Source organism: Oryctolagus cuniculus, chromosome 14 (assembly GCF_051225735.1).
Source record: "Oryctolagus cuniculus isolate XC-2025 breed Fujian yellow rabbit chromosome 14, ASM5122573v1, whole genome shotgun sequence".
In the NCBI taxonomy this organism is placed as follows: Eukaryota; Metazoa; Chordata; class Mammalia; order Lagomorpha; family Leporidae; genus Oryctolagus; species Oryctolagus cuniculus.
In genome coordinates, this window is record NC_142880.1 from 21,294,130 (window position 1) to 21,438,308 (window position 144,179).

General features: G+C 40.6%; 1 protein-coding gene across 4 annotated transcripts; it reads right to left on the reverse strand.

Annotated features, from left to right (window-relative positions):
- Positions 1 to 33,528: 33,528 nt before the first annotated feature.
- On the reverse strand, positions 33,529 to 104,821 carry CHD1 (chromodomain helicase DNA binding protein 1). Of its 4 annotated transcripts, none has more exons than XM_051853604.3 (37): positions 104,425 to 104,821; positions 102,206 to 102,402; positions 86,597 to 86,798; positions 85,557 to 85,673; positions 84,153 to 84,217; positions 81,035 to 81,184; positions 80,642 to 80,910; positions 79,750 to 79,975; positions 78,975 to 79,075; positions 78,573 to 78,751; positions 77,153 to 77,280; positions 75,885 to 76,101; positions 75,144 to 75,233; positions 70,432 to 70,622; positions 69,601 to 69,789; positions 66,888 to 67,050; positions 64,878 to 65,030; positions 60,993 to 61,064; positions 60,270 to 60,419; positions 59,812 to 59,960; positions 59,352 to 59,448; positions 59,166 to 59,261; positions 57,253 to 57,429; positions 56,332 to 56,492; positions 55,023 to 55,064; positions 53,385 to 53,515; positions 52,942 to 53,080; positions 52,622 to 52,772; positions 51,526 to 51,645; positions 50,312 to 50,440; positions 49,551 to 49,814; positions 49,067 to 49,207; positions 44,489 to 44,667; positions 40,034 to 40,130; positions 39,191 to 39,242; positions 38,154 to 38,364; positions 33,529 to 35,057 (listed from the first exon to the last, which is right to left on the reverse strand). In XM_051853604.3, exons 2-37 carry the CDS (start codon positions 102,256 to 102,258, stop codon positions 34,715 to 34,717), a joined length of 5,394 nt encoding a protein of 1,797 aa, XP_051709564.1. In that variant the 5' UTR covers positions 102,259 to 102,402; positions 104,425 to 104,821; the 3' UTR covers positions 33,529 to 34,714. The 4 variants fall into 4 exon arrangements, with proteins under 4 accessions (XP_051709564.1, XP_051709565.1, XP_051709566.1 ...); XM_051853605.3 differs by lacking the exon at positions 104,425 to 104,821 and adding an exon at positions 103,021 to 103,313; XM_051853606.3 differs by lacking the exon at positions 49,551 to 49,814.
- Positions 104,822 to 144,179: the final 39,358 nt, after the last annotated feature.

A 144,179-nucleotide genomic window follows, 5' to 3' on the forward strand; every position in this document is an offset into this window, starting at 1 on the left:
CCAGTGAAGTCTGAGAGTGGGCTCAGGTGGCTGAGTGAAGCAGGTTACTTCTCTGGGCCAATTCTGACCTCATTTTAAGCAATTTATTTACAGTAGGAATGATGTAGATTTTACATGACCTAAAAGTGAATTGAGGCCGGCGCCACGGCTCAATAGGCTAATCCTCCACCTGCAGTGCCGGCACCCCGGGTTCTGGTCCCGGTAGGGCTCCGGATTCTGTCCCGGTTGCCCCTTTTCCAGGCCAGCTCTCTGCTGTGGCCAGGGAGTGCAGTGGAGGATGGCCCAAGTGCTTGGGCCCTGCACCCCATGGGAGACCAGGAGAAGCACTTGGCTCCTGCCATCGGATCAGCGCGGTGCTCAGGCTGCAGCGCGCCAGCCGTGGCGGCCATTGGAGGGTGAACCAACGGCAAAGGAAGACCTTTCTCTCTGTCTCTCTCTCTCACTGTCCACTCTGCCTGTCAAAAAATAAATAAATAAATAAATAAAAAGTTAATTGAACAAGTCAATGATCAGTACAATGACCACTCACTTTCTAGAGCCCTCCCCTCCCCCCTCTTTTGTACAGGAAAGAGAAGCATTTGAATCTTCGTCAAAAAAAACTTTTAAAGATTTATTTTTATTTTTATTGTTTTGAAAGGTGAAGTGACAGAGATAGAGAGAGACAGAACTCATAAAGGACCAATGCTGTGGAAGTGTTGGAAGAAATTTCCGAAATAAAGATAAATGGTTTGCTTCTTAGAGGAATAAATGGGTCAGTATTCCAAATACTCCATTTTATTAATCAAGTTGGCAGCCACATCAACAATCTCAAATGCTGGAAAACGATTATCTGATTAAAATAGGACGAATCTCATCTACTCAAAGAGGTGGAGTGTGGACTAAAATGTCTAAAACTTAAAATTACTTTTAATGTATTCTTTTCCAGCTCTATTGGTCATACATTGGGTAACGCTTTCTGACAGAAAAAAAAGTTCAAGAATCTTTTGTTCTTTACAGACTAGATGAGAGTACTTCAAAAAGTGTGTGCAAAAATGGAATCAAAAAGTCAAGTTTATTTTGGTGCATAAAAAAATGAAATCCATGCATAGCTTTTTGCAACATGCCTTCTCCAGGAGATTTTTGAAGACTCTTTGTCTATTCCTTGTACTCTTGAAAACTTTATTCTACTTCTAAAGGTCACTGAACTACACTGACACACTTAAAAAACCGAACTGAGTTCTTTTATCCTTGATCATGCTGTTGAGAATGAATTAGTTAAGAACATATTGTGTCACGTTGTTCATGCCTTTTCTTGTGCCATCCCTAGGCAGACACTTGAAATACTCAGGGTAAAAAGGTAAACAATGAAGTCACTAAACAAAAGCTCAAGGCAATTTGTTCAACTTTCAGAGAAGAAAGGAGGAAATGTTACTTTCACTTCACCTGTGGAATATGAAAATGATCAAGAGGAACATTGGCTGACCCTTCCCAGGGCTGGCAAGCCCTGTTTCAGATGAGTATGTAGGGCATTCAAGCTCCTAGCTCTGGGCCTTCAACACTCCTGCAACTCAGCCCTGACTCTCCAGTTTATCAGATCCAGACTCACTTGGGGTTCTTGCTTAACTCAACTATCTTGTACATGAAGATGATTTCTCAGCAGGACCTCTGCGATCCCTTCCTCATGAGACATTTTGCAAAAGAGCTTTCCCTTTGTCACCTTACTCAGCATAATATTGTATCATTGTGTGAATTAATACTGCATTTGGCCCAAGATTGACAAACTCAACTATCTGGAACACACCCAAGAATAAATAGGAAGATGAAAATGTATCTGAACTAACAAAAAAGGCATACAGAATATTGCAGGAAATGGTCTCTGAAAATTGCTCAGAATTTATTCACTTATATTTTAATTTTTACTAAAAAAATTGTTTGAGAGAGACATAGAAAGAAACAGAGAGAAAGCTCGCATCCCCTGAGTCACTCCCCAAGTGCCCACAATAGCCAGGAGCCAGGAACTCAATCCAGGTCTCCCACAGCGGGGCAAGGGCCCAATTACTTGAGCCATCGCTGCTGCTCCCCAGGGTCTCCACTAGCTGGAGCCTTGAGGAGCTAGAGGTGAGTATTTAAAGATTTATTTCATTTTCATCTTGTTGAAAGGTGGAGTGACAGAGAGGGGGAGAGACAGAACTCGTAAAGGACCAATGTTGTAGAAGTGCTAGAACCGAGGCATTCCAATATACATCTGAATGTGACATTTTAGCCTCTAGGCCAAATACCTGCCCCTACTTCTATTTTAGGTCCAGTTCTTACATGCTTAACCAACCAACTTTCTATTCAGCTGAAGAAAAGCATCAAAATTTGCAGAAAGAAAGAAGACTGATAGAACATCAACAATAATGGAAAATAAACCTGGCCACAGTTTTGCATGTAGAAGAGCGAACTTGAAGACATACACCAGAATTTTAAAAGGCACAAGACACATCATTCTCCAACTGGGGTGTGTAAGCTAACAGGCATCATAGCATCCCCGGAGGCCAACACTAATGTTCAATATAATGGAATTGGGTCAATAAGGTTAATTTGTAGTTTGGATTCACGAAATTAGAAGGCAGACAGTGCATTGGCCATTTTACAAATCTTTTTGATGATAATGGCTGAAGAAAAGAATTTCATTTTCATTTGGACAGTGAGTGCTTACCATGTGCCAAGCTCTATTCCCATCCACTGCCTTTTGTTTTTCATTTTAGATAACTGAGGCCTGGAAGATAAGCTATCAACCATTCCTAAGGACATTCTCAAAGTTACTTCTAGACTAAGCCAGGCCATAAAGATAGCACGAAATTGAACCCCGTGCTTGGCCCTTGGAGGGCCTCTGCAGCCCAAATTGCTCTCAATGAACTGTTTATGATGTGACTGGAGGAGATGATGAGACAAGCCCAATAAAACCTGTCATTACTTTCACTACGAGAAACCCAGTGGAAATAATAGATGGGAGGGGACTCCAAACATTCATGGAAAAGCGAAGTTAAAAGACAAGTTTATTTTAGTGCAAAATATCTTTGAAATCAATATGCATAGTCTTTATCTAATATGCGTTTTCCATGAACTTTGTGAAGAGCCTTCCTCTAGGGCCCGGGGGTACATTTCTAGGTTCATAGCTTAAGGGGATAACACCATTTCTCATCTTTATGTTAACAACCCTCTGAATCACATAAATGATTGCCTTTCCTATTTTACCTTGGTATCAGCAAACCCAAAGCTAACATGTGATCCACTCCTGACTAATACAAATATTGACACGGCAAGTATTTTGTGCAATGTATTTGATTTCCATACTTTTCTTTATTTGCTTAATTCTCAGTTATTTTTACTTTTACTGTTATTTTGTTTTTTTTTTTAAAGATTTATTTATTTATTTGAAAGTCAGAGTTACACAGAGAGAGGAGAGGGAGAGAGAGAGAGAGGTCTTCCATCCACTGGTTCACTCCTCAATTGGCTGTAACGGCCAGAGCTGCGCCAATCCAAAGCCAGGAGCCAGGAGCTTCCCCCAGGTCTCCCATGCAGGATCAGGGGCCCAGGACTTGGGCCATCTTCTACTTCTTTTCCAGGCTACAGTAGAGAGCTGGATCAGAAGTGAAGCAACCGGGTCTCGAACTGGCACCCATATGGGATGCCAACGCTTCAGGCCAGGGCATTAATTCCAACAGCCCCTATATTTTTGTTATTTTGTTCATTTGGTTTTTGAAAACCTGTAGGAAACTACCTACGGGTACCTACAGGACACTACCATTTGGTAGTGTTCTGGGCACTTTACAAATACTTATTTAGTTTTCATAATTAACCATGTGGTAGGTACTATCATATCTGTTTATAAATCATGAAAAACTAAAGCACTAAGCTGTCAGCTATCGTACCGTCTGAGTCCATTGTTTTGTAGCAGTATCAAAATCCCCGAGACTGGGTAATTTATAAAGAAAAGAGGTTTCCTTTGGCCACAGTTCCTGAGGCTGGAAGTCTGAGAGAGCATGTGGGGAGGAGAGAGAGGCTGAGAGAGAGGAGGAGCCGGGATCAGTTCACAGCAACCTGCCCTCACAGTAAGTCACTGGCTCACTCCCTGGGAGCGGCGTGCATCCTTCCACGAGGGTGGAAACTTCTTCAATCCCGCCGTTTCTCTTGTCTCTAACACATGATCTTTGGGTGAAAACCCAATTCAGGCAATAGAATAATATATCTCTATTACTCGATGTAAAATCTTTTTGGAAAATGAAGAGCAATCCACAGACAGCTGGAAAATTTACTTATATAATGTCTTTATGTTCCAACAGGAGCAAATTTACCAGGTGTGTGTGTGTGTGTGTGTGTGTGTGTGTGAAAGTCAAGTGATTTTAAAGGATTTCTCCAAGTCTAGAACGCCTCTAGATGTCCCATGATTTCATCTAAGGCACCTGGTGGGAAGTCACTTCGGTGATTCGATACTTCATGATTTACCCTCTACTGCTCTTCTGAGGACCGCTTCTCACTTCTATTTATTTAGTTAATGTATTTAAAAGGCAGAGTTACAGAGAGGGAGAGACAAAGAGGACATCTGCCATCCGCTGGTTCACTCCCTGAATGGCTGCCAACGGCTGGAACTGGGCCAGTCTGAAGCCAGGAGCCAAGAGCTTCATCTGAGTCTTCCACTTGAGTGCAGGGGTACAAGTACTTGAACCATCCTCTGCTGCTTTCCCAGGCACATTAGCATGGAGCTGGATCAGAAGTGGAGCAGCCGGCCATGAACTGATGCCCATATGGGATGCTGGCAGCACAGGCAGCAGCTTTACCCTCTAAGACACAGTGCGGGCTCCTGCTTCTCACTTCTTGGTTAAGCTGTCTATAGTGTTGCACATCTCTGGTAGCAGTGTTCACACAGCTGTTACCTGGTGTGATGTGTTAAGAGCTAACTACCATTTGGAGAAAAGCCGTTGCCCATCTTCTGGGTTAATAGCGCTGTTAGGTGCCAACAGTAAGAAATTCAACACTCCAAAATTCCTAAGAACCATGGAAACAGCTTTTCCATGATTGCTTCAAGGATTCTCTATCAGGCATTTTGTGCAGCTTGATGCGAACAGTTTCTTGAATTATTGAAAATCATGGGACATCTGAGTTAATGACCTGAGTAAAGGTGAATGAATCCTTTTCTCTCCAAGCCCAGTGCTCCTCCCCTGGGTTAATATTGCACCCTTTGCTTTGCTTCTAGAAAATTCTGAGATTGAATAAAGCAAGAGCAATCTCCCTAGCTTGTACAAAATGGCAAAGAAAAGAGCTTTTGATCCTGCATTCACTTTCAGATCGCTTCAGAATGTGAAGGGAAGATCAAAGCCAATTTTGGAAGACACTACAAGAAAGTCTTATTTCCTAAGCTCTTGTGAAGGAAACGGTCATTCATTTCCCAGAGTGAAGATCACCCAGTGATACCGGCGAGGCCCTGCAGCGCTGGAGCAGCAGACACGGAGGCAAGCATGTGTGATTCTGGCCAGGAACTACTGGGAGATTATACTGGAGAGCTTCAACATGCTCATGACAAAATGGAATTAAAGAATAAAAATTAAAAATATAAACTTCCTTTCCCAGCAGGATCTCCTTCCGGTCCCAGGCACTTTCATAAGCAATGATACCATCATTTGGTCCTCCCTTCAACAACTGTCTGGGAAGAGTGGAAGCAAAGTGGATGTCCTTTAAAGGTGTTTTGTTTTGTTTTGTTTTTTAGATTAGGAAACAAAAAGATGTCAGGCGTTGAATCATGGTTTTAACACACGCACCTGATGATTTACCACTGAAATTCTCACAATGTTGTCTTGCTCAATGAAAGGACTGAGCAGGAGCCCTGTGGTGGGGGAGAAAGGCAGAAGGTGAAGCGCTCCCTCCCGGAGGTTTTCTGCTAAAGCTCTAATTTTCTCAAGGCAATCCTGCTAAGCAGATGTTATCATTCTTCAGCCTGCTGAGAAAATCAACAAGAGAAATGCCTTGGGGCCCAGCACTGTGGTATAGTGGGCTAAGCCTCCACCCGCAGTGCTGGCATCCAATATAGGCACTGGTTTGTGTCCTGGCTGCTCCTCTTCCGATCCAGCTCCCTGCTGACGTGCCTGGGAAAGCAGTAGAAGATGGCCCAAGTGCTTGGGACCCTGTACCCACATACCCACATCGGAGACCAGGAAGAAGCTCCTGGCTCCTGGCTTCAGCCTGGCCTAGCTATAGCCATTGCAGCCATTTGGAGAGTGAAACAGCAGATGGAAGAACTCTCTCTCTCTCTCTCTTTCTAACTCTGCCTTTCAAATAAAGAAATCTTTAAAAATGAGTGTTCTCGCATGGGCATTTAACCTAATGGTTAAGCTGCTATTTGGAACTCCCACATCCCATATGAGAGTGCTGGGGTTTTAGGCCCAGCTCTGCTCCCAAGTCTAGCTTTGTGCTGATAATGCACACCCTGGGAGGCAGCAAGGGGTGGCTCAAGCAGCTGGGTCCCTGCCGCTCATGGGGGAGACACAGATTGAGTTCCTGGCTTCTAGTTTCAACCCCTAGCATGGGGTTATTGCCGGCATTTCAGGAGTGAACCAGCAGTTGGGAGCTCACACACTGTCTCTTTCTCTGCATCTCAAACAAATAAACAAATGAAAACATCTTAAATGAGTGATCCAGTTGTAAACTGCTGATTTCTTTGGGGCATTGTACCCATACATTTTTCAAAAAGCTCCAGTGATTTCAACATTCTTCGACCCAAACCTCACCATGAATTTGATGTTTGTTCTGGCTTTAGTTTTAACAGAATTCATGTTGTTCTGATAGAAGCTATTTCATCCTTCTCCATGCCTCAGATCCTGTTCAATCATATTATTAGTACACAAAAAATTCATATCCATGCCTAGTTTTATTTTTCATAGTACACATTTTTTGTGAACTTTTTGAAGAGCTCTCATATGCAAAGCAATGAAACCTCAAGTCTCCACTCAAAAAGGAGTCCAGAGAAACAACCTCTGAATAGTGCAGCTGGAGACGAACAATAAAAACAGCAACCGTGGGGCAGATGTGTGGCCTAGCAGGTAAGACTCTGGTTAGACCATCTGCATCTCCCACCGGAGTGCCTGGATCCAGTGCCAGTCTGTGATTCCTGATCCCAGCCTCCTGCACATGTGCACTGCTGGAAGGCAGTGGTGATGGCTCAAGTGGTTGGGTCCCTGCCACCTCTGTGGGAGACCTGGATTGAGTTCCCAGCTCCCAGAGTTAGCCTGGCTCAGCCCTGGCCATTGTGGGCTTCTGGGAAACGAGCCAGCTAATAGGAGGTTCTCTATTTGTCTCTCTGTAAAATAAAGAAATAATTTTAAAACTGATAACTGAAATCCCTATGGCCCTACAGCCTATAGTGACGCTCACCCCCTGGGTCAGCATGATCTACCATGCACAGACAGCTTTCAGTGAGCCCCTGAGAGCATACACGTGAACGGGAAGCCAGAGACCTCCAGCAATGCAGGGCCCGCTCCTAAGGAATACAGTGAACCCTCAACCCTCTGCTCACTCTGAGACGGGAGGGCATGTGAGTGGAGACAGTACAGTGAAGCTGTCCTCAGAGATGGAAGATACCACATCTGCAGCCAACATAGTAGATTCTCTCTCTATTTTATTTAATCCTGAGAACAAATCAGGAGCTCTTGGAAATTAAAAAACATATGATAGCATAATCAAACATCTAACCTAAAGAGTTGGAAAATAAGTCTAGGACATCTCTTAAAAAGTAGAACATGACCGGCACCGCGGCTCACTAGGCTAATCCTCCGCCTTGCGGCGCCGGCACACCGGGTTCTAGTCCCGGTCGGGGCGCCGGATTCTGTCCCGGTTGCCCCTCTTCCAGGCCAGCTCTCTGCTGTGGCCCGGGAGTGCAGTGGAGGATGGCCCAGGTGCTTGGGCCCTGCACCCCATGGGAGACCAGGAAAAGCACCTGGCTCCTGCCATCGGATCAGCGCGGTGCGCTGGCCGCGGCGGCCATTGGAGGGTGAACCAACGGCAAAAAGAAGACCTTTCTCTCTGTCTCTCTTTCTCACTGTCCACTCTGTCTGTCAAAAAAAAAAAAAAAAAAAAAAAAAAAAAAAAGTAGAACACTAAAACCAAGTGATGAACAACGGGAAAGTTTCTTTTCTAATTTAAAGTACCAAGGCCCGGGGCTGGCTGGCGCTGTGGCGAAGTAGGTTAAGCCTCCACCTGCGGCGCCAGCATCCCATATGAGTGCCAGTTCATGTCCTGGCTGTTGCATTTCTGATCCAGCTCCTTGCTGATGGCCTGGGAAAGCAGTAGAAGATGGCCCAAGTGCTTGGGCCCCTAGGCTCACATGGGAGACCTGGGAGAAGATCCTGGCTTCTCGCTTTAGATGGGCCCAGCTCCTGCTATTGTGGCCATTGGGGAGTGAATCAGCAGATGGAAGACCTTTCTCTCTGTCTCTCCTTATCTATAACTCGGCCTCTCAATTAAATAAATCTTTTTTAAAAACCCACAAAAGTAAAGTACCAAAGCTAAATCTGAATATTGATTCAAGAATTCAGAAAAACTGAACTGAAAAAAAATGTATGGAGAAAGAGATTTGGAAAATGCCAAGCAAATGAAAATACAAGATAATTAATTCTTGGAAGAAAAAAGTTGTTCAAGAGAAGTTGTAGTGCACTACTTGGTCCACTGGAGAGAAATATTTGAATATATAAATGGAAATGCTTTATAAATGCAACTAAAAATTATGACAGTACCATATTAAGATAGTTCCATGTTAAGAAAGGATGTAAGAAGGCAAACATTGGGCTGGCCTTGTGGCACAGCGGTTTAAGCCACTGCCTTCAACACCAGCATCCCATATGGGCTCTGGTTTGAGACCAAGCTGCTCTGCTCCAACCCAGCTCCCTGCTAATGGCCTGGGAAAGCGACGGCGTATGGCCCAAGCATTTGGACTCCTGCACTCACGAGGGAGATCTGGATGGTTGCTGTTCCCACTTGGGGAGTGAACCAGCAGATGGAAGATCTCTCTCTGTCTCTCCTTCTCTAAATGTAACTCTGATTTTCAAATAAATAAATCTTAAAAAAAGAAGAAAAGAAAAGGCAAGGGGCTGGCGCCATGGCTCACTTGGTTAATCCTCCGCCTGCGGCGCCGGCATCCCATATGGGCACTGGGTTCTAGTCCCGGTTGCTCCTCTTCCAGGCCAGCTCTCTGCTGTGCAGGAAAGGCAGTGGAGGATGGCCTAGGTGCTTGGGTCCCTGCACCCACATGGGAGACCAGGGGGGTAGGGGACACCTGGCTCCTGGCTTTGGATTGGTACAGCGCCAGCCGTGGTGGCCATTTGGGGAATGAACCAACGGAAGGAAGACCTTTCTCTCTGTCTCTCTCCCTCACTGTCTGTAACTCTAACTCTCAAATAAATAAAAATATTTTTAAAATATGATGAAGATACCTCAGGTCATAAAATGCCTATCGTGTGATCAGGTCTGTAGTTCCCTGAAAGGGTGTGGGTGTCGTGACACAAGATCAAAGGGCACTTCCAGGACTAGGAATGAAATTTAGAGTCACAGGAGTCAGAATCTAGATCTGGCTACATCTGGGGTTGGGATAACTCCTCTGTCATCCTCCAAGTCCTCAGATGGTTAAGGTTCCACTTCCCTGAAACATGGCACAGAGGTATGAAATGCTTCGTGGCTGTGCTCTGCCAACCGCTCTGCTCTGGTGCAAGGTGGTGGGCCTCCTGTGATCTGCAAAAGAGCCTCAGTCTGTTTGGCTATTACATTCTTTAAAAATATATTTATTGGGCCGGCGCCATGGTGCAGTGGGTTAAAGCCCTGGCCTGAAGTGCCAGCATCCCATATGGGCACCAGTTCTAGTCCCGGCTGCTCCTCTTCCAATCCAGCTCTCTGCTATGGCCTGGAATAGCAGTAGAAGATGGCCCAAGTCCTTGGGCCCCTGCACCCATGTGGGAGACCCAGAAGAAGCTCCTGGCTCCTGGCTTTGGATAGGCTCAGCTATGGCCGTTGCAGCCATCTGGGGAGTGAACCAGCAGATGGAAGACCTCTTTCTGTCTCTAGCTCTCTCTGTAGCTCTTTCAAATAAATAAAATAAATCTTTAAAAAAAGATTTACTTTAAAAAATAAAAATATATTTATTTGTTTGTTTGTTGAAAAGGCAGAGCTACAGAGAGAAGCGGGGTGGAGAGAGAGACAGAAAGACAGAGAGAGAAATATTCCACCTGCTGGTTCACTCTCTAAATGACAGCAACAATTTGGACTGGACCAGGGCAAAGCCAGGAGCCAGAAACTCCAACTGGGTCTCCCATGTGGGTGGCAGGGGCTCAAGCACTTGGTTCATCTTTCAGTGCCTTTCCTGGTGCATTAGTGGGCAGGTGGATCAGAAGTGGAGGAGCCAGGACTCGAACCAATGTTCATATGGGATGTTGGCATCGCAGGCAGTGGCTTAACCGGCTGTGCCACAGTGTCAGCCCCACTATTAAATATTTTTAACTCAGGATAATTGTTAGCATATTTTAGAAATTTACAATGTACATTTAATTATAATTTGTGCTATCTGTATTTTAATCATGTCTAAGCGTTGAGCAGTCAGGCTGTGTTGATTTCTAACTCTGGCTTAACACTCCACTGAACTGAAATCCTGTCTCTTGACCCATGGTGTTTTTAAGCCCACTGGAGACCCCCGCGCTTAAATTCATCGCGTTTACATTTGCATTTCTTACAGCAATCCTCCTGCTTCAAAGAGAACATATCTGTAACTCAGAAGTAAGGCATTAAAGACGAGAACAACTGATGAGCCAGTGATGTGACCCAGAACAAAACCAGAACAGGGAGCAGCACTCCAGGGGTGGATACAGACGGGAACCTGCATGAGCTAAAGCAAACAAAGGTAGTATGTTTTTTCACAAGCAGCCAAAATGGAAAGTGTGATTAAGCCTAGTGATAAATCTAAGGGAAATGAACTCTATTAGAAAATTGATTCACTTCCAACAGTCTTAGTTTATTATCTGTTAAAACACTTGTCTGTGGTGACATATAGCTCCAGAGGATTTAATGCATAGTTATAGTAAAATCAGTGTTACAAATCTACCAAGTCACACTATTTGATGGACACTTGTTTATTGTTTTCTGAACGCAGATAAATGGCCAAACTATTGCTATGAAACTTTTACAAGAAATGAAAAATTCAGTCTCTTTTTTAAGAGAAATATGCAGTGTATTATGAAACGTCACATGGTACTCCAAAAATATGTACACTTTCATGTGTCAGTTAAAATTTTTTTTAATTTAAAGTCAACACATAGTGTAAACCAAGCAGAATAATTTTTTTTAAAAAGATTATTTACTTGAGAGGCAGAGTTACAGACAGAGAAAGGGAGAGACACAGAGAGATTTCCATCCGCTGGTTCACTCCCCAAATGGGCCACAACTGCTGGAGCTGAGCTGATCTGAAGCCAGGAGGCAGGAGCTTCTTCTGGGTCTCCCACGTGGGTGAGGAGCCCAAGGTCTTGGGCCATCTTCTACTGTTTTCCCAGGCCATAGCAGAGAGCTGGATCAGAAAAAGAGCAGCCAGGACACAAACCGGCAGCCATAAAGAGTACCAGCATGCAGGCAGTAACTTAGTCTACTATGCCATGGCACCGGCCCCAGCAAGCAGAATAATTTTGAAGACAAAGATATTTAAACATTATGTCTTGGGGCCGGCACTGTGGCACAGTAGGTTAATCCTCTGCCTGTGATGCCAGCATCCCTTATGGGTGCTGGTTCTAGTCCTAGCTGCTCCTCTTCCAATCCAGGTCTCTGCTGGAGAGTGCTTGGGCCCCTGCCCCACATGGGAGACCAGGAAGAAGCTCCAGGCTCCTGGCTTCGGATCAGCCCAGCTCCGACTGTTGTGGCCATTTAGGGAGTGAACCTGCAGGTGGATGACCTCTCTCTCTCTCTCTCTGCCTCTACCTCTCTGTAACTCTGCCTTTCAAATAAATAATAAACAAATCTTTAAAAAAACTTAAATATTAACAACTCAATACTCTTATATGCCTGTCAATAAATAAAGAAAATTAAGCTATTGATAATCTTCCTCTTTCAAATTTCTCTGTTAAATATTGCGTAATGTAAATTTTATACAATATAAAATAGCAATAATTTTCTTCCAAGTCCTAGCAGAATATTCACTTAATTGTTAAAGCAATCATCGATGTTGAAGCACAGATGTGAGCAAATATTCAACACACATAAGGTAGAAGTAACTGATGTTTTTATACTGTTTTCCTTAAAACAAAAGCCAGACTACATGAAAATAGATTTCATTTGGTTTGGGATATACAGCAAAGAAAATAGGTAAAATGCAAATAAAATGGTCCATACATTAATGCCCATTAGTGCATTGCTTTATTCACAATTTAATAAATTGAGACAGGGCTGGCGCTGTGGCATAGTGAGGCACTGCTGCCTCAGTGCCAGCATTCCATAGGGCACTGATTTGAGTCCCGGCTGCTCCACTTCCAATCCAGCTCTCTGCTATGGCCTGGGAAAGCAATGGAAGATAGCCCAAGTCCTTGGGCCCCTGCACCAGCATGGGAGACCTGGAAGAAACTCCTGGCTCCTGGCTTCAGATTGGCCCAGCTCCAGGCATTGTAGCTACTTGATGAGTGAACCAGAGGATGGAAGACCTCTCTCTCTCTCTCTCTCTCTCTTTGCCTCTGCCTCTCTGTAACTCTGCCTTTCAAATAAATAAATCCTTAAAAAAATAAAAAATAAATTTTGATAATACTACAACTAGCTTCATTCTATACAAATAAAAATGACCAAGACCACTTTTCCATTCCACAGTAACCAGGTGTTGGAGGGGCAAGTTGCCCACATGAGTTTTGGAAAGAAGAGATGAAGTTAAAACACTTCATCATGACATAAAAAAATGCCAGTAAAGACCGTGTTTTCAGTCTTATGTTGTGTTGCTGTAGTGAGTCGCTGAAATCTGACACTGCAAGGTCAAACTCTCTCACAGGCTTATACAAGGGCTCTTAGAAGAGTTCTTGGAAATGTGTATTGTGAGAAAACAATGAATGATTTCAAATATTTTTCACACTGAAATAACCTTATCTTTAATTCCATTTTCCATGAACTTTTTTTAAAAAAAGATTTCTTATTTATTTGAAAGTCAGAGTTACGGTGAGGGAGGGAGAGAGAGAGAAAGTGAGAGAGAGAGAGAAGAAAATCTCTCATTTGCTGGTTCACTCCCCAAATGGCTACAATGGCCAGGGCTGAAGCCAGGAGCCAGGAACTTCCTCCAGGTCTCCCATGTAGGTGGCAGGGGCTCAAACACTTGGACTTTTTCTGCTGCTTTTCCCAGGCCATTAGAGTGAGCTGAATAGGAAGTGGAGCGGCCCAGACATGAAGGGGTGCACATATGGGATGCCAGTGTTGCAGCTTTATTGGCTACACCACATCAGCCCCTCCATCAGCTTTTTGAAGTACTCTTTTGTGTTGAAGATAAGATACAAATGTTCCTAGGAAGGCAAAATTGTGCTTTAAATTATCCCATTGCTGAGCTTAACTCTTTTCAAGCACTTGACATTTTCATTACTCAGAGAAGGAAATAAATGATATGTTACTGTGCAAATGTTAAGTCCTCCCCATAAATGCTGAAGTAGAACATAACAAAATGTCCTGGAGCAAAACAAAATCTACAAGTTCAACTTCAAATGTTGAAGCAATCAGCCTTCTAGGGTGGTTTTATTGTTGCTCTTGTTTTAAGTGCGGTAACTTGGCATACACCAAGCCCCACAAAGTGATAGAAGCCGATTTTTAAAAAGGTTTATTTATTTGAAAGGCGGAGAGTGAGAAAAAGAGAAACGGGGTGGGGCGGGGGGAGAGACAGAGAGATCCTTCATCTGCTGGTTCACTCCCCACGTGTCCACAACAGCTAGGGCTGGGCCAAGCTGAAGCCAGGAGCAGGACCATCCCGGTCTCCCATGTGTGTGGCAGGGACCCAAGCCTGTGGCTCATCATCCACTGCCTTCCAGGTGCATTAGCAGGAAGCTGGATTAGAAGCAGAGCAGCAGGGACTGGAACCAGCCTTGTGATAGGGGATACGAAAGTCACAAGCTGTGGCTTAACCTGCTGCACCACAATACCTACCCCAGAAGTCATTTTCAGAGAGCAATCGCTGTAGCTTCCAGGGTCATATTCAGTACAACTGTGGAAAACTGATTGTTACCAAGTAGTTTCCCCCAATCTTAGTAATGTGCAAATGTGATTTTTCCAATTCAATTGAAAAAAAGGTCAACATAAACAGCATGGTTGAAGGACCTCACTGTGCTACTTTATTTTATTTATTTATTAAAGATTTTATTTATTTGACAGGTAGAGTTACAGACAGTGAGAGACAAAGACAGAGAGAAAGGTCTTCTTTCCGTTGGTTCACTTCCCAAATGGCTGCAACGGCCGGAGCTGTGCCAATCCGAAGCCAGGAGCCAGGTACTTCTTCCTGGTCTCCCATGCAGGTGCAGGGCCCAAGCACTTGGGCCATCCTCCACTGCCTTCCCAGGCCACAGCAGAGAGCTGGATAAGAGGAGCAGCCAGGACTTGAACCGGCGCCCATGTGGGATACAGGTGCCACACTCAGAAGATTAACCTACTATGCCGCAGCACTGGCCCACGCACTGTGCTATTTTAATCCAGACTGCACATGATTTGAAACAAAGGCCACTAATATTTCCAATATTCAATTTCATTTTTTAAATTGTACAAAAGTCATGCGTTTGTGAATCGACCTAAAATTTGGTGACTAGCCTTCACACATAAAATGGCTCACAAGCCACTGGAAATTTAGATCAAATTATTCAAAAAAAGAATAAACATTTTTTGTTAAACATAAATGGTGATAATGTCATGAAGATAGGAAATCAAGTAGAATTGGAAGGACAGGTAGGACTTTGATGGAGATTTGTCTCAGAGCTAAGGGAGCTGCACATGTGAAGACAAAGAAGAGTGAGCCCTGAGGTTTGCTTGCGGGTAGTGAGAGACCGGTTTCTGGTAGTGAAAAATTCGTGCAGACGAGGGAGTTTTCCAACGCTTCATGAAAAAGATGTATTATGAAAGAACTACATAGAGATTTCAAAATTAGTTTCTGTTTCAAAGTAAACTGTTCTGTTACTTCTGTTTTTCCATTAACTTTTGGAAGTACTCTTGTAGGACATGGAAAATGACACACAGGTCATTCCAAGGTGATTCTGCTTCTGACTGGGATGAAGTGACACACCACTTACTGTCGGTTTTGAGCATTGAGGTTTGTTGTTGTTGTTGTTGTTGTTGTTCTGAAGGTGGGAGCATATGTAGTCTTTTTAAAAATATTTATGCTTTATTTGTTTATTTTTAAAGATTTTATTTATTTATTTGAGAGGTGGAGTTACAGACAATGAGAGGGAGAGATGGAGAGAGAAGTCTCCCATCCGCTGGTTCACTCCCCAGATGGCCACAACAGCTGGAGCTGTGCCGATCCGAAGCCAGGAGCCAGGAGCTTCCTCTGGGTCTCCCATATGGGTGCAGGGGCCCAAGGACTTGGGCCATCCTCCACTGCTTTCCCAGGCCATAGCAGAGAGCTGGATCGGAAGTGGAGCATCTGGGACTAGAACTGGCACTCATATAGGATGCCAGCACTGCAGACCAGGGCTTTAACCTACTGCACCCCAGCACCAGCTCCTGCACAATTTCCAAGAAAAAACGGAACCGGCAGGGGGAGGATCTGACCTAGCCGTCAGGATGCCAGCCGGGACACCCACGTGCTGAACTGGGACTACAGTCGGCTGCAGTCTTGGTGATCTCTCATATGCATGGATCTCAGTACTTTTTTGCACCAAAATATTTTTTAAAGATATATTTGTTTATTTGAAAGTCAGAGCTACACAGAGAGAGGAGAGGCGGGGTGGGGGGGTGTGTGTCTTCCATCCATTGGTTCACTCCCCAATTGGCTGCAATGGCCAGAGTTGTGCTGATCCGTAGCCAGGAGCCAGGAGCCCCCTCCGGGTCTCCCATGCAGGTGCAGGGGCCCAAGAACTTGGGCCATCATATATTGCCTTCCTAGGCCATAGCAGAGAGCTGGATCGGAAGTGGAGCCTCCGGGTCTCCAACCGGTGCCCATATGGGAAGCTAGCACTGCAGGCGGCAGCTTCACCCGCTATGCCACAGCACCGGTCCCTTGCACCAAAATAAAACTCAGAACTTTGGGCATGGGAGTTCTCTGTTGGGAGCAGACAGACACATAATTGAAATAATTCTTGGTCTTTCATAATGGAAATTGAATACTTAATTCCAAAAAGTACAATAATGAGAAGTAGCCACACACATCTTGTATGGATATGAGGGGAGTGCAACCACTGGGACCAGGCAGCACGTTAAAGCAGGAAAGAGGCGAGACTGGGGGCCAGGGGCCAGGGGCCAGGGGCCAGGGGTTGCTCTGCTTCCAGAAAGCTTCATGGCACCATCTGTCCAGACTTAGTTCAGCATATTGTCCAGATAAAAGTCAGACTTAGGGCTTGCATATTTCCCTCAACCATCACCACATATTCTCAGTTCAATTGATTTCAAAGGCAGAGAGGTGAGAAAAGCCCTATTTTTTTTTTCTTTTAAGTCAGTTAGGAAGACTTTATCAAGAGATAAGTGCACTTGCTTTTCCAGGTCCTTGTGTTTCATGTGTATTTTACTTTATTTTATTTTATTCTTTATTCATTACTGATTTGAATCATACAGACTCCCCAAATGCCCGCCATGGCAAAGGGGCAGAAGCCAGGAGCCAGGAGCTTCATCCAGGTCTCCCACATGGGTGGCAGGAACCCAACTGCTTGAGCCATCACCTGCTGCTTCCCAGCTGTCCACATAAGCAGGATGCTGGAGCTAGGAATCCAACCCAGGCATTGCATGTGGGATGCAGATGTCTTAAATGCGAGGCCAAACACCTGCCCCCACGTAGTCACATTCCTAAAACTGTTCTGCCTGAAGCTATCTCTGGAGTTGAGCTGCTTTTCCTAGCCCAGTGCCTTTCCTCTCCCAGGTCCCAAACACAATGCACATCACCCGCACACGTCACCCACCCACCCGAGCCTGGCCCTGGAACCGTATACTGAGCTGAAAATCCTCTGTAGCACCTAGCCGGGAGATGAGGCAAAATGTTACTCAAGCCAGTACACTCCTCATCCAATGGATAGCAATCTCATTTTGCCATGAAGCAGTTTTCACGTCTCTCTTACCACACAATGGCAGGAGGCTCTGCTAACAGAACATTAGCATATTTCTGATGGTCGAGCACAATGTGACTTTTGAAATTTGGCATGGGAGGAGTGTAAGGAATTTTTTGATAACTGAATAAAATTTCTACTTTCATCTACTCATTTGTATGATCAAGTCTGTCAGAGAAGTAGAAATAAAATTCCTGCTAAATCGCATCTCATTCCAGAATAAACACATCTCTATCCATCTCGTAAATATGTACATTTCAAATACAATATAACTTTTCAAGTTTAATAATTATTAACCAACACACATAGTATGTTTATGCCAAATTGATTAATTTTGTATTAACAGCTTCAACGTCAGAATCAGTGACTTATGGTCACTTGGCATTTTTTTTTAAAGATTTATTTATATATTTGAAAGTCAGAGTTACAGAGTGAGGAGAGGCAGAGAGAGAGAGTGAGAGAGAGGACTTCCTTCCGCTGATTCACTCCCCAACTGGCCACAACAGCTGGAGCTGCACTAATCCAAAGCCAGGAACCAGGAACTTCTTCCAGGTTTCCCACATGTGTGCAGGGGCCCAAGGACTTGGGCCATTTTCTACTGCTTTCCCAGGCCATAGCAGAGAGCTAGATAGAAAGTGCAGCTGCAGGGACTTGAACCGGCGCCCATATGGGATGCCAGCACCACAGGTGGCGGCTTCACCTGCTATGCCACAGCGCCGGCCCCCCTTGGCATTTTTTAAGAAGTATATTTATGCCCACATTTTTGTTGCAGAGAAGTATGAGACAGGGACCAAAAAGCCCTGCAAGGATATATTTTGTGGCGGAAATGGGATTTAAATGTATGTGAAAAATAAAGTGGAAAAGTGAAGAATTTCTAATTGATAAAGAAAACTTGTCCATGTAATTATTTTTAGGGTTTGTCAAAAGGATTGTTTGGGGCAGGTGTTTGGAATGCCTGCCTCCCACATCAGAGTGCCTAGTTGGAGCCCCAGCGCAGTTGCCAACCCAGCTTCCTGCTAATGCTCACCCTGGGAGGGAAGGCAGCAGCGATGGCTCGAGTACCTGGGTCTCTGCCCAAGGAGGGATCACCCCAGAAAGCTCAGATCCTGGAGGAGAGGGCCCCGGAGGCTCCAAACAGGGAGGAGGGCAGGGAGGTGGCGAGGCTGACTGCCTCATCTGATGAGTGTATCTTATGTGAAGGTGCTAGAATTTGCACAGTGCCCCTTAAAGGTGTATGTGCATTACACATCCATCAAAGATTGTTTAAAATACAATCACAGCAACAAAAAGAAATGCAGAGAAAGAAGAAAGGAAGGGAGGAAGAAAGGGGGGAGGGAGGGAGGAAAGGAAGAAGTGAGGAAGAAAGCACAAATCCCTAGGGCCCTTCCTCCTCAATACAGCACCATATAATTTTTAAATATTGGCCATGGTTATCAAATTGCTCTAGTATTTAGATTCCTTTGATATGTGGAAAAGATGCCACCAATTTTAGTTTAAGATGCCGATACTGAAAACAGACCAGAAATCATATCGATTGCTAAAAAATACACAATTTATTATTTTGAACAATGTTAGATGTCCATTTGAACTGTTTGAGTGTATTCATAATTTTCGGAATTTTTGGAAGTCTGAGACCATACATTTTGCAAAACACCTGCCGAAGTAGACGTTGGTCCTGTGGTTCAGTTTAATAGGTGGGCGCATACTGCCCTCTAGTGGTTAGGATGGCCAGGCACATATGAGGTACACGTTGGGACATGTGGCATTTTGGAAACAGAGGAATTTCATTTCCTTTTGCTATATTAAACAAATAACAAGTTTTATGACCCCTGAGTATGGTAAAAGGATTTTGAAAATTAGTATTTGACAACTCAGTGGACCATAAAAAACAACTTGTCTGATTTTAATAATTGTGATGTGATGTGGGTCAAGCAAGAATTTTGTTTTCCAAAGAAACCTAGACAGTACAAGAGTTCAGAGACAGAATGCAGGCATGCCACCAGGTTGTCTGGGTCATCAGTGTAGCTGTGAAAATTTAATTTTTTTTTTTTTTTTGACAGGCAGAGTTAGTGAGAGACAGAGAGAAAGGTCTTCCTTTCATCAGTTCACCCCACAAATGGCGCTACGGCTGGCGCACTGCGCCGATCCGAAGCCAGGAGCCTGGTGCTTCCTCCTGGTCTCCCATGCTGGTACAGGGCCCAAGCACTTGGGCCATCCTCCCCTGCCTTCCTGGGCCACAGCAGAGAGCTGGACTGGAAGAGGAGCAACCGGGCCTAGAATCCAGCGCCCCAACCGGGACTAGAACCCAGTGTGCCGGCGCCGCAAGGTGGAGGATTAGCCTAGTGAGCTGCGGGGCTGGCGAGATTTACTTTCAAATCAGTGCCCCATAGTGACCTCCACCTCTGTCCATACCAGCCTGTCCCCGGGGACCCCAGGCCTGCGTCAATCTCCAGAGGGAACATTATGGAGAAAGCAAGGCTTAGTGACACGAGGGGGTGAAAAGACTAGACAACCTGAATTTTATCCCCACCCATCGCCGGCTGTGCTGTTAGGAGACTCAGCTTCCAGAACCGGGCAGTGGTTTGAACTCTGGCTTCACAAGCACCGTGTGAGACTACAGCCGTGCGTGAGTGGGTGCTCGGGAGTGGCCACGCACTGTGCCTGCTGCTGCGGGATCGTCTGGAAGGCACGCAGGATGCAGCCGCACGGACTCCCCTGCTGGGGTGTCTTGTACATTGATTGTCCCGTCTCTGTGCACACCAACGCGTCACGTGTGTCCTCACAGGTGTTTGCATTTCCATTCCCTGAGGTCAGTATCTCCCTCTTTTCCTCCCTTGCTCCCGTGAGCAGCTTGGTTTACGTGGAGGAAAAAATGCAGCGTCCTGAACGGCCTGCCAGCGGCCACTCCCCTGGCCACTCCCGCTGCCTTTCCTGTCCATGACCAGCCCCACCCAGGAGCCCTGCAGCGTCCACAGCCTTCCCCAAAGGCTGGATCCTCGAGGTGGTCTCCTCTGTACTCCGCGCCAGCGGGCTTTCGTCTCATCCTTGTGCTGGGTCATTCCCACCAGCAAACAATTCCCTCGGTGTCTGCTTCTCTTTAAAGCAGCCGTCCCCACCCCCTCTTCCCACCGCCCTCCTTGTGGAGCTCACAGATCCACTTTCCACGTGGAGAACTCCTGCCTGCACCAGGCTTTCTACTTCCACGCCTCACAAGCTTCCCTCAGTTTTCCTCCACTCGGCCGCCTCTTCTCTTGTCGAGGTCAGAAATTAGTTCCCTGATACTAAATCTAGCAAACTCTTCTCTGTCCTTAGTCCTCAGCAGCTTTTTTATTTTTTAAAAAGATTTATTTATTTGAAAGGCAGAGTTACACAGAGAATTTGGCAGAGACAGAGAGAGAGGTCTTCCTTCCGCTGGTTCACTCCCCAGATGGTGGCAATAGCTGGAGCTGTGCCAATCCGAAGCCAGGAGCCAGGAACTTCTTCCGGGTCTCCCATGTGGGTGTAGGGGCCCAAGGACTTGGGCCATCTTCCACTGCTTTCCCAGGCCATAGCAGAGAGCTAGATCCGAAGTGGAACAGCCAGGACTCAAACTGGTGCCCATATGGGATGCCGGCACTGCAGGCGGCTTTACCTCTTATGCCACAGCGCCGGCCACAAAGGATTACTTCTTTTAAGTATAAATATATTTGTAAAACAAATAATGTCTATACTTATCTAAATCAATGGAAAAAATGAAACCTAGGAAATTAGAAGCAAACAACACCAAGAAAAAGGATTGTACCTAGTTAAGGAAGACCTGAAAGGCTCCAGCAACCACAGATAATAAGCAGGGAGCTACGGAGAATGAATATTGATCAGCATTGGCAGTTGTAGACAGCGATGAGTTTGTAAAAGGTCTAAATACTGTGTTCCAAGATGCTCTCAGCTGAATACACTAAAAAGGAAAATTGTGCACACCTGTCTCTTACATCATAGATGAAACCTCTTAGCTCAGTTTTTCCCCCCAAATACCTAGAAAAACAATTGGGATACTGTTAAAAATATTTAGAAGTTAAATCATAAGGCTTTTTTTTTTTTCCAATTTATTTGAGAGGTAGAGTTGCAGACTAAGAAGGAGAGACGGAGAAAGGTCTTCTATCCAGTGGTTCACTCCCTAAGTGGCCACAACGGCTGGAGCTGGGCTGATCCAAAGCCAGGTGCCAGGAGCTTCTTCTGGGTCTCGGGCCAACTTCTGCTCTCCCAGGCCATAGAGAGAGCTGGATCAGCAGAGGAGCAGCCAGGACACAAACCAGCGCCCATATGGGATACCAGCGCCACAGGCAGAGGATTAACCTATAGCACCACAGTACCGGCCCCTATAACCATAAGCTTTTAACTAACCAATAGATCAAAATATATCTCGGGGCTGTCACAGTGGCATAGTGGATAAGGCCACCACCACCTGTGATGCTGGCCTTTCAAATAAATAAATAAATAAAAGAATCTTTAAAACTCAAAATTCTCTAGAAAACATTTTGAACTGAATGAAAAAAAAAAAAAACCTCAGCTTAGCAAAATTTGGGGAAGTCCTCCTAAGCCATGCTTTGAAAGAAATTTATCACTTTTAATAATTATATTAGAATAAAAGAATGATTAAAAATCATTGGCAAATTAGGAAATAGGTGCTGTGGCGTAGCAGGTTAAGCCTCCGCCTGCAGTGCTGGCATCCCATATGGGCACCGGTTCAAATTCCAACTGTTCCACCTCTGCTCCAGCTCCCTGCTAATGCTCCTGGGAAAGCAATAGAAGATAACTCAAGTCCTTGGACCCCTACACCCACATGGGAGACCCAGAGGGAGATCCAGGTTCCTGGCTTCAGCCTGGTCCAGCCCCACCTATTGTGGCCATTTGGGGAGTGAACCAGCAGAGGGAAGAGATCTCTCTCTCTCTCTCTCTTTACCTCTCTCACTCTCTGTATCTCTGACTTTCAAGTAAATAAGTCAACCTTATTTTTTGAAAAAGCAACTTTAAAATAACATAATGGTTGATAGGTATCATCATACATTTGTCCAAATCCATAGGATGTACAATCCCGAGGGTGAACCCTAATGCAAACTGCTGACTTCAGGTGGTGATGACGTGTCAGCACAGGCTCACACAGTATGTGGTGGGGAATGGTGGAAATGGGGATGGTGACATACGTGTGGGGGCATTGGGGTAATTACATATATCTGTACTGTGGGGAGCAACTCGGACTAGACTAAGTTACTAGAATTAAGACTTATTCTATGCATCTGCTCTCCCACAATATGGCGCTGGGAGAGGAGAAAACAGCTTCTACGCAGCTGCCTCTCGCCAATTTGATTGACTGAGCTGCAGGAGCTGATCTTGCTCCTGATTGGACGAGAGCAGCGTACTCGGCGTGTGGGTAGCAGAGTTGGGATTGGTGGAAGAGGACTATAAAGGAGGAGAGAGACAACATGCACAAGGAACATCTAAGGGGGAACATCTATCTGAAGGAACACCTGTGCAGCCCCCGAGAGAGCCGGCCGGCGGTGTGCCACTCTCCTGCGGAAGTGGGGAAAGTGGCTAGGGGGAACCACCCTTCCATGGAGGTGGAAGGGACGGTAGCCAACCCGGGAAGAACCAGCAGCAAACCCGGGGAGGGCCGAGCAGACAAAAGAACAGCGCAGGGTCCTGTGTCGTTCCTCCACGAAGACGGGGAGCGACATGTACTTTCCCCTTAGTTTTGCTGTGAACCTAAAACTGCTCCATATATATATATATATATATGATCCAAAGCCAGAGCTTCTTCTGGGTCTTCCATGTAGGTTTAGGGGCCCAAGCACTTGGGCCATCTTCTACTGCTTTCCCAGGCCATAGCAGAGAGCTGGATCAGAAGTGGAGCAGCTGGGACTTGAACAGACACTCATATGGGATGCCAGCGCTGCAGGTTGGGGCTTTAACCTGCTGCACCACGGAGCCAGCCTCAGCTGTTTCAATTTGAAGACATGACAGCACACATTAAAAAACCTAAGGAAGTCAGAGTAATTGAGTTTAGCATATTTGCAGAACCCAAGATCCACACACATAAATCAACAATAAACTATATAGCGTGTTCATTGATTATTAAGTCAGTATATTTTATGAAATGTTTATTTATTTGCATGAAAGGCAGAGTTCCCATTTGCTGATTCAGTCCATAAATGCATTCAATGGTTGGGGCTGTGCTGGGGTTAAAATCACAGTCAGAAAGTCAATCTAGGCCTTCCATGTGAGTGGCAGGAATCCAACTCCTTGAGCCATCACTACTGCCTCCCTTCTAGGGCCTGCACTGGCAGGCAACTGGAGCAAGAGTTGCAGCTGGGTAATGAACCCATGTACTCTGATGTGGAACATAGACATGTTTTCTTGAAATTTTTTGTTTTCATTTCATTTGAAAGGCAGGGAGACAGAGTGAGAGAGAAAGAGATCTACCTTCCATTGTTGGTTCATGGCTTGGCCAGGCTGAAGCCGGGATCCTGGGTCTTTATCTGGGTCTCACATGCGGGAGGTTGGAGAACTTAAACCGTCACCTGCTGCCTCCGAGGGGGAGCATTAGCAGGAAGCTGGATTGGAAGCAGAGGAACCAGGACTCAGAGCAGGCACTTTGATACGGGATGCTGGTACACCAAGCAGCAATTTAATTGCTGGGTCAAATGCCCACCCCAGAGACAGGGATCTCAACTAATGTCTTGACTGTTAGGCTTATTAGCTACCCTCCATCCCGAGGATTCAGTGAAGATGCCAACTCTCTCCAAACTTATCTGTTGATTCAACACAATATCAATATGAACTCCAACAAGTTTTTTTTTTTTTTGGGGGGGTGGGGTGGATGAGGAATTGACAAAATGACTCTAAATGAGCAAAGATATACATACAGGACCCACAGAGTAGCTGAAATAATTTATAAAATAAAGGTGGCACGCTGTTAGAATTTGACTTCCAAAATTACTATAAGCTACAGTAATTAAGGCCATTTTATTTTAGCTAAGGATATATAGATCAATAGAACAGAATTCTAGAGACACATGTTGTCATTGATTTTTTATAAAGGGGTCAAAATAACTCAATGAGGAAAGGATACTCTTCAACAAACTGCTGGAAATTGAGTAATCATATGGAGGAAAAGTGAGCTGCAACTCTCACCTCATGTTCAATAGACAAATTAACTTGAGACAGAACCTGAACCTACCTGTAAAATTTGCAGCCATATCTCTGATACAATAAAATATTTGCAACTTTAGGGTTGACAAAGGTTTCTTATGTTAAATGTAAAATGCATATTAAGGAAAGTAATTAGAAATGGACTTAAAATTTAAAACATCTATTATTTGAAATTATTAAGAACAAAAGGAAGGTCATAGATTGGGAGATATTTATAATACATATATAAGGAGTGGTTACTCAAAATATCTTTAAAATGCTTTCAATTCAATAACAAAACAAGCCTATTACAAAATGAGAAGATCTAATAGGCACTTTACATAAGATACACAAAGGACCAAAATGACAAATGACAGACAAGGGATACAATGAAAACATTTTCACTATGGCAACATTCTATATGATGACTGTGTATGCATTATGTCAAACCTTACCAAATGTACACTTACAATGTGCTGTATACATTTTATTGTATGTACAGTATACCTCAACAAAATTGACTAAAATACCCACTGGGGAGTTTCCTTTCTTCTGAGGATGTAGAGAGCTGTAAGAGAAAGTTCCTCTCATCCCAACAATGAGAGAAAAAATGGATAATCCATAAAATCATAGTTTTCCCTGAGACTGATGGACAATGGAGATTCCCAGGCTGCAAAATGAGCGGAGTCTCAAAGAGTGACCAGACTCTCCAAGAGGAGCTGACATAGGTGAACTGCTTACTCTAGTTGGCACAGCAGGACAGGAAGAGAGTACAGAAAGCAGGCGAGAATGAATTCCTGAAGGCTGTGTGAGGACTAGTGCTGTGGTTCACAAATGTAATGAAAACAGAGGTAATGCAGAAAACCAAACGCTCAAGGGCGACACATTATACACATTATTATTACTCAAGGGTGACACAAGATAAACATTATTACTTAGTAATATGCAAAACAGTGTTAATTATCAACATGACAGCACAGTTTCTTTTTTATTTATTTGAAAGAGTTACACACAGAGAGGAGAGGCAGAGAGAGAGAGAGAGAGATGTCTTCCATCCGCTGGTTCACTCCCCAGATGACCACAACGGCTGGAGCTGTGCCGATCTGAAGCCAGGAGCCAGGAGCTTCTTCCAGGTCTCCCACATGAGTGCAGGGGCCCAAGAATTTGGGCCATCTTCTACTGCTTTCCCAGGCCATAACAGAGAGCTGGACCAGAAGTGGAGCAGTTGGGACTGGAACCAGCGCCCATATGGGAGGCACTGCAGGCGGCGGCTTTACTCGCTACACCACAGCACCAGCCCCCACAGTTCAGTTTCAACATCAGATCCCTCATTATAAAATTTTATTTTGGTGGCTATTTTTTTTTAAATGATAAAGTACTTTTGAGAAAATCAGCACAAAATGGCTAATGAAGGTGATAGTAACCAACCTGATTCCATGATTTACCAAGTTTTGCAACATGTGCACTTACCCCATAAATAAGTACTTCATGGTTTTTCTAAGAATATGTTTTTCTCTTAGAAAATTAGAAGAGAACTTCCTTGAAAAAGACAGACTAAAGGCATTATAAAAATACCTACTGCTAACATCATACATTGAGTTTATAGAACGAATTTTTAGCCAATTAGCCTAGGAAGTGCATTAAGACAAGAAGGCAGGGAGATTATGAAGGTAACAAACTTTTTTTTTTTAAAGAAGAAATGATCGTCTATGTAGAAAATCTCCATCTGGAACAAAAACATTAGAACTAATTAATACGTGTAGCAAGGTCAAAGACACAAGCTCACACCCAAAACAGTGAGCCCTTGAAGTTCATGGAAAATGCATACTCTGGAAATACTATGTGTGATTTCAAAATTTATTGCAACAAAATAGATATCTTTTAATTCCATTTCCCAGAAACTTTTTTGAAGTACCTCCATTTAATATATTCATGAGCTAGTAGCCTCAATCTTGTTAACCATTATTTCCCAAACTCATATTCAATGTAATTTTAATAAATATCTCAGCATACTTTCTGTATTGCTAAGTTGATTATAAAATGAATATGGAAAAGCCAAAGAATTTAAGAGTCAAAACAATTTTGAACAATAACAAAAAAATAAGACCCACAATAGCTGACTTTATGATTTAACATAATAATCAAGGTAGTGTGCTGTCAGCATAAGGACCAACACATAAACAATGGGACAGAACAGAGATAAATGCATGGGCAGGTGATTTTCAATAAAAGTGAAACAGAAATTCAGTTGCAAAAGGATGGTCTTTTCAAGAAACCATACTTGAAAAGCTGGATGCATACATCCAGATAGTAACAAAAATACAACTTTTTTTAAAAAAAGATTTATTTATTTGAAAGGCAGAGTTACAGAGAGGTAGAGGCAGAGACAGCAAGAGCGAGAGAGAGAGGTCTTCCATCCGCTGGTTCACTCCCCAGATGGCTGCAAAGGCTGGAGCTGCACTGATCCAAAGCCAGGAGCCAGGAGCTTCTTCTGGGTCTCCCACGTGGGTGCAGGGACCCAAAGACTTGGGCCATCTTAAATACTGCTTTTTCCTAGGCCACAGAAGAGAGCTGGATCAGAAGTGGAGTAGCCAGGACTTGAACCAGTGCCCATACGGGATGCTGGCACTGCAAGCGGTGGCTTTACCCACTACGCTACAGCACCAGACGCCAAAACTACAACTTTGATCTATATTCTATATACAAAATAAACCAACTCAAAATGAACCACAGACTTAATGTAATTCTTGAAGGTACATTTCAAAGAAAAACAGGAAAATCAATCTTTATAACCATAGCTCAGGTTAAGATTTCTAAAAATGTCGCTCCCCGTCTTCGTGGAGGAACGACACAGAACCCTGCGCTGTTCTTTCGTCTGCTCAGCCCTCCCCGGGTTTGCTGCTGGTTCTTCCCGGCTTGGCTACTATCCCTTCCACCTCCGTGGAAGGGCAGTTCCCCCTGGCCGCATTCCCCACTTCCACAGGGGAGCGGCACACCGCTGGCCGGCTTTCTCGGGGGCTGCACGGGTTCCCTTAGATGTTCCCCATAGATGTTCCCCGTGCATGCCGTCTCTCTCCTCCTTTATAGTCCTCCTCCGCCAATCCTAACTCGGCTGCCCACACGCCGAGTACGCTGCTCTCCAATCAGGAGCAAGTCCTACAGTTTATTGGTTGAACTGGAGGCAGCTGGGTAGAAGCTGTTTTCTCCTCTCCCAGCGCCATATTGTAGGAGAGCAGATGCATAGAATAAGTCTTAATTCCAGTAACTCAGTCCAGTCCGGGCTGCTCCCCACAAAAAAAAAAAAAAAAAAAAAAAAAAAAAAAAAAAAAAAAAAAAAAAGGGAGAGAGAGAGAGAAATGTACAAGCCAGGGCTGATCTAAAGCTCTGGCATAGTGGGTTAAACCCCCACCTGCAGTACTGGCATCCCATAAGGGCACTGCCAGTTTGAGCCCCAGCTGCTCCACTTATGATCCAGCTCCCTGCTAATATGCTTGCGAAAGCAGGGGGTGATAGCCCAGGTACTTGGGACCCTGCACCCATGTGGGAGACCCAGATAAGGCTCCTGGCTCCTGGCTTCTGGCTCCAGCCTAGCCCAGTCCTGGCCATTTCAGTCATTTGAGAAGTGAATCAGTGGATGGACGTGCTCACTCTCTCTCAAACAAGTCTTTAAAAAAAAAAATTCAAGAAATTTTAAAAAAGGGAAAAACCAACCTAAAGCTTCCATAGCACTGTGGTGTAGCAGGTAAAAGCCACTGCCTGTAGTGCCAGCATTCCACATGGGCACTGGGTTGAGTTCTGGCTGCTCCACTTCCGATCCAGCTCTCTGCTGTGGCCTGGGAAAGCAGTGGAAGATGGCCGAGTCCTTGGGTCCCTGCACCTGTGTGGGAAACCTGGAGGAAGCTCCTGGCCCTGGCTTCAGATTGGCCCAGCTCCAGTCTTTGCAGCGATCTGGAGAGTGAACCAGTGGATGGAAGACACCCCCCCCCCCTCTTCCTCTCTGTAACTCTGACTTTCAATGTAAGACTTCAACAATAATTCTATATTATAAAACCAGAAAAAAACAAACTTCTCTTTAGCAAAGAGATGAAGATTTTCCATACCATTAATCATTAGGGAAATGCAAATTAAAATCACAAGAGTAACATACCTGTTAAGTGGCTTAAATCTTTAAAAAAACTGACAACAGAAAATAGTCACACAGATTAACAGAAAAATAAGAACCCTCATCTATAGCTGGTAGGATTGTAAAGTGGCACATCCACTTCAGAAAATATTTGACAGTTTTTGTTCATAAGCTACAACATACACTTTACCATATAGCTGGCACCATATACTAAATACCATATTGCAAGGTATTTACCCTTGAAAAATTAGAATAGATGCTTACCCAGAGAACTGTACGTAAGTGATTATAGCATCTTTACCATTATAATAGCCAAGGCTGGAAATACAAATTTCTATCCAATTGGTGGATGGACAAATTGTAAAGCACTCAGTACAAAGGAATTCTCAACAATAAAAGAATGAACTGATAAATCATAAATACAAAAACATCAATTGCAAAAGCACTGTGCTAAGCGGCAAGGAGGCTCAAGGGCCACATACTGTCCCAGGCAACGTTCCTGCCAAGTTGAAACTATTAGGGGCTAATCTGTTGTTGTTAGGGGCTGGGTGTACAAGAAAAGAGCAAAGACAATTTATTTGGGATGATGAAAATGTTTCCATCTTAAATATGGTGGCAGTAATACAACCATGTAATTTGTCAACACACACTGTACACATAGGAATAGCAATTTATGTAAACATGACTGAATCTTTTCAGAGAGAAAAACAGCAAATACCATTGAGAGGATTATCATTCTTGCTTTTTCACTTCAACACTATTGAAAATGCAACACATTTGTCTCTACACAAGAAAGTTCCAGTATTTGTTCACTATTAACAATGCCTCTCACCCTTTGTATTATTTTCATTAGTTTATCTTTTCAGTTTTGTTCTCAGAAATGCTATGCCCTATGTCAGCATTACCAAACGTTTTGGCTTGCCACTGTTGACCACTGTTATTACTGGAAACTTGAATACTTTATCGATATCTCATGATTCCATGAGTCTGTTTACTGACTTCGTTTTTAAACATGACTGATAAAAATCACCAGTCACTTGATAAACACAGAGACACTTAAGTCTCATTTCTAGAATGAAAATTGGTAAAGAAAGGCTCCAGATAATGGGGTGTTTTGTTTACTTCCGTAATTAGTGCAGAGGGTAACTGCAGTTATAACTAATCCAGTTACGTGTACATAGAAGTGAAAAACTGGCTTCTGTTTGGAAATAGAAGCTTCACTTAGGAAATATGCTGTGCAGAAGAAAGCAGTTGTAGCTTGTACTAGGAAGAGTTTTGATCTACTTTATTCCTTTACTTTGTAGTAGAAAATGTTTTTAGATTTAAGCAGATAAACAAAAAGTCAAGTAGTATGCCGTGCTAGAAGAAAATACACAATAAAGGGATGTAAAAACTGTGGCAGGGTACTACTTAGAAGCAAAGTACAGTAGGTTGGTCAGAGAGCTGTGAATGCATTTATCAAAGATAAATTAGGGGCCGGCGCTGTGGCATAGCGGGTAAAGCATCTGCCAGCAGTGCCAGCATCCCATATGGGCACTGGTTCAAGTCCTGGATGCTCCACTTCCAATCCAGCTCTCTGCTGGATTTTCTCTCTGGCCTGGGAGGGCAGTGGAGGATGGCCCAAGTTCTTGGGCCCCTAGGCCCACGTAGGAGACCCAGAAGTTCCTGGTTCTTGATTGGTGCAGCTCTGGCCGCTTCAGCCATCTGGGGAGTGAACCAGCAGATGGAAGACCTCTCTCTGCCTCTGCCTCTCTGCCTCTCTGTAGCTCTTTCAAGTAAACAAATAAAATCTTAAAAAAAAAAAAAAAAAAAAAAAAAAAAACCACTAGGAATGAGGTGACACATGGGCAAAGAAAATGAAATCAGACACCTAGATTCGGACACCAGAGATCAAGCAAACATAATTATAAAAGTAAACAGGAAAAAACAAGTTACAGATGAACAGTGGCAGTTCAGTTCCCCAACTAGACTGGAAATCTAATTAGTAGCAGTTGACAATAGTGAAATTAGAATACAACCTGCATTTTTTGCTAGAAAAAAGTTTATATATCATCAATGCAATAGGTATCTGTAGCTCAATCTAGACTGGAAAACTACTATGTAGTCTACAGTAGTAAAATTAGAATATAATCTACATTTTCTGCCAGATAGTTTATGTATCTTCAATGCAATCAGCGTATGTAGCTCACATAGAGAGTTTGACACTGTTTGTACTTCTTCAGTCTATTATTTAGATCAAGGATCAGTTATACAGTGGAACACAGAATTAAAAGTATCTGATTTGGGAATTTGAACTACCAATTCTATTCCAAATAAATGTGAGATAATTTTTTTCTAAGCTAAAGGACATGGTGCCTATGTAGCAAGGAAATCCCCATTGAAGAATTTAGGTTCTTGGGAAAAAAGATTCTTTTCCAAGTACTCTTTAATCCTTTTACATAGCTTTCCAATCCCTGGGTCTCTTTTTATTAGGAATTCAATTATTTTTCTGTACTGAAATCCATTAGGTTGGACCTTTTTTTTTTTTTTTTTTTTAACTAGAAACAATTAGCAAGAAATTTTCTACAAAATCACTCGATAGTCATTGCTGGGGGAAAATACCATAAACTGGGTGTCTTATGAATCCTAACAGAAGTTCTGACACTTTGTTTCAAGGCATGTTTGTGGTACTACTGTCCAGCCATCTAACGTACAACACTCTCTGCCCACAAATCTGTACAGAGTTCCACAATGTACCCTAGCTTTATATTTTGATGGATGCATCTTTATTAATGTTTTTATATACTTCAGAAACATTTTTCTCATTTTCTAAGTGAAGTGCTACTCCAAATTTTAACAATTAACCCATAGTTGCCAATTTGTTTACATTTCCAATGAAGTTGGGAAAATCAAGATAGGAAAAAATCCCATATTTAAAAATCTTTCTTTTTTAAATCCCCATCCTTTCTTACAAGTGATAATTAAATAAAGCTATGACAATCAATCATTTATGGTCCAAAGATAATTTCCTACTCAGAGTACTGTGGTACAGACCCAAGAACCCAGGCATTTATTCTAATGAGTATTCCTAATAAATTTCATAAAAATGAATCTCAATTACAAACACATTCTGAAGAATTACTACATGTAATGTACCATGTCATACAAAACCTTAGCTTTTTACCAAGCCACCCACTCTAAATGAATGAATAAATGAAATTCAAAAGTTTTCCATAGCTATCCATCTGAAAACTAACTTAACATACCCTAAATACAGTATCTTCTTTATAAGCAAATAGACAGTTGCTTTTAGTAAAGATCACTTATTGTATATTATTAAATTGAAGGGGTAACTAGTACAATACTGAGTAATCTATCATTGAAAAATTAAATATAAAAGGATAAAATAACACAGGAGAATGAGTATGTGAAAGACAAAAAATAAGCATACTTTTTGGAGAATGTTCCTGTTATTTCTATGTATTAGTTTTTCTCCAGTCTTAATAAATTTATGGCTCGTTTCTTTTCTATGTATCTGCTAACTTCAGAAATAATGGACGTAGTTTCAATTATTGTTAGTTTTATATCTTTTCACTCAAATCAGCTAATTAGTTGACCAACATACTCAACTAATCTTAGCACTGTTTAAAAAGCAAAGCCCATTGGGAGTGGCGTCTTGGTGTAACGAGAGGGTAAAGCCGCTGCCCGCAATGTGGGCATCCCATATGGATGCTGGTTCGAGACCTTGCTGCTCCACTTCTGATCCAGCTCTTTGTTATGGCCTTGGGAACGCTGAAGATAGCCCAATTCTTTGGGCCCCTGCACCTACGTGGGAGACTCAGAAGAAGCTCCTGGCTCCTGATCAGCCCAGCTCCAGCTATTGTGGCCATTTGGGGAGTGAATCAGCGGATAGAAGTGCTCTCTCTGCCTCTTCCTCCTCTGTAACTCTGCCTTTCAAATACATACATTAAAAGCAGAACTCATTTCCTTTTTTCTAAAAATGTGATTTTGTTCCATGAAATTTGAACAAAAATGTCTCAAATAAAAAGAGCTGAAATAAAAAATGCCAACCTGTATCCATTTGCTGTACTGATATTATGACTTCATTAAACATTTGTAGTAAGATGCTGTCTTTTGGAATAATCATTTACAATGAATGCAGAGAAAAGTGAAAAAGATTAAAAAATGTGTGCCATCTTTATATTTTTCATTTTTATATTTAATTATAAATTAGATATTTAAAAATTAAGTTCTCCCCTCATGTATTATAAAAGGAAAATGTTATAAAAACACCTATGGGGGTCAGTGCTGTGGGTGTAGCAGGTAAAGCTGCCACCTAAAGTGCCAGCATCATATATGGCCACTGGTTGGAGTCCTGGCTGCTCTACTTCCAATTCAGCTCTCTGCTATGGCCTAGGAAAGCAGTAAGATAGCCCAAGTCCTTGGGCCCCTGAACCTGCGTGGGAGACCTGGAAGAAGTTCCTGGCTCCTGGCTTTGGATCGGTGCAGTTCCGACTGCTGCAGCCTTCTGGGAAGTAACCAGCAGATGGAAGACTTCTTTCTCTCTCTGCCTCTAACTCTACCTTTCAAATAAATGAATAAATCTTTAAGCAAATTTCTACAGATTTCTCCCATAGCTAAACAGCAGGGCCAAATATAGGAACACTGTAGGAATATATATCCATGTAAGTGTCAAAAAGTCAATATTCAAATTTGTCGTATCACAGCATATACCCAAGGATGTATGCCATATGACTCATGAATTCCCAATGAATTTAGCAAAATAAAAAGTCTGTGGATAAATAGGATGCATCATAAAATAGTACCTGCAGGGAACCAAAAGAATTGAACAAAAATTTCTAGGATCTAAGTCTTACTTCATAGAAAGAATCAGTCTTCAAAACAGACTTAGTCACAGTGCTACACATTGTCAATATTCAACTGCTTACCAAAATATCCTTTTTCTGTGAAGTAAATATTACTTTAAAAAAGTCAAGTTTAATAAGAATGCAGCAGAAAATCTTTAAATTTTTCTTAAATTTAATATGTCATATATAAGGTTTCTATTTACAATCAGTGTGCATTGTAACAGTTTATATTAAAAGTCAATCAAAGTTTTCTAAAATGTTAACCTGGCTGCATAGCACATTTGACATTATTGCCCACATGAGAAAGGAAAACAAATGGATTTACAATAACTTTTGGCCATTCTGGATTCTGAAAGTGTTCATACACCTACCCTTTTAAACCAAATGCATCTGAAAAGTGTTTCCAGAGCATGCAGTTTAGATTTTACATATTATCTCACCATTTTTTTTTAACTACAAACACAACATTGACTAAAAAAGGGGGAAAAAAAGGGAAGAAATAACATATATCTAATAAAATATTCAATATAAAAAGAGGACTAATGGAATTATTAAGTGGCCCCTTTCCCCATCTTTACATTCTAAACAATGATTCCATCAAGACAAATCATTAAAAAGTGTTATTACACTGATTTTTTTTTAATAAGAAGGCCTGAGTTGGTAGGGAAAGGAACAGTCAAAAAAAGCCTGAGAAGGGGAAGAAAGTAAGGAAAGCTCATTTAATCCATTTACAATAATTTACAATTTTTTTGTAAAAAGGCATAATAATAGATCACAAACAGGAAATTCCTGGCTATATTACAGATATAAGTACAGAATTTAAATATTCAAGCTTGTGATGAAAAGCGGCAAGGTGGTCGCAGTGTACAATGTAAACAAGTAGCTTTGGAAAGTGAACAAAGTCCTTGAGTGTTTTTTCTTTATTAAGAAAAGAACTCTCTTTCATTCTTTCCTGAAACATGATCACAGGTCAGAGTAAAGTTCATATACAAACATAATTTAAATGGAGGTCAGTCTAAAATCACTGACTTAAAAACAGTTTAATCCAGCCTATATGGGAGGGCAGTGTTGAGGTCCCTGTAATAGTAAACATTTTCCATTTCTTTAAAAAAGAAAAAAAGTACTACAATATTTGTAGCACAGTGCAGCATACTCCTTAAATATAAAAATATTTTCTCTTCTGTTGGGATAATAGACCTTGCATCCTGGAAAGAAGTAACAATACTGCTACTGATAGAAGATCTGTTTATATCTTTCAAGTCATATAAGGCAATTACTGTGTTGGTTTATGATATATGGCTAAAAGAAAAGTCCAGAAAGACAAAACATATCAGTTTTTGTTATGTTTTCCGACTACTCCAGGTATGCTCAGGTGTACTTTTGTGTTCAATCGAGTGTTCAAATGGAGATCTGGAGCCATAAGGAGACCTCTGATCCAGTGGTGACCTTGGGCCACTACTGGAAACTCTGTGGTCCATCTGCCAATCTGAGTGATACCTATAATCCCTGGAAGATTTATGATGTGTATATTCAGAACTTGACCGGTGGTCTGAGTGTAATCGATGATCAGAATGAGAACGGTGATCAGAATGAGATCTGTCTTTTAACCCTTCCAAATTGGGTCTGTGATCTCTACTCCTGTGATCATCCAGTTTTCTGTGTTTCTCTCTATCACTGTAATACCTACAAGAGAAATTGAAACTTATAAATAATGTAAATTAAAATGCTTCCAAATAAACAAAAGTTATATTAAAAATAAAGAATATTTTAATTGTATAGATTAGTGTTTCATTCCAAAACTTCATAAGTTAGCTTAAAAATCACTGGAAATATCCCTTTGAAAAAATGACTTGAATCAGAATAGTTTTGCTATTTGATATACAGCATACTGAAAGAATCTAATTTTAAGTGTCCATTTTAGAGAATCTGCTACTTTATATTCTATATATCATTTGTATCTATACATCTTAATGGTCTGGAAGTTAAAATTAAGGTAACTAAAATTAAACAGAATACCTCAGAAATCATTGCCTTTTATTAACCTATATGAAAACACTTTGAAAGATGCTAGAATGTAGCCTGTGAAACAATTTTACAAAATTGTTATGCATTAGTAATACCCATTACAAGCTTACTCCAATTTGACTGGGTACATATGAGCAGAATTTGATGTAGGAATCACCAATGAGAAATGTACTTCACATATATATGTGGCAGTTTAATGAGAAATAATTTCTAAAATGTTTGCTTTTTCCAATAAAATACACTAAGCTTAATGGGCTTTTCTTGTTGACGAAAAGATCTTATCAACAAGATAAATTAAGTCTGTGAAATTATATAAATATATACTCTAAAAACATGGCTTTTCCTTTTCATTATATGCTCATTTCTAATTTTCAAAACCATTCTACAATAGATATTATGTTCCTAGTACGACAGAGTTTCTCCAAATTATGCAGTAAGTGGAGCCCAAAAACAAAGAATGTCTTCTAATTTCATTTTTTTAAGATTTACTTATCTATTTGAAAGGCAGAGTTACAGTGAGGCAGAGGCAGGCAAGCAGGGAGGGAGGGAGGAAAGGAGGAAGGGGTCTTCCACCTGCTTGCTGACTTCCCAGATGACCACAACGGCCAGAGCTGAGCCAATCCAAAGCCAGGAGCCAGGAGCTTCCTCTGTGTCTCCCCACGGGTTTAAGGACCCAAGGACCTGGTGCAACTTCCGCTGCTTTCCCAGGCCATAGCAGAGAGCTGGATCATAAGTGGAGCAGCAGGGACTCGAATCGGGATGCCCATATGGGATGCCAGCACAGCAGGCAGCAGCTCCACTCACTACACCACTGCACTGGCCTCTAATTTAATTTTCATCTCTTCTCATTAATTATTGAAAACGCCCAACTATCAATAAAAGAGTAAAATGTATTCTGCTGGATTATTATATTTAGGTTGCCTACTGTTCAAGGGCTTCAAAAAACCAATAATAATGAAGAAAAAGGAGGTATTTAGCAATAGCAATAACGATAACATCTAGGTCGTCTACATCCTACATCCAGGTACCTGAATTTGAGTCCCAGCTCCAACTTGCAATTCCAACTTTCTATTAATGCACACACTGGGATGCAACATGTGTTAGTTCCATTACTTGGACCCCTGCCACCCACATCGGAGTCCCCAGCTGAGTTCCTGGTTCCTGGTTTCCATTTAGCCCCAATCCAGCTGTTGCGGGTATTTGTTTCCCACTCTCTCTGCCTTTCAAAAACAGTAAACATACAGGAAACTTCCTGGTTTCAGGACTACTTCAAACTGCTGAGTTTAACCTCAATAAGGTATATTTACATAATTTTTTTCTCCCCATTACCTCTTTCAAAATACAAAAATACAGAATTCTGTACCAAATTAGGATCATTATTCCATCAAGCTTTTATTTTTCCTATTACGAAGAATATGTGAGCAAATATTGTCCAAAATCAATGAGTCCTATAACTCAATTCTAGAACTCCCTATATTAACTTTTATCTTTTAATTCATATTTTGATCTCAATGACGTAACTGAAGACCTTCATTTATTTAATTTTAGATACAGACTTTCTATTTATTACTTTTTTGCAGAAGAGAGAGATCTCCCATTCCCTCGTTCACTCCCTAAATATTTTCAACAACCAGCATTGGACCAGGCTGAAGCCAATAGCCTGTAAATCAATCTGGGTCTCCCAATGCAGGTGGCAGTGACCCAAGTACATGAGCTACCACATGATCAGAATCAGCCCTTAAGGCATTCGGATCTGGCTAAAAAGCCCAGGAGAGCATTTCAGGCATGGAGAGCCAAGACACCGTGGCAAAAAATAACCTCGATGAAGGATCTCTGTGAGTGAGCTCCCAGTGGAAAGAAGGGGCTATCAAAGAAGGATGTACTTTTATCTGAAGAGAGAAAAGAACTTCCACTTTGCATATGGCTCTGTCTAAATACCGACAGAGTTTGTGGACTCAAAAGGCTTCCATAGCCTGGGCAGTTCACTAATGTTAAAAATCAGTGTTAATTGCTAAATCAACAATAGGAGTCACTGTGCACTTACTCCTCATACTGGACCTCTGTCTTTAACAAGTTATACTATGAGAATTAACAGTAAAACCTGCCTTCAAACAGTACTTCATATTTTGTGTGTCTGTGTGGGTGCAAACAGTGGAAAAATCTACTTAGTATAGAGTTAGTCTTCTGCACATAAAGTGAATTAAAAATGAATCTTAATGAAAAATGTAATGGGAGAGGGAGTAGGAGGTGGGATAGGAGTGGGGGTGGGAGGGCGGGAATGCGGGGAATAAACACTATATTCCTAAAAGCTGTACATATGAAATTTGTATTGATTAAATAAAAACCTTAAAAAAAAAAGCTGCAGTCAGAATTAGAGCTGAGACTCAAATGAAGGCACTGAGTGGCATCTAAATCACCACACCAAATGCCCGACCCTCGGTTCTTAATATTAACATAAAGTACGATATGTCAATGTTTCTTTTTATAAACAAGCACCATTATTTCACAAGAATTGTTTTGAATGCATGAAGATGAAATTATTTGACACAACAAACAGAGCAAACAATATCAAAAGGAGAAAGACCAGTATGAGGACTCTTCAAAAAAAAATTTGTGGCAAATATATAATAAGAAATTATTCACAAATTTCAAAAAGTTTTTGTACCAAAATAAGTGTATCTTGTAATTCCATATTCCATAACTTTCTAAAGTGTCCTTATATGAGCAACATTTCAAAATGATTGTCAACTGTACCTGCTGTCTTGCTTGTAGTGATCCCACTCACGATGGTCTTTACCATTGCTGAAACAAGAATAGGGTCTTTTCCTGGAATCATTCTTCTTGTAAGAATCTCCCTGGTGCCGGTCTTTATGATGATCATGGTACTGAGACAGGTGTCTGTCAGAAGAATAACTATCCCTGCTGCTGTCATCATGATTTGTATTCTCTTTTAACCTTTCCACATCTGTTAGATTAAGGAAAGCCCAACTTTTATTAAAATGATTTAAAAGAACTGTTTCAACTCCTGGCAAAACAAAATCAGTTCCCAAAGACAGGCAGTGAAAGCATTCAGACAAGTTCTGTAAGAGCAGTACCACAGCTTAAAAAGGGTCACTTAATTCTGAAAAGTTTGAAAATTACAAATGAAAAATATGGGGTCCATTCCCTCATGGACAGATCTTTTTAGTTACTTTCAGATAGAAACAATGTACTATTATTCCAAATGACATGAAAAAAACATTTATTCTATATTCTACAAAATATTTAATTTTTAGAAACTGGCAAAATATTGATTTATACAGAGGATAATAAGCTAAAACAGATTGTTCTTAAGGAAATAGATCTTTAAGGTAGATAATGCATCTTCTCAATATAAACAATTTAAGGGGGCTGGCTTTCTGGCACAGCAGGTTAAGCTACCACCAGTGACAGCATCCCATTATTAGCAAGGTTTAAGTACCATGTGCCCTACTTCCCATCCAGCTCCCAACTAATGTGCCTGGAAAAACAGCAAAGGATGGCCCAAGTACTTGGGCCACCACCACTCATTTGAAATCTACATAAGCTCCAGGGCTCCTGGCTTTGGCCTTGCCCAGCCCTGGCTGTTCGGGCCATTTAGGGAGTGAACCAACGAATGGAAGCTCTCTGTCTCTCACTCCATAGACTGCTTTTCAAATAAATAAATCTTAAAATTCAAAAAAAAATTTTTATAATTATATTTAAAACAAAAACCCAAAAAAGAACAATTTTAAGTCTATTGTTCCAAAATAAAATTAATAAGGCTTACTTACCTGGATTTCTAATCACATGAGCATTCAGACTGCTATTCTGTTCGTTGTTTTGCTGCAACAAATACACACTTGTAAGAGTCTTTTATGACTGCAAATACTCTTAAAAGATAGTGGGAAACAATTTGGAAATCCTGGTAATAAACAAAGTTCTCACGAAAGCTATCAAGAGTGTATATATATTATAGATCTTTTAAAGTATAAAAGTATTTGTCCTATGACTTTACTCTTTATATAATAGTATAATGATCAAAACTAAGTAACTAATTTTGACACAATAATTTTAACTATGTCCTTTTTCTGATCCAGGATATAATCTGGAACCCCATATTATACTTAGTTGTCATGTCATCTTCTGTGATAGTGCCTTTGTTTTTTCTTTTTAAATCTTCTATTATCTTGACCCTTTAAGGAGTACCAGATAGGGATTTTACAGAATATATGTCAGCTGGGTTTTGATATTTTCTCATGTTTAGTTTGAGGTCAGAAACTTCTGGCAATAATTGCACAGAAGTGACATGCTTCCCTCAGTGCACTGTATCAGAAGGTTTACGTTGGTGACATCAACCTCGATTACATGTTTAACACATGGTGTCAAGAGTTCCTCCTATACAAACTTATTCTCTTTATACTTAAAAACACCATTATGCCAACACCCCATTTTCACATGAACTAATTTTAGTCTCTCTCTGTGGACCTTGTAATAATTACTACTGGTGTTCTAACAGTGAATCTTACATTTCCTTTACTTCTTCTACATTTATTAACTGAATTCTTCTGCAGGAAAGAACGTCTCGTTTTTCATGACAACAAATTAAAGGAAAAAAATGTGATGCACAAATTTACCTGAGATTCTTGCCGCTTTTTAATAGCATGCTTATATAATTTATGTAATTTTCTTGCATCAAATTCAGTAAACTTAGACACAAAAATCCACAGGTTTCTAGAAGAAAAATAGAAAAATTAATCTGATAGAAAATGTTCATTTTTTCATGGAACTCCTACTCCTTAAACAAAAAACACACATACCCATATACATAGTCTTCTATGAATAAAATCTAGATTAATTCTTGCATTTGTTTATTAAACCTTCATATATGGTAAATCCAATGACACCATTTATACTTCTAAATTCATTTCACTTTGTAATCCTTGATATGAAAAACAATAATCAACCCTAATTTGAAATGTACCAAAGAAATACAAACTCACAGGTCAACAGTAGATGCACAGATTTATATTATCCAAATTACCTATATGAGGAACAGGTATGTTAATAGAAACAGCATAAACTGACATGGATCAAACTTGAAAATACTGGTTCTAAATAATGTAACAAAAAGTAACTGTTGGGGTTGGCATTGTGGAGAAGTGGATTAAGCTGCTGGCTTGTGACACGAAAGTGCCAGTTCAAATCTCAGCTACTCTGCTTCTGATCCAGTTTCCAGGTATTGTGCCTGGGAAAGAAGGGAAAATGGCCCAAGTGCTTGGGCCCTCCCAACCAGGAGGGAGACCGGGATGAAGTTTCTGGCTCCTGGCTTTGGCCTGGCCCAGAACTGGCTGTTGTAGTCATTTGGGAAGTAAGTCAGTGGATGGTAGATCTCTGTTTCTCACTCTGTCACTCTGTATTTCAAATACATAAATAAATCTTTAAAAAAAAATTGTTACTTTATAATAGTAAATTAATGGTGATGAGAGTAACATGACCAGACACTACAAACCAGGCAGAGTATGATGACTGTAAGGCTCTCTTCCCATCCAAAGGCATCATTTGTAATTAACCATAGATTGTATTTTATAAATTGTATATAGAGCAAATCAAACTGTATACCTTAAATTTATACAATTTTTAGGTGCCGAATACACCTCAAAAATTATTATGTCATCCTAGTGGTCATTAGAACACGAATATAAACCGTAGGTCTGAGAGTTAAAATCAAACTTGGTTGAGAGAATAAACTGATGCCTGACTGAACTGAAATCTACAGCAGTGAAAAACCTATCTAGCCTTTAAATAAATTTGAAATCTTAACATAACCACATTTTGCAATCACCTCAGGCGTAAAAAGGAAATTAATTAATCAGCTACATTTTTGTTCATAAAATTCTTTTAAAACATGTTTTATTTTTCTTCTAGAAAAACCTAGTCAGGCTAGGTTCTGAAGCCAATTATATAACCTGCATAACTACCTGATCTTGGGCAAAGAGTCAGAACCTCTAAGTTCAGATCCCAAGTGCCTCCTTTGTCACACTCAAGTCCCAGCCCTACAGAGCCTTTCACCTCAGTCCATGTCTCCTTCTGTACAATGGAAGTAGTAATTACTGTTCAGATTTCATAAAAGTAATGCTTTAAAAGGATGAGTCAGAATGAGATATATGAATGCAGTGATACACAAATGGCGTAAAAATATATACTCTATAAAGACTTATTTTGACCTCCACTTGATTACTAAAAAATAGAGAAAAACAAGTATCATCAACAAATAAAGTAAAAATATTCTTAATGGCAATTGTTATAAAATTACAGGTCAGTTCTCCACCTTCACAATTATTGGCAGGGTTGTAGAATAAGTAACTGTTCCTGAGGCTGAGGGCAGGGGTCAGATCTTCACATCGTAACTATCAGGTACTCTCTTGTTTCTGCATTTCATCCTCAAAATCTTTTTCCAAGACAGCACTCTGACCAATGCAAAAGCTAATTTACTTTTTGAGATCTTTCTGTCCCACCTTCCCTTTTCAAGGAAATTTGGTATAACCAGAGACAGTGGCAACAGTAATGAATACAAAGGAATGTGAAATCAAGGCAGAGGAGAAGTAAAGATGGGAACAAAAAGATAATGTTCCAATGAAGTAAAACCAAAGTGAGATCAGAGCAGGTCATGAAGTGAAAGTGACAAAATATGACAAAAAAATAAAATTCTTTGACTGTTGGTCTCTTCTTTCCCAAAGGCTGTATACCATGTCTTTCTTAATAATTAATAAAGTCTGAAATAATATCTATTTGTATTAATCACAGTGTAATTTCAAGGCTCCTATTTCTAATTTAGAATGCAGGTAAAGCAGAAACCCTGCCTCTTAATAAACTGAATCCTAATTACAAGTTTTAAAAATTGATATGTAGTACATAAGTATTTTCTCTCAATGTTTTTCCAAAACTGATAACTATGTAGGCCAGGTTATTTCAATAAGGACTGGTTAGATTTTTCAATTTCATAGTATACTAAGATGTAAACTATAGAAGCCCAAAGGGTGGGCATTTAGTTTAGCAGTTCAGATGTTCCTGTCCCACACCAGAGCACTTAGGTCTAATACCCAGCTCTAGCTCCTGACTCTAGTTTCCTGCTAATGCAGGCCCTGGGATAAAGTAGTGAGGTTCAAGAAACTGGGTTCCTGCCACCCATGTGGGAGATCTTGTGTTCCTGGGTTCTGGCTCCAGTTCTGGTCATTATGGGCATTTGGGGAGTAAATTAGTGGATGAGGGTTTTCTCTGTTTCTCAAATACATTTAAAATATAAAATTATTTAAAGGCAGATATCAAACATTTTTACATTAATAAAGTAGTAACAAAAATTCCAATACAATGCTTTATAATTAGCTAAATTTATCTGTATAAATAACGTGCCACATTTCCATTTTCCTAATTTTATCATATAGAAGCAATACTTTAGAGTATTGTCTAGGAGCCAGTGACAGAAATTTACTATTGGATCCTGAACATAAAAAGATGGGAAAAGTCAACTACATTCTCATTTAAGCCTAATATATAAAGATACTTCAAAAAGTTCATGGAAAATAAAATTCAAATGTTTGAAATTCATGCACAGTATTTTCATTATATGTATTTTCCATGAAATATTTGAGGCCTCTCACATATGAATGAACTTTATTGCATTGCTGCTCTATGGGTCCATGTTTCAGGTATGACCCTTTAAGTTCAAACAGCTTGAAAGGACAGAATAATTTTGTTTTATGTTTCCTGTTTAAAGAACGCATTGAAACCTAGTATATATATTCCAACCATAAATAAAAGATTAAGCCAGATAATCATGAATGCTGTACTTTAGGATTATTGCCTCTACTTCCTCACAACATAAACATATCATGCAATGCTGAAAAATATGTAGTATTGGGGCCGGTGCTGTGGCGCAGTGGGTTAAAGCCCTGGCCTGAAGCGCCGGCATCCCATATGGGCACTGATTCTAGTCCCGGCTGCTCCTCTTCCGATCCAGCTTTCTGCTATGGTTTGGGAAAGCGGTAGAAGATGGCCCAAGTTCTTGGGCCCCTGTACCCGCGAGGGAGACCCGGAAGAAGCTCCTGGCTCCTGGCTTCAGATCAGCACAGCTCCAGGCATTGGGGACCATGTGGAAGTCAATCAGCGGATAGAAGACCTCTGTCTCTGTCTCTACCTCTCTCTGTAACTCCTTCAAATAAATAAAATAAATCTTTTAAAAAAAATAGTATTTTACAGTATATAAATGGCCTGAGTGATAGATACTACCATTTGAGAGAACATTGGGGGCTCATAGATACTGGTAATTTTTCAAGGTTACAAAGTAAAAACGTAGCCAGGATGGTCCCCCGGGACTGGGAGCATCCTGTGTTGTCAACTGCTATGATCATATCATGGTGCATGCATGATGTCAGGCAATTAATATTGCCCATGCATGGCTTTATTTTCTCTAAATATGAGAACTCACTATTTACTTGCATACTAAAAGCCTAGTGATCTTGGCTCAACTTCCTAGTTCCTTTTGAAGTCAACAAGGACAGGACATTTTTTTTTTTTTAACATTAATCTGATCAATATCACTCCTCCATATAAATCATTCCTTTTGTTGTGTAATTACACTGCCTATAGCAAAGAAGTCAAGAGACTAACAGTGTTGTTATTACTTCTAAAGTGAAAGAAAACAGAAGTCTGCATTTCACATTGCCCGCAGATGTTAATTTTTATGACTTTTTACTAATCAACTGTTGCATTTAACAAATTTTCCACAGTGCTCCAATTTCTAAAGATAATATTGAGAGTGATACGGTAAACTTCAAAGACCTTTTAAAACAAAGTACAATTTATATTTCAATGAAACAGCTTCTATTATTCTCTATTTAAAGGCATAGATGCCATCTGTAGCTTATCAGGATTCATTGAGTTAATTATGAATAAAAGGATGTAAAAAAATGCAATCATCCTCAGATTACCTGTTTACACATTGTTTTGTTATCTAAACTTCAAAAGCAAAAACCTGCTGCATCAAAGATTATTACATAATTTAACGCTTCCTGAAAAGCATTATCACTTACTTTCTCCACTGCTTAATCTGGTCAGGATTTGTATACTCTTTCAGACATTCCGTAATATGGTCTCCAATTTTTATTAAACATTGTCTAGTATGTTCCAGTTGTTCTCTTTCTGAAAGGCCTTTCTCAGGCCTATCAAGTTGTTTCAAAGCTGCTTTGACAGGCCTCATTCTTTCTTTACACTTGAAGATGGGAAAATAAAACATATCCATGTATTAAAACAATTGATTTCAACAAGAACTACCTCTCTCTATGATAGTCACATGAGCAAACACAGCGCTGTGTGATAGAAAATAAAGAACTAACTATCATCTCATAGTTCTTATACTTGCATGAGGGGTTTTTCTTATTTGGGTATTCTTTAGGAAATCAAGGCTTTCACTATCACAGAAAATCAGTCTTTGTGTAAGTAAAAGGTTTGGGTTTTACTTAGCACAGTATCCCTAAGCAGTTCTAAGTGCAGAATATGAAAAGAAAATAAAATATTTCAAAGTATAACTTAATATACTCTATATGCAATATAATATAAAGCATGTGGATCTACATAATAAAACTTTACACTAGTAAAGTTATTAAAATCAATATAGCTAGATGTATACACTGTCTATTCTTCCATTTTGTCAGACAAAGTATAAGGTGACTACCAATGAATTCTGTTAATCTCATGAGTGGTTCAAGAGTGGCTGACAGACAGTAGCCTTTCCATTGGCTTACTCACCCCTGGAATGATAGTACAAGAATGACATATCAAAAATTGTATGATTCAGTTTTACTGCAGTAATGAAAACTAAAGTTTATACCAAAGTCAGAATAAAAACACTACTAAAAAGGCAAACTTCATGAATGTAAAACAAATTTAAATTCAACATTATATCACTGATGAGCAAGGCAGTTTAGTTCCAGGAAGTAAAGACGGGTTAACATCAGACAATTTTCTTTAGTTGGTCTACCATCATTTACCTTAAAAAGAAATCCTTGCACCACTGAAGGACCACACTTATTATAATAAATTGTTACTTATTATTATAAATTGTTTACCATGTAGATTTGAGTCTTTAATTGTGTGGTTTTTTAAGATTTATTTACTTATTTGAAAGTCAGAGTTCTACAGATGGAAGAGAGAGAGAGAGAGAGAGAAAGAGAGAGGTCTTCCATCCACTGGTTCACTCCCCAAATGACCTCAACGGCCGGAGCTGAGAAGATCTGGAGCCAGGAGCTAGGAGCCTCCTCCAGGTCCTCCCATGCGTGTGCAGGGTCCCAAGGACTTGGGCCATCTTCTACTGCTTTCCCAAGCGATAGCAGAGAGCTGGATGGAAAGTGGAGCAGCTGGATCTCGCTCGAACTGGTGCCCATATGGGATGCCAGCACTGCAGGCGGAGGCTTTACCTGCTATACCACAGCACCAACCCCTTTAATTGTGTTTTGACTTACTGTTGTTGAGATCAATTAGAAAGTTTTCTACTTAACATTGCAATTATGTATTCCTAGTGATTAAACTAGATTTCAGCCAAACTTGATGTCTTACTTTTAAAAAAGGAAAATTATTTTTGGTGTTTTGTGCAGTTGTTATGATGCCACATCCCAGATTTGAGTGCCTGGGTTCAAGTTCTGGCTCTACTTCCAATTCCAGCTTCCTGCTAATGTGCACCCCAGAAGCAGCAGGGTCCTAGACATCCACATGGGAGATCCAGATTGAGTTCTAGGTTTCTGGTTGTGGCATGACACAACCTTGGCTGCTGTGGGCATTTGAAGAGTAAACCCCAAATGTATGGAAGATCTTTCTTTGTCTCTCAAATAAAATGAAAATAAATTTTAAAATTTCTTTAGGAAAAGTCTTTAATTTTCATAATAATTTAAGTATTATTCATAACCTTCTGTTTCTTGTTCAATTTGGTGGCTCATATTCTATTAGAAAATAATTTATTAATGCATGGAACTTGAGCATGTATTGTAATTACAGTATTGTTCTAGACCCAGAAAATAGAACAGTAAATAAAATAGATCATGCCTTTACTAAACCTGAACTCTATAAAGACATCTAAAGTGCATTAAGAAAGCATTCTAAGCAGAAGGAAGAATAAACACAATGTCCAGAAATGACACTTTTAAAGAACAATATGAATATCAGTGAAACTGGAACCAAGTCAGTGGAAGTGGCAGAAATGACTGGAATTAACCATGTACCATGCATTTTAGGCTAGTTAGCAAGTTTTTGAAAACTTGAATGAGGCTGGTGCCACGGCTCATTAGGCTAATCCTCCGCCTTGCAGCGCCGGCACACCGGGTTCTAGTCCTGGTCGGGGCGCCGGATTCTGTCCCGGTTGCCCCTTTTCCAGGCCAGCTCTCTGCTTTGGCCAGGAAGTGCAGTGGAGGATGGCCCAAGTGCTTGGGCCCTGCACCCCATGGGAGACCAGGAAAAGCACCTGGCTCCTGCCTTCGGATAAGCGCAGTGCACGGGCCACAGCGCACCGGCTGCGGCAGCCATTGGAGGGTGAACCAACGGAAAGGAAGACCTTTCTCTCTGTCTCTCTCTCTCACTGTCCACTCTGCCCGTCAAAAAAAATAATAATAAAAAAATAAAATAAAAAAAAAAAGAAAACTTGAATGTTATGGAAAGTCATCCAGAGTTTAATGCCTAGAAGTAACATGGAATGACTTTATTTTCCTTACAACTCTGGTTGCTACATGGAGCAGGGGTCCCTGGCTTCAGCACGGCCTAACCCTGGTTATTGAGGCCATTTTGGGGAGTGAACCAACAGATGGAAATCTCTCTCTAGTCTTTCTTCTCCTTCACTGTTCCTTTCAAGTAAGTAAATAAATCTTTGGAAAAAAAAAAAAGACAAAAGTTATTTTACCCAATTCCATAATTGAGCAGGTAGAATAGGGGAAGCAGTTCAAGTGAAGAAAAAAAGCCAAGATAACCATCAACTTCATTCCCACCCTGTGCAGCATGACTTAAAAAATTAAAACAAAACAAAGCAAAACAAAACAAAAAAACAGAGAACTGACAGGGAAGCAAGATTAGTATGAGGTTACTATAAACAGAAAGGTTAACGTTAAAAAGGAGAGAAGGCATCTCAGCATGTGAACCTGAAGAGATTAAAAATGAAACTGAGACAACGCATGGCTCAAGTATATAACATGGGAAGACAGGTTCAGCAGCCGTTTACTCTGAATGTCTCCTATACTCTCAGTCATTGGAAGGATCTCAATGGCCCAAACTGAGGAGAGTTAGAAAACTGTGTAGGGATTTCCATGAGGAGCATAAAAAGTACTTGAGGCTATATTATGACATGCCATGGAATCAGCAGGCAATGAGTAACTGGTCCATTACATCTACATTTTCTAGTCAGGGTGCAAAGAGATGAGGGTTAGTTGGGGATCTGGAATGCCATCGTGGGTCAAACACAAATGTAATTCTAGAAGCGGAAATTTTCCACCTAACATTTGAATAATACCTCTGATAAAATAAACTTTAACATTTGACTAAGGTACGTTAATTGGTCAATCTGGTATAAAAATTCAGATTATAGAAATCATTCAAGAGAAATACATAGATATATATTTCTTATATAACTATATAGATGCAATAAATTTCTATGTAAAAATATAAATGTTCCTTTCAGTTGTTTTCTGTAATGATATACTTCACAGTCCTTGTTTAAGTTCTGAAAATTCCATACCTGTCTCATATTACTCAGATTGTCTTCTTCTAAAATTATCACTCCTCAGTTCTGCTCCTAATCTCTATTTTTTACTCATTCAATCTGCTGTCATGTCTGTCCCCAGTAACAACAACTTTCTACCACAATTACTACCAATCTCTGCGATTCCCTCTTGGGAGCACTGTTCTGAAAACTTTACATATACCAGCTCTTCAAAGCCAGTACTATCAAGCTCATACAAGCATGCTACTTCCCCACACTGCCATCTCTCTATAAAGTTCTCCTCAAGATAAATAACTTCATGCTTGAGACCACAGTAAGTTACTGATTATATTTAGTAAATAAACTCTCTGGAAAAGGGCAAAGAGAGGTTCTTTCACATTTTCAGGCATGTAAAACTGACAGCATGTAGATCCAGTATATTTTTAGACCAGTATCATTTGCATGTCCCACAATAAAGTACAGAAACAATGTGTTTGTAGATATTCATAGTAATTTAACACTACAATTTTATGCCTACTCAATCTAGTAATACAACAGTGGAAATTTTTTACCCCCCATGTTTTAGAGGGACAATTCCATTTTTTATTTTTATTGACTTTTCTACTAATACTGCCTCTAAAAGACTGGAAAGTCTTTCAACATAAATAAGCAGCACTATTATTTATTTTGTAGGTTCAGGAACTGTAAAGTTTAAAATCCTAAAGCTGGAGAAAAAAGGTTCACTCTCTAAGTACTACCTTAAACCCTTCTCCTTAAAAATTCATTAAACCTTCTAAATTTAAATCTATTGTTTTTGTTATTATAGTATGATCAAATTCAAATACCTTACTAAAGTAAAAGCTCCAAAAGGTGAAATTGCAATTTAAATAAAATCTCCTATGCATTAATACTAATAATCATAAAGTCTACTTACAATACTGAATGTCTTCTGATCCAGTTCTTCTGATTCTTCAGATATAGGAACTGGTTCACCACTTGCAGTGATATGAACAGGAGCATCTGACAAAGATGATTTCTTAGATCTTTCCTTATTATCAGATTTGGATTCATTCAACTGAAGAGAAAGAGAACAAAACAAAAACTAAACAAGAACACAGGCAAAAAAATTAGCATTGCCAGAAAACAATCACTGTCTCTATACTGTGAGTGCTTATCCTCACTGAATATTCTTATTTACTTCCCAAATTTAGGGGAACCAAAATTAAAACTATTCTGCAACTACCCTGAAGGCATAAACAAGAAATGTTCAAACCTATTTCTCTCCTCTACTATATACCCATATGTAATTTTAAAGAGTTCAGTTGTTGAGGCTAATAGAAGCTGACGTGTAATTTAGTCTAAAATGTAAATATGCTGATTGTTTTTACTTTCTAAATTTTACATTGTGATTTGCATACCTTTTCTTCCTTTATGTCTTTTTCTTTCTGCATGGCTTCTTTTACTTTGTTTTCTCTTTTTTCTTTAAAATCTTTTTCCTTTATATCTTTCTTATCCTCTTTTTCTTTTATCTCCCTTTTAAGTTCTCTTTTATTCTCCTTTTCTTTTGCTTCCCTCTTTTCTTCTGGTTCTTTCTTTATACAAACATCTGGCTCAGGTTTTTCTTCACTGTCTCTTTCTGTTTTAATTTTTTTATTTGGATGTTTCACAGAAGTGATCTCATCCTGGAAAGTGCAAGTATGGCCAATGTATTACTAACCAAATTTTGACAAAGGCTATTTTTTTTTTTGCATGACTCTAGACTGCATGTATGTGGATTCTGAATGAGGTAGCCCAGAATCCCGAAAATGATACATGCATTGTTTACCTTCTTACAAGCAAAGGTGAGCCGATTTCATTCAAACTTATAATAGAATTAAAAGGAGACGGAAGCTCATTTATTTGGCAAATGTTTGAAAAGGAAGTACCCCTGCTCTGTACCTTGAGTGACATATAACATCTATTGGAAGGATAGAAATGTTCTCTAATACTACATTATGAACCATTAAATGCATGCACGTAAGCGCGCGCACGCACACACACACACACTCACTCACTCACAACTCTCAGTACCTAGAAGTAGAATTTCAGGCCTTTGTTCAAATTTTAAATGTAAATGATACAAAATCAAGCCATGTTCCCCTTCCCTAGAAAAGTTTGCTGCTCTAAGGCATATTCTCACCTTCTCATCATCTTCATCAGACTTTTCTGAGGGCAGGGGAGAAGAATCACTCTTTATTTCCTCTTTCACTTTTATAGATTTCATCGTTTTATTCTTCTTCGTGCTTACTTTTCTCTTCTTTGAACCTCCCTAAAAATAATTATTCTCATTTTAAACAACTGTCCAGATTTCATTTTCAATAACCTCATAAATAATAAATCTTAAGCTAGAAATCACATTCCTCCCCAAACCTTAGTCTGTTGGTATGAAACCACATCAACCTTATGAAGTCAATAAAGATGACATAACCTAAAGAGCCAAATACAGTATTATGGAGAAGAGTAAATATTAACATGATTATTTCTTTAAAAAGATTAGAGACAATCGAAAAGGGATTTTTTTCACCCTCCTAGGTTATTACCACCTTCAACTAAAATTAGTGGTACCAGAAATAGTATTAGAAATGATTTCTAATGCTACACTGGTGGTTACTGATGCTGTGGTCATATGTAAACTGTTAAATGTAGCTTTAATTTTCCAATTACCTCCTGTTTGGTAGCTTTTCTCTGCTTTTCTGAGTCACTACATAATCAAGTTCAGTGATCTATGTCACTGTCCCTTAAGCTCTTCAATGCCTCCAAACGCAGTAGTCTTCCTCTTACCCAGGATGGGGATGATGGGGAGGGGTGGTGGGGGAAAAGGATCCAGCCCAAGATCCCCAGCAGATACCAAAACTTTGGATAGTAGCAAATTCTATATACGTAATGTTTTTTCATATATGTGTGTATATGCATATACACCCACCTAAATCTATGATTAAATTTAATTTTTGAGTTAGGTGTGGCAGGAAATCAATTGTAACAACAACATATTATAATAAAAGTTATAAATGTGCTCTCTCTAAATATTTGTGTCTTCCTTTATTCTTTTGGAGGCAAACAACTGTTAAGTGGTAGATTGTTTCAACCTCTTAAAAAACATTCTATATTCTGAAAAAGTTTCCTCTACTTCCTTTCCAATTACTAGAAAAAAACAGGATCCTATTTTTCTGAAAGATATGATTTCCCTGTTTTAATTAAACAAATTATACAGAGATAATTTAAAGCTAAACATTATCACATTCCAACAAAACCAATGAATTATGGAAAAAAACACTTAGAAGCTCATATTAACTAAAGCCTGTTTATCCTACTGGGGGGAAGAAAAAACTGTTATTGATCTGAATTTTAACTTACAACACCGGAAAGCCTCTGAGCTTTTTTTGCAAGATCTTTACTAAGTAATTTGATGAGGTAGTCTGCACGTGTCTGCAACTGTTTTGCTTGTGGTTTTTTATCAGGGTCATCAGGAAGAATCTAAAAAAAAGGGTAAGTAATTCTTTCAAGTTGTCTTTAGGAAAAAAAAAAATCCTTATTTTTTAAAAAAAATATGTATATGTACAAAAAATTCACTAATGTTGTTATAAAATACTTAAATATTTGGAGAAACAAACAACTCAATGCAAAACTCCTTTTTAAAATACTACGCCATAGGCTAAGACTTAATTTCATCAGGAATTCTAAATATATATACCTCAAAAGAACTGCTCATGTGATTATCTTTCAAAATAAAAACAAAGTATAAAATTATATACCAAGATTGCTTTCAACTTTATAAAAGTATATTTAATATCCAGTGTTATAGAATGTTACAGTATTGTTAAATTTCTTTCCTTTTTTTGGACTTGGGCCATCTGCCACTGCTTTCCCAAGCACATGAGCAGATAGCTTGATCGGAAGTGGAGCAGCTGGTACTCAAACTGCTACCCATATGGGATGATGGCATTTCATGTGGCAGTTTAACCTGCAGTGTCACAACACGAAGCCCTGATTTCTTTCATCAGTAAGTATATACATAATATAGTACAATGAAGAAAGAAACAGTCTCATGTTTTCCATTTTAGGCAAAGAAAATTACTTAGCTATCATAATAGAATCAAATCACCAAAAATTCTGAACATTGTTTTCATATTTAAAAGAATATTTAAAATTTTAAGGATTTTTTTGTCCTAACTTGAATAAATTTAATGATGACATGAAGTATTTACTTTTAATATAATAATATGAAGAAAATACACCTATGGATTAATAAGAAAAATATAATTTCAGAAGCAGAGCAAAATATCATCATTTAATTTCTTCAAGGAAACCACCTTATGAAGTCAAATTCATACAACTAGGTAGAGGATTGGTTTCCTGATCTCAGTTGGGTTTATTTCTAATCTAAATGAAAAAATCCAATTAACTGAAATTCAACATTAACAGTCAATAAAATCAAGTAATATGTAAGTACCTTGTGTGTTAGACTGAGGTCAGGATCCATTTTAATCATTTCCCAGCTTCCATATCCATATTCATAGATTCCAATTAACAAATTAGAATCATCTTCTTTTCCCCAGTCTATATCAAAATTAGCTGCCTTCGTGTGGCATGGGACAGTATACCTAGCATTAAAAATAACTACTGTCAAGTTTATAAGCTATTAAAAATAATTTTGAAGAACATATTTGCATCAGAACTTAAAAATACAAAACTTTATTCAAAACTAGCAATACCATAAAAATTGAAGATACACTTAAATAAAAAAATTTTACAACAGAAAAAGTAACTCACTGCTTTCTTTCTTCTGGATCTGAAGGAATGGATTTGTGCAGAGGTATCAGTTCTTCTTCATGGGAGATGACTAGCTTGGCATTCACTTGAACTCCTGATATTCGGAATGTTGGACCCTTTACTTTTCCAAGTCTACCACCTTAAAAAAAAAAAAAAAAACACAAAAATGCATAAAGCATAATTCTGTAAAATAAAGTAGCACATGCTGTTTCTCCATTCATGTATACTAAAGACAGTTCAACCAACATTAATTAATTCCTGACACTATATCCCAGCCAGAATATAACAGAAGCTCCTTCAAAAGTACAATTCTCTTTTTCATTGTCTATTACCCAGAATAGCTTTGCTTTCTTTTGTAAAGCAGTTTAAAAATCTAATTCGATAAGTGTATTTTCAAACTTTCTTATTTACCTCTCTTTAAATCACTCTCATTTTGATGTTACCTGTTCGTTCTGTTCCTGAAGAACTATCCTTTAGAGCTTTAATGCAACCATTATGTACCAATTCTCCCAGTCGCCTAAGGTCGGTTTCTGACTTATCAACTAATTCAGCATCTCGCGCAATGGCATCTAATCTGTAACAAAAGAATAAACGTTCAGATAAATTTGTTAAATGAAGTGGTGTCATTTAAAATATATGAAGGTTTTCCTGTATATCAAGATCTAATCGTCACACTACTGCATGCCTTATAAATTTTAGCTCACATGATGGCATGAAATAAAAACCAGGATGATTTGGAAAAGAAACAGTTATAAATTCAAAGACAACAAAGTGATCGAATTCTTTATAGAACAAATTATATACTCCAAATCTGACAGTTCTAGAACAATTCTGTAAAAGCAACTGATCAAATCCTAAGTGGTAAAGTTTTAGGAAAATTATAAATGAAAAGGACATGAGTGAAGGTCTATAATTTTTTTAACCACGTACCAAAGAGGATATGAATATTGATTAATGCTTAAGAATTTTTCATCAAAATAATACACAAGTATTTCACCATATTTTAAGCAAGTCATCTCAAAATAAAATGGAAAGTGAAAGGAATTTTTAAGAGAACAAAATTAAACTGAGTTTTTGCTAGTCTCTACCAGGGTTTTTTGCCAAGGGCCATCTGGATATTTGTATCATTTGCAGGACATACAAAATTATCAACTTAAAAATTAGCCTGCTATTGATTTACTGAATTTCAAGTCCCACCTGTGGTTGCCTTGGCAGTACCAGGCCAAATGATGTTGAGGGCTAGATGTTCCCTCACTGCTTCATGAGTTGGCAATAGTAAGGATAAGGACGACTTAAATCACTAACAGCCGCAGGGATTAACAGGTAACTACAAAAAACCTATCTTGAAAACTTCAATTCTAATAATCTATAAATTTCCACACAGAATTGGCGATGAGAGACTATGTTAGTGCCTCTGTGGATAAATTCACTCATCTACTTAACAAGCTGTTGATGGAAAATGAAAAAGATTGTGGAAAGTAACTTCTAGTTATAAAAATGCAACTTATTTATTTACTTATTGTCTGACAGACAGAGTTAGAGAGAGACAGAGAGAAAGTTCTTCCTTCCATTGGTTCACTCCCCAAATGGTCGCTATGGCCAGTGTGCTGCGCTGATCCGAAGCCAGGAGCCAGGTGCTTCCTCCTGGTCTCCCATGCAGGTGCAGGGCCCAAGCATTTGGGCCATCCTCCACTGCCTTCCCGGGCCACAGCAGAGAGCTGGACTGCAAGAGAAGCAACCGGGACAGAATCCGGCACCCCAACCGGGACTAGACCCCGGTGTGCCGGCGCCGCAGGCAGAGGATTAGCCAAGTGTGCCGCGGCACTGGCCAAAAAATGCAATTTAAACATGATTTATAAACAACTTCATTTACAGATAAGAATATTTCAGAGACTAGGAAAAATTTAAGATGGCACAAAAACATTTTTAAACATCAACCTAAAATTTTCTAATTAATTTTGTAAATGTCCAATAAAATCAAGTTTAACAAAAAGTAGCTGAACTGAATGGCAGTGTAAATAAATTAGGCTGACAGCATGTAACACATTCCATAATTCTATGAAAATGGCAAATATATTTACCTTTCCAAAGGGCCACCAAATTTCTTATAGCTCTTGATAAACCTAACAGAAAATAATTATTCGGTTTAAATGTATGCTTCACTATCCAAACAAAAAACAAAATAAAACAAAACAAAAAAGGAAGAAGCCAAACATATTTATAATGCATATAGAAAGAGAATATTTGTTAGTACAAAAATTAATTCAATCCATTGTGACTAACAGAAAATGGATAAACTATCCTATAAATAAAAATGATTAACATACACCAAGTAAGTCATATAAACCCAGATACCAATATAAATAAAACAATAGAAGCTAAATTTTATTTTAGAAATTACTTTATTATTTTGACAAAAAGAAGGTTCAAAGCTATCACAGGAAGTGTCTCCAGAATGATTATCAGTCATATTGCACCTCCTCACATTCAAGTGCAGATAAATTTACTGAATGGCTGTAGTTCAGATGTGTAGTATTACCAATGGGAAATAAAATTTTTACTTAGGAATAAAACTATTTAAGTGACTGATGGATGAGGAAAAATATCCAGGAAAAGTAGAAGTTGAAATGGTTCTTCAACTAAAGATAGAAAGTCCAGTAAATCAGATAGTAATAAAACTGCCCTGAACAAAAACAATGTATTTAGTTTTCTGGCAGAAAAAATGAAGAACTTTTTCCGTCAAGTCTATGGTTTAAAAGAAAACAGTTACAATGGCTTGAAATAAACAACTCTCAGAATACAAAAACAGATAACCTTTTTACAAATTTCACATGCAAATCTGTTACATAAACAAAATAAGCTGTTATCTCATTCCCTGAAAGAAATGCATATATATAAACACAGGTTGAATGGAAGGTACAATTTATCTCGCATAGCCAATCTTATTTTAATTCCTACTTGGACATACCAGATATGCTTTTAACATGGTTACTTTCAAAAAGCAAATCATCACAGTCTTTAGAAAAATATAGAACTAAATTAATCTCAGAAAAAATTAATAAAGTTGAGCCATAAATGCAGTGTTAAATCTGATGTATCAAAATATACTTTCATTATTCAAAAGGGTCATTATTCTGAACCATATTAATAAAACAAAAAGATAGCATTCTAAATAGACTTACAAATAAATAACATGCAAAGATTTGATAAACTTGTTTTCTAAGAATTATAATGAATACTTAGAAGCAGAACCATTCGATTCTTCCTCAAATATCATACTTGCCTTTTTGAAGACTTTTGTCTTAATTTTGAAAATTATAGAATTTTTGTATTTTAACCTCATTCTTCAGTAAAATCAAACTGAAGTGAAATGGTTTTATATCGTCTTACCGCCTAATTTCTGCGTCACTAAATCCTTTAATATTCTCCCGAGGGATAGTCCGAGGTCTTCCGCGTTTCTTTGGCCTCTTCCTTTCTGAGACTGAGTCACTATCAGATCCGGAGTATCTTCTACTTCTGCTGCGCCTCCCTTCACTTCCATTGAAGCTAATCTGGGATTACAGAGCAACAGCTTAAGCAAAGGTTTTTACATTAATAGTAAAGGATAGTCAGAATTTTAAAAAACAGTATTCTGTATGTCAGAATCATTTAATACATAAAATTAAAAGAGAAAAATAGGGTTAATAACACAAGGTTATTAAGACTTAATACTTAAAACACACTTATGAATCAGTGTGAAAATAATCAGTCTATTTGAAAAAACTGGAGGAAAGTTAATATTAAGAACACTTCCAAAAAGCCTACAGGTTGGGGCTAGCGCTGTGGCACTGGCATCCCATATGAATGCAGGTTTGAGTCCCAGCTGCTCCTCTTCTGATCCAGCTCCCTGCAGAAGCCTGAGAAAGCAGTGGAAAATAGCCTAAGTGCGTGGGCCCCCACACCTGCATGGGGGACCAGGAAGAAGCTCCTCATTCCTGGCTTCAGATCAGCCCAGCTTTGGCTGTTGTGGTCATTTGGGGAGTGAAGATCTCTCTCTCTGTCTCTCCCTCCCTCCCTCTCTGTAAACTCTGCCTCTCAAATTAATAAAATTTATCAAGGCAACAGGTATGTTATTAAAAAAAAAAAAAAAAGAAAAAGTCTATGGGTCAAAGAGGAGGTATAAGTGAAATAACTGGAAATGAAAGCAAAACAAATTAAATCAAGGCTATTATAAGAAAACAAAACTATGGACCAATCTCTCTTATAAACCAAAAGAGCTGCTCGGGGTGAATATTTCTACATTACAGAGATTTTTTTCAATTACAAAGTCACCTGTTTTGCACAATTTCTCATTCTTGGGAGCATATAAATTTCTTCAAGTTCCTTTTGTCTTTCCTCTTCTTCTAATCGTCTTCTTTGATCTTCTGGAATAATTTCTTCCCAGTTTTTTGAATTTCTTTCAGGTTCCAACTCAATGTCATCCTCATCCATATTTGAAAAATTGGCAACCTGATAAATCCCAGGTTTTTCACAGGGTAAGTATTGTCATTAAATTATGTATTTCCTTTAAGGACACAGTGGCATGCCAGAATGAAAATGAAACCCAAATATCCTCAGGACAATGAATACTAAAGGACTTCAAAAAGTTCATGGTAAAATGGAAATTAAAGATAAGGCACATTTTCCATGAACAAAATTTTTGATGCTTGTGTTGATTATGTAGTAAATTAAATGTGACTAGCTAAACCTTCTAGGTTCATTTCTTATTAAAGCAAAGATGAAACCAAACGACTTTTTACAATCTTTCTCCAGTAATGATTCTTTTACTCTGTGTCCCCCAAAACTGTCATTACAATAGAAGTAGAAGCAGTTAGCAGAACCAAAAAAGCAATTTATACTATTACATGATAACCTTCTACAGCTCCCAGACCAGTTCATCAATTGCTAAGTGCTATAGAAGATTCTTATAGTAACAAAAATTTTATTTGAAGAGCTTCTAACACAGAAAAGGAGCTCTGGGGACCTAAGATAAATGATTCAGGCTGTTTAAACCCTAGTTTCTTCATCTCTAAGTTAAAGGATAGTAATAGCACACTAACTTTTCTAAGGCTTAAAAAAGATGAACATCTGTGGAATTTAGTATATAGAAGATACTCATTAAAAGGAAACTTAGTAGTATAAGTTCACTAAATTTTACTGATATTGGGTGCAGACTGTGCTTATCCTTCACGAGGAATAGGGCTGAAAATAATGTTTATTCCCTCCTGTTATTTAAATACGATTTGCCTTTTAGTCCACTGTGTACAAGTATCAACTCAATGGTAAAAAACTATTACATTCATGCTTACTCTAGTTATCAGTGAGTTATTTACAAATTTTCAAATTTAAAACAAATACTTAAGATATTGAGAAAAAGGTGTTAATTAAACCATAATTAGACTGAGTGTTGGTTCCAGGAACCATTACCTTTCACCAGGATTCCTGAATTTTTCTTCTGTCTTATCTCCCTCCTTCAGGTCTTACCCTACACTACAGTGTCCTCTGCACAGCAGCTAGGGTAGTATATTAAAATCACAGAAGTTCTTAATCACCTCTGTGTCACTGGTATGTAGTATACTGAGAGTTCTCTGTAAATATTTGCTTAATGAACAAATGACATAAATTGAAGGGATCCCTAAAATCCTCAGCTCACCAAATGGCTAATATATAGAGGAATCTGCTTCCTTAAACGAACTGTACTAAATTTACTCCGTGGTCAGCTGACATATACTGCTTTAGGATACCTTGCCAACTCTACAGCCCTCACCAAACCAGGAATATTTATAAGGATTGATAAATAGTAATCTGTTGCTTACGTTGTCTGGTACTTTGCTTACCTGTGATAATTCTTAAAACTTAATGTCAAAAAATCTTCCAATAAAAAAGCCTTCAGTCATGGAAATCTAAGCAAGAGAGCATATCCACTCATTTATTTAACTCAAATATTTGAGGACATGCTATTTGCTGAACAGTATTCTAGGTGCTAATTAAGAAATAATAGCTGTCCTCACCCAAGTAAATGCCAACTGTTCCTAACTACTCAAATCAGAGTCGTGCTGGTTCGAACACGCTAGGAAAAATCTTACAAAACAGAAAATTTTAAGACAAAACCTGCCTTATTATGCCTTTAAAAGATTTAATAAAACACTAGATGATGATAAGCTCAATGTCTCAACTTATATAATCATAAAGAAAAAGACACCTACCTTGAACTGGGAAAGTAATTCATCTCCTACGGTTAAAGGGCCTGGTTCATTTTCATGAGTTTCAGCCCTCTTCAAGATTTCATCTATATCCATTTCCTGTAATTAGAAGTAAACCTTTAAACATACTTGAAGCTTTCCTTCCTATCAAATAGACAACACACACTGGAAGGGAAGTATTTTTTTAACCTGGGGCTCTTGTTCTTCTCCTTCAGGTTCCTTGAAAAGTTCTTCAGCACCAAACTTTAAAATAGCTGATAACTCTTCTTTATTGAAAGGAGTAGAACTATAGACAGAAAAAAATAAGGATACTTAACAGTTAAACATGTAACGATTGTATAGCACTTTTACTAATTACTGACACAGTCACATGTGTAACAGTTACATGAAGGTAGTTATTTTAAACCTAAAGAACTTGAAGCACAGAAGTTAAAAGAATTTCCCCTAACTTACAAATCTGCAGGGATGAAACCAGGTATTGAACGTATGCTTTCTGACTAGAAATTAGTTCCGTGTCTTCAAAAACATAAAATTTCAAGAGTTTATACAGCACTTCAATGATCTACTCAAGATGTTGTAAGATTTCAGAATCAGAAAATGAGTTTAAGGTTATTTTAAAATGATACTTTTTTAAAAAAAAAGTAATCACCTTGATGGGGCAGAACCTGTGTGTAGTACTGTCTTCCCAGTTGTGTCCATTCTTTGAATCACAAGATGATCTAAAACCATCTTCTTTTTGGCCCTTTCAAGAATATCTTCTTCAACTGACCCCTTTGTAACCAGACGATATATATTCACCTGTAAAAATGTAAACATGAGGAAACAAATGGCAGTAAAAAGAATTTATTATTATTTTATTATAATTAATATTGTTAACCTAAAGTGCCCAAACATTAGTACATCACTGAGTTCATCTTACATCAAGTTTAAATGATGTCAAAATCAGAGTGACAATTTTAAAAATATGTAACAATATAATCAAAGATAAAGAGAGGATTTTGAGTAAAACCTTCCTTCTTACATTATGGCTAGAATTTTTAGCTTAATTTAAAAAAAATGATGCAAAAAGACTCTAATAAAATAGTGGCCATGAAAGTTAAAAAATACCTGTTTCTTTTGCCCAATTCGATGAGCTCTAGCCTGTGCCTGAAGATCATTTTGTGGGTTCCAATCAGAATCAAATATGACGACAGTATCAGCAGAGGCTAAATTAATCCCTAGACCTCCAGCTCTTGTGGAAAGCAAAAAACAGAAGTCCTGAAAGAATTATAAATACAAAATTTTTAAATCTTGTAAACTGTGCCTAAAAACCCAAACTGAAAATGGTTTCACACTTCATTTTCTGAATTTACCTACTATTTTACAACCAAATGTGAAAGCCAGTATCAAAAAATTTATATAAATCCCTAAAGCAAGACCAATTAACAAGAAAAGATTACAAAATATAAATGTATATGGTAATAACAAATACCAAAGTCAATACAGTACTTAATTCTGGTGAAAAAGGAATAGAATGTGAAAGCAATGAGGCTTCAGCTATCTGTACAAGTTTATTTCTTCAAAAAAAAAAAAAAAAAAAAAAAAAAAAAGTCAGACACATACACACACAAAAAAAACTTCCAAAAAGTGGGTTAATTTATTTTGAAGCAACTTAACTGTTCCAAGCTGAAGTATGACAAGAAGGAGTGAACCTTCTCACATCTAACAAAACACTCTTAAAAATTTCATTTCCTAATAAAAACTGACTTTTTAAGCAACTATTTAAGTGATTAAACAAAACACAACTGACATATGACTAACAAACTATTTACAATTTTAAAGCAGTCGTACCTCTGATCCCTCAGCATTAAAATGATCAAGAGCTTGTTTCCGCAGCTCCCCTTTTATTGATCCATCTAATCTCTAGAATAAAACACATTAAAGCACTACATATCAAAATGCTAAAAAGCAATTAAAATGAATCACAAAGTCAAGTATGAAAATGCAGTATGTACTTTGCCATCACTATCCAAGGAGGTGGATATTAGACTGTCAAATTATGCCTGGGCATTCCACCTCTAGAGTCTGTGCTCTCAACGCCTCAGACTGCTTCGCCTGAGTAAACGCAGCCATCCGCCATCCTATTGTTTGGTCTGATACTCCATGTAAAAGATATGTTAACAAGTACACAGCTATTTACAATCATCTGTAAAAAAGTTCCATGACAAGATATACTATTATGTTATACATGTTCTCTCATTTAATTTTGTGACAGGATGTGCTATATTATATAACTCTCAAACTTTATAATTTATTTCAGACTTTAAAAATGACAGTGCAATCCTTTAAGCTGATTCCTAGATCCACAAACAGGTCACAGCCCATAATTAAGCTGAGTGTGGTGATTAGACCAAGAGCATTATTATTGCCTGAGAACACGGAAATGAATAGTACTGACCTCTACCTCTACCCTCAGACCCACTGAATCAGAAACTAGGGAAGGAGTCCAGTGAAAGCCTTCCAGTTAGTTCTTATTAAGACTGATATTTATTGACTGATTAATTATTTGAAAAACAAGAGTTAACAAGAAAGAATCTTTCAGCCACTAAATCACACCCCAATGGTCACAATGGCCAGGACTGAGCCAGGCCAAAGCCAGCAGTTTCATTTGGATCTCCCATATAGGTGGCAGGTGCCCAAACACTTGGGCCATCTTCCATTGCATTCTCAGGCACACTGCAGGGAGCTGGATGCAAAGTGAAGCAGCTGGGACTCATGTGGGATGCCAGGCAGTGGCTTAACCCATGGCACAGCACTATCCCTGCTCCTGTTATGATATATGCAAACGTTCAAAAATCACCAATGTGAAACACTGTGACCTCTCTTTCCTATCCACACAGTGACATGGGCAAGTAAGTTTTATGTCAGTTTCCTTCTCAGTAGAACAGATACGGTATGTCTCCTCCATAATCTTTAGAAGACTCAGGGAGAGAAGGTAGGAAAACAGCATAGTGCCTGTTATTAATGGTGTCTTACTAAACATTAGATGCACTTTCACTTTAACTGATTATACACTGCAAATAACTTATTTATTACTATGCTCCATGATTTCAAAGCTAAATTCAAAATTGATATTTTTGGGGGGTAGACATCTAGTCTAGTGGTTAAAATACTGGTTAGGAAGTCTGTGTACACTATTGCAGTGCCTAGGTTTGAGTGCTGGTTCTACTCCTAGTTCCAGCTTCTTGCAACAGGTGACTGCAAACTGCTGGTCCCTGCCACCCATGGGGAATATCTGGACTGGTTTCCCAGCTCTGGGCTTTGGCCTGGCCCAGGCTCAGCTGGTGCAGGTACCCGGAGAGTGGGTCAGAAGATCAATGCTGTCTCACTGCCTTTCAAATAAATAACAACGTTTTTAAAAACTAGTATTTTAAGAGACTGTATGTCAAACTTAGCTTTGTTACTATATAAATCTCAAATCCAAAAATAATATAAAAAATACATCAAATAACTTATTCTCAGTAGTTTTGGCATAAGTGTACAATGTTCTTTTCCACTTAAACAAAAATTTCAATTAATAAAAACTTTAAGAACAGTATTATGTCACTTATTGTGTCATGGCCTGAACCAAAATAAAGTTAGTCTCCGCAAGAAGTGATCCATGCACAAGAAGGGACCAGCGGCAGAGAACTGGTGCTCATAGGCACTTCTGTACTATATTTTGCTTTGATTATATACACAAAACAATCTGTTTAAAAACAAACCAACACAAGCTAGGGGGAAGAAGAATAATGGAAAGATGAAGAGAAACTGTAAGAGTACAGGATTTCTGATATGATGAAAATATTCTGAAATTGTGTTGATAAATGTAGAGATCTGTGATTAAAAACTACTGAATGGTACACTTCAACCTGCTGTGCCACAGTGCCGGCTCCCTGAACTGTACACTTTAAATGGGTATGAGAATTACATCTTACTGGGGCCAGCACTGTGGCCACTCCAGCCATTGTGGCCATTTGGGGAGTGAACCAATGGATGGAAGACCTTTCTCTCTGTCTCTCCCTCTCACTGTCTATAACTCTACCTCTCAAATAAATAAATAAAATCTTTAAAAAAAAAAAAAACCTGTTTATTTAAAAAAAAGAATTACATCTTATTAAGGCTGTTTTTAAAAACCTCAATTGATGGTACTCTTCCAGTTTTTCCCCTAAGAAACTATATTATTTCAATATTCATATCACAAAACACCTGTCTTTCATATCACTTACCAAGAGTTGTCATTTGTAACTACCTACTTAATATCTGTCTCCCACACCAGACTGTAAACTCCAACAGAGCAGAAATTACATATTTTGAGTTTCATGATTATAATTTTATGACCGTTAAACTACCTGCACTAATATACATCATTCACTATCTGTAAATACTGAGTGTTCACTAAGCTCCTGGCACAGTTCATAGAATTGCTGTAAGAATTAAATAAATCATAAGATGTAAAGCACTGAGAATAGTAACTGACTCTCTAACATTAAATACTCATCAGTGTTGGTTTTAACTATAATGAATGAACTTTAATATATGTTTTGAATAGATGGAAGGAATACAAGCTTATCTTGACCATAAGCTTATCTTGATCACCTAATCTTTCCTGAAGTTCTCCAGTTATTCAGCAAACTCTGCACCTGAGTGGCTACACACCAATCATCAGAACCCATAACAGTCCTGGAAGCACTCACAAAGACTGCTCATGACTCATAAATGATAAATGCCCTAAAGAGCACTCTGACCTCAGAATCAGCTCTTTAAGGCATTCGGACCTGGCAGAAAAGTCCGGGAGAGCATTTCAGGCATGGAAAGCCAAGACACTGAGGCAAAAATCGTGCTACATGAAAGATCTCTGTGAGTGAGGCTACAGTAGAAAGAAGGGGCCATCAAAGAAGGACGGGAGGAGAGAACTTCCACTTTGCTTGTGGCCTTAATACTGACGGGAATATGTGGACTCAAAAGGCTTCCATAGCCTTGGGAGCTGTTATGGCAGCTATTTATGATCACTGACATCATAAATAAGAGTGTCAATTGTTAAATCACAACAAGAGTCACTGTGCACTTTACTCCCCATGTAGGACCTCTGTCCTTAATTGAGTTATACTTTGAGAATTAATGGCAAAACTTGTTTTCAAACAGTACTTTACACTTTGTGATTGTGTGTGGTGCAAATTGTTGAAATCTCTACTTAGTATATAGAATTGGTCTTCTGTATAAAAATATAATTAAAAATGAATCTTAATGAAGAATGGGATGGGAGAGGGAATAGGAGGTGGGACGGAAGGGCAGGTATGGGGCAGGGGGGAGAACTGCTATATTCCTAAAGCTGTACCTATGAAAATTGTATTCATTAAATAAAAGCTTTCTTAAAAATAATTTAGAAAAAAGACTGCTCGCTGTTTTCCTTTCTCATTTGAAAGCCCTTAAGATCATTTGTATCTTGGAAACTCGCTTAGTCAAGTTTCTAAAATCTAAAGCAAGCCCAGAAAGAATAGACAGAATTAAAAGAAAATAAAAATTAGAGAAAAGACAGTAAAAAGGGCTTTGTTGGTAAAAGAAAAAAGGAGAAATTTTAAAAAGATCATTTCAAGAAAAATTAGATTACATAAAAATATGCATTTCATTAACAAAATAATTTCAAAGGTTATTCTGTAAAACAAACTCAAGATTTAAAGACAATAAAATGCTTACTTGAAAGGGAAACTGACGATATTTCAGATATTCTGCAAGGATATCTAACATCCGCACCATTTGAGAAAAAATAAGAACCCGATTGCCTCGTTCTCTGAGACGAATTAAAAGCTTGTCAAGAAGAATCAGTTTTCCGCTACTACGAATTAAGTGCTAAGGAAGCAATAAATTAAAATTGTTACATGTGAAAAGAAGCAAATGACACAGTACTCCACTTAAAACTCCAGCTGCTTTAAGTATTCTAAATTGAATTTTAAAATTTTCATAATGTTGAAAATAAGCACCAATGACACAACATTCAGATTCTGGAGCTTTTTGGTTTTCAGATGAGGGATGCTCAAGTGGTAAAATCTATGCAAACATTACAAAGCCTGAGAAACTCTAAAATCTGAATCATTTCTGGTCCTAAGCAATTCAGGTAAGGGATACTCAACCTATTTCTCCAAAAATCTTAGCTTAAAAACACACTGAGGCCGGCGCCGCAGCTCACTAGGCTAATCTTCCACCTTGCGGCGCTGGCACACCGGGTTCTAGTCCTGGTCAGGGCGCCGGATTCTTTCCCAGTTGCCCCTCTTCCAGGCCAGCTCTCTGCTGTGGCCCGGGAAGGCAGTGGAGGATGGCCCAAGTGCTTGGGCCCTGCACCCCCTGGGAGACCAGGAGAAGCACCTGGCTCCTGCCATCAGATCAGAGCGGGTCACTGGCCGCAGCGCACCGGCCACGGCAGCCACTGGAGGGTGAACCAACGGGAAAAAGGAAGACCTCTCTGTCTGTCTCTCTCACTATCCACTCTGCCTGTCAAAAAAAAAAAACAACAACAACAACAACAAAAAAAAAACCCACACTGAAAGCAGTAGCAACCAAGCAAACAAAGGTTTTAAAACAATTAGCAAATGCATTCTACTGTACTACATATTGGTCAGTGAATCTTAGTCCCTCAAGGCACTACTGTGGATGCACTGCAGCTGTACCTTCACACTTCTCCCAATTGACAGGAAGAATAAGATGTGAAGTCAAGATGATCTTCTTTTTCACTTAACAAATCACAAATTGAGCATAATCACTATTAGTATATTTTTCTACAATTATGAATATACTAAGGGAACTTGGCTGGATAAATTGGTACAGCCCATGGCTTCAGATTTGTTTACAGAAAAGTGATCAAAATAATGAGATAAACTGAGGCAGGCATTTAGCTTAGCTTTTAAGATGCTGACATCCCATATTGGAGTACATGGGTTCAATACCCAGCTCTAGCTCCTGAATCCAGCTCCCTGCCAAGGTAGACCCTGAGAGGCAGCAATGACAGCTCAAGTAATTGGGCTCCTGCCTCACATCTGAAAGAACTGGATTGAGTTCCTGGCTCCTGCCTTCAACCCAGGCCAGCACAGGGTTGTTGCAAGCACCTATCTGGGGAGTGAACCAGTCAATGGCAGATTTGTCTGCCGCTCTGCCTCTCAAAATACAGTTTTGTTCCTTTTTTAAATTATTTATTTGAAAGGCAGAGTGAAAGAGAGATGGAGAAACACAAAGATAAAGAGATATTCCATCTGCTGGTTCTTACCCCAAATGGTCACAATGACAGGGCCTTGGATAGGCTGAAGCCAGGAGCCTAGAACTCCATCTGGGATCTGAGTCTTGCACATGGGTGGCAAGACCCGAGCACATGGGCCATCTGCATCTGCTTTCCCAAGAGCATTAGCAGGGAGCTGGACTGGAAGTGGAGCAGCTGGGAGTCAAACCAGCTCTCCAATATGGGATGCTGGTGTTGCAGGCAACAAGCTTAACCTGCTCAGCCAAACACTGGACCCAATAAATATAAATTTAAGAGAAAAATCTGACAAAAATTTAAAGGCTTTTTTACAAAGGCTAAAAAATGACCAAGACTATTATTTAAATGTACCATTAACCAAAAAGAACTTACCAATACATAAGAGCATTGTGTTTTCAGTTATAACTGAAATATTTTATTAATTTGCTTAATCACAAAGTAACAATATTAAAAATTCTTACTTGTAAGGCCTCTTGTTTATTGTAGAATTCATTATTATCTGGTGGCTTAATGAGGTAGCAATGGTTACAACATTTCTTTAGCTCCATCATAATGTTCAAAAAGCCTGAGGTACTGCCCTTGGAACCTTTGCTGAGGGCTTTATAATTCCTAGTTAAAATCCATCTTTTTAAAAAAAATCATGAAAATGATGTTTAGTAGAATAAACAAATATCAGGACAAATTCTAAAATCATAAAAAAAAAAAAAAGAAACCAGCATCAAACCAAAACTGATTATAAAATTCACAACAATGGATTTAACCTTGTTCATAGACTCATGAGAATGCCACTTGTTATCTGAACCACCAACTACACAATAAAGGGTTAACACAACATGGTGAGTTTAGCAAATTTAAAGGAAAAGGATTGATACAGTAAACAGATACTCAACTGTATTATCTACCTTAAACTTTCCTATACACTTCACTGCCTTAGTCAGCTAATGAAATCTGATCTTTACACAGACCTAAAACCATATGAAGATAATGGGTTTTAGCCACACTGCCTTCTCTAAACTACATTTACACAATACATACACAACTCAAAGTAAAAAAAAAATCTGCACTATTTTATTATTTCAAAGTATATGTAATAATTCCTCGCACTATGAACTAGTAGGAACCTTCAGCAGTCCTTTTTTATTTCCATTTTCCACAAATTTTGAAGTCCCTCTGTACTTTCTATCACCTTTTCTTTTTTTTCATTCTTCAAATAGATTTGAGAGTTCCAACTATATAGTGTATGTACGATTCTATTACTATTTTTTTCCATTCACAATCTCAATACTCAACGTCCTATGAAGAAATAAAGGATAAAAAACTATTTCTCCCATCTCAAAAGAATTCCTTCTGAATTTCTTTGAAGGTGATATTCTAAAACTTTTTAAAAAGAAATTGACGGCAATAATTTATCACCCTAGTAACTAAAAAGTACTTCAAAGAGTCTAAGTTCAAGGTCCGTAACATCAGACTAGAACTGAATTTCCAACGATTTCTATTTTGTTTTTTATTTTTCTTGCCTTTGCCACATTTTCCACAAATAAAAAGTATTACTACATTTTAATAATTCTTACCAGAATTAGAATATCATCATTTTGCAAAATGTGATCTTGCTCTGAGATAAGATAAATCTAAACAAGCATCTAAACCTACCTACTCATTTACAAGAACTGAGGGGATTTATGAAGCTATTCCAGAGGGACTGTAAAGTCTAGATTGTGGGAAAATTCTACAGAATAACTGTTTGTTCTCAAATATTTTGATAAAAACAGGTACCATGAAATTAGAGATTAAAAAGAGATAAACTATCATACATAGATCTTATTTCACTGATTAAAACTTAATATGTTTCAGACAATACACATGATTTGAACACTGATACTGAACAGTATTCGTATCAAGGAATTATAAGTAGAATACTGATACTTTTAAAACAATTCTTTGAAAAACAACTATATCCCTGATTTGCCTTAAAAGGGCAGGGACTGGGAGAAATGAGGATGGCTATAGATAACAAGACTATCTATGAGTTTAAAATTAAGCTGAGTCATAGCTACATGGGTTCACTGTATTATTCAGTTTTTATATCTGAGATTTCCCATAATGAAAACTTTAAATTATGTAACATGTATATTTTTAAATGCATGGCACTTACAGATTTATCATAAAACATAACTATTTCTGAGACTCCAAATGCATCTAGCAATGTTCCTCATTTCATGGAACTGTGTTTAAATATTTATGAGGACATACAGCCTTTATGTTTCTTTTAAAGTGATGTTATATAAAGATTATGAAATGCAAAATTCTCATAAAATATGGCTTGTTAATATTTTTTTTTTGACAGGCAGAGTGGACAGTGAGAGAGAGACAGAGAGAAAGATCTTCCTTTTTCCATTGGTTCACCCCACAATGGCCGCACCACGCTGATCTGAAGCCAGGAACCAGGTGCTTCTCCTGGTCTCTCATGTAGGTGCAGGGCCCAAGATCCTGGGCCATCCTCCATTGCACTCCCGGGTCACAGCAGAGAGCTGGACAGGAAGAGGAGCGACCGGGACAGAATCCGGCACCCCGACTGGGACTAGAACCCAGTGTGCCGGCGCCGCAGGTGGAGGATTAGCCTATTGAGCCAAGGTGCTGGCCGCGCATCAGTTCTGTCCCGGTTGCCCCTCTTCCAGTCCAGCTCTCTGCTGTGGCCCGGAAGGCAGTGGAGGATGACCCAAGTGCTTGGGTCCTGCACCCGCATGGGAGACCAGGAGGAAGCACCTGGCTCCCGACTTTGGATCCACACAGTGTGCCGGCCTTAGTGGCCATTTGGGGGATGAGCCAATGGAAAAGGAAGACCTAAAATGTTACTGTTTCTTTTTCTAGTCTGTCAATAATTGTAATTTCATAATACCTTAGTATCACAGAAATCCTAACCTTTAAAGGTAACCCTCTACATAACATACCACAGTATAATATCAAGGAGAGATTAATAGGTCTTTAATTTCATGGTGTCCATAATCTTAACCATGCCATCCAATCTCTCTGCTTCATTCTGCCATAGAATTCACCAGTTGCTACTATTGTAAAAGCCTCTTTGTAAAGAGGGGAGAGACACCACACAATAAGGACAAGGGCACGTAGGTTATTCAGAATTAAATATTTAAAACATGTATTCTGTGTACTGCTTACTTGTAATATTGTTTCTGTAAAGCACTCATTTCCATTCTTAAAATTTGCTCAACTTTGGCAGGAAGAGATTTTTCCACATCCTTCTTAACCCGGCGTAACAGAAATGGCTCCAACTCCTTGTGGAGACTCGCATAACCATATTCTCTCCCTTTGCCGTGCTCTTCTTCAAAGTCTTCCCATGAAGAAAACCTTTAAATTTTTTTTAAAAAATGGAATTACTGAAAAAATTCAGATTTCAGGCAGTCATTTGCAAATAAAACAGATTTTTTTAAGAAAAAAAATTATTATTCTAAAAAATCTCCCTCCCAAGAAGTCCATAATATAATGTATATATTCATATATACAAATAGATGTAGTTGCTTCATAAGCTGTGATTCTGAGTCCCATAATGTGAAGTATTTTAATGAACAGAAATAATTATCACTAAAATATTTCACCAAAAATACAGTCTCAGAGTTCTGGATCTATTCAAGAATAAAAGTTTATAACCTTGGACAAGTTATTTATCTTTTTCTAGTACTTTTATAGATTTAGAAAATGTAATGATCAGTACCTTATTGTTATTAAATATAAAGAATTAGGCAGTCTTTCAGTTTTCCGAGTATGTTATATTTTGAACACATGCAAAATCAACAGTTGTAATTTATTATGCATGACATGTTTTCTAAACTATTCCACCTTATTTCCCCTTTTTCCTTCTGAATAATCTGTATCCCAGTATTTTAATAGTAATAATACCGCTTTCTAACCTTATTAACCTGCACTTATTTTCCCATTAAATGTAACAATCCAAAACTATGATTAAAATTGTGTATCTCATATTTGTCTTACTTTTCAGGCATAATGAAATGTAGCAAAGACCACAGCTCTTTGAGGGAATTTTGAAGAGGGGTTCCAGTGATAAGGAGACGGTGATTGGATTTAAAATCTATTAAAGTTTTGTACAGAAGGGAGTCATCATTCTTTAATCGATGTGCTTCATCAACGCCTATAAATGCCCAATTCAGACCTCCAAGGAATGCCTTAAAAAGAACAGAATATATATTTTGAGAGAAAAAATAAAATTCAAATTTAGTCTCCTCTCCCCTATTTAATCTAAGCCCAGGCTATTCAGAGGCAAAGAAAAATTAAAAACAAACTTTTGTCTCATTTTCAAATAAAAATATTACAATGCTCAAATCAGGCAACTCACTATGCAAAAATAAAATTCCTATATGATTAACTATTAGGAAATAATGTCAAGTAGAAGTTTTTATTAGCTTATATGTTGACAATAGATGAAAAAATATTACCATCTATAAATTTTACAAATCTATTTTAAATTTAATTTTATAATTGGGGGTTTTATTCTATAATCAGACAATCCTTAGATTTTTAACATATTTTTATTTATTTATCTGAAAGACAAAAGAGCTTGTTCCAAACTACTGGTTCACTCACATAGTGCTCACAACACCTGGGGCTGAAGACGGGGGCTAGGAACACAATTCAGGTTTCCCATGTGGGTAGCAGAGATCCAATTACTTGAGCCATCAGCACTGTCTCTCAGGCTTTGCATTAGTAGGAAGGTGGAGTTAGGAGCCAGAGTGGAAACAAAATTCAGGTGCTCCAATGCAAGATGTGGGTATCTTTTTTTTTTAAGATTTTATTTATTTATTTGAGAGGCAGAGTTACAGACAGTGAGAGGGAGCAACAGAGAGAAGGGTCTTCCTTCTGTTGGTTCACTCCCCAAATAGCCGCAACGGCAGGAGCTGTGCTGATCTGAAGCCAGGGGCCAGGTGCTTCTTCCTGGTCTCCCATGTCGGAGCAGGGGCCCAAGCACTCTGGCCATCTACTACTGCTTTCCCAGGCCACAGCAGAGAGCTGGATTGGAAGAGGAGCAGCCGGGAATAGAACCAGGGTCCATATGGGATGCTGGCACTGCAGTCAGAGGATTAACCCACTGCGCCACAGCGCCGGCCCCTGATTGTGGGTCTCTTAACCGCCAGATTAAATGCCCATCCCAATCTTTAGACCTTAGCCATCACCCTGCTATACTGTTTCTTTTTCAGAGACTACCCTTCTAAATTTTTCTGATCCCCTTGTTTGTAACTGTTGTGGCAAGCTGAACCAAAGTAGATGAATTTGAAACAAGCTCAATGTCACCTCCTTGAAAGATTAACTCATCTTTCTGGGCTTGAACAAGCAACAGCCAGGAGTATGTTACCAAACCTGCCCCTGAAGATGAGAGACTCACTCTGAACAACAGACCTTGATGGGGAAGTGAGCATACACAGGCCTCAGTATCTAATGGAAGCCCAGTGTTAACACCCCTGATTATATTTTGCACTTATCTGCAGTGTGAACAGTAACCAGAGCCTTTCATTTCCCCACCATTTGTCAGTCAGGAGCCTCCTCTTTTCTCTTTCCAAGAACACTGAGTTGTATGCTGATGTGATTTAAGTCCCTCCACAGGGTTCCTCTGGGCCCTTCAGAATAACTGTGTTTATGAGTAAACCAACACTTTAGCCCAAGCCCAACAAAGGTCTCTATAAACGTCAACTTACAGAAGCTATGATACAACTTGGAACAGTTGTATCATATAATTCACCACATGGCTTTCATGAACTATAGATCTATAATAAACAAATTCAGTTAGAGCCATTAGGTTGTGCAGCAGCGAGGTAAGCCCCCATATTGGCACCAGTTCAAGTCCTGGCTGCTCCACTCCTGGTCCAGTTGCTGGCTAAAGGGCCTGGGAAAGCAGAACCCAGATGGGAGACCTGGATGGAGTTTCCAGGCTCCTGGCTTTGGCCCAGTACATCCCTGGCTGTTGTGGCCAATTGGGGAATGAAGGAGTGGATGTGAAATCGGACATGACCCCCTAAAATTTACCCAAAAATGTGGTCCCTTAAAGTTCCCCAGAATTGCTATCTGGGATGCCACATGTGATATCAGAATTTGGGGTGCCATACTATTTCACCATGGGCTTATTACTAAATCCCCAATATTAATAAGCCCAAGAGGGTTCTTGCCTAATATTTAGAGAAGAATTCTAAATATTGGCACAGATAAACGAGACAGCATGGTACGTTTTAAGCTTTATTTAATGAGAAAAGTATCTAGGAAAGTGAGAGCTTTAGTTCAGGTAGGAGAGAGGGGAAAGTCTGGAAACTAGGGTAGCGTCCATACCAAGCAGAGAGCAGGCCAAAAGCCACATGCAGCCAGCGCCTTGAGCTGCTATCCATCGCTTATCACCTGCAGCAAAGCCGAGAGCATTTTTGGACACTCCCTGCCTTTTTATAAATTTTCCACAGGGGAGTGGCTTGTGGGCAGGTGGACACTCAGGAATGGTCACATAGAGCCTGATGTCACATGGGGGCATGGTGGGGGTTTCAGGTAGGGTGTAAGGTCACACAGGGGCATGGCGAAGGTAGGGTCTTCCAGCTCACAAATCTAATCAATTTTAGCCTGTATGCCTGCCTATTTCAGATGGAAGATGGATCTAACTTTGCTTTTCAAATAAGTAAATCTTTTAAAAACAGAAAAGGGAAAGCTAAATTAAAAATGAGAAAATCAAATTGTTGCTATTTGCAGATGACATGATTTTATACACAAAATACCCGCAAAGACTTCACCAAAAACTATTAGACTAATAAACAAGTTTGCCAAAGTTGGAGGGTACAAAGACAACATGCAAAAAAAACCAAACCAGTGTTGTTATCCACCAATAGCAAATTGTCTAAAAAAAGAAAAATCAAGAAAGTAACCTCATTTCTAATAGCAAACAAACAGAAATCCTAGGAATACATCTAATCCGTGAAGCAAAAGATAAACAGAAAAAGCTATAAAATATTAAAGAAATTGAAGGGCACAAAGAAATGAAAGACATCGCTTGTTCATGGATTTAAACAATCAGTATTAGAATGTCAATACCAGCAAAGGGATTTAGATTTAATGCAATCCTATCAAAATACCAATGACACTTTATTAAAAAAAAAAAAACAACAACACTATTAGAATTTGTATGGAATCACAAAACACCCTGAGAACAGCCAATACAATTTTTAGCAAAAAGAAGGCATGAGACACTTTACTACCTGACTTTAAAATTCACTACACAAAACTATAATAATTAACATAGCATGGTCTAGCATAAAACAAACACACAGACCAGTGAAACAGAATACATAACCTGGAAGTACACCTGTGGATCTATAGCCAACTGACCTTTGACGAAAGTGCTAAGAACACTCACTGGAGAAATGACAGCCATTTCAATACATAGTGCTGGGAAAAATCAAACATACACATGCAGAAGAATTAAACCAGAACACTATTTCTAACCATCTACAAACATCAACTCAAAATGGATCAAAGATATAAATTTAAGAACTGACACTATAAGCCCACTCGAAGAAAACATATTTAAATCAGATCCCAAAAGCACAGGCAACAAAAGCAAAAATAGACAAGTGGCATTTTATCAATTTAAAAAGCTTCACACAGCAAAAAAAAAAGCAAGCAACAGAGGAGACAACCCACAGCTGTTTCTGTCTCTCTTCTCTCACTATGTAACTCTGATTTTCAAATAAATAAATCTTAAAAAAAAAAAAGAAAAAAGAAAAATCAGTGCTGGAATGAATGTGGAGAACAAAAGGAATCCTTTCACACTGTTGGTGGAAATGTAAATTAGCACAACCACCGTGGGAAACAGTATGGCAATTCCTCAAAAAATTATTAATAAATCCATTACATTCCAGTAATATCAATACTGCATATATATCCAAAAGATACGCAATCAAATCTATCCAAGAGACATCTGCAGTCCCATGTTAACTTCAGAACTACTCACAATAACCAAAAAAGGCAAACAATCTAGAAATGGAAACAATCTAAGTGTCTATCAATCATCAGCTGATGAATAAACAAAATGCAGTAATACACACACAACAGAATACCAGTGGGCCACAAAAGGGATGAACTCTTGTCATTTGCCAAAATGTGGGTTAAGTAAGTGGTACTTATGTTAAGTGAAAGAAACCCAGCACAGAAAAGACAAGTACTATACCATCTCACTCAGGTGGAATCTAAAAAAGTTGACTTCAAAGAAGTTGAGAGTAACATGGTGGTTACCACAGGCTGTAGAAAGTAGGTGTGAGGGAGAGACAGGGAAAGCTACATGTGAAACAAGTTCTGGATATGACTAGATAAGTTCTATCATTAAGTGAATTAATACTTAAAGCTCATAAACAGTTTACAAATCAATAGACTCTGTAAAAAAAACTGGTTCCAAGACAAGAGTTGGCAAACTTCTTCTGTAAAGAGCCAAATGACAATTATTCTAGACCCTGAAGACCAATATGTGGCCTCTCAAATATCTATTCTACAATTCTTTAAATCTTAACGCTTTAAAAGAGTAAAAATTAGTCTCAGCTCAACGGGCATAAAAAGTAAATCCACAAGCCGATCTAAAATTTAAGCTGTCTTTTCACCCTACCCACAATAGAAGTTAAAAGAAAAACTGATAATATACCAAACAGAATAACTGAAGTAATACAGACCTTATCCTTCAACAAAATTTCATAAGTTGTTAACAATATATTAAATTTTAACCGCTTGGTCTGAGGATGCATCCATTCATGAGTTCTTATCTGTGAAGAAATTTTAAGACCCATATAAGCAAATTAATAAGACTTTTACTAGAATATCTAACATAAAATTAAATCTACCCCAAACACACAAATAACAAGGTATATGTTTATGCAATAAAAGTTATTCATTATGTAACCCAACTTGCTACATTGTTCTTATCATAAATAAAACATAAATGCTGTGGCATATTCAAATTTTATATAAAAATGAAGCAAATTTGTAATGCACATCTTTCAATGAAGAAAATTCTCATTTAAGAAAACACAAGTGATTCATTCATTTCATTATAATACATTTATAAATGTATCAATGAAAGCTTGGGATGTGCATCACAAGAACTGAGAGGAGGGGTGTAACAGAGTACAAATGACCAAAACTAGCAATGAATTAAAACTGTGAAACTGAGGCTAGGCAAGGGAAGATTATTATACTCTTCTGACTGCTTTCATGTATATTTTAAACTTGTCATAAACAGAAAGAAGTATGAAGTAACATTAAACCTAAATTTTATTTTTTATTACAGCAATTAACATGTTTTGATCACATATTCGTGGCAAGTTCTATGCTAAAAAACCCTATGATTATAAAAATTAGATGTCCTCAAATATAAGCAATCCCAGGTGTGTCAATTTGTGAGAAAACAAACTTACCATGTTTCTGCTGTTAATGTCCCCTAAATAAACCACAGAATTCATTTGAGACGCCCATGTCTGAATCTCCCTTTGCCAGGAAGTGAGAGTAGAGAGTGGTACTACTAACAAAAAAGGTCCATATAATTGATGCTCATGAAACAAGTAATTCAGAAATGAGATCGTCTGTATTGTTTTTCCAAGGCCCATCTCGTCAGCAAGTATACAACTATTTCCTCTACAAAGTTAAAAAAAAAAAAAAGTCATGTATGCAACAAAGATTCAAATATATACAAAAACCTTTTAAAACCATATATATATACATTTACATGAGCAGTTAAATGGAATTAACCTGATAGGTATTATATATACCATTTTTATTAGATACAAATAAACAAAAAAGCATCTGTCTAATCACCAATATTATAGAAAAGAAAAAGGACTGTACCACTTTAGTCCAGAAAACATTAAGAAGTGTTATCTTTTACCAACTATTCAGTGGAGGATACAATTCATCTATGAATAGAATATGGATATATTAAATAAAAAGTATGTAGGAAGAACACTGGTGGAAAATCATAGCTAAAGTGCACCCTAGACATTACTATATTCCCCCACGAGCAGGGTACACAGGCACAGGAAAAACCAAAGGACTAAATAAGTATCAGAAATAGCTAGGAAGCAGAGAAATATTCTAGGAGTAGTGTGGGAAGAGATTGTATTTACATAATTTTTATAGTTGAATGAAAACATTAAGAAATGCAACAATAAAGATAAAAAAAAAAACAAAAACTGCAACAGATAAGAAATCAAAGCTCCACTGAATTTTCTTCTATTATTATTTATAAAAATTAGGAAAACAAAGTCTTGCACATAAAATGCCCATCTTACACTCTATGTTAACGGAAATATTTTCTTAATCCTGTATTTGTAAAATCCTGACTTGCTTCAAATTGGATGATTCAAAATATATACGGGGGCTGGCTGCAATACACTGAGTTAAGCTGCCCCCTGCAATGCCAGCATCCCACAAGGGTGGTTCAAGTCCTTGTTGTTTCACTTCAAATCCAGCCCCTGCTAATGTACAAGGGAAAGCAGTGGAGGGTGGCCCAAGTGCTTGGAGTCCACATGGGAGACCCAGATGGAATTCTATGTTCCTGGCTTCAGCATGGCCCAGCCTCAGCAGCTGCAGCCAGTTGGGGAGGGAACCACCAGATGAAAGATCTGTCTATCCTTCTGTCTGTTAACTCTACCTTAAAAAAAAAAAAAATGAATGAAGATATACCTACTTGCACCATGAGTGAGCAAGCCAATTTAAACCATTTAGTTGATAATCTCTTAATTCTAAACCTTCATGTCCTCCAATATAGGATGGTTGCTTCTTCAAGGCAACAAACCTTGGTCTTTGTTTTAATACCTTTAGTAGAAATAAATGTTAGTATATAGAATTATTAAATAGAGTAAGTTATACAAATGCCAAAGGTATAGTACAGTGGGTTAAGCTGCCATCTGCAATGCTGTCATCCTTTAGGCAACAGTTCAAGTCCCAGCTGCTCCACTTCTGATCCAGCTCCTTGCTAGTGTGCCTTGGAAAGCAATGGAAGATGGCCCAAATACTTAGGCCCTGCACCCACGTGGGAGAATGGTTGAAATTCCAGGATCCTGGCTTCAGCCTGGCCCAGCCCTGGTAGTTGAGACAATTTGTGGAGTGAACCAGCAGATGGGAAGATCTTTCTTTCTGTCTCTTCTCTCTGTAACTGCCTTTCAAATAATAATAAAAAAAAAACTTTAAAAAATGAAAATCTTAGCATTGACTATGTATATGTATGTTAAAGATTTATTTTTTTTAAAAGGCAGAGTGAGGGAGAGAGATCCTCCATCTGCTGGTTCACTCCTCAAATGGCCAAGAGGGCCACAGAGGAGCTGATCCAAAGACAGGAGTCAGGGACTTTCTACGGGTCTCTCATGTTGGTGCAGGGACCCAAGCACTTGCGCCATCTTCTGCTGCTTTCTCAGATGCATCAGCAGAGAGCTGGATTGAACTAGAGCAGCTAGGACTTGAACCAACACCCATACGAAATACCAGCACCGCAGGCGACGGCATTACCCTCAGTGGCAGCCTGAATATAATTTTTTTAAATTTCATCTCATATCCTCAATCTCAGAGACTCCATGACTCAAAATGTATCTGAGTATTTGCTCAAAGATTATTTCCTATTACACAAATAAGAATGTACAGTGAAGTATTTGTCCTTTTGCATAGAAATTGATTAAAATAATAACTTTGGTTAACTGCAAAGATTTCAAAAGTATTAAACAAGCCAGTCCTGCATACTTTCTTGTGAGTACACCCCTCTTCTCCTTTTCTTCATTCTAAGAAATTGTAGCCTGCCTTTGAAACCAAACATACACCCTTACTTTCCAAAAGAAATTTTGCTATTTGGTCTCTCCAGTTCAGTTCCTACCACTACCAACACCACCACCACCAGTTTATTTACTGTCTTCCAATCACGTCACTCAGCAAACCTAAAAGTGTCACATTTAAGGAAACAGAGCAACTATAAGAACCTAACTTCCTAAGTCTACCCATTAACCAAGACCAAGAAGTACTCTATTCAGACAATATTAACTCAGAATCCAACTCTCTTAGGCATATAATATTTATGATACATACATAGCCAATAATTAAAAGTACTAAAGAATACTCACTTTGCAGTCTTTGAAAGGAGTGGTTTTTGATTGGTTCCTGCTAAAATACTCATCAATGCATGCCTGAAACTTTTTGGAAATGAGAGCTCCATCTTCCCAGCTGCACTCTGAATATGGAAGGCCCTGCCATTTGCAATAATAATCAGGATAACCAGCTGCTGACTTTTGATTGGAATGAGCTGTGAGATAAATTGGGTACACAATTTATATTTTGTATATGTAATCTTATCAGACTTATTTCTTAATAAAGGCTACACAAATAAAAACTAGTCATCCAGCTGACAACTTGATTTTTAGTAAATGTAAGTGACTATATTTGATGTTTAAGTAGTAATGATTTTTCTCCAAATTATTTCAAGCTTAAAAAGATAAAAAGTCCAATCAGAATCATTTATTACTAACCAATTATACGCTCCACTATTTGATATTGTTTATGTAGATCATCTGTAAGTTCCTGCTGGCAATTATAATATTCCACATCTTCTGGGGAAGCATTTTTCAACCTGCAAAATTATTAATCCAAAAATATATTTCAAAATCCTCCAAATACCCCCCCATCCCTTCAACTACTATCTACAGTACCACTTATCACATAATCCAAGTGTGAATAATAAAGAAACTGAAAGCAGTAAGGCATCACTGATTTTGAACTTTGAAAATAGTAATGTATATCCCTAAAAGTTTTTTTTTTTTTTTTACAGGCAGAGTGGACAGTGAGAGACACAGAGAGAAAGGTCTTCCTTTTGCCATTGGTTCACCCTCCAATGGTCGCCGCAGCCAGCACGGTGCGGCCAGCGCATCGCGCTGATCCGAAGCCAGGAGCCAGGTGCTTCTCCTGGTCTCCCATGGGGTGCAGGGCCCAAGCACTTGGGCCATCCTCCACTGCACTCCTGGGCCATAGCAGAGAGCTGGCCTGGAAGAGGGGCAACCGGGACAGAATCCGGCACCCTGACTGGGACTAGAACCCGGTGTGCTGGTGCCGCAAGGTGGAGGATTAGCCTATTGAGCCACGGCGCCGGCCCCTAAAAGTTTTAATTGTAATGCTATCCCTGAAAGTTTTACCTTGAAATGTTTATAAATAATTATTTTAGGCTATCACTTCATTATTGATTTTGTATCCCTTATCAACAAAACTTAGAATTACTTTTAAAAAAAGTATGGTACAGAACATATTTACCATCGTTTTGTTTCCTGATCTTTTTTCTTATAATTATCCAATTTTTTCATTCCTCTAACATTCTGCTGTTTAAGCGTTTCCTCTGTCTCCCAAGTATTATGGATATGGGACCATCCTTTCCATTTAATTAAATACTGGATCTCTCCTGGTTCCTTGTTTTTTTCAAATCCCGCATTTGGGTCACCATCTGCTTCAACTGCATAGATGGTTGTAGTAGCACCAGTAGCTGAAATTAAAAGCACAAGACATTCCATTTAACTTTGTTTTAGGATTTATTTCCTTCTGGCTCAAAATTTCAAGAAAATAGTTTCAGAAATATGTACAGGTTGAGTATCCCTGATCCAAAATGGGCCAGCAGTGTTTCAGATTTCAAAGTAATTCAGATTATCTGATCAGAGACATTCAATCTGTACTCGTTCAAAAAAAACAAAGTCAAAAGACAGTGGTATGTTTATGATTACCTACCAATTTATAATAACTGATAACCAAGAGACCAATGACTAGAAATTAAAATGGTTAAAAATGATCTTCAAAAATTTCATGTCAACATAAACTAAACATAAATCTACACTCAAGATGAGAGAAAAATTTTCACAAATCAAGCATTTTAAGAAACTCAAAATACCTAACAGCAACTGTTAATCAGTATAGCAAAAGAACAACAATTCAGACATAACGTATTAGAAATTTTCTAATTATCAATAATAAATATCTTGGAGTCAGAGTTGAATATTTTCTGGGAAGATACTCAGGCTAAGCAAAACACACTATTATAGCAACTAGCTGAAATAGAAAAAAATCCTCTGCACTTTCAAAATTGAAAAATTTTAAGAAATAGTTTTTTCCCCCAAGCCAATACTATTTAAGTAACTGTATACATATATATTAATACCTCCTTTTCTCCCAATTCTACAATCCATAAATCTTTCTATTGTTTCAAATTCCTCTTCCTCAGGTTGAGGGACATCCTCTCCACACACTTCCAATAGGTCATCAGAATCTGTTTTCATTTCTTCATCTTCCTTATAGCTAACATTGACAGTTGCTTGGCGACGAGAACTTCTTTTATCATTATCATAATCTTCATCATCATCGTCCTCGGATGAATCAATCTGTCTCTTTTTCTGTCCAAGAATCTTCTTTGCATTTTTTGACTTAGATCTAGGGAAGAAAAAAGCATTTTAAGGAAATGTTACCATAAAAAAAGATTTAAGAGATTACACACAAACACGAGTACTTTCCAAGTCAACAATACTCAACAGAAAACCAAAAACATCATACGCACCTATTTTGAGGTTTTCTGCTTTTAACTTTATTTTTTGGCTCATAATCTGATTCCGTTTCATCACAACTGCTTTTCTCTCTCTCTTCTTCAGATTCTGAATCTGAGCCAGACTGAGATGGAGATCCTGACCCAGACATTTGCCAGTCTTCACTACACAGAAAATTTACAAAGCATTTTTATTTATACTTACATCAGACAGCAAATTTTGCCACTAATAAAACACAAATATGATAAAATCAACTAATTCATTTTTTAGTTCATATTAAAAATATTTATCTACCGTTAGTAAAAACTTAAGTACCATAGAATAGGAAAATATTCTTCAGAGACTTTTCTGGTAATTTGTTTAGCTGTACATCAATGAACAACAAATGACAGCTTAATTCTCATTATAGATGAAAATGTATGCCAATTTTGGTCATGGGATTTAATATTGAATACAGTTATTGAATTTGCCCTCTCAAAAAAAAAATTCTAGGGATTGGCATTATGGTATAGTAGGTTAAGCTGCCACCTGCAATGGCAGCATACCATACCAAGCACCAGTTTGAATCCATTTCCAATCCTGCTCCCTGCTTAGGTGACTGGGAAGGCAGCAGAGCGATGGCCCAAATACTGGGCCCTTACCATCCATGTGGAAGATGGGGATGGACTTTGGAGCTCTTGGCTTCCACTTGGAAGAGCCTCCCATTGTTGCACCTATTTTGGGGAATAAACCAGCAGATGGAATAGCTCTCTGCTTTTCAAATACATCTTTAAAAAACACAGATCTTAATGTTTTAATTCTCTAGAGGCTGTAAAACATGTCTTTTAAAATTGGTAAAAGTACATCTTCAATGAGAATAGCTTAAAGTGGGGCTGGAGTTGTGACACAGTGGGTAAAGTCGCTGCCCGTGACATTGGCATCCCACTGTTTGAGTTTCCAATGCTCCATTTCCAATCCAGCTCCCTGCTATTGGCATGGGAAAAAACGGTGGAAGATGGCCCAAGTACGTGGGCCCTGCCTCTCTAGTGGGAGACCTGGTTGAATCTCCTGGCTCCTGGCATTGGCCTGGCCCAGCCCTGGCCATTGTGGACAATTGGTGAGTGAATCAGCGGACAGAAGATCTCTTTCTGTCTCTCTTCCTCTCTGTAATTCTGACTTTCAAATAAGCAAGCAAATAAATAATAAATATATATTTTTAAAGATTTATTTTATTTATTTGAAAGTCAGAATTAAACAGAAGGAGAGGCAGAAAAAGAAGTCTTCCATCTGCTGGTTCACTCCCCAGTTGGCTGCAATAGCCGAAGCTGCACCAATCCAAGGCCAGGAACTTGAAGCTTCTTCTGGATCTCCCACACGGGTACAGGGGCCCAAGGACTTGGGCTAACTCTACTGCTTTCCCAGGCCATAGCAGAGTTGGACTGGAAGTGAAGCAGCCAGGACTCAAACCAGCACCCATATGGGATGCCAGCACAGCACTGTAGGCTGTGGTTTTACTCACTGCGCCACAGCACCAACCCCAGTAATAAATATTTTTTTAAAAAAGGTTAAAATATAAGAAATGTAAAAACAAAAACAGCACCTAACTAACCAACATTCAATGACTACCGACTTAATTACTATTTTTAGTCTATTTCATTCCATTCAACATGTACAGAAAAATTCTTTATGCACACGTTAATAGTCTGTCAATTTGTAAAGCTCAAATGAAATTCTAATAAATAATATATCTTGTTTCAGCTATTGTTTCTGCTCCATTGCTCTTGTTACAATATATGCTGAAGGTTACATAAGCAAGCATATATGTCAAAACTTATGATAAAAAATATAATAGAACAAGACTGTTTATCTTGATATCTTTCTATAGTTTACATACTGGGAAGAGCAACAAGTAAAACATATGAAAAAGTCTCTACTTTAATTGTTCATAATATAAATTGCTCTTTCAATATCCAAAGCAGTCTATCCATCATCCCAAATTTTTTAATGCTATTTGCTGAAACCATGTTAAATTTAGAAACTAATAACTCAGTGGAAGAGTTAAAAAGCTATGAATAAAACATAGAAGGTGAAAAGTTCAATGATTTTTCATTTAAAACTAGCAGACAGATCTGAAGAAATTAGAATATGGTACAGCAATAGAGATTAGTACATGATATGGTAAGATTCATGGAAGATAAACTGAATGAATCAATATACATCCATTAATACAGAACCAAAGAGATTTATTTACAGAATGAGAAATAGAAAATATTCATATACACAATGACTAAGCTCTCAGAAACTAATAAAAGATATCTCTATATTAAGAGAGTCCCGCAGGAAAAATAAATTAAAAGTTAGACACACCAAAATGTGCAGAATATCAAAGGCAAACAGAGGGGCCAGTGTCTTGACGCAGGGAGTTAGCTACTGCCTATGACAATGGCATCCTACATGGGTGCTAATTCAAGTCCTGGTCGCTGCAGGTGGATGAGCCTGAGAAAGCAGTGGAAGATGGTCTAAGTACTTGGGTCTCTGGCCATCTGTGTGGGAAACCCAGATGGATTTCTGGGCTCCTAGATTAAGCTGTTACAGCCATTTGGGGAGAGAACCAGCAGATGGAAGATCTCTTGCTCTTTCTCCCTCTAACTCTGCCTTTCAAATAAATAATTAAAAAAAAAAAAAAAGGCAAACAGAAAAAATGAAGATAAAACTACAGAGTATTTCTGAAGAGAAAGGCACCAAATCATTAAAATGAATATGAACTAAGAATCTGAAGTATTCTTAAGAATTCTGGGTCATGATCTTTGGGCAATTACACTGAATTTCTTTATGATTCTACAGATTAAGTAAATTTTATGTGCACATGAATTTTAGGGATAGCTACTGGCAGACATTATAGTGCCTACACACCTAAGTTTCCCAAATTAACGCTTTCTGATATTATGAATCAATAGATCTTTAAAATTTAAAAATATATGTAGGGAAGAGAAGTAACATGAGAATAAGAGATGGTGCAAAAACTGGTTTCATTAAATTATAAAATACTATAGCCAAGAATATACAAATCTACTTTCAGGAGGAAATTCCATACATAAAGAAATAAAAAAAAATTAAGAGTTTCCTAATAGGAAAGCAGTCAAGTGGACATACTCTTTATGCTTTTTCCTTTTGATCTCACTTGATGAGTCATCAGAATCTTCACTACTAGAGGAATCCTATAGAGAAAAATAAAGTTAGTGTCATTCACTGATGAGTAGAATCGGATAACAAATTTTTACTTGCTGTATTATTTAACATTTGCTTTGCTAATAAAAGTACCTATGTTGTATTTATATTATTAATTAATAAACTTTATATTGCAAATAAAACAGTAAAATCATATAAATATTGTAATGTCAATATTTTGTACAGTCCTAAAATCTACCATCTCTGGATGGACACAACATGAAAACCTAGTTGCTGGTGTGCCAAATTTTCAACTAACATTTTTTTTTTTGAGTTATAGACAGTGAGAGACAGAGAGAAAGGTCTTCCTTCCGTTGGTTCACTCCCCAAATGGCTACTATGGCCGGCACTGCACCAATCCGAAGCCAGGAGCCAGGTGCTCCCTCTTGGTCTCCCATGTGGGTACAGGGGCCCAAGCACCTAGGCCATCCTCCACTGTGTTCCCGGGCCACAGCAGAGAGCTGGACTGGAAGAGGAGCAACTGGGACCTAGAACCCAGCGCCCATATGGGATTCCAGCGCTGCAGGTGGAGGATTAACCAAGTGAGCCACGGCACCAGCCCCAACGTTTTTCTTCTATATTAGTGGTTTTTTTTTTTTTTTTTTAATTGAGAAGCTGGGCGGAGGGAGGTAGAGGTGGAGGGGAAAGGAGGAGAGATGAAGATGCAGACAGACAGGCAGGCCAACTACCAGTTCACTTCCAAATCTCAAATGCCTGCAATAGCCAAGGCTGAGCTGAGCCTAGAGCCAGGAGCTGGGAACTCCATTCAGGTCTCCTATGTGGGTGGCAGGAACTGAAGTACTTGAGCCATTGCTTGCTACCTCCCAGGATCTGCACTGGCAAGCTCGAATGGGAGCCAGAGCTGGGACTCCAGCCTGCACACTCTGGGAAGCAGACGTGGACATCTCAACCACCAGGTCAAAGGTCCAACCCCATCATTATTCTTGAATTTTTTGTTCTTGCATATGTACAGAAGCTACACTGATTTCAGCTGCAGTCTATTCTTTTAAAAATGTCATAAATAGTATTAATATTCTGTATAAAAATGATCTGATGATTGAACATTCCCTCATTCATAGATGTCTTTATGTGTTTAATTATTTCCCTCAGATTTCACATTTCTAGCTTTATTATGATGAGCAAATAAAAAGACTCTTATTGCTTATTTTTTGGATAATGACATGTCTATATTTCAAGACTCATATATATTTTTAAACATAAGTGTTTCCTATCCTTTCAAAGCACTTACTGTTTATAATAATTTTATAAATAGCATTTAAGGATTAAGCATCACATATACTTTAAAAATAGTTCATACTAGAAACTCACCTCTTCTGATCCACTATTAGATGAAGCTTCATGTTGTTGCTGCTGCTGCTGCTGCTGCTGTTTCTTGAGCATTGCAGATCTCTGAACAGCCAGAATACTAGGGCTGGATTTCCAAAACTGTAACAGAAATATCCAACAGTGAAACATAAAAAAAATGTTTAGAAAACTCAAAAGGTTAGTTTCTTGAAAAACATCACTCTCATTTCCACTACTCTCCACCAATAAACTAATACTATTTTCCTTACCCATATTATATATAGAATCACTATAAAATAATTAAAATGCTATGCTTCATGTGTATATAAAAATTATGGTACTGAGTTTCACAGAGAATATTAATACCCTTTAGGTGTTAAAAATATTTTTTCAAAAACAAAATAATGTTATACTAGTGCTACTCACAGTGTGGTTACCTATGTTATCAGATTTTCTCCATGGAAGAAGCTATATTGATTTACATACTGCCTAAGCATCTTATCTCATCATGAACTATTACCCTGAGTAATAACGCACTATACATAAAATCATGAAGTACAGACAAGTTTTGGTGCATCTTATAGGAGCTTATTCCAAAAAGAATAACCCTACCCTATTCTGCTATTCACCTTTTAAGAAGCAGACTTGTATTAAACTCAACCACTTTTAGTAATCAAGTATCTCCTGTGAAGAACTTGACAGCAGAGATAATAAGATAACAATAATCACACAGTATATACCATAAGGTTAACAAGTCATGAAGTCTCTTATATACTTTTTTCTGTAAGGTAAGTATTTATGAAATACAACTTCGGCCTAAGAAAGAGGAAAAAAGCATTTGTATGTACATTTATTTTGCAATTGCTGTTTTACAGTTAGATTGCTTCTTGGGCAATTAGTGCAGACATATAGCCACAAGTTAGAGAATAACTAGAAGTTAATTTTCATGTTTAAAAATACTTTAAAAGTTAAATATTATAAAACCAAGCCTATAAATTTTCCTAAAGAAACAAAGAAGCCTATTTCTTATATACATTTTTATTTCTTATATACATTTTTATTACCTCAGCTCCATCAACTTTTGGTGGCTTTGCTTGAACTTTGTTTTCCCGGGAAGTATCTGACTCAGAGTCTGACTGACTCCCTGATTCGGATCCAGAGTCAGAGTCACTGCTTCCTGACTGGCTACTGCTTCCATCACTGCTGCTCCCCGAACTTGAGCCAGATCCAGAGCGTGAGGCTGACCCAGAATCATCGTCCGACTGACTAGAATAAGAAAAAAAAAAAAAAAACAGAATTCAAACTAAATTAATTAGGAATTTAGTTTTTATTAAATGTTGGTGGAAAGTCTGAAATAATTAAAATAATTAAACATTATTTCATAGTGTAATTGTCCAAGGCCAACCGAATTTGAAAAAGAAATGATGTAAGTCTATTGTATCTGGCATAGTCAATAGACTTAGTATAGTCTTGGCTACCACATAAGCAGAAAGATCACAAACTTCCTCCAAAATAATTTTAAAAATCTACCATGTACATGAAAACATGTTTCTTGTCCTCTTCTGTAATTTTCAAAAACTGCCGCTAGATGGAGGTATTACTCTAAGAAAATAGACTTCAAAATTAAAAGTAATTCTTGTCCAGAGCAGACTTAATATTTATTCCTGGATACAAAAATAAAAGTTTGCAGGAAGACTTTTGAGTCTACAAGTTAGATAAAACTTAGAATGCTTGCCCACATAGCAGACTCATAGAATAACAAACGCCCTAAACCGCATTCTGACCTCAGAATCAGCCCTTAAGGCATTCAGATCTGACTTAAAAGCCCAGGAGAGCATTTCAGACGTGGAAAGCCAAGACACTGGCAAACAATGACCTATGTGAAGGATCTCTGTGAGTGAGATCCCAGTGGAAAGAAGGGGCCATCAAAGAAGCATGTACTTTTCTCTGAAGGGAAGAAAGAAATTCCACTTTGTTCATGGCATTGTCTAAATACTGACAGAGTCTATGGACTCAAAAGGCTTCCACAGCCTTGACAGCTCATGACAAGAGCCTCGGGTGATTACACACATCATAAATAAGAGTGTGAATTGTTAAATCAACAACAGGAGTCACTGCGCACTTACTCCCCATATAGGACCTCTGTCCTTAATGAGTTGTACTATGAGAATTAATAGTGAAACTTCTCTTCAAACAATACTTTATACTTTGTGTGTCTGTGTGGGTACAAACTACTGAAATCTTTACTTAGTATAGAGTTGGTCTTCTGTATAAAAAGATAATTAAAAATGAATCTTAATGAAGAATGGGATGGGAGAGGAAGTAGGAGGTGGGATGAGAACGGGGGTGGGAGGGTGGGTATGGGGGGAAGAACCTCTATATTCCTAAAGCTATACATATGAAATTTGTATTTATAAAAGCTTTCTTAAAAAAAAACCTTGGAATGCTTAAAGTATGAATAGGCATAACAATGATTTTAAAATCTAGTTTAAGAATTATTTTCTTCAGAGAAACAGTAAACAATAAAACTGTCTTCAAAAAGCTTATGTTATCAAGATTGTTGTACCACCTGTCTACCCTTTTGTCACAAGTGTGAGGTTCAAGAGCAGCATAGTATCTTCAATTTAAAACAAGACACAAATGAAAAAAACTGTTGTAGTCTATTTGAATCCCTTGAAACAAATTTTAGCATCAATGTCAGAAAAGACATTATTTCTAACACATGAAAATTTTATTTCTCCTTCAACCCACCAAGTAATAGAAAACTCTTATTTATTTAATAAACTTTGAGAATTATTTGTTGGGCCCTTAACTTTAATACAAGCATCTGACAACTGATCCAGGTAAATGGGGAGCACTAAAGATACAACCAAGTCTGGTAAGTAATTGGAGAACATTAAGAAGTGCTGTTAAGTTTATTCTTCAAGAAAGAGTTATGCAGAGATGTACATCCTTAATTGCTTAGAAATTTCATCAGAATATTACTTATTTTTCAGGGTACCTGATAGTATCTTCTCCATGGGCTTTCACTCAATACTTGCAAAGCAGATGGATGAATAACTGAATTTTGTAAACTCTTTCATAGCACTATATTCATTTTCCTTTTTTTGAAGATTTATTTGAAAGGTAGTTATGGAAAGAGAGACAGAGATAAGTATCTTGCATCCTCTAGAACACTCCCCAAATGGCTGCAACAGCAGGGAATAGGCCAAGCCGAAGCCAAGAGTCAAGAGCTTCATCCAAGTCTCCCACGTGGGTGCAGGGACTGGCCATCTGCTGCTGCTTTTCCCAGGCCATCAGCAGGGAGCTGGATTGGAAGTGGAGCAGCCAGGACTTGAACCACCACCCAGATGGGATGACAGCATTACAGACAGAGGCTTAACCTTCCCGATAAGCCACAATGCCCGCCCCAGCCCTTTATTCATTGTTTAAATATTTATTCTTACCTGTTTGAAAGGCACAGTTAAAGAGTGGATGAGGAGCCAGCGCTGTAGCACAGTGGGTAAAGCTACTGCCTGCAGTGCTGGCATCCCATATGGATGCTGGTTCAAATCCCAGCTGCTCCACTTCCGACCCAGCTCTCTGCTATGGCCTGGGAAAGCAGAAGATGGCCCAAGTCCTTGGGCTCCTGCACCTGCATGGGAGACCCAGAAAAAGCTCCTGGCTCTTGGCTTCTGATCAGCCCAATTCCTCAGCTGAAGCCATCTGGGGAGTGAACCTGCAGATAGAAGCCCTCTCTCTCTCCCTCTGCCTCTCTCTAGTTGATTTTCAGATAAATAACTCTTAAAAAAAAAAAAAAAAAAGAGTGAATGAGAGGCAGAGCAACCTTTAAACTTTAGGTTCACTCCCTAAATGCGTACAACAGCCAGGATTGGGCCAGATCAAAGCCAAGACTGGAACTCAACTGGGTCTCCCAGGTAGGTGGGAGGGATTCAAATACTTAAGCCATCAACTGGCAGCTCCAAGGATATGCATTAGCAGGAAGCAGGAAGAAAAGCAAAGCATCCAGGACTCCAACTCAGCACTCTGATATGAGATGTGAGCATCCCAAGTGACACCTTAATGTATTTTCTATCACGGGCATCCCAGTAGATCTGCATTCTTATTATAATATAAACTTTACTTAGTCTTCCTAGGTTAAGAGCTAGTCAAAATTGCTTGTTAACAAATCAAAATTCTTAAATAAATGTAGAAATTCCCCCCCCCCCCTTTTTTTTTGACAGGCAGAGTGGACAGTGAGAGAGAGAGAAAGGTCTTCCTTTTGCCATTGGTTCACCCTCCAATGGCCGCCGCAGCCGGCGCGCTGCAGCCGGCACACCGCGCTGATCCGATGGCAGGAGCCAGGCACCCATCCTGGTCTCCCATGGGGTGCAGGGCCCAAGCATTTGGGCCATCCTCCACTGCACTCCCTGGCCACAGCAGAGAGCTGGCCTGGAAGAGGGGCAACCGGGACAGAATCCGGTGCCCCAACCGGGACTAGAACCCGGTGTGCCGGCGCCGCAAGGTGGAGGATTAGCCTATTGATCTGCGGCGCCGGCCAGAAATTTTTCCTTTCGCATTTATTTAGGAAGAGGTCCTGGTAGAGGCCTAGGTTACTCTCATAGCATAGGTTTATTATTATAATGTGTTTACCTTCCGTATTAGAAAATATAAAGGGGGCCTGGCATTGTGGCATAGGTCTCCCACATGTGTACCAGCTCAAGTCCCAGCTGCTCCACTTCCAATCCATCTCCTTGGTAACAGTCTAGGAAGGTAGACTTGGTCCCCTGCTACTCATGTGGGGAGCCCAGCTAAAGCTCCCAGATCCTAGCTTCAGCCTAGCCCAATCCCAGCCATTATGGTCATCTGGGGAATGAACTAATGGATGGAAGATCTCTTTCCCTCTCCTTAACTCTGTCTTTCAAATAAATGAATAAATCATAAACAAATAAATGATTTTTAAAAAAGTTTTAAGTATTTTATTGAATTATTCTATTGTAGGCTATTTTATTTACTGTTACGCAATGATCACAACATTCATGGTATGTTTCCTTTCATGTAAGAGATGGGCAAGCTTTTATCCTAGCATATCACATGGGAGTACCAGGATTCCATACCCTGAAATGTTAAGAGGAGGTTCGGTTGTTAAGTGCTCACTCACTCTCCCGCCAAGAAGGGCCTAACTAGATGTGGCTCTCTGAATCTGGTTTTCCCAGCTTCCAGAATCAGGGTCAAATAAATTCCAATTGCTTATAAATTTACCCAGTTTGTGGTTATTCTATTATACCAACAGAAAATAGACTAAGACACAATCCAAATTAAAGCCTTTCAATCTTATTTTTATATAAATTTCAAATATAAATAGAACAATATAACTACTGTGTAACTACCTCGCAGCTTTACAATTACCAGCTTGTATCTTACTTCAAATAATCCAGACTCCCCTCACATACATTCAGTCTCAGGCATCTTAAAATTTAATCGATGTATACTTTAATAATCCTCATGTGAAAAGATAAAAATTATTTGTTCACTTTATCTTAATTTAAAATATCATTATAATAGTTTCAAAATAATACCATTACTATAAATAGTACAATTACTAAAAGACAAGACTTCCACAATTCCTTTAGACCTCAAGAATCCTTGCTTCCAGTAGTCAAATTACTACTGTTAAGTCAGCTGAAATCATTTATTTCTGTGCAGCCACCAATTTGGTATAGTCATTTGCTTTTGATTCATTTTCACTTAATGTTTAATGCTGCTTTATTATTACAAGGATCCAACTTCAGAGCTGTAAGGTAAGTTATGGTCAAAGTCCAGCATCCATCTCCATCTCCTTTTTACTGTCTTCTCTCCTGGACAGTCACCATTTTGAAACCTTTAAACTTAAAAAACTTAAAAACCTTTATGTACATTACCATCTTCAAATCAAGTGTTTTAATGAGAAAAGGAAGTAATGGTTATTATTACTAGCCAGAGAGATGTACCAGACCTTACGGTTCTCATCTAATTGTTTTTCATATTATATACAAATTGGGGCTCAGAGAAGGAAGGCTAAGGGAAAAAAATAAACCCCCAACCCAGGAATAACAAGTGTACAAATACATCTGGAGAACTGAAACAGAAGAACGAAAGCCACCTGTTTCTTAGGATAACAGAATTTATTTTTAAAAAATTCCTTAATAATTGTGGTAGGAAAACTTTTTACTTGCTGACTTTGTACTTCCTCACCCACCACTTCGTTGTCCTCTAGTGTTAGGTAACTGTCCCCTGCAGTTTGGCTGGCACATGCACACTTAGCTAAAAATTAAAGACTTCCAGCTTCAGCTAGGCATAGCCAGGGGAACAGGAGTTGGCCAATGAGATATGACTAGAAATACCGTGATTGACAGATCACAGCCTTAAAATGAAGTTTCTTGCCTTATATTCTCTTCTCCACCTCTTTCCGGCCTGCTCAAAATGGCAACCACTGGATACGTCAAGAATAGCAAGCTTCACTGGTTAGACTCGGATGCTCTACTTCTGGTCCAGCTCCCTGCTAACATGCCGGGGAAAGCAGAGGAAAATGGCCCAAGAAGCTTGGGCCCTTGCACCTACAGGAGAGATCTGGGGGAAGTTCCTGACTCCTGGCTTTGGCCTGGTCCAGCTCTGGCCATTGTGGACACTTTTGGGAGTGAACCAGCAGATGGAAGCTCAATCTCTCTCTCTTTTTCTCATTCTCTGTGTTAACTCTGATTTTCAAATAAATCTTAAAAAAAAAAAAAAAAAGCAAACCTGGAGGTGGCGCGTTGTGGTACAGCAAGTGAAGCTGCCTCATGCAATGTTGGCCTCCCACATCAGAGCACCTGTTTAAGTTCCAGTTGCTCCAATTCCAATTCAACTCCTTGCTAATGCACCTGGGAAAGCAGTAGCAGATGGTCCTCCAAGTACCTGGACCCCTGCCACCCAACATGGTAGCCTCACTTGGGAGTTCTTGGCTTCAGCCTGACCCAGCTCTGACCACTGGGGTCACTGGGGGAGTGAACCAGCAGATGGAAGATATTTTTCTGTCACTCTTTCAAATACATAAAATAAATCTTTAAAAAAAGTTTAAAAAAGAGTAACAAACCTGTTCCTCAAACCTGCCAGGGTACCTGAATAACCTCAAAGAGCAGAGCTCACTTACAAAGGAGTGAAAAATAAATAACTACTTAAGCTACTGTGTTTTAGGGGCAACAAAATCGTGTTTTAACTGGTTCTGTCATGAGTACAATATACTGTTTGTACAATAAATATTTTTGAAAAAACAAGCTTTATATATATGTATATATATTACTGGAATGCTCTCATCTTCTCAAGTGGTAAATATTAAGGTTTTCTACAGAAGAAAAAATGTCATGGGGGGGGGGGAAGAAAACTGTATCAGCAAGATAGCAATGTTTCCATTCCTGAGGAACTGGAGGTGGGGGAAATAAAATCAGGGCAAGGCTTTCTGGAGTGATTTTAGGGTTCTGAATCTGGAATGGAACATTCCACATACTTTTCTACTTTTCTCCTCCCTGGTCAATGTTTCCTCTTCAAAGCAAATGACAGAGGCCGGTGCTATGACGCAGCGGGTTAAAGCCCAGGCATGCTACATCAGCGCACCACGTAGGCACTGGTTCAAGTCCTATCTCTTCCACTTCCGATAGAGCTTCCTGCTAATATGCCTGAGAAAGCAGAAGAGGATGGCCCAAGTCCTTGGGCCCCTGCACCCACGTGGGAGACATAGATGAAGCCCCTGGCTCCTGGCTCTGGATCAGCTCAGCTCCAGCCATTGCAGCCATTTGGGGAGTTAACCAGTGGATGGAAGACCTCTTTCTGTCTCTCAAATAAATAAATATCTTAAAAAAAAAAAAAAAGCAACTGACAAAACTTCCCACTCTTTAAGAGTATCTGTCCTTCACATAGTCACCCTGGATTTCCCTCCTAACAGCTCATGGTTCCAACTCATGTCCCACAATATTTTTCTCATGTTACTAATATTTCTTTCTCAACATTATAACTATTTCCATGCATGCACTGTACCTCCTAACTAGATCCCAGAATTAAGTTGGGACTTTTATTTTTATATGCCATTCTCAATTTTCTCATGTCTGCAGAAAACAATGTGAAATGTAGTAGGTAACAAGTTATTACTATCATTAAAGGCAAGAAAAAACTGAATTAGTGGACAAAGGAAAGCAATCTTTCAAGCATTTGGGGCCATGGCTGAAACTACATTGCATCATAATACAACATTTACACACACGTATATAAAACAGAAATTTGATGAAACAGTATTAGTTACAACCAAAGGTTTCAGAAAAAAAAATTTTAGTGCAAGTCCTCTCAAACTTCCATGTACACATGGATTACCTGGAGATCTGGTTTATAATGCAGGTTCTGACCCAGAAGGACCTAAGCTTTTGCTGTTCTTTAAATTGTTTTCATTTTTCTTTTATTTGAAAGGAAGAAACAGACATACTCAGAAACTAACTTCCATCTGTTGGTTCACTTTGCAAATAATGGCAACAGTCTGGGCTGAGCCAGGATGAAGCCAACAGCCTAGAACTCAATCCAGCTGTCCCACATGGGTGGCAGAGACCCAACCACTTGAGTCATTATCTGCACATCAGCAGAAAGCTTGAACTGGAAGTGGAACCTGGACTCCAACCAAAGCACTTGGATAAAGGATACAGGCACCCAAAGTAGAGTCTTAACTACTGTGATGAACACCTGTTTCAGAAAATATGAAAAATAGTTTCCCACTGGCATGACTCTGAAAAAAAGCAGCATCACTGATTTTTTAGGCCTTGCCTAGCAAAAACATCAGTTCCTTTGAACATTTTTAACTACTAACCCAAGACAAAACTGTATTATAAAGTAAAATATGATTAAATCATATAAGGTGTCTGACTGAAGAAATCAAAATAAAACTGCTACAACAAATGCTTGGAAGGGCAACTTTTAATACAACTAACTTCAAAGATGACTGTTTGGATCAGTCATATTGAATCTGATGTATACTTAAAATATTCTCTAGTAGGGGTTAAGGGAACGAACTAATGAAGAATACAAGTTTGCATAATACAAATATATATTTCAGTATCAATGACACAATAAAAAAACTTATTCTTTTACAACAACTAGGCAAAACTTAATGACATTTTTCCCCATTATTACATATAATACCAAAAACTAACACACATGTAGGAATTACATGTTTCAAAATAATCAAGTGGGAAAGCTAATACATAGTAGAGTCAAGAGATTAAAATAGTTTGGCCATAGGGCCAGCATTGCAGCATGGCAGGTAAAGCTGTCACCTGCAACACTGGCATCCCATACTGACGTCAGTGCACGTCCCGTCCCAGATGGTCCATTTCAATCTAACTCTCTGGTAATGGCCTGGGAAAAGCAGCACAGCATGGCCCAAGAGTTTGGGCCTCTGCTACCCTTGTGGGAGACCACATGGCTCCTGGCTTTGGCTTGGCCCTATCTTGGCCACTGTGGCCATCTGGGGAATGAACTAGTGGATGGAAGATGTCTGTCTCTGCCCCCTCCACACACACCATACTCTTTCAAAGAGATACACATTAAAAGAAAATACATTGGCCATAAGATAAAATAAACCAAGGATATATGACACGCACAGAGTTCATCTTCTACTATCCATATTTTTGTTTATATTTCAATCTATCTATAGTAAAGCTTAAACTAATATAAATAACGCATACATTCAGAAGTTTTATCTTTGGCCCAGTGTTATGGCACAGCAGGTAGCTGCTGCCTGCAGAGCAGGCATCCCATATGGGCACCAGTTCAACTCCTGGTTCCTCTACTTACAACTCAACTCCCAACTAATGTGCCTGGGAAGGTAGTGGAAGATGGCCCAAGTTCTTGGGACCCTGCACCTACATGGGAGACCAGGATGAAGCCCCTGGCTTCAGTCTGACTCAGTACTAGCTGTTGCAACCATTTTGGGAGTGAACCAGTAGATGGGAGCTCTCTCTCTGTAACTCTGCCTTTCAATTACAAAAAAAAAAATAAATAAAAAAAATAAAAAAAAAAGTTCAATCATAAAGAGATCATAATTTCTAAATTACCTTAATGAAGACTGCCACAAGAAGTAAAACCCCCAGCACTATATAAACAAAATTATTTGTAATTTGCTATTATTCACTGCAGTTTGCAAATACTCATGGGAATGTGGTGCATCTAGGAACAAGCTCCATCTACTGTGAATCATTTGAGCAAAAAAAGTGAAATAAATAATGTAGTATTCACTAAAATAAGCCACTGCATACTAGGTGTATCCTTTAGTATAAAAGATGCTAGAAATGCAATAGAAAATTGTTTATACTGTTAGTACCCCATACACAGCTAATTGTAATCCTTATAATTATTTCATATCAAACTTCTTCCTTCTATGAACGTAATTTGGACAATAAAAACAGTATTGTAAGAGTTCCATTAAATAACAATAATCCATTTACCTCAAGCAAACAAACCAAAAAAAAAAATCCTTGTGAAGATTAGAGATAATGGCCAGTGCCACAGCTCACTTGGCTAATCCTCCACCTGCGGCGCCGGCAAACGGGTTCTAGTCCCAGTCGGGGCGCTGGATTCTGTCCCGGTCTCTCCTCATCCTTTCCAGCTCTCTGCTGTGGCCTGGGAGTGCAGTGGAGGATGGCCCAAGTGCTTGGCCACTGCACCCGCTTGGGAGACCAGGAGAAGCACCTGGCTCCTGGCTTTGGATCAGTGAGGTGCGCCAGCCACAGCAGCCATTGGGGGGTGAACCAATGGAAAAAAGGAAGACCTTCCTCTCTGTCTCTCTCTCTCACTGTCCACTCTGTCAAAAAAAAAAGACTAGAGATAATTTAAACTAATGTCACCTTTTTTCCATTGGCTGCACGCCTTTACATAAAACCTAGATCACAGCATTTATTGTCTTCTACTAACAACATTTCCTGTAGTATAAAAGTAAAATGTCTCTGTTTTTGCCTAGGCCTAACAAAATGTATCACCATCATAAAAGCCATATTACCAAGATACTTTTAAAAAACCTTAAGCAAAAATCCTTCATTCTAATATTGCACTTGTTAGAAGGTCACATCATTATGTTCAAACTTCTTTCCCACATTTACACTAGCATAGATTTTGCATCTCTATACATCTACCATGTCTACTGGATACTGCATTGTTTTTGCAAAGGCCTATCTCTTGATTAAAAGCTCAAGAGAAGAGCTGGTGTTGTTAGCGTAGTGGGTTAAGCCTCCCCCTGTGACACAAGCATCCCACATGGGCGCCGGCTAGAGTCCTGGCTGCTCCACTTCAGATCCAGCTCCCTGCAAGTATACCTGGGAAAGCAGTAGAAGATGGCCCCAGTTTTTTGAGGCCCTGCCACCAATACAGGAGGCGTAGAAGAGGCTCCTGGCTTTTGCCTAGCCCATGCCCTGGCCATTGCAGGCATCTAGGAAGTGAACCAGCAGATGAAGATGTCTCTTGGCACATGTGCTCTCTAACTCTGCCTTTCAAATAAATAAATTTAAAAAAAAGCTTGAGAAGAAACTCAAATTATAGAAATCCATGATTATCTAGCACATAGTAGATGCTCAATCATCTAAATTAAGCAAGTATCTGAGACACACAACAACAGTTGAATGGGGAAAGTTTTCAGCTACCAGGAGTTGTTTGCATTGAGAAAAGAGTGCCCCTCTTCTTGTGCCTTATGCTTCAGCTCTGAAAGACTTGGCAGATACTGAATTCAAGAAGCCAGTACTGGGGCCAGCGCTGTGGCTTAGCAAGGAAAGCTGCCACCTGCAGTTCTGGCATCCCATATGGGCACCGGTTCAAGTTACGGCTGCTCCACTTTTGATCCAGCTCTCTGCTATGGCCAGGCAAGGCAGTAGAAGATGGCCCCAGTCCTGGGCCCTGCACCCACACGGGAAACCTAGAAGAAGCTCCTGGCTCCAGGTGGGCAAAGCTCCAGCCGTTGTAGCCAAGAAGACCTCTCTCTCTCTCTCTCTGCCTCTCCTTCTCTCACTTTCAAATAAATAAATAAATCTAAAAAAAAAAAAAAAAACAATTTTGGTAACAGGAAGTCTTCCTGGTATGTGTATACATGAATGAAATACTTCTCTAAACAGTGCACTATCTATTTCTAAATGGAGAAGACCATCGAAACACATCATCGCTATTTCCCCCTGCTATGTAAGAATTATTCAAGAACACTACTAGGAACTAAGGTGATTCAAATCAATTTTTATATGGACACAAACTTATACTATTGGAAATTTAATTTACATGCAAGCAAGCCTGTAACAGTTATCCAAAAATGAGCATAATGTGATGATGGATTACTTATCCTTACCAAAAAATCCATTTCTGGAGTAAATAATTACTTAAGATAATTTTAAAATAAAAAAAAAAAAAAAAAACCTTTAACTAGGTTTTGAAACGTCTGGCTGCAAATAACAACACATATCCACACAGCTGGGAACTGATGTTTTGAAATCTTCCATTATTATCTTTAGAAAGCTTAACTTCAGTTACATAAAACTTTGTGTTGAGTTGAAGCTGTTGTACAGGTGCATCCTGGCCCACATTTCTTAGCAAATAAGTTTCAATTCTGTCAGTTACAGAATTTCCAGAGAGACCCATTTTCCTGTGTATTCTTCCTTTCAGCCAAGACAGCTCTTCACAAAGAATGGAAGAAAAAACTTTTTTTAGTAGAAAGCTAAATGTGCCAACCCAAAATGTCAAATGACATTGTTTAATTCTATTTCATGCCCATAATCTTCCACAAAAGTTAAAGAAAATTTTGCAGCAAAACACATTTTAAAATTCTAGCTAATAAAACTAAGTAAAAATTTTACTTATAAAAACTATTAAAACTCATGGACAATGCTTGCCATAGCAGATAAAGCCACTGCCTATAGTGCTGGCATCACATATGGGCATCAGTTCCAGTCCCAGCTGCTCCAATTCCAAACCAGCTCCCTGCTTATGGCCTGGGAAAGCAGTAGAGGATGGCCCCAGTGCTTGGGCCCCTACACCATGTAGGAGACCTGGAAGAAGCTCCAGGCTCCTGGCTTCGGATTGGCCCAGCTCTGACCATTTGGGGAGTAAACCAGCAGATGGAAGACTTCTCTCTCTGCCTCTTGTAACTCTGCTTTTCAAATAAATCTATTAAAGAAAATATTAATTACATTAGCTCGGCCGGCGCCGCAGCTCACTAGGCTAATCCTCCGCCTTGCGGCGCCAGCACACAGGCTTCTAGTCCCAGTCAGGGCGCCGGATTCTTTCCCGGTTGCCCCTCTTCCAGGCCAGCTCTCTGCTGTGGCCAGGGAGTGCAGTGGAGGATGGCCCAAGTGCTTGGGCCCTGCACCCCATGGGAGACCAGGATAAGTACCTGGCTCCTGCCATCGGATCAGCACGGTGCGCCGGCTGCGGCGACCATTGGAGGGTGAACCAACGGCAAAAGGAAGACCTTTCTCTCTTTCTCTCTCACTGTCCACTGCCTGTTTAAAAAAAAAAAAAAAAAAAAAAAAAAAGAAAGAACATTAGCTCCTTGCTTCCACCTAACCCAGCCCAGGCTGTCACAGACATTTGGGGCGTGAACCAGTGGATGGAAGATCTCTGTCTCTCCTTCCCTCTTCCTGTACCTCTGCCTTTCAAATAATGAATTAAAAAAAAAGTTATATTCTTAAAGGCCAGGGTTGTGGCATTAGTGGGTTAAGCCACAGTCTTTGATGCAGGCATCCCACGTGGACACTGGTTCCAGTCTCAGCCACTTTACTTCTGATTCAGATCCCTGCTAATGGCCTGAGAAAAGCAGAAGACGGCCAAGTGTCTGGACCCCTGCCGCCCATTTCAGAGATGTGGAAGAAGCTCCTAGCTTCAGTCTGGCCCAGTCCTGACTGTTACGGCCATCTGGTGAGTGAACCAGTGGATGGAAGATCTCTCTTTCAAATAATTAATTAAAAAACATATCAATGTATATCAACTTTAAACGCCGGGCATATTTTTCATCTCATTTTATTAATATTCAATTAATATTCAGATGTGGTACTTCTGCTTTCTGTAAGAAAATCTCTTCATCATGGGGCCAACGCGGTGGCGCAGTGGGTTAAAAGCCTAAAGCACCAGCATCTCATAAGGGCACCAGTCCTAGACCTGGTCACTCCTATTCCGATCCAGCTCTGCTATGGCCTGCAACAGAAGTAGAAGATGGCCCAATTCCTTGGGCCCCTGCACCCATGTGGGAGACCCAGAAGCTCCTGGCTTCGTATCGGCACAGGTCCAGCATTGCAGCCATCTGGGGAGTGAACCAGTGGATGGAAGACCTCTCTCTGTAACTCTTTCAAATAAATAAATCTTTAAAAAAAAAAAAAAAAATCTTTATCTGTAAAACTCACCTCCTCAGTCTTTCAACAAGCAAATCTCCCCATGTTGTACAGTTTCTGAGGAAAGCTTTTGGAGGAGTGGGAACTAAGTGTTAAAGACAACAGAGCAAAAGGATAGCAAAACAATAGTAAGGCAGAAAAGGAGCAGGTCTGTCTAACTCTGAAGTTGCAAAAACCACACTTCTATGAATCACAAACATGCACAGACTCAAAGATTCAAAATAATGAGCAAACTATGTTGTAATCCTTTCAAATAAGTCTGCATTGTAGAAGATTCTTTAAGGTAAATTTGATTTCATGGTTTTTTGTTTTGTTTTCCACCTATGCCATTAAGTTGGACTTACTACTTCTCCATTTAGAAATGGCAGCAAAACATGTAAAAGATTAGAACAGTTAGCTGGTCAGAATATCCTAGCGCATGCTATCACCATACTCAACTAACTTTGGCTCCTCTGTTTTCCCCAGATATTTCTGCCTGTAAACTCTTTTACTGCTATTGAGCAGAAGATGTGGATGACGTGACTTTTACCAGAGATTCGAATCAAAGCAGAAATTCAAGTCTTCCAGACTAACCCCAACCGTGGTGATCCTCGTCAAACCCTGCTGTCTGAAACTTTACTGTTAACTGGTAGGATGAACCCCCAAAATCACTTCAACCATTCAACCCATTTACAGCCAAGAAAATCTGGAGAACTGGTTAATGCAGGGATGGTATCAACTCAGACATATACTTGTTCAAATAAATAATGCTGCTTTCCTTTATGTTCCTCATTTTATTCTCAGTGATGTTCTTGTTATCAGTGTGCCTGTGAAAGCTGGCAAACCAAAGTTTACCTGGCACAATCAGAGAATTCCAAGTCTCAGAGCAAATACATATGCAATAGCTTAATCTTCTATACAGCATTTTTTTCTTAAACTATCCTGTCAAAACTTTGCTGCTTCTTGTCCATCCCATTTCATCACTGCAATCAATGTTTTAGTTATACAGTATTCTATCTTAATAAAATATGATGTTGATCATAAGCAAATACTGAGTACTTATTATAAAACATGCATTATTGAATTAGTTCACTTAATCCTCAATTTTAAGATACCAAGTAAAACCCCCAACTTACAAGGGCTAAAATTAGAGCCTCAGAAAGTAATACGCCTCAATTCCTTCAGCTAATAAGTACAACAGGGACAAATAAGCATTCTGATGCCATGTCTATGTTTGGATTTCCAAACAAACGCATGGATTCTATTATTAATCCGCAAATAACTCAAAATGTGGGTGGCTATTGAGGAATTTTAAAAAGATCTTGCATTGAAGCAGTTTGTCATACACAAAAATGACTTAATAAAGCTAATTCCTGGACTGGGGACTTAGCCTAGTGGTTGAGATGCTCACATACCCATCAGAGTGCCTGGCCCAACTCTGGCTCCTGTCTTCAGCTTCCTGCTTAATGCAGACCCTGGGGAGGTTTTTAATTGGGTTCCTGCCACCCACAACGGACACCCAAACTGCATTCCCAACTCCTAGATTTGGTCCTGCCTCAACCACTGGTTTTGTGGGTATCTGAGAAGTAAACAAGTGGATGGAAGATACCTCTCCCTCTCTCCGACTCTCAAAAAAATAAAAACTTCAAAGATATCTATGTGTATAACAGATAAAGTCACATACCAATTCCTACAAAACTGTATCTTCTTTGAAAAGATATGGACCAAGAACTCCCAACTCGAAAGAGAGCTCCAATATTAAAACAAAACTAAAAGGGCTGCACTGCAACAATACTTTTCACAAATATCCAGATCAGTATTATCGAAACCTTTCTGCGGTGATACATGTTTTCCATCTGTGTTGTCCAATACAATATACAATACACAGTAGCCACTACAGAGCCCAGTGTAACTGAGTCACTGAATTTTGAGTATTTTGTAATTTAAGCAGCCACATGTGGTTCATGGCTATCACATGGACACCCTGGTGTAGAAGACAAAGTGCCAGTAATTCTGACTGCCTTTATTTAGAGATTTTGCTAACAGTCCAATCAATTTTCATGTCTCTCTTTTGACTTGTCCCAGCTTCAATCATTAATTCAACCGATATAAACCCCCAAATAGCTGTACATAAACCCAAACTTAGTATTTTTAAGTTCTTCTCTGTGTTTCTGAATGGAAACAATAATTGAAATATATATCATCAACAAAGCTGCACAGACTTTTACTACAGCCAAGAGGATGAATTAAGAAAAAAAAGTCAACCAAGTTTTCAAAGTAAACATCTGACAACAAAATACTTACCTTGACTCAGCACTACTGTTTCTAACACTTTCTTCATCGCTGTGTCCATTCATTGTAAATAACAAGAAGTTTTAAATTAAATATAAATCTTCCCAGTTTAAAAGATGAATATAAATACTGACTCCTCTGAATATCAAAAATTCGAAGATGAATTTTCTTCAGTATTCACAGGTTTCCTGGAACCCTCTTCGATTCACCTAAAGAAAAGACATTAACAAAGTAAGAAAATTTCCTGTCAAAGAACATATAAACTGTATTTAGAACTTGCACAAATGTACCTAGGCAAAGTAAGACTAGAGGTGGTAAAGGAAGCGGTGGAACCTTTCCTTAACTACATTCCCAATTACTCACCAGAACTCAGAATACAACTGCTAATACATTTTGACAAGAAAAAATGTAAAATGTATTTAGAGTGACAAAACTTTTAAAGACCAAGTGCAACTGCAATATTTATACAGATTACTACAGCAAAGTGGCACAGTTGGACATACAATATATCCATCCCAAGTGTAAAACACCAGAATCCCATTAGATAACTGTGGGCCAAACAAATGAAGTAAGGGGGAAAAGATTCTCTTTAATCACATCCTAACGCCTAGTACCTAGAACTTCATATACTCCAGCGAGGAAAGTTTTGAAAATGCCCGTCGTATAAGAACAGAATAAAAAGTATATAATCTCAGCAAAAACGCATAGATCAAAATAAATGTGTACCTTCACAGGTAAACTGATAGTGCAGAGGTAAAATTTTTAAAATATCTATGTGGAGACTCCATGAAAAAAAATAAAACGGTAACAGAGAATCTACAGCGTACCTGTGATGTTTTTAGTAAAGGGTCTGAGGCAAAAATAAAAACCCAAGACACAGGCTTTCCACCTTCCAAGATTTCAGAACAACACTGGAGTCACCTACAAGCCATCCACGAATAAACAAAGGAGATCTCTGGCAGGGGAGGGAGAGGAAGACGCGGGGGAAAGAGACGTCAGATCCTTCCCCAGCCAGAAAGTACCCAGCCAGCCGCCCAGAGCAGAGCTGTCCTCCGACCTCCGCTAAGAGAATTCACTCCCACGAGCATTTCCAGCCCACCAAAAAAAAAAAAAAAAAAAAGAGGAGGGGGGAGGGGGCAGGAAAGAGGAGGAGGGAACCAGGCTGTTGCCGGCTCAATCGTGACAAACTCTGCATCTGGATACTGATTTTTACTTCTCCCGAAGAACGTGCAAGACACAGGTTCTCTAAAAAGTAACCATTCCACGCAAACGTTTATTCCCGATGTTAAATACCAATGCCAAGCCTGGCCAAAGAGCTTGAGCTATTAAAGTCTTCAGCAACTAAGCAAATGCCCAAACGCACTGGCTGTTTCGCCAAAGTCTTCTTGAGGAGAAAGTTGCCTCCTCTCTCCGTCCGCTTTCCCTCTCGTCCCTCAAAATGGCTTTCTCTGTGCACTCTAACTTCCTTTTCCCCCTCGCGCCCCTGCGCCAGGCGAGCCCTCTTTTCCCAGACCCTTTTCCAGGCCCTAAGTTCTGGAGCTCCCCGCGCACTCGGCTTGCCCCCGTCTCTAAGGCGGTTCAACAATAACTCCTCCCTAAGTCCCTAAAACCTCTCTCCTCGCCTCTGGCTTTTACCAGTTGCTTTGCTCCGGCGGAGTTTTTGCAGCGAGACTTCCAGGGGGTGGGGGTTTAGAAATCAACCCTCCCTGTAGCTCCACTCCAACCACCCCCCTCCCACCACCACCACCGCCGCCCGGCCCGGCGGGCACATCCATCCCGGTCCCGGAGTCTCCCTTCCCGCCTCAAACTTCCCGCAGACCCGCCCCGCGCCCTCCCAGGCTCGCCCGAGCCGCCGCCCCCTCCCCCTCCCCGCCGGTTCCCCCACGTGCTGGGAAGCCCGGGTTGCCGCAGGACCGGCGCGCACCGGCCGCCGGCCCAGCGCTCGCAGCTCGGCCGCTCTCCGCTCGCGGCCCGGCCGGCCCCACGCCCCAAGCAGCCCAGGGCCAAGGCCGCCGGGCCGCCTGGCCGCCGCGTCCAGGGCCGGCCAGGCCTGCGTTCTCGGCTCACACGCCCCCTGCGCGCCAGGCCCGGCCGCCGCCACCACAGCCGCCGCCGGCCTTCACCGAGCCGCGCCGGCCTTCGCCCGGCGGCTCTGGGCCGCCGCCCGGGCACCGCGCCGCCCCCGCCCTCCGCCCGCCACATCCTGACCCGCCGGCCGCCCCCTTTCTTACCGGCGGACGTGCCGGCGCGGAGGGCGGAGGGAGCCGGCTCCGGTCGGCAGCCTCCCCCGCGCCGGGGCCCACGGTCTCCGCCGCTCAGTCCTGGGGCTCCGGGCGGCTGGGGGTGAGCCGGAGTCCGTGAAAAGGGAGAGGGGGAAGGGGGAAGGGGAAGCCCCGGCCCCGCGGCACCCAACGCGCGATCCTCGCCGAGCGGATCCAACAATCAATTCATTATGGAAGCACCAAAGGCGAAGGCAGCCACAGCGGAAAGTAACGAGTCGTCGCCGCCGCCGCTGCCGCCGCGCGCGCTCCCGCTCCCGCCGCTTATCGGCCCCCGGCAGCCGCCATGACGCCAAACGAGCGAGCGAGCGCAACCGTCTTCGTCGTAGCCGCCGCCGCCACCGAGGTCGCCGTCGCCTCCGCCTCCCGCACGACGTAAGCACCTCGGCTCACTCCCCTTCCCCACAGGACGCGAGGCGGGCGGGAGCGCGCACGCCGGAGCCTTTCCGCGGGCGCGCGGGCGGTGTGGGCGGGACTAGGAGATGGAGTCGTGGGTGGAGCAAGAGAGCGATTGGTGCTCGGGGTTGGTGGGGGGGGCCGGAGAGCGAAGTCGCGCGCACGCGCGCTGCGGGGAGCGCGCACGCTGTGGGCGCCGAGAGCGCCGCCGGACTCTGGCCGCGGCCGTGGGCCGGCGATGCTAGGCTCAGGTGCCCGCCCTTAGCGGCCCAGCGTTGAATTCCGGGAAGTGGGAGCTGCAGGCTCGCTTGGTTGCGGGTATGGGTGCCGCTACTGTCACTCGGGCGGTTGCGCAAGGACGTCGCGGCGGAGGCACTGAGAAGGGCACCCGGGGAGGCACGGGGATGGGGAGGATACCGGAGGCTGCTCTAGGACCGGGGGCGCTCCGGGAGGACCGCTGGGGGGTCTCCAGGCCCGCGGGCCGCGCTCCGGGGCCCAGGCCCGCTCTGAGCTCGGGTGCGCGGGGCCAGCTGCGTCACACCGGGCAGCCTGGGAACCTAACTGTTGGGCCACTGTGATCGCCTCCTACGCTGGGGCGACCTGCGACCCAGGCCCCCGACCCCCGGGCCCGGGGGGCTGGCCGCCGGCCCTTGGCGCTGCCCCGGCCCGTGTGCTCGGCTCGGAAAAGAACTTCCACAGCCGGGCCTTGCAGGGCCCTCCCCGGAGGGCGGGTTGCAGGGTGCGGCGCGGACTGGCTACAAAAAGAGCGACTTGGGGAGACGTTAGTAACTGTCTCGGGTGAACTGACGGTTTCTCTCCTAACTGTATCTGCCGGGCGAACCTGTCGGCGTGTGGGAAACATACTATCTCCTCTCTCAGGCTGCGGTGGTGTCCGGTTTCACTTTGTGTTGGAATGCCTTTTTTTTTTTTTAAGTTGAAAATTCCTTTACACCTCCTTTATTTTTCTGGTCTTGAATCACTCGAAGTTCATTTTTTTTTTTTTTTAAGCTTTGTAATCCCGGTCTTCAGTCATTTGCTTTGGTGGAAAGGCCCACCTTCCAAATGCAAGGATTACTCTAATGTGCGTTCCCTCAAGTAATTCTTTACCCGGGTGTTGAAATCCTCATTTAAACGAGCTGGTTTTCAAAAGCCTTCAAGGAAGTCTCAGTGCATAATCATAAATACGTGCTCATTATATTCATCGGTATAATGAGCGCAGGAAGGCAAACAGGTACACGTGGCCTGCTCAAAAAAAAAATGTATCTCTGATTATTGAGCAGTGAAACAAAATGGAACATTGCCATCCTTTGTAAAAAGTGACCTGTGCTCAAGCTCTTCTTTTCCTAGAAATATTGAAGAGCTGTAATGCTGGGTGGTGAAGAATAAGAAAATCCTAGAAATCTCCCTTTCTGAGGTCCCTAAAGTATTATGAACTCGGTGCTAATCTTTATCATTAATCTCTACATTAGGTCGAAATGATAGGACCTTCCTGTGCCACTGATTTCCTTTTGTGTGTGTGAATAGAGTGGCAAATAAAAAAATTAAAGCCCCAGAAAAACTAGCCATGGTGGATAAAGAATTTTGTAATCAGAAATATGACTCAGATAATAAGATCGTGTTACAACTGTACTACGTTTTGTCACTGTCTTAAAGAATTACTGCACAGACAGTCTGTGTTACATGCTTTGTGAAAGCACAAGCCAAATCTTTTTTAAGCTACTAATTGTGCCACCGAATGTGGTATTCCACATGCCAGAGCCCTAGTGACAGTTTTTGCAGAAAAGTAATCTTGCCAAATTTGGAATAAAATATTGAACCTTGGTGATTTTTATTTTCAGTAAAATCATAATATGCTTTATGACTCCACACAATTCTGGAATGATTATTAATGTGGAGAAATACAAATGAGTGAGAAATTGCAGCAATCTTGCCAGTTCAGTTTGTTTTTAAAGTCAAGAGGTAACCCAGAACCACTTTTGGATTTGTTACCTGCTTTGTTTAATTGGTACTAAAAATAATAGACAAATAATCTAAACATATGAAGAGCAGAATCCCCACAAAGTTAACATGAGGACAATTTTATTATTATTTACTTTCTCTTTTGGAAAAGTTCATATTCTTTGGAAAGAATATTATTTTTTAAAAGATTTACTTCTATGAAAGTTACAGAGAGGTAGAGAGAGAGAGGTCTTCCATCCACTGGTTCACTCCCTAAATGGCACAATGGCTGGAGCTAAACTGATCCTAAGCCAGAAGCCAGGAGCTTCTTCCAGGTCTCCAACGTAGGTGCAGGGGCTACTGTATTTGGGGACTTAAGAAAAAATATTTATCTATTGGAAAGACAGAATGACAGGGAGGGAAGGAGAAACATCCACTGGCTCACTCCTTAAGTGACCGCAACAGCCAGTGCTAGGCCAGGGTGAAGCCAGGACTCTGGAGCCTGGAACTCCATCTGTGTTTCCCGTGTGGGTGGCAGGGTCAGACATCCTTGAGCCATCTTCCACTGTCTTCCCAGGCACATTACCAGGGAGCTGGATTGGAAGCAGAGCAGCCAAAACTCGTACTGTACTCCAGTACAGGAAACTGGCATTGCAAGTGGTGGCTTAACCCACTGCAGCACAGTGCCAGCACCTGTATCTGCATTTGGACTGATAAATGCATGAATCACAAAATAAGTTTCAAAGGGTAATGTTCTTAAATATGTTCTGAAAGGACAGCTATGTATAAAATGTAATCGGCTTGGAGTTGCATACAGAGATTCCACTTCCCCTACTTGCAAAATTAAGGGTGCACACAGAACAGGAAAAAAAATTACTCGTTTGATTTTTTTCCCCCAGAAACTTTTCAAGGAACACAAACTTCATACATTTCATAATTACAACTTTAGGAACATGGTGATTCTTCCCACTGTACCTGCCCTTACACCCTTCTCCCACACTTCTTGCTCCTCCCTCTCTTGTTCCCATTCTTATTTTTTACTAAGATCCATTTTCAATTAACTTTATACACATATGATTAACTATGTTAAGAGTTCAACAAATAGTATGAAAAAAAAACTTTCTCAACAGGTGAGCCAAGAGCTGTTCAAAGTCATTGCTTCTGAAAGTGTCAATTTCACTTCTAAGGATTGCCTTCTAGGTGCTCTATTAGTTATTACAGGTCAAGGAGAATATATGGTATTTATCCTTTTGGGACTAGCTTATTTCACTAAGTATGATGTTATCCAGTTTCATCCATTTTATTGCGAACGACCGAATTTCATTTTTTTTTGTTTGACCACTGTGTAGAATTCCATGGTGTACATATCCCATAATTTCTTTATCTAGTCTCAGTTGATGGGCATTTGGGTTGATTCCATAACCTAGCTATTGTGAATTGAGCTGCAAAAAAATGGTTGTTTTAATAGCTGACTTCAGCGTACCAAGTTGAGAGTGGACATTTAACCCAGCAATTAAGGTACCCACGGTTCACATCAGAGTGCCTAAATTTGAGTTCTGTCTCCAGCTCCTGACTCCAACTTGCTGTTAATGCAGAACCTGGGAAGCAGAATGATGACTCAAGTAACTGAGTCCCTGCCACACATGTATGGGAGGCCTGGATAGTATTCCTGGCTTCCAACTTCAGCCCTGGCCATTTGGAGAGTGAACCAGTGGATGGAAGCTTTTTCTTCCTTTCTCGCTCTGTCTTGTTCTTTATTTTTTAAAAGACTACTGGCAGATCGGTGCATTGACACTATTATCACCCCCATTCCCTTGCTCTAATCCTATATTAACTGCTTGTCTTAATGCCATACATTTGAATTTGAATTTCCCCAGAAAGTTTGTGTCCAACTCCCTTCCTCTTTGTTTTTAGTTCAAGCATCTGTTTTCTGTACATCTTTCCCTTGAGCTCATCCCTTTGGGTTACCTTCAAATTGAAATCAGTCTTTTTGTGCCACATATGCTTCTGTACGTGAATATATCTGAACATACATACATGTCTGTATATATTATACATACCTAATACTTTAATTACATATTGTTTCACAGTCTGACCCTTGGCACTGCCTTCCATCAGGCCTGGCAGACACTTGACACTAGACAGACAGACATTTAGGCCACTGAGGTGTTGCTGAGTCAACCTGTGATACATCCCATCTGTCTTATGGATTGGTCTAGAATTGTCTAACACAGTTGTACTGACACTCCATGAGACTTGTCAGGCACCTCTCTGACCTCCCTTTTCAGGCATGGAATTGAGCATCCTGTAAACACTACTTCCATTGCATTTTTTTTTTTTTTTTTTTTGACAGGCAGAGTGGACAGTGAGAGAGAGAGAGAAAGGCCTTCCTTTGCCGTTGTTTCACCCTCCAATGGCCGCCGCGGCTGGCGCGCTGCAGCCGGCGCACTGCGCTGATCCAATGGCAGGAGCCAGGTGCTTCTCCTGGTCTCCCATGGGGTGCAGGGCCCAAGCACTCGGGCCATCCTCCACTGCACTCCCTGGCCACAGCAGAGAGAGCTGGCCTGGAAGAGGGGCAACCGGGACAGAATCTGGTGCCCCGACCGGGACTAGAACACTGTGTGCTATTGCCACAAGGTGGAGGATTAGACTAGTGAGCCGCGGCCCTGCATTTTTTTTTTTTTTTTAAAGATTGATTTATTTGAAGAGCAGAGAATTACAGAGAGGCAGAGGCAGAAAGAAGTCTTCTGTCTGCTGTTTTCACTCCCCAAATTGGCAACAGCCGGAACTGCACCGATCCGAAGCCAGGAGCTTCTTCCGGGCCTCCCACTCGGGTGCAGGGGCTCAAGGACTTGGGCCATCTTCTACTGATTTCCCAGGCCACAGCAGAGAGCTGGATTGGAAGTGGAGCAGCCGGGACTCCAACCGGCGCCCTTCTGGGATGCTGGCACTGCAGGCAGTGGCTTTACCCGCTACACCCCAGTGCCAGCACTCCATTGCATTTTTCTTTTTCTTTTTCTTTCTTTCTTTTCTTTTTTCTTTCTTTCTTTTTTTTTTTTTTTTTTTGACAAGCAGATTTAGACAGAGAGACAGACAAAGAGAAAGGTCTTCCTTTCCGTTGGTTCACCCCGCAAATGGCTGCTATGGCCAGTGCACTGCTCCGATCTGAAGCCAGGAGCCAGGTGCTTCCTCCTGGTCTCCCATGCGGGTACAGGGCCCAAGCACTTGGGCCATCCTCCACTGCCTTCCCGGGCCACAGCAGAGAGCTGGACTGCAAGAGGAGCAACCGGGACAGAATCAGGAGCCCCAACCAGGACTAGAACCCCGTGTGCCGGGGCTGCAGGCAGACGATTAGCCTATTAAGCTGCAGCGCTGGCCGGGAAATATTCTTTTGAGAAAGAGGTTAAATATATGGGAGGAGAATTAGGTATGAGAATTAGCTGGAAGGATTAGCACATACTAATCATTCTGAAACAGTGAATACAAGAATATTTTAAGTCTGACTTGCAGAAAAGCATTTTTTTCTTTCAATCAGAAACTGAACCATAAAAATACCACTCTTTATCATTGTGGGCTCTATATGGTCCCTTTAGTGTGATTTAAAGAATTTCTGAGGGTGCCCTGTTCTCCAAATGTGTGCCTCTTCATTTGCAACTGTTTGAAAAGTCATTGGTAGAAATCTGTTTCAAAGGCTGTTCTTAGGAAGAGTAATATGTTTAGATGGTAGTTCTTAACTATGCCCAAATTTAGAATAATCTCAGGTGCTTTACAATAAAAATGCTCTAGCTGCACTCAAGGCTCGGAGGTAGGGCCTTGGCATATGATTTATTTAAAAGCTCCCCAAGGTGATTCTAATGTGCCTACCATTAGTGTTGAAGAAACCTTGACATCATCCTGTTAAACTGCATTGACTCATGTGACATTTTATTTAGCTGAAGTGTGGAGAGACCAGAACACTTGCTTATAGCACAGTGGTTCTTATAATAAGAACAGTGGTTCTTCATGGCAGTTGATGGAGAAGGGTTTACCTCATAGAGGAAGGACATTGGCAAAATCTGAAAGCATTTGTAATTGTCACAATGGATGGGTTCAAGGAGTTGGTACTGCTGATGAACGGAATAATTTGAGATCTGGAAAAAAAAAATGAAATCTGGGATATTGCTAAAACTACAGTGCACTGGACAGCTCCCTCCTCCCTACAGCAAAGAACTGTCTGGCTCCGAGTGACCAAGAGCCTCTATCAGGGGCTATAAGGATAGCAAGCTAGATAGTATTTTTACTGAAATCTTAACAGGGGTGCAGTTAGTGGTTTGATAAGGGTGCTAATGACAGAATCTACTATACCTTATAACTTAGCCTAAACTCACCCTTGCTTAGAACCAGCAACAAAAAAGCCTGAAATGAAATAGCTTTTCTGAACTAAGAAATATAATTATCATCATAGACTCATGACGGTGATTTCTTCCTCATTAAAAAATAAATATAGTACAACTATATTTATTATAACTAAATAAACTAAAACATTTATTGCCAGTAGGGGTTTAACCACTTTGCAGAATTGGTGAACAGTATCCATTGTGACTGAACTTATACCTACCTTATAGTGCAGCAGTTTCACTGCTGAGTGTATCTGCAAGAGAAATGAGTGTCTACTGAAAGTCTTATATAAAGAATGTTCTTGTATAAAGAATGTCTTATATAAAGATGTTCATGGCAGTTTAATTCAGGACCCAAAGTGGAACAAAATAAAGCATATGTATATAACGGAGTACTACCCAGCAATAAAAAAGAAACTAATACACACAAGACATGGTTGAATCTCACACGCATGGTGTTGAGTGAAATAGTTGAAAGAGAAATTCATACTGCAGCACTCAATTTATGTGAAATTCAAGAACAAGCAAAACTAATTGATTGTGACAGAAGTCAAAATCAGGGCAGTAGTTACCTGTATCAATTTGGAGAGGGCACAGTGAGCCTTCTGAAGCATTAGGAATATTCCATATCATGGTCTGCATGGTAGTTACACTCATGTACATGCATGAAAGTTCACTGTGATGCACATTTGAGTTTAATATTAATAAATAAAGGAAAGGCATTTGTTATCTTCTTGAAGTATTTTGCCTCAGGTGCTTGGTTAAATACAGGGTCAACCACCTCATATTCTCAATAAATATGAACAACTCTAATGCATTTATCCTATGTTGGATATGGAGTCAGACCTGGGTTTGAACCACAGCTTCATGAACCACTGGCTACATGGCACTGGGTAAGTCACTTAGTGGGACTTTTTGTGACTGTGGAAGAACAGAAGATCAGTGAGTTGAGAGATGTACAGACAACTTCTTTTCAGCTAGTAGCCATGATTCATGACCACTGAGAAATGTCTACTGCATTCTGGGTTGGGTCCCTTCAGCTATGTGTATGTTAGGTGACCTGACACTGCTGGCTTTACCTAGGATGAACAGCTGGATCCTGTGTGAATCAGATTGTCCTAAGAATTTACAATTAAGATTGAAAGAATCTTGTCAACTTGCTGATCATTTGAACTGAGAAAATATAAAGTTAGGCCAGGGCTGCCTTGTTTGGTAGCAAACAGCATGTGGTGAATCCAAGAATTGTGCTGTGGAATGAGGACAGTCTCAGATCGCTGGCTGCATCACTCAATGTTCTGCATGCCGTAACCCTTACAAAGATGGCGCTGTCATGCCTGTGTCACAGGTAAGCATGCTGAGAAGCTTGTTTGAGTAAATGTGGAAGCTGAGTCCAGCCCAGGAGTTTGACTCCAGAGTCTGTGCGTCATGAGGGCACGCTGACAAATCAGGCACAGATGTTATAGCTGTCTGGGTTCCTGATAGCTTTCCAGTTCTTGATCTCAGTCTCTGGAGAAGGTTGAGTCTGCTCCCACTCTTTTAATTATTTATCCTAATTTATGCTTGTAATAAAATTTGTCTTTACTTAAGCTAACCTGAGTGAATTTCAGCCAGTTGCAGAAGCTGAAAGCTTGCCCTAGTAAGACTATGAGTGGGGTTGCAAATAACAAAGCTCAGAAATTAGAGCTGTCTGAATGATGTTGAAGGAGGGAGTGATACAGACTTTCACCATCAGAGGGAAATTTAGCTTGGATTATGCAGTATGAGACTTTTGCTCAAGGCTTTCTCCAAGCATGTTTGAACCAAGGCTGTACAGTCACTGCATAGTGCACGAGAGAACTTGGTGACCAAATATTAAACATATAAATTACATTGGTTACTGTTCCATGAAGTTTCAAAAATGCATCGCAAGAGAGGCATTCTAAGTAAGGTTGCCAGATGAAAGTAGGTTGCAGCAAATTTAGCTGTTTACTACAAATTTAGCAAACTTGACAAAATTACTGGAAGCCAGGGCTACTTACAGCCTATAGTCTAGGAAGGTAAGGCCAGACCAAGAAATTACAGAGATGTGCTGAATTGCCTGCCACATTGTTTCTGACACTAAGGATTTTACACTGAATACCAGAAAGTGAAATCTTAGCAATGGAATAGAATTCTCAAGGAAGAGCAAGTGACATTAAGGAACTCCAGTCCCTCAGCTTCCTCTAAAACACTCGCCATCACACAAATACGATGATACCTCACATTGTTTATCAGTCGCCAATAGGATTGGAATGTACTATGTGTATAGGGATGTCACGAAAGACAAGCTATCCTGCCCACTTATTCTCTTGTTTGCTTTGAGGCTAAAACAGAGAACAATGTGGGTGGACAGAGTTCCAGCTGTTGCTAAGAAACAGAATGCAGGATTGACAACTTGAGAAGAAACCTGACCCACTAAAGTCTTTAGCATTAGCTAAATACAAAAGGAATCCCCCTAAGAGAAAATTGGCAGGCAACCTTCCACAGTGGAGCACTTGCATGCCATAAAACCCCCCTCCCCCGAAGTCTGCAGTAGCCCCAGACCACAGACCATCTCAATCCCTCCCACTCTCCGAGACAAAGGAATCCGCACCAGCCACAAGTGAGTACCCTTAATCCCCAAGAAGCTCAGTATCTCTACAGTGCCCCTGAAGAACTCTATGAAGGGGAATTCAAACAGTGTAGCCAAATTTTCTAATAACTGGCTTGGAAGTGAATCAATTGACTCCTACCTTACAAGATTTCAAAGGGGAATTATGTACCATCCCAGTGTCTGGTGGATATGCTCTAGTTGAGCTAGTTACATTGATGTTTAGTCCATAGATCGCAGTGTTAATTCAGGTATTTCTTAGATGCTTTCTATATGCCTGTCCTCAGGCTGGGTACTAGGAAAACAATGTTGATAAACAAGGGTTTTTCTCATTTTGGGCTGACATTCTCATTTGAAGGATGGGAGGAGAGAAACAGATGAACAGATGAGTGAGGAAATAAAATTGCAAATTAGGATGGGCTCTGTAAGGGAAAGTCTGGGGGTAATGCCAGGGAGTTGAGAGAGACATCCTTGATGGGGATGAGCAGCAGGGGGATCAGAGAAGGCTCCTTGAGCTGTATGTGGAGGATGAGAAGGAGCCTAACATGGGAAGAAAATAGGAAGAGCAGGAAGGAAGGGAAATGAAAAGACCCTGAGGTGGGAGATGGTTTGTCACACAGAGAACTAAAAAAATACAGGTGTACCTGGAGAATAGCAAGTGAAAAGTTGAGTTAATAATGGATTTTCTGAGCACTCATGTACTAATTTTTCATCCATTTCTTTTTTACATATTTTTGTATCAATGCCAAGAAAATAACAATACTCACTTGGCTGTAAGCTTTTCTACCCATGTTTGAAGTTCTTCACAGATCTTAATTTTTGACATCTGAAATTTGCAGTAGTTGGAGACTTATTGTAGTAGCTGTAATAGGCATGAGTGCATTTTTTTCAGATTTAAATTAATTTCATTTTATGACTTCTTATTTTTTGTTAACCTTCCTTTTTCTCTGCTTGGTATTAATATCACTTTAATTAGAGAAATGAAAGCAAGACTTGTGTGAAACAGCTCAAATATATCACAAACAAAACTTCCAGAGGAGAGGGAAGATAACCCTACATAGTTCATCAAAGGTAATTAACAACAAAAAAAATGTATTGTTGAAAGAAAAAGAAAATAAGTGCAAGTTCAATGTTCTGTAGGACTTCGTAGTTAAATCAACATCTGTTTTAAATGACAATATGTACATTAAAAGAATATGAAGAATTTTCAAAAGAGTTCATGAAAAATGTATACTATAAAATAAGTGCATAGGGGCCAGCGCTGTGGTGCAGGGGGTTAACGCCCTGGCCAGCAGCTCCAGCATCCTATATGGGCGCCTGTTCGAGACCTGGCTGCTCCACTTCCAATCCAGCTCTCTGCTATGGCCTGGGAAAGCAGTAGAAGATGGCCCAAGTCCTTGGGCCCCTGCACTGGCGTGGGAGACCCAGAAGAAACTCCTGGCTCCTGGCTTCAGATCAGCCCAGCTCCAACTGTTGTGGCCAATTAGGGAGTCAACCATCAGATGGAAGACCTCTCCCTCTCTCACTCTCTCTCTCTCTCTCTGCCTCTCTGCCTCTCTTCTCTTTGTGTAATTCTGACTTTCAAGTAAATAAATAAAAAATTCTTTAAAAATATAACTGCATAGATTTAAAAAAAACTTTTTTGCAGCTGGGGCTGGCATGGTGGTGCAGTGAGTTAAGCAGCTACCTGCAGTGCTGGCATCCCATATGAGCCTTGGTTCTAGTCCCAGCTGCTCTGCTTCCCATCCAATTCCAGTTAATATGCCTGAGAAAGCAATGGATGATGGTCCAAATAATTGGGTTCCTGACACCCACATGGGTAATCCAGATGGAGTTCCAGGTTCCTGATTTTAGCCTGGCCCAGCCCTGGCTGTTGTGGCCATTTGGGGAGTGAAGCAGTGGATGAAAGATCTCTCTTTTCTTTGTTTCTCCCTCTCCTTCTGTAATTCAGCCTTTCAAATAAATAAAAATTATTTTTTAAAATTTGCACCAAAATAAGCTTACCTTTTAATTCCACTTTCCATGAACTTTTTAAAATCCTTTTGTGGGTATTTAGACATTTGGAAAACTGTTCACACTTTTTTTTTAAGGTTTATTTATTTGAATGGCAGAGTTACAGAGAGGCAGAGAGAGAGAGAGAGAGAGAGAAAGGTCTTTGATCCACTGGTTCACTCCCCAGATGACCACAATGGCCAGAGCTGTGCCAATCCAAAGCCAGGAGCCAGGAGCTTCCTCTGGGTCTCCCATGCGGGTGCAGGGGCCCAAGGACTTGGGCCATATTCTACTGCTTTCCCAAGCCATGGCAGAGAGATGGATTGGAAGTGGAGCAGCCAGGACTGGAACCAGCACCCATAAGGGATGCTGGCACTGCAGGTGACAGCTTTACCCGCTACTTCATAGTGCCTGCCCCCACACTTCTTTTTAAAAATACTATAAGGGGTACTGTGGCATAGCATATAAAGCCACCACCGCATGTGATGCCAGCATCCCATGTGGGTGCCAGTTTATGTCATGCCTGCTGCACTTCCAATCCAGCTGCTTGCCAATGGCCTGGGAAAGGCAGCGGAAGACGGCAGAATGGGAGCTCCTGGCTCTTGGCTTTGGCCTGGCCATCTGGGGAGTGAACCAGTAGATGGAAAGTCGATGTCTTAATCTCTCTCTGTCTCTCCATCTCTCTGTAACTTTGCCTTTCAAACTAAATAAACCAAATACCACTGAACAAAAATTACAGTCCAGTCTAACTGCATGAGGAGAATGGCAATGAACCCTCCCTCCTGCCTGTATACTCCTTTTCTGCTGTGCCCACCTCCCCACCTGGCCCTCAACACAGGAATAAGAAAGGGTCTTTGCAAACATAAATCATATTGCTTGAGTGCTTAACAGCCTTTCAGCAAAATCCAGCCTCCTTCCCATTGAGTCTTGCAAGAGCCTGCGTGATCTCACTTTACTAGTCCAATCCCCATTCTTCTTCCCCTACTCATGTTCTAGCCAGTTGGCCTCCTTTCTGTCTGCAAGCCTGCCAAAGTCTTTTCCACTTGTGGGATCTGTGCTGGTTGTTTCTGTGCCTGGAATGCTTCTCCTAGCTCTTCTCACAGGGGGCTACTTGTCATCCTTTGGGACTCAGCCAGACATCACTTCTGGAGGCCTTCTTCACAATATCATCCAAGGAGGCCTAGTTATTTATTTCCTGTATGGTAATGACCATTATCTACAGTTCCCTTATTTTACCTGTCTGTTGTCTTCTCACTTGCTAGCAGGTAAACCCTCAGGTAAGCTGATACGGTGAAATATTTTAAATGTTAAGGACATACTTAAAATACATGTATCAGTGAATCATAAAAATATATACAGAATAGAAATAGAGCCATAGTACCCCATTGCTATCTTTTTTCATGGTTGTCTTGAAGTAAGTACCATTACTGATGTCAGTAAATATCTTGATGGTAATTCTATTAGAGTGGTTGTGTTGGAATTAGTGTTCTAAGTTGGCATTGTTGTTTCAAAACCCGTTCCATCTTTACCACATTGCACATTGGCCACCTAGTCCAGTTTTAGAGGTCAGCCTCAGTAGTCTACCTTGGTTAGTATAATCCCATTCCCCTTGCCACTCTAGTAAATGCATGAGTGGGCACAATCCAAGCTAATGAATTCATTCTCTAGGCCATAGAGGATAGTCAAGGAATGGGCAAATGACCCAATTTGGAGTAAAGAACTATGAGACATTTTTTTAGGACTTAAGTGAAAGAGGTTTCCTTATCTGTTTATTTTTAATTTTTTTAAAGATTTATTTATTTCAAAGGCATAGTTACAGAGAGGCAGAGGCAGTGAGAGAGAGAGATCTTCTATCTGCTGGTTCACTCCCCAAATGGCCGCAACAGCCGGAGCTGGGTTTGTCCAAAGCTAGGAGCCAGGAGCTTCCTCTGGGTTTTGCAATTTTGCACATAAGTTCAGAGGCCTAAGCACTTGGGCCATCTTGTACTGCTTTCCCAGGCCATAGCAGGGAGCTGGATGGGGCGTGGAGCAGCTGGGATTCAAACCAGCACCCAAATGGGATGCTGGCACAGCAGGCAGCAGATTTACTCTCTATGCCACAGTGCCAACCCCTCATTATCTGAATGTAGAAGATAATAGAGAGAGCCTCCCGTGTTCCTCTCGATGTTGGGTATGTGACTGTGAAACCAAGAACTGTTAGTGCACTCCTTTGCTCACACAAGAGAAGCAATCTAAGGATGAAGACATCACACAGTAGGGAAGAAAGCAAAGGGAGCCCCAGAGAAATGGAGCTGGAGCTGTGGGGCCAAGCTGACTTTGAGGCTTATCATAAATTTTGTGCTTCCAAATTGTGGAAATTAGTTCAGTGCTTATTACTTAGACCAAGTGGAATTGGAATCCTAATAAATCATTCTATCTCTTAACAAGAACTTAAGAGAAATGTATAAAATATGTGAGTGAGATAGCTGTTAATATTTATTATTTAGAAAACTGGAATTTGCTGCTAAAAGAAACAGTGTTAAGTAGCTGAAAAGTATTAGCTTCTGGGAAGTAGGAGGCAGAGATGGGGAGAGGAGCGATGAGGCCCATGCTGTTCTGTTTCACCGTAAGCCTTCGAGGCCAGGCATTTGGGGCAGCAGTGAAGGTATCACTTGGGATGCCTACATCCGTATTGGAGTGCCTGAATCCAAGTCCTGACTCTGCCTCTGATTCCAGCTTATGGGACATGTGCATCGGTGCAGGCAGCAAGTGGAGGTGCTCGAGTCCTTGGGTCCCTGCCACCAAGGTGGGAGACCTTGATTGAGTTCCCAGCTCTCAGGCCAGCATGGGTGGTGCAATAGGTTAATCCTCCACCTGCGGCACCAGCATCCCATATGGGCACCGGTTCTAGTCCCCACTGCTCCTCTTCCAATCCAGCTCTCTACTATGGTTTGGGAAAGCAGTAGAAGGCCCAACTCCTTGGGCCCCTGCACCCACATGGGAGACCTGGAGGAAGCTCCTGGCTCCTGGCTTTGGCAAAGCTCTGGCCATTGTGGCCATTTGGGGTGTGAGCCAAAGGATGGAAGACCTTTCTCTCTGTTTCTCCCTCTCACTGTCTGTAACTTTATCTCTCAAATAAATAAATAAAATCTTAAAAAAAAAAAAAGTTCCCCGCTCTCAACTTTGGCCTGGCTCAGCATTGGATATTTTGGGAATTTGGGAAATGAACCAGCAGATGGGCTCTACCTACCTATCTTTCAAGTAAACAAAAATAAATTTAAAAGTTTTTTTAACTGAGGCTGGCACTGTGGTATAACACATTAAGCCTTCACCTGGGACGCCGGCATCCCATACAAACATCGATTCAAGTCCTGGCTGCTCAACCTCCAATCCAGCTCCTTGCTGATGTGCCTGGGAAAACAGTAGAAAATGACCCAAGTACTTGGGTCCCTACGTTCTGGACTTCTGGCTTTGACCTGGCCCAACCCCAGCCATTGTACCCTTTTGGGGAGTGAACCAGCAGATGGAAGATCTCTATCTCTCTCTCTTCTCTCTCTCTCTTTTTGTCACTCTATCTTTCAAATAAATAAATAAATGAATCTTTAAAAAATTTGTGTTTGAAAACCAGTTGACTTCTTAACTGTATATTTTAAGTGAGTTTTTTTTAAAGCTTGATGATGTTTAAAATTTTTAAATTAGTCAATTTTAAAGCTATCTAAGTTTATGTCAATATAGGCATTTTACATATGAAAATAGTAGGTCTGGTGTTCTAGATGTACAGAATGTCTAATACAGGCACAGAAATTAGGAGTAGACAGAAGCAAAGGCAGGATCTTAAAGGGTAAGAAGTTTGAAGTTTTTTTTTAAGTACCCAGTGACTAATCTTTTAAATGTATGTAGTATGCTACAAAAGTATTGAACAACAACAAAAATGCAAGAATTTTTTTTTCCTTTAGATTTCTTAATACAAAATGGACATTTTATACATGATTTGATCATTATAGCCTATTTCTAATGTAAAAGTCAGTTTTTCTTTTCTTAAATTGTCACTGATAATACACTTTCCCTAAGTAACATTATATCCCCATATTCCACTTATAAAAGACTTTACTGTTTCTATGTGTAGCAAATGTAATACTCCCCAATTGATTTTCACAGTGCTCTCATACTCACTGTGCTTAAAATTCCAGCAGAAGTTTGATGCTTAACTCCAAATCCATTTCACATCCTTTCTCATCCAGATTTCAAATGCCATCTGACGTATTCAGTGTCCTCTATGACCACTTAATTTTTATACAGAACAAATAGTTGGAAACACATTGAATAATTTTTCACTATGCAAAAATGCCTGTATGAGTGGAAAGTAGAGACAGAAATCCAGCCTGTATCCATTCACCATGCAGTCTGGAATTTGCTGCCAGAAAGAAAGGCAAATTTGTAATGTACACAGAGTTTCTGTAAGTCTGAGGGCTCTTCAGAGAGTTTGTGGAAAATGCATATTATTTTTAAAAAACTATGCATCGATTCCAGAAATATTTTGCACTGAAATAAACATCTTTTAGTTCCATTTCCACAAACTTTTTGAATTACCCTCATATTAATGGTGACTAAGATTGAAGACAGAATTAGAAACAATAATAGACAACCATACAGTACATGTGGTATATAATCCATGTCAGCAGTATGTGAAAATTTTAAGATTTTTAAAGTACCCACCAAGTGTTGAGGACTGAGATCAGAGAGGTGAGGAATCCACTGGATTCCTGATTAGTGGAAGGACCAAAGGCGAGTTTGCATGTGTTTTCCCATTGCCCCGTCTTATTGGTGCCCTTTTTGCTCTCATGTGTGGAGTTACCCTGGGAAAAAAAAAAAAAAAGAGAGAGAGAGAGAGAGAGAGAAAATCCATTCCAGACTGAATGGGAAAATCATGGGTAAGTGAAAAGGCATGGAGTCCTCTGCTTTGGCATTCAAAGAAGGTTGGGGTGGGGGGGAAATGGCACAGATAGAAATATGACAGAAAAGGCAGAGAGGCCCCAAGATATGGAAGGGTCTTAAGAGTTTTTAACTTTTGTCTGAAAGGCGGTGGGGACCAGTAGTGATTTGGAGGCAGACATATGATAAAGTCAGATCTATTTACTGTTGAAAAGAGCAAAAATTTTCCTACTCCGCCCTCCATTCTTCCAACCCCCCCAACACACACACTCACAGTACTCGGGAGGAGGAGATGCATGTTCTTTCTGGGTGTGTGTGTGCTCACAGCTGAGTGAATAACTGGCTCTCTCTATGCCATCTGTCAGGCACACTGACTACTTCATTGGCGTGCTTAGCCCCTGAGTGTTTGCAGGTGGTAGGCTATGCTGGTACAAATGCATTTTCATTCCTATCAAATGAGTTATGACTTGTAAGGGATTATTGTGTTTGTTCTTGGCCTGTTTATGCTACTTGCACATTACTGCAATTGTTTCATTGAGAAAAATAATGTGAACTGATGAACTAAGAAGGCAAACAGTTGTTTCTATGAAAATTTGGTTACATACCTTTGAAAAGTGGAAAGACAGCACCTTTGTTCAGGCTGCTATAAGAAATTGCCATAGACTGCTTGGCTTATAAACCACAGAAATTTATTTTTTTACAGATTTGGAAGCTGAAAGTTTAAGGTCAGGATGTAGGCATGGTCAAGTTCTCATGAGAGCCCTCTTCTGGCTCTCTGGCTGCCAGGTTCCTGTTGTGTCTCACGTAGTAGAGAGCAGAAAGAAAAGTTTCTTGGATTCTAAGAATGGCACTAATCCCATGGGGGCTCTGCCCTCATCACCAAATCTAAGCACAATCACCTCTCAAAGGCCCCACATCTGAAACCCATTGAGGGGTAGGATTTCAGCATGTGAATTTGGGGAGTACTCGAACATTCAGTCTCTAACAACAAGTTGCTAAAAGCATTCAGGTGTGTGAGAAGGGGATGAGACAACTATAGAAGAGTAGGCAGGGGATAGCATAAACATTGGGGAGGTTCTGAGCCCAGTTCGCTTCCCTGCATCCATGTGTGTGGTCACACAGAAGTACTCTACTACAGATCCAAGTTGAGTCTGGAAACTGCCATCAGAGTCACCATTTGGTTGGGCTTGCAGTAGTCCATGGTCAGTGTCCTGGATTCATCTAGATTTTGTGGTGGGCAGACAGGTGAATTCATTGCAGATAAGACCCAGGCACCCAACACCCAGGCAGCCTCTTCGACTATAAGAATGGCACTAATCTCCATCTTCACAAAAATATTTTGCTTTTGGTTTACTCTTGTCTGAAGTGAGCTGGGGCTCGGTTGTCAAGGTTTCTTAGCCTTCCACATTGTAATAGCTTCAGGAGCTAAAATCCAATATAGGGATTACTCTGTCAATGCCAAAAGCAACCTTCAGGGACTGAGAAATGAACACCAGCTGTTTCTATAGACACAGTGTACTCATTGTAGGCCAGGATTTGACCAGGACTAAAGTTTTTACCTGGCTCTCATATAAGCCAAAGTAACCATTTAGGTATGCCGGTATCCATGTCAGCTCAGACCCTGTATCTAATTTTCCTAACTTGTCTGGCTGTGCCTCCTTTCCCAGCCTACAGTTACATGAGAAAATGGTCCTTTTAGGGGAAGACTACAAGAAGTATCACAGTATATTCTTGCCCAAGTGTTGTAGGTTTCTTACCTTGAGACCTAGGCACTCCTGTTGTCAACAAGTTCAAGGTTTGAAATTGGCTTAGCTCTGGCAGCTGGGTGAAGAATCGTGACACTTGTATTGTGGTAACCACCCACAGTCTCCTCATTCATTCTTGCTAGCTTTAGTTGTATGTATAAGGCTGTACCCTTGTTTCCTGCACATCTAGTATGTCCCCAGGGACCTTGAGTTCCATTAATCATCTACACAAGTCCCAGTAGCTGTCACTCAGGTTTTGCTAGTCATGGTATTGGTGAACCCCCAACCCCCCAGCTTCTGGCAATAAACCCTGCATCATGGCATTTAATACGCTGCTGTGTCCCATGATTGCCATTGCCATAGATAAGCCACACACTCTGTGACAGTGTTGCCTTCTGATAGCCCCAGCCGACAGAGGCGAACTAGCAGGGAACTTACCAGTGGGGCTGGGCCCTCTCTGATCAGTGTGTTCTCACTGGCCTCTTTAAATGGGCCTTTCCAAGGAACATAATCTTCTGGCCTCACGTAGTCTATTCACTGCAGCCTCCCCACTTCCTTGGACCTTTTAACCTCCAATGTCTGCCTTCGTCAGTTCAGGCATGAACCATCCCCTGGGATCCTTCCCAAGGTGTTAAATCGAGTATCCTAAGAATGCCTCCAGATGAGTAAGCTTACCTGTGTCAGGCTTATATTTCAGTCCTCTTGATCAAGCACCCACAAAATCTGTTGCCACAGACTTTCCTGCTTCCTACCTATACCTATTTATATAGTAGCTTGTGGGTGTAGATCAAGCCTCACCCATTCCCACGTGACCTGATCCTACTTGTTTTCTTTTTAAAGATTTATTTTATTTATTTGAAAGAGTTAAACAGAGAGGTAGAGACAGAGAGAGATCTTCCATCCGCTGGTTCACTCCCCAGATGGCTGCAACGGCTGGAGCTGCGCTGATCCAAAGCCAGGAGTTTCTTCCAGGTCTCCCTCGTGGGTGCAGGGGCCCAAGGACTTGGGCCATCTTATACTTTTTTTTTTTTAAATATTTATTTATTTATTTATTTGAAAGTCAGTTACATAGAGAGAGGAAAGGCAGAGAGAGAGAGTTTCATCCGATGGTTCACTCTCCAATCTGCTGCAATGGGGCAGAGCTGCGCCAATCCGAAGCCAGGAGCCAGAAGTTTCCTCCGGGTCTCCCATGCGGGTGCAGGAGTCCAAGGACTTGGGCCATCTTCCACTGCTTTCCCAGGCCATAGCAGAAAGCTAGATTGGAAGAGGAGCAGCCAGGACAAGAACTGGTGCCCATTTGGGATGCCAACGCTTCAGGCCAGGGCTTTAACCCGCTGCATCACAGCGCCGGCCCCCCTACTTATTGTTTTGTAGGCATTTTCCTTCTTCAGGAAAGCTCTGCAGTGTGCAAGGAGTACTGGCTTTTAGCAGGAAAGGTGGGCAACCTCTCTGCAGGCTCCAAGAGTTCAGAGGAGTCTTGGGAACCAAAAAATCTTCAGAGGCATCCACCCAGCTGTTCCCACCCCATATGTCAGGACCCCAAGTTCCCAATGAGAGAGCAAACTTGGCTTCAATTGTTTTTGAACACTCTCGATGACTAAGTCTTGATTTTGTTGCTCAGACTTGGGTTTTCCCAGGGCAGGAGGTAAGAGTGTCTTTGTGAGCTACGAAAGTGAGTTTTCATTTGTTAGTTAATAGCACTCAAGTTTTCATTGATCTTCAGTAGGCCTCAGGTAATTACCATCCAGCCGATTGTGTTGTCCTGTGTACACAGCCATGTGACACTTAAGGATGAGAATGTGTTCTGAAAAATGACTCATTAGCCAATTCTGCTGTGCGAAAAGCCTGGAGTGTACTCACACAAACATGAGGTTAAATCAAGCACAGGAGAAAATGATGCAATCAAGAGATACAGCAAACACAAGATGAATGAGGCTGCTGCCAGCAAAACACAGCATTCTGTGTTGTAGTAAACTTCTTCAGTAGCAGAATAGTCTCTATACAACAATAAATAATATAGGAAATGCATAAACCAGTAGCATAGTCCTTTCTTATCATTACCAAGTATTATGTACTATACATAATTAAAGAGGTCTTCAAAAATTTCATGGAAAATACAGTTACAAGAAAAAAAAACTATCATGTCAGAGTTTCAAAATGTTTTTGCACTAAAATAAACTTAATCCAGTTTTTCCCTGAACTTTTTGGAGGACCCTCATACTTGCTATACATACTGTTCTACGATGGTTTAGGTTTGTTCACACAAGAATCATCCCAACCATGTAATATGTTATACTAGAACATTATGCCAGCTGCAGTATCACTGCGCAATAAGGACTTTACGGCTCCATTGTAATCTTACAGGACCACATATGTATATACATTCCCTCTGTCATTGACTAAAATGTCCTTCTGACCGTATGGAGCACACATACACATGTGAACTTCCTGAATTTTTACCTCAGTCTAGGCATCCTCAGCATCAGAATATTCTCCCTAGATACTACTGTAAAGGTTTCTGAAATTGGGTTTCTGTAATTCCTTAAAGCTAGCCATGCTATAAATACTACCTGTGGTCAGTCCCTCACTGATTCTGGTCCCCAGACCCCATCTGCATTTAGTCCATCTTGGTTTGTGGTATGATAAGAAAAATATGTGGTCTTTGGGGCTGGCATTTTGGTGCAGCAGGTTAAGTCACTGGCTTCATCCCTTATGAGTACCAGTTCAAGTCCTGGCTGCTCCACCTCCAATCTAGCTCCTGCTAATGTACCTGGGAAGGCAGCAGAAGGTGGTCCAAGTGCTTGGGCCTCAGACACCAACACAGGAGATCCGGATGAAATTCCAGCCTCTTTGCTTAGGACTGGCCCAACCCTGTCTGTTGTGTCCATTTGGAGAGTGAGTCAGCAAATGGAAATTTCTCTCTCTCTCTCTCTCTCTCTCTCTCTCAGTGTCTGCCTTTCAAATAAATAAAAAAATCTTTTTTTTATTTTTTATTTTTTTTATTTTTTGACAGGCAGAGTGGACAGTGAGAGAGAGAGACAGAGAGAAAGGTCTTCCTTTGCCGTTGGTTCACCCTCCAATGGCCGCTGTGGCTGGCGTGCTGCGGCCAGTGCACCGCGCTGATCCGATGGCAGGAGCCAGGAGCCAGGTGCTTTTCCTGGTCTCCCATGGGGTGCAGGGCCCAAGCACCTGGGCCATCCTCCACTGCACTCTCTGGCCATAGCAGAGGGCTGGCCTGGAAGAGGGGCAACCGGGACAGAATCCGGTGCCCCGACCGGGACTAGAACCCAGTGTGCCGGCGCCGCTAGGCGGAGGATTAGCCTAGTAAGCCGCGGCGCCGGCCAAAAATCTTTTTTAAAAATTGAAAGAAAAACATGTGGTCTTGGTGCTGGCACTGTGGAATAGTGGGTAAAAGCCGCTGCCTGCCTGCAGTGCCAGCATCCCATATGAGCATTGGTTTGAGTCCTGGCTGCTCCACTTCAGATCCAGCTCTCTGCTATGGCCTGGGAAAGCAGTACAAGATGGCCCAAGTCCTTGGGCCCCTGCACCTTTGTGGGAGACCAGAAAGAAGCTCCCGGCTCTTGGCTTTGGATTGGCACAGTTCAGGCTGTTGAGGTCATTTGGGGAGTGAATCAGCGGCTGAAGACCTCTCTCTCTCTCTTTCTCTCTCTCTTTTTCTCTCTGCCTCTTTGTAATTCTGCCTTACAAATAAATTAATTAAAAAAATAAATTTTTTTTAAAAAAGTGGTCTTTGTTCCCAGTTTCCAGATATCAATAGGGTTAAAAACCTTAGAACTTTCTGGGTGTTAAAAGTTGGGGGGCCAGTTCTGTGGCGTAGTGGGCTAAGCCTTCACCTGCGGCGCCAAAATCCCATATGGGCACTGATTCAAGTCCCAGCTTCTCCTCTCCGATCCAACTCTCTGCTATGACCTGCGAAAGCAATGGAAGATGGCCCACGTGCTTGAGCCCCTGCACTGTGTGAGAGACCAGAAAGAAACTCCTGGCTCCTGGCTTTGGATTGGTGCAGCTCCGACTATTACAGCTATCTGGGGAGTGAACCAGCTGATGGAAGACCTTTTTCTCTGTCTCTCCCTCTCTCCCTCTTTCTGTAACTCTACCTCTCAAATAAATAAATAAAAATCTTAAAAAAAAAAAAAGTCTGTCATTATTCATCATGAGCCCCTTTTGGTAACACCAGAGTTTATGCTGGTGAGGACATGCCCACTCCCTAAACATAATAATTGGGTCAAGTCTCCACCCTTCTTGTACCAGCAATGCACAACCTTAGCGTTTAAATGTGAGCATGAGCTCCAGAGCCAAATCCTGTTCAGATCATTGCAGTGGCTTAGGTGGGGCCCCAAGATACCCTCAGGATAAAGATCAAATGATTACAGGGTTAGAGGACTGGAACTTTCAGCCCCGCCCGCCAACCTCCTGGAAAGGGGTGGTGCTGGATGTCAAGCTCTATAAAGTCTTAGACGTGGACACTTGCAGAGCCTCAGGCTTGCTGATCGAGTGGAAGTGCTGAGAGAGTGCCACACTCAGAGAGGGCCTGCAAGCTCCTTGCTCCCTCTGCCATACCTCACCCTGTTCACCTCTTCATCCAACTACTCACCTGTATCCTTTCCAATAAGCAGGCAAACATACATCGGTGTTTCACTGAGTTCCGCGAGCCATCCCAGCAAATTGTACTCAAGGCGGGAGTCATGGGAATGCTTGTATATTAATCAGGACTCCCCAAAGAGACTGAACCAATAGGATATGTAGGTAAGCATATGAGAGGAGCTGTAGTGGGAGAATTGGCTCATGGAGGCTGAGAATTCCCACAACAGGTCACCTGCAGGTCAGAGGCACAGGGATGCCAGTAGAGAAAGGTCTCAGCACGAGGGAAACAGATGGGTTTTTTTTTTTCAGTCCGAGGTTGAAAGACGGATCCTGGTGTTCACTGGTGAAGTCCTCGAGTCCAAAGGGCCAAGAGCCGGATATCTGGTCTCCAAAACAGCAGATGAGTGTGCCCAGCTCTCCAGGGTCCAGGAGGCCAATTTACCTTCTGTATTTGTTTTCTCCAGATCACAGTTGGCTGGTCCTCCCCACCTTGTTCACTCGGACTCACATGCTAACTCCCTCCAAAAACACCATCACAGACACACCCAATATAATACTCTTCCAGCTTTCTAAGTGTACTCAATCCAGCCAACACCCAAAATTAACCATCACATCCCTCTTGTAGTGAATCTGTTGGAAATGTAGGTGACAGCCTGCTGCTTGTGACTGGCATCTGAAGTGTGGGCAGTCTCCTGGGACCCAGCCCTCAGCCTGTGGGACCTGACATTCTCTCCAGGCAGAGATCAGCAGAATTGACTTGACTTGTAGGCTATCCAGTCTGCATCCGCTGCGTCCTGTGTTGAGGGTGAGAGTGGAGGGAAACAAATAGTTTAGATTTCCATTTCACAAGGCTGCTGTAACCAAATAAACATAAACAACAGGAATTTATTTCTCACAGCCATGGAGTCTGGGAAGTCCATGATCCGTGCACAGGAAAAGTGAGTGTCTGGGGACGGGCCATTTCCTCCAATGGTGTAAGGGGTGAGCTAGCTCTCAAGGATCTCTTTTATAAAGCCACTAATCCCAGTGAGGAGGCCTAAGTGCTTCCCAAAGGCCCCGCCTCCTGGTATGGTCACCTGCAGGTTCGCATTCCAATATAGGCTTCTAGAGATACATAGACTTCCAGACCACAGTAACTTCTTACTATCTACTTTCTCATACTACTCCTTATGTCACATGTGTCACTGTGGGTGTTCCAGGAGCAGAGGAGGACGTGAAATCAGGAATACAAGACATCTGTTGGGAAAACGGTGAAGAGGGAAGAAGCAGAATGGGGAAGGAAGAACCTCATACTGTGATACAGATTTGACATCTCCACCAACCCAGTGTGGAGCTTGGGAGGGAAATCCTGCATTGGGCAGATACGGTTAGGCCCCAGTCGCTTTGCCACTCTCAGTTACTGACCAGGGCTGCCAAAGGAGAGGTTGCCTCGACTGGAATGCTGTGGGAGATCTTGCGAATGCTGCCGATGGAGGTGGCTAGCATCAGGGCTCTCACTGCGGCCAAGCTGCCAGCTGTGTCTAGCAGAGAGAGGTAAGCCTTGCACCACCATGGCTGCCCTGCCTGTCTAGCCCAAGAAGGCTCCTGGGGTACCTGTAGCACAAGAATTTTATGGAGAAGGGGAGTAAGGCTAAAACAAGGTAAGTTGATTTAAAGGTGCTGAAGAAGCAATTGGAACACTAGATCTTGCCAACTCCTTGTCACTAGGAAAAATGCAGCTGAAGACTGGGCTGTTCTAGGTACACAGCTATGCCTGTCCATTTATAAATTGTCTATGCCTCCTTTTTGCTAAACTACAGAGTTAAGCAAATCTGAAAATATTTACCACCTGGTCATTTACAGCAAGGTTTGCTGACTCCTGATGTGAGCTCTTGGCGTTATTCCTATCTGGGTGTTGACTCTGCTTACATCTGCTGTGTGTCCATGGTAGAAATACTGTGGGGCTGCTTTTCTCTCCCCAACTCCATATGCAGGGCAATCATGTCGGCAACTTGAAACTGGCTGTGGGAGAACGTGACCACAGAAAGGAGCAAATCTGACAGTTCGGGCCTTTTGCATTTCACTTCATTTTGAGAGCTGGTTGTTGAACATTTACCAACATTTTTCACTGCACTGTAAGTGTTACAGACTGAGTTTTATCCCTTGCACAAATGCATATGTGTTGAAATAAAAACCCTCACCACCTCAAAATGTGAATATGTTTGTTTGGAGTTAGGGTTCTTAAACAGATAATTCAGGAGCTGGCGCTATGGCACAGCGGGTTAGTGCCCTGGCCTGAAGCGCCAGCATCCCAAATGGGCACCGGTTAGAAACCCGGCTGTTCCACTTCCAATCCAGCTCTCTGCTATGGCCTGGGAAAGCAGTAGAAGATGGCCCAAGTCCTTGGGCTCCTGCACCCATGTGGAGACCTGGAAGAAGCTCCTGGCTCCTGGCTTCGGATCAGCACTGCTCCGGCCATTGCGGCCAATTGGGGAGTGAACCATCGGATGGAAGACCTCTCTCTCTCTGCCTCTCCTGTCTCTGTGTAACTCTGACTTTCAAATAAATAAATAAATCTTCAAAAAAGAGAGAGAGAGAGATAATTCAAATGAGTCGTCAGAGCTAGCCATTGTCCAGGATGGCAGATATCCTTAAAAGAAGAGAAAGTGTGGACCCAGTTGGGTGCAGACACACAAGAAGTTGGCCATCCACAAGCCAAGACCAGGGGCTTATGGAAAAACCAACCCTGCTGATGCACAATTTTAGACTTCCAGCCTCTAAAAAAACTTTTTTTAATTGTCCAAGCCACTCAGTTATCATGTTATAGTCAGCCCTAGGGGGCTGATACCATAAGTGACTGAGAAGGTGTCGACATTCCCATAAAAGAGAATTTAGGGCCGGCGCCACGGCTCAATAGGCTAATCCTCCACCTAGCGGCACCGGCACACCGGGTTCTAGTCCTGGTTGGGGCGCCGGATTCTTTCCCGGTTGCGCCCTCTTCCAGGCCAGCTCTCTGTTGTGGCCAGGGAGTGCAGTGGAGGATGGCCCAAGTGCTTGGGCCCTGCACCCGCATGGGATACCAGGAGAAGCACCTGGCTCCTGGCTTCGGATCAGCGCGGTGTGCTGGCCGCAGCGCGCCGGCCACGGCGGCCATTGGAGGGTGAACCAACGGCAGAAGGAAGACCTTTCTCTCTGTCTCTCTCACTATCCACTCTGCCTGTCAAAAAAAAAAAAAAAAAAAAAGCGAGAGAGAGAGAGAGAATTTAGGAAAATGACTGTCAAAGAACCTTGATCCAGTCTGTGTGTCCCCCAACACTTTTGGTGACCCCTAGTAATCCTGCTGATCACTCAAGGTGTCAAAAAAGCTGTTCTGATTCCTTGAAGACCGAGTACCCTAGGAACTAACAAACAAATATCTGGAATCAGAGGCTTATGAAAGGCAATATAGCTCTGCTCTCTCTGAGCTTCTGCACCCAGCCTTTAGGACTTCATTCCTAAGGTGAAGTGAATGAGGTAATAAGCAGAAGAAATAGCTCATGGCAGCCTAGGGAAGCAGCCCAAGAATCAGTGAGTCAGCCACCAACTGTGACACCCTAAGTTCCCCTTTATTTAGTCCATATTTTTTATTTAAGAAGCCCTAGAGAGGAAGGATTGTGTAATATGAATGTACCACTCCTGGGTTAGGATAAGCTTTGGTCCTAAAAGTTCTCAGTGACTTGACTTAGGGTGCCTTCCCAGGTGCACTAGCAGGAAGCTGGTTTGGAATCAGAGCAACCAGGACTCAGAATGGCACTCTGATATGGGATGCTGGTGCCGCAACCTATTGCTGAACCTGCTGTGCCACAACGCTGGTTCCCAGAAGAAACGATTTTTGACCCTGCATTCCACATTTTCTTTAACTCTGGAAATATATTCCACTTCTTGCATTGGCTATGTCTATCTATGGTCAAGAGCCAAGAATTAATCCAACAGCGCCTGGCTTACCTGGCATAGGTAAGGATCATGTTACCCTTTGAAAAACTCTGACAGTACATGAATAGCAAATTACAGAAACCTGGACAGAGTAGAATGCAATAACTATTTGTTTTCTCTTGTGACCTTGCTAAGACTGAGTTGTATACTTTAAAAGAGTGAATGTTCACATTCAGCACAACAGGTAAAACACTACTTGGAATGCTTGCATCCCCTATCTTGGAGTGCCTGGGTTTGGGTCCTGGCTCTGCTTCCAATTCCAGCATCCTGCTAATGCACACCTGGGAGGCAGCAGGTGATGGTTCAAATAATTGGGCCTCTGCCACCCATATGGGAGATCTGGATGGAGTTCCAGGCTCCTGGCTTTGGCATGGCACAACACTAGCCGTTGCAGACATTTGGGGAATGAACCAGCATATGGAAGAGCTCTCTCCCTGTCTCTCCCTCTCTCTTTCTCTCTCTCTCTCACACACATGTATGCACACTTTCTCTTTCAAATAAAAATTTAAAAAGTAAAATAGTACATTTTATGGTGTATGAGTTACATCTCAATTTTACAAAGGTGATGAGCAAAGCAAATAGTTGTATTTTGGATGTGGAAATAATAACAATGACAAAAACCAAACTAATGAGAAAGAAAAATAAAAACAGGAAGGGTAAATCAAATCCTAATAGCACCACTTATTGTTAGGAAACATTACAAATATTTGAGATACATTCTTGAAGTTGTTGGCAAGTATTTTATATGATTGAATTTTCCTTGCTGCTTTTACAGAGGAAAATAATGACTACATCAACTGTGCTCCTAAATCTTAATGGCACATTTAAATGTTGCTCTACTTTGTAGGTACTACACTTAACATTTAATGGCATGAATTCATGATGCCAAATCTGCTGCACTTTGTTTCCTTAAGTCAGTATCTGAATGCAGTGAGAGCCTTGGACTTTCTCATTAATTATAACAATGTATGGGACTGGCGCTGTGGGGCAGCGGGTTAAAGCCCTGGCCTGAAATGGGCGCCGGTTAGAGACCCAGCTGCTCTACTTCCAATCCAGCTCTCTGCTATGGCCTGGGAAAGCAGTGGAAGATGGCCCAAGTCCTTGGGCCCCTGTACCCAGGTGGGAGACCAGGAAGACGTTCCTGGCTCCTGGCTTCAGATCGGCGCAGCTCTGGCCGCTGCAGCCAACTGGGGAGTGAACCATCGGATAGAAGACCTCTCTCTCTCTCTCTGCCTCTTCTCTCTCTGTGTAACTCTGACTTTTGAATAAATAAATAAATCTTTAAAAAAATTATAACTTACAACTTTTGCTCAAACTCGCATGGATGTAGTTTTTGTAATATACTGATACACAGATATTTGTTGAAGGGTGACCTCTCACAAATTTGTTTAAAATAAAAATCCTTTGTATTTGGGTTGTTTCTAATCTTTATCAAATCATTAACAGGAGAGGGCAGTCACAGACTGCTTTTAGGGATCCCGTAGCTTACATACTCATAATTTCAGAGGCAAAATAAACCAAAAACCTATAATTCTGCTTTAAAAAAAAAAAAAACACTTTCTCTGGTAACACATGCTACATGCTGTTTAAACTCATTGCTGATGAATTATTTATACCTCTGATGTTCCCTTAGTATATGGCGAGCCTATATTAACTCTCTGCCTCCTTCATTTTGTAGGGAAGAGAGTTAAAGCTGAAGAACTTCCTTAACATGTCTAGGACCTCTAGCCACCTGATGGTGGAGTTGAATTTTGCCTTTAGCACCTCCCAACATCTCTTCTATCTGTCCATGACATAGGAATTAGCAGTAACATTTATGGTGGGTCCAAGAGAGATTTAAAGACATTTAAGCTTTGTAAGATCAGGTTTAGAGTCCTGCATCATGGTGTAGTGGGTTAAGTTGCCGCCTGTGGTGCTGGCATCCCATATTGGCACTCCCTTTCCAGTCCGGCTCTCTACTAATGCACCTGAGAAAGCAGTGGAAGATGACCTAATGGCTTGGGCCCCTGCACCCACATGGGAGACCTGGAAGAAGTTCCTGGCTCTTGGCTTCAGCTTGGCCCAGCTCCAGTCATTGTGGCCATTTGGGGAGTGAACCAGCAGATGGAAGATCTCTGTCTCTCCCTCTCTCTCTGCAACTCTGCCTTTCAAATAAATAAGTAAATCTTTAGGTTCAATTCAAAGCAATAATTTTAAAATTATTTTCCTACATTATCTGAGCTCACAAATAAATCTGGTGCCCATTTCTGATCCTTTTGATTGTGTATTTTTCTCCTATTGTTACATTAACATTGATATACATCTTAATTCTTTATAAAGACTATTTGAGACAACCCAACTATAGCATATATATATATATATATATATATATATATATATAATTGGGGGCAGAGTGGACAGACAGAGCTCCCATCCACTGGTTCATTCCAAGGCCAGAATCCCAGAATCAATCCAGGTCTCCCACATGGGAGGCAGGAAGCCCAACCACCTGCTGCCTGCCCCCCCCCAGAGTATGCATCAGATAATCAAGAACCAGAGCTGGAACAACTCCTATGTGGAATGTGGGTGTCTTAACCAGCACCTTAACTGCCAGGCCAAATGCCCATCCCACAACATATTCTTGGAAAGGAACATTCTTTTCTCTCTCTTTTTTAAAGATTTATTAATCTATTTGAAAATCAGAGTTACACAGAGAGAGGAGAGGCAGAGAGAGAAAGAGAGAGGTCTTCCATCCGTTGGTTCACTTCCCAACTGGCCACAATAGCCAGAGCTGCCCCAATCTGAAGTCAGGAGCCAGAAGCTTCTTCCCAGGTGCAGGAGCCCAAAAACTTGGGCCATCTTCTACTGCTTTACCAGGCCATAGCAGAGAGCTGGATTGGAAGCGGAGCAGCCAAGTCTCTAACCGGTGCCCATATGGGATGTTGTCACTTCAGTTCAGGGTGTTAACCCACTGCGCCACAGCGCCGGCCAAGAACATTATTTTCAACATCTTATAATGACATCTAAATGTGTATTAAAGATTCCTAGCAAGAACTTTGATAGGCTTTGACATTTCTGGAAAAACCTGTGTTTATTATTCAGATGTTCTAAATAATATGCTTCCCACTCTAGTGCTATAATATGAGGAAGTTGTGAAGGTCAGAACCACTGGAAGAGACATTTTAATTGACTTATTCGTCTTAGGGAAGAGATGAGTTCTTTTAGCCTTCATTACTCACCCAGACTTGTGCTGTCTCTGCCCCTGGAATGTGTATTGAAGAGATGTTGTCATCAATAGCTTCAATAATAGCAAGAATAGTCAGTCAATTTACCAACAGATTTGTTTTTATGACCAGAACACTCCTATATCATCAATAATCTTATTTTTATATAATATACTTACTGACAAACAGATGCAATAAACACACATACACACACATGCGTAAGGACATAAATCAGGATATACGGTGGGTGCCACAGTATGAACCCAGCTCTTTTAAGGACTGAGTCACACATGCCCCTGTTAACCTAGAGTGTTAGGCACTGACTGCTCATAGCTACACGGTTCTCTGGCAAGTGACATCAAAACAAGCCAGCTCACCCCACTGTTGAAATGGGGAAACAAAAGCACGGCCCCTTGTCTGAATTCACAGAAGTCCTGCCTTCCACAACAAGTTTCCTGCAGGCAGATCTCAGAGTCTTCAGAGTCCAGTCCCTGCAACATGATAAATACAGTAGATACAGAAACAGGAGGAGAGAAAGGAAGGAACTTGAATGAGTTAGTTAATGTTGTCTATCTAAAGTGACATAATCATGACAGGCGAGACTAGGAAACAAGGGTTGGGTATCACACTCATTTTTTGGATAGAACCATTGGTCACAATGGTCATATTTTATTCTCTACTCTTTCACTTGATTATCTGTCTCCATTTATCCCTACCTCATCCTACTATTGTTCCCTCTCTCCTTTCTGATCCCAGAAGCAATCTTTGCCATTCAAGTCGGTCACATGAAAAAATTAACACCCATACACAAATGGATTCCTAAGTCTTTAGCAGCAATCCTCTTTTCTGAGAGGTAGAGAAGAATTTCCTAAGCCGATTTGACTTCTCAACTTGAATTTTCTGCAAACAAGTCAAATTCATTTTCCAAACCTAAACCCCTTACTATCTCTCAAAACCAAATAGTCTTCTCTTCTTAAGACCATCACTATTTGCCCAGTCCCCCAAAGTAAACCATTTAATTAGGTTTTTTTCTTCTCCCATATCATACTAATGATTGGCCATCAAGTCTTGAAATTCTAATCAGAAATGTATCTAGGAACAGACGTTTGTTTAGCCTAGCAGTTAAGATGCCCACATCCTACATTAGAATGCCTGGATTTGATTGGCAGCTCTAGCTCCTGACTCTAGCTCCTCACCACTGCAGACCCAATGAGGTAGCTGCAAGTGATTAGGTTCCTGCTACCCATGTAGGAGATCTGGATTAAGTGAGTTTCCTGCTCCTGGTTTTGACCCTGGTCCAGTCCTGGTCATACGTGCATTTGGGGGCTGAATCAGCATATGAGAGTTCTGTCTCTGTCTCTCTGCCTTTCAAATAAAAAATTAAATGTATCTAAAATCTGTTTTTTCCCACTGCTTTATTCAGGTCATTCAATTTTATTTTTAATCTGGATGCCTATCTACATATCCAATTTTCTTTCTTTATCCTCACATTTTCACTCTCAACCCTGTACCTCTTGTCAGTCCAACAGTGTTTGTAGAAGCCACTTCTCTGTTTCCAGCCTATTTCTTACACATATCCCAAGTCCTCATTCCTAGACTTTTAAATGTGAGTTTGGGCTTTTGCAACTTATTCTGTGTTTCTGGTTGGGCTTTCTCAATCCTGGACCACTAGCAGTGACATATTCATCATGGTCACAGTCATACCCAGTAGACTGCAGTCTCACCAGCCTGACACTGATCCCTCTGTGGAACTAATGAACAACTGCCGATGTTGCTTTGGGAAACACTGTTCTGAAAGACAAAATGCATAAATACGTTAAACATCAGTGATTCCTTTCAACAAGTAGTTTTTGAGCATGCACTATGTGCTAGATGTGTCCTGGTTACTGAGGACAAAACAGTTAACAAAAAATCCCTGTCCTCATAGAGCTTACATCCTAGTTAGCTAAGTGGCAGTCTGGTGATGGGAATGAGGAGTGCTGACCATGATGGGTACCTGTGTTCCCCGTACTGACCTTGTTTGTCCTGTGGGTAGCAGCGCCTCCTCCCTTAGTTGTCCAAGGGATGTATCTGCCAAGCACTGCGGCTTCCCCCTCTTTCAGCATGTCTTGGGGTCATGAAGAAAAACTGCGTTCCTGGCTTAGCCAACTGCAAACCCAAATGACAGCCCAAAACTCGTTATAGGCATTGTGCTAGGGTGATATTTTATAAGACTTCTTTGCTGGCTTCCTCTCTTTTGGTTTTAGGCTTCTGCCACAAAAGGAGTGAGAGGATTTTTACACAAAAGAAACTACACCAGAAAGGACATTGATTAGCTTGGAGGCTGAAAGCTGCCTTTCCTGACCTCTGTAGGAGGAGAATTGTCTTGCAAACCCAGGGAGTGAAAAGAGTTCCCCAAACTCCTCTTGCTTGCCTTTAACATATCAAAAGCTCGGGACTGCTAGCTACTGTGCTTTCCATCCAACACAAACTACCTTGTATTCTGACCCAGCTCAGTTGTTGTGTATAGCATCCTCTCTCTACCTGCTACAGCTGAAACAAAAGTTTCACACTCACAAACACTCTTATTACTTACAATGCATTTTGATATATTTTAATCAGTACAATTTCATTACTTGAAAGAATACCAGTCACATCACACTGCACTGTGACTTCAGTTAAGAAAGAATACTAAGGGTATTTGTGGTGTATCTGGTAAAGCTGCTGCCTGCAATGCCAGCATCCCATATGGGTGCTGGTTTGAGTCCTGGCTGCTCCACTTCCAGTCCAACTCCCTGCTAATGTGCCTTGGAAAAGCAGTATAAGATGGTGGCCCAAGTTATTGGGCTCCTGCCTCCTCCATGGGAGACCTGGAGGAAGCTCCTGGCTCCTGGCTCCTGGCTTTAGACTGGCCCATCTCTGGCTGATGTGTCCATTTGGGGAGTAAGTCAGTGGATGTGAAATCGGAGAAGACCCCCTAAAATCTATACTAAAATGTGGCCCCTTAAAGTTCCCTAGAAATGCTATTTGGGGTGCCACATGCGCTACTGGAATTTGGGGTGCCTTACAATTTCACCACGGGCTTATTACTAAATCCCCGATATTAATAAGCCCAAGAGGGTTCTTCCCTAATATTTAGAGAAGAATTCTAAATACCGGCACAGATAAACAAGGCAAAATGGTACATTTTAAGCTTTTATTTAGTGAGAAAGATGCATAGGAGAGTGAGAGCTTATTTAGGGGAGAGAGGTGAATAGGGGTTCATACCAAGCACCAGGAACCAGCCACATGGGTGAGCATCTAGGCCAGGAAGCCTAGAGCACATGGCCTGAAGGCCATACGCCCTGGAGGTACAGGGCTATAGCAAGCCCTATCCTGGCAAGAGGCCAGGGAAGAAGAGCCGCCCGGCCACACCATGGCCCAGCTTTTAACCCACTCCAAAGGGGAGTGGTTAACCTGATTGGCTGGTGGGCACCCAGGTGTGGCCAGGTAGGGGAATGAGGCTACACAAGGGCGTGGCGAAGGCGTGGTCTTCCAGTTCACAAATCTGATCAATTTTAACCTGTATGAAACCCTACTTCAGATGGAAGATCTGTCTTTCCCTCTTTCCTTGTAACTCTGCCTTTCAAATAAATAAATAAATCTTAAAAGAAGGAATACTAGTTTGGTGTTCTTCAAAACTGGAGATTCAGTGAGACAGAAAAAGGAGCGAGATTAATTCTGTTTCCACTTGGATGAGCAGTGTTGGGAGGTGGTGTTAAGAATGAATACTGCCAGCGCCGCAGCTCACTAGGCCTTGTGGCGCTGGCATACCGGGTTCTAGTCCTGGTCGGGGCACCAGGTTCTGTCCCGGTTGCCCCTCTTCCAGGCCAGCTCTCTGCTAAGGCCTGGGAGTGCAGTGGAGGATGGCCCAAGTGCTTGGGCCCTGCACCCCATAGGAGACCAGGAGAAGTACCTGGCTCCTGCCATTGGATCAGCGCGATGCACCGGCCGCAGCGGCCATTGGAGGGTGAACCAACGGCAAGGAAGACCTTTCTCTCTGTCTCCTTCTCTCACTGTCCACTCTGCCTGTCAAAAAATTCAAAAAAAAAAAAAAAAAAAGAAAAAAGAATGAATACTGCAGGGCAGTGTGCTCAAATTCTTGGTGCTGAGTGAAATTGATCACAGGGAAAATGCCTTATGTTGATGACAGCAATTGTGTTAATGTTGATTTTGGAAAGCAGAAAACTTAAGACACTAAATTTAGGGCGAAGTGTATGGTCACTAAGCCATTGTGAAAACTAGATACGGATGAGGCAACTGCAGAGTGTTCACGTTTTTATGATGATAAGCATAGGAAGATCTAAAACCACAACTGGCATTTGGCCAAAGAGGATATAACTGACATCACCCTGTGTGGGCCCCGCTCCTGATAGCCTGGAAGTAAATTCCCTCCTCACGACGATGATGATATTGTAATAAAGGAAAATAAGAAAATGAAGTAATTGGTAGCCAATGGAGGAGAAATCTATGGTGTAGTGAGTGTCACTTTCAGGAAAGGATGAGAGAGCAGGATGTTCAGAGGAGGGACTCCAGGAGGCTTGGACAACATAGATGAGAACATGTGGCCCAGGCACATGCATGCTCAGACCGTGCTTGTGTGCCTTAGATGTGTTATGATTAGCTGGCAAGGTTGTGTTCACTAGAGATAATAGAAGTTTGTGTTTTCACATTGCCTCACCTGTCATCCGCATCCTACACCTTTGAAACAAGTGGATTCCGCTTAGGTTTTCCTGGGCTGGATAAAATTGAGATTTTTTTTCCTTCCTTGCTTCCTAAAAGGGTAGGGGCTCACAAGGAAGATCAGATAAGGTAATGGGAAAAAAAAAAAAACAAAACTGTGTTGTCTTCGTACATTTGAGTGTAGCAAGTTAATGTGTGAGCCCACCCATGTGGTCTTTGCTCAAATGTCAGCCTCAGCAAGCTTCCTCGCCAAGTTATTTAACACTTACCCCAAGAACTTCTTATTCTTCTATTCTGCCTTACTTTTCTGTACAGTATTTATCACAAGTGAATGACAGTGTGGACCCACATGCGTGTGTGTATTTGAATGATATTGTATACTTCCTATGTACCTATCACCAAGATTCAATAATTATGAATATTTACCCAGTCTTGTTTATTAATTAATAATTATGAATATTTTACCCAGTCTTGTTTAACCTGTATGCTCCCCACTTTGTTTTGTTCCTGGAGTATTTTAAAACAAATCCCGGATTTTATGACATTTACCTCCATGCTGCATATGTTAGTTGTTTTGTTTAATGTCTGCCTTCCCTTACTACAATGTGTGAGTTCAACGAGAGCAGGGATTTTTATCTGCTGTGTTCACAGACACATTCCCAACACTTTCCAAGGTCCTGGGACATAATGTATGCCCAATAAGTATTATTTGAGTGAATAAATATGGAACCCAAGTCTCTTGCTGGTTATGCATAGCCTTAGTCAATTTGAGCTTTCAAAACCAGAATACCAAAGATTAGGTGGCTTAGGGAATAGAGTAGGTTGTTATTAGTGTACAGAAATGCAAATGAATTTTGTATGTTGGTTTTGCATCCTAGACTTTTACTAAATTTGCTATTTTAATAGTTTTTTAGTTTATTTTTTTGAAGTTTCTTTTCTATATATAAGATGATGTTGTCTGCAAATACAATTTTACCCCTTCTGTTTTGATTTGGATGCCTTTTCTTTCCTTTCTTTCTTTCTTTTTTTTTTTTTTAAGATTTATTCATTTATTTGAAAGGAGAAGTTACAGAGAGAGAGAGAGAGAGAGAGAGAGAGGGAGAGGCAGAGAGAGAGAGAGAGAGATCTTCCATCCACTGGTTCACTCCCAAAGTGGCACAACTGCCAAGGCTGGGCCAGGTAGAAGCCAGAAGCCAGGAGCTTCATCTGGGTCTCCCATGTAGGTGCAGAGGCCTGAGTACTGGGTCATCTCCACTGCTTTTCTCTACCCCCAGTCCTGCTCCAGGAAAGTGGCAAGTTCCTCAGTCTGGCTACCTCCTCCACCAGGGGAGATAGGGCTATGCTTCAGCAATAGTCAATAACTCAGATTTTCCTTAAGGCTCCATGCAGTTGTTTACCTTTTTGTTCACACTGTTCCCTCTGCCTAGCATGAGATTTCTCAGCACAGAAACCCATGCTTTTTTTTTTTTTAAGATTTATTTATTTGTTTGAACATCAGAGTTACAGAGAGGAGGGGCAGAAGCAGAGAGAGCGAGAGAGTGAGAGATATCTTTTTGGTTCCCTCCCCAAATGGCCGCCATGACCAGGGCTGGGCCAGTTCAAAGCCAGGAGCCAAGAGCTTCATCTGGGTCTCCTACATGGGTGGCAGGGGTCCAAGGACTTGGGCCATCCTCCACTGCTTTCCCAGGCACGTCAGCAGGGAGCTGGATTGGAAATGGAGCAGACAGGACTCAAACTAGTGCCCATAAGGGATGCCAGTGCCATGGGTGGCTGCTTTACGTGCTATACCACAGCGCCAGCCCCAGAAACTCATACTCTTTTTTTAAAAAAAGATTTTATTTATACATTTGAAAGTTAGAGTTACACAGAGAGAGGAGAGGCAGAGAGAGAAAGGTCTTCCATCTGATGGTTCACTCCCCAGTTGGCCGCAATGGCCGGAACTGCGCCAATCTGAAGCCAGGAGCCAGGAGCTTCTTCCAGGACTCCCACGTGGGTGCAGGGGCCCAAGGACTTGGGCCATCTTCTACTGCTATCCCAGGCAATAGCAGAGAGCTGGATCGGAAGAGGAGTAGCCAGGACTAGAACTGGCACCCATATGGGATGCTGGCGCTTCAGGCCAGGGTGTTAACCCACTGAGCCACAGTGCTGGCCCCCAGAAACTCATATTCTTGATAGAAAACATAGGTGGCACCTCCTGAGAACATAGGAGAATATGTGACACTCAGACTTGTCTTTGTCTCTTGGCTTCTTTCTGTTTCTTCCCTCCTTCCCTCCTTCCCTCCCTCCTCCCTTCCCTCTCTTCTTCCTTCCCTCCCTCCCTCCCTCCTTCCTTCCTTCTTTCCTTTTTATTTGAAAGGCAAAATGAGAGAGAGAGAGAGTTACAGAGAGGCACAGAAAGAGATATCACATCCATTGGTTCACCCCTAAAATGACTACAGTAGCTGGATGGGGACTAGACTGAAGCCAGCAGTCAGGAATTCCACCCAGGCCTCCCACAAAATGGCAGGAACTCAAGTTCTTGAGCCATCACTGCTGCTTTTTGGGCACATTAGCAGGGAGTTGGATTGGAAGCAGAGTAGCTGGGATGTGAAGGACACTGCAATATAGGGTGCAGGCATCCCAAGTGGTGGCCTAACCTGCTGGGGCATAATGCCCAGCCTCTGGCTTGTACTTTCAAGCTGTAGGTACTTGGTCATTGTTTAACTTTTTAGCCTCATTTTCTCATCTAGGAAATGAGGATAATGATACCTAGCTCACAGACTGTTTGACGGAATATATAGGATGATATGGTAAAAGGTTATTACACATTATTATTCTTGGTTTTCCTTTTCCCCTTGCATTAATACTGGCTTCCTAATATGTACTAGCATCCCCTTGGAATAATTTTAAAGTCATCAATTAAAAAATACTTAGCACAAGGTCTACTTGGTAGTAGTAGCCAGGGTTACAAAAAAGAGTAAGCTGTGAATTATTTTGAAGTCAAACAGAAATTGTATTTGTTTATTCTGAAAATAGAAACCTGCCAATGTTTTACCAACTTAGTGTGTCTTACCAAGACGTACAGATAAACTATATGCATACGAGTTTCAATTTCAAGAATTCAAAAGAAAATAGAACAAAACACAACTGTTATAAAATATTATAAAATAAATTCAACAGCTGTATTTCTAAATAATAAAATTAAACATAAGGGGCCCAACATTGTGGCTTAGAAGGTAGAGCTGCTGCTTGCGATGCTGGCATCCCATATGGGAGCCAATTCGAGTTCCAGCTGTTCCACCACTGATCCAGCTCCCTGCTAATGGCCTGGGAAAAACAGCAGAGGATGGCCCAAGTGCCTGGGCCCCTGCCACCCACATGGAAGACCTGAATGAAGCTCCTGGCTCCAGGTTTCAGTCTGGCCCATTCCTGACTGTTGCAGCTATTTGGAGAGTGAACCAGTAGCTAGATCTCTCTCTCTGTGTCTATCCCTCTCTCTCTCTGTAACTTTAATTTTCAATTAAACAGATAATTATTTTTAAAAAATTTAATGTAAGTTTTCAGAGCCTGATTGCAATTTTTAAAAGATGAGAATTCAGTCACTTTTATCAGGAGAAGGTATGTCTTAGAAGAAAGAAAATAGGAGCTGGGAAATAGTGAGTGGCAACTGTTACTCTATAGTAGAAGGCTAAATATGTTTGGATTATTAGAGAGCCATTGTGATGCTCCATGGTTTTGTAAAGAATTACTGGCTCTGTAGTGGAACATAAATCTTGAAAATGCACACAATCTGAAATTTATTGCTATTGCTATGAGCTGTTTAAGTGACAGAGTTTCACTTTGACATTTGAATAAAACATCTAATATGCAATTTGCTAAATATATACTTTGTAGCCTATCAAGTGCTGTAACATTTACTTTTACTGTAGCAATGGGAATGTAAGATATAAAGACATTTTTACAAAGTAAAATTGAACCGATGAGTCCTCTAACGTGAAATGTAAATTCTTTGGGAAAAACAAAATAGCACATATTAGCAGAATGCCCCCAAGGAGATCTGGAAGGATTTAACCTAAAACAGTATTTCATCAAGCAGATTGCGTCATAAAGCTACTAATGTTACTAAACACTGAACTAAGATACCTAAATACAGACCAAATGTGTGTGATGTACAAAATAAATTACATATTTACAACTGTGGATATCTAAAAGACCTATTTTGGAAAAAAAAATGCTTCTGGAAGAATAATGGGTGGTCTGGGATCAAGACTGATTCTAGCACCAACATTGGTGGCAGATGTGGGAATTTGTTTTTGCAGTAATAGGGTTCTCATGATGGAGGAAGACCCAGCCTTGAAAAAGATTTTTAAAACTCCTGAAATAAAATCATGAAACATCACAGTAAGTGTTTAATAGGAACAAATGTTCTAAGTATTAAATTTCTGGATATTATTCATCTGGAAGGAAACTATTGGACCTGATTTTTACACTCACACAAATGTTTGCAGTGTGACTTCATCTGGAGCAGTATTAGCGACTTGAACATTTGTGATTTATAGTCTCATGTAATTTGCCTTATGAGTTTCCATTGCCACTTAGGAATAACTAAGAAAAAAGTCCCATTCCTGAGTAGTGACAGTATCATATTGGTGGGGTGGGGGTGTTGCTGAGAGGGTGGGCATTTAACCTAGCAGTTAAGGTAGCTGCATCTCATCTTACAGTACCTGGGTTTGATTCTCACCCTGCTTCTGACTCCAGTTTGCTGTTCAAGCAGACCCTGAAGAGCAGGATGTCAGTCAAGTAATTGGGTTCCTGCCACCTGTACTGAGTTCCCAGATCCTGGCTTCAGCCTTGGTTGCAAGTGTTTGGGGAGTGAAACAGACTATGAGAGTGAGTGCCATCTGTCTTTCTCTGTCTTTTTGGTTCTCAAGTAAATAAATAAATAAATAATTTTAAAGATACTATATTTGAGGAAGAAGTGTCCAAACCTAGTTGGGAATGGTAGGAGAATGTGATTAAATGAAACAAGATATTAGTAACCCTGCTCAGAGAGAGTTTGTAAAGAATTAAGAGACTTGGGCTACTGTAACTGCAGAACATAAATTGGACAGATGGTTTCTTTAATTCACTCTCAACTCTAGAATAGTTGAGTGTGAATCGTTATGAATTTTCTAAAGATTTATTTATTTAGTTGAAAGACAGAGTGGCAGGCACAGAGAAAGAGAGATCATCCATATGCTGTTTCATTCCCCAGATGTTCATAATAACCAGGGTTGGGCTGAGATGTGCTGAAGCCAGGACC

Bases quoted from the DNA above. Each gene is read 5' to 3' on its own strand.
- CHD1 (XM_051853604.3), bottom strand. From the start codon at position 102,258: ATGAATGGACACAGCGATGAAGAAAGTGTTAGAAACAGTAGTGCTGAG. The intron at 49,208-49,550 runs GTATGCAAATCA...CTTTCTCTTCAG, and splicing joins AAGACATAAAGGAAGAAAAG to TTGAATGAATCCAAATCTGA. The intron at 35,058-38,153 runs GTACAGTTGACA...TTTCTCTTGTAG, and splicing joins CACTACAAGCAAGACAGCAG to GTATTACAGTGATAGAGAGA.